Source organism: Anas platyrhynchos, chromosome 2 (genome assembly GCF_047663525.1).
Source record: "Anas platyrhynchos isolate ZD024472 breed Pekin duck chromosome 2, IASCAAS_PekinDuck_T2T, whole genome shotgun sequence".
Lineage (NCBI taxonomy): Eukaryota > Metazoa > Chordata > Aves > Anseriformes > Anatidae > Anas > Anas platyrhynchos.
In genome coordinates, this window is record NC_092588.1 from 87249451 (window position 1) to 87393629 (window position 144179).

The window sequence follows — 144179 nt, forward strand, 5'->3', positions numbered from 1 at the left end:
ACGAGAATAATAGCTCTGATTTATTTCAAGGGTTTTGAAGGAGTAACTGTTGTCAGGAATGTGTGCTGCTTAGATATTTTGGTACCATAAAAGAACCTAAGTCAACTGGGTATGTAGCAAAAGTTGTCTTGAGTCTTATTTTTGTAGGAAATTAATGTTTTAAGTACTCCAATCTAAAAAGATTATTTTCAATATACAAGGAAGAATGTTATAGTTCATGTGTGAGCTAACGTTACAGACAAACTGTCTCCTCAGTTTGTCTACATTTCCGAATTTCTGAGGAGTGTTGAACTGGTTCAATTTCACAACATTGTTTTTTTTTCTCATCCTGCCTGTATTTCCCCTGTATTTCCCTGAATTCCCATGTATTGTGAATAATGTCAAGCACACTGTACATACCATGTACTTTAATACATTTTAGAGGCGGGTCACACCTTTTTATGGAGGCTTGAGCTAGGAATGATGCAGAACCTTAGAATCTGGAGCCCCAGTATGCAACCCACCACATGCCATATAATTCTGAGTATTCCCCACTACTACTCTGCTTTGAAAGCTGGCTTGGCAGGGAATGGGGGGAATTTGCAATAGATGCTAGAATAATTTATCCTATACTCCCCATTGCTACCAAAACCAAACCAAACCAAAAGAAAACAAAACAATCAAAAAAAAAAATAGGCAGGCAGGCAGGAAGAAATGCAGGAAGAGAGAGAGAAAAAGAGAAAGAGAGAAGGAGAGAAAAGAAAGAGAGAAAGAAAGAGAGAAAGGGAAAAAGAGAGAAACAGAGAAAGAGAAACAGAGAAAGAATCTAAGAAAGAATCTATCCTATGATCATAAAGTAGCTCAGTCTGGAAGGATCCTATGGAGGTTTATAGTCCAACTTCGTGATCAATTAGGGTTAATCATGAATTCAGAACAATTTGCCCTGGACACTCACATTTTGCAAACCTCCAAGGTTGGAGATTGCACCTCTCTGCACAACCTGTCCTGATTGCACTCTACTTGCAATTTTTTTTCCTCTTACATTCAATTATGTTCAGTTTGAACCTACTTCATTCAAATGATTTCATTCAAATGATTACTTTTTTGTTTTTGTTTTTGTTTTTGTTTTTTTCCTGCTGTAGAGAGCTTGGACCTGTTTTTTCAATAACTTCCTTTGAAGCCATTTCTTCCTCAGGCAGAACAAACCCTGGTCCTTCAGCCTCTCCAAGAGTTTGCAAGTCCCTCACTGAACTTATTTCATTTTATTAACATTTTTCTTCATCTGAACTTGAAACTGGACATAGTATTCCAGAACTGGTACTGACAAGTGCCAAAAAAGTCCAATAAAAAATCCCACAATCTACTATCTATGCTTCTGTTAATACAGCCCAGACGTTAAGGTATTTGTGTGTGTGTGTGTTTATTTTATTGTAAAGTGAATTATTTTATCACATAGTATCAGTGAAATAATGCATTCAATCATTCAGTGTTTATTATGATTGCAACAAACAGCAGCTCCAGAGAACTGCAACTCCATCAAAGGACTATTAGAATTCGTAATGACCTGAAACTGAAAATAAAGTATGCAAAAGTAAATAGAACTGTTGTATTGTTTTTGTTGTTGTAGTTTGTTTTTAAGATGAAAATGAGATTTTTGTCACATGCTAAAAGTATTATCAATGACAGGGACAAACACTATAGATCTTTCAAGGAAGATCAGACCTGTGGATCAGCAAGGTATGCTGTCTCCTAATTATAATTCACTTGTGTTTTATGTCATAAACAGGAGGCAGTTACACCCTCCTGAATGAAACTTACAAAAAGCATTGAGTAAACAACATGAGGATAACAAGGTCATAAGTGGAGATATTGCAAATGGAACTGAGGGGTGAGGTATTACATTTCAACTGAAACAGTCAATTTTGCAAATACAGAATGGGAAAAATAAAAGGAATGCACACATTTCAGGGGGTCACCAATTAAACATTAGCTAAAGTTAAAAATAAAAACAGTAAATATCATATGGGTTATATAAAGAGTATGGATATCAGATGTTGCAAATTACTTTTCCCAGCACTGCTCAGACTCCATCTGAAATACAGTCTCCAGGTTAGAGCAACATAGAATCATAGAATACTTGAAGAAGAGCCAATTATATATCAAAAATCAATAATGAAAGTAATAATAAAATGTAATTTTTCACTAGATGTTAGGAAAAAAATAGATAATTGTGAGATCAGAAAACTATGGAGTAAATTGGCTGGACATGTTCTGGAATCTCTGCCATTGGTGAGATGGCCTAGAAAGTATCTGTTAGAAACAATGAGTGATGAAGTGGAAGAACAAACAGATGACTTTTTGAACACACAAGCCTTCTTGTAGACATACTGTTGGGAGAATAAAAGACATAGAAAAAAAAAGACATCATTGGTTTCTTGAACAGGAGAATTAATTCAATGTACTGGAGTCTTTTTCATCCTTACAACCGTAATTTTATGTCTAAACTGTGCAGGAAATGTGCTCCTACTGGAACACAGTGTGATATCTTGTGTATTCTGATTTCCTTCGGTAAACAGGAGAAAACTGGAGGGAAGAACAGATTTGGAGGTGATGGCACGTGCCCAGATCTTCTCATGGAAGCAGCAGCAAGAAAAGACACTATGCACACTCAGGTCTTGAAATTCTGCTGTGTCCGTCCCATGTTTTAGCGTACTTACTACCTTCATGAATCCGAGACTGTGAATATAATTTTAGCTGTATAAATGACTGTTTTCCTATCCCCACTATCCATACTCCCTCCTCCTGTGTTTTTAGGCTTCTCTCCTGCATTTGATCATTTTGACTACTTGCAGGAAGATGCTTCCATTCATTCTACACCTAACAACATGGATAGCTAATTAAAATTCAGAAAGTAACATTTTAGGACCTTTCTGCAAAGTGGAAGTCTTCTGTTTGGATAGCCTGGACAAAATATCAGCTGTATTCTTAAGAAACAAAATAATAATAATCAAAAAAAAGAAATAAAAAGGTACACGATGCTTAGGATAGTTTATCTGATCACAGAGACATATAAGAATTCCTTTATGTGTAGTTGGAGAGGAAAAAAATATATATATATATTTTTAGAAGTCTATCCTATCCCCCTTCTGACAATTCACTAGCTAGTCTGACTACAAAAGTATTTTGTATTTTATCCTATTTTCATATGGGCATAATGTTAAACTTTAATAGTTTCACAAAGGAATGTTTGAAGTGACATGAAAGTGCAAGTCTTTCATTGATACAGTGTAATTGTGTCTATTCCTCACCACAGAAAACTCCTTACCTTCCTAAGACCAACATTTCAAAGACTAATCTCCACTGTCCTACACACTCCCTAGCAGTGATGGATTTACAAGTGTGTGTCCAATGGTTGTCATGTTCATGTACTCATGCTGATGACAGTTATCTTACCTAATTGTTATTTTCCTCTTGTCATTTTTCCTCATTGTGAAAAATAATTATTAGAAAACTCCAGATGCAGTTTCACAGTTACTTCCATCCATTGATCAGCACAGGTGTGACTGTGAAATCTACACACAGCTTTATACAGAAGAAAAGTTATACCTACAGAGTCTCTTTAGAAACTACAAAATAAAGTTTTTTTCATGTTCAGGTGTTCAAATAATGAGTTTGAATGTTGTTGTGCAAAGAACATGAAAATAAAATAACTTTGACATGATAGAACTATCACAGAAAGCCTCATTTACTATATTTGTATGCAAAATAAGAACTTAAGTGCGAGTCTGACCTCATTATTACAGGCACTATCTTCTCTAATTTTTTAGGATATTCTGTAGCCTGATCTAAGCTTCTTAAGCCTTTTCTATATTCAAGTGTTGCCCACTGCTGAATTTATATCCACAGAAAGCTGAAAATGAAAGATAAAGGCAGGCTAGGGGAAGATTTTTTACAGAAAAGTATATGCTGACAAAAGTGTATAAGCAAGTTGTAGCACTGCAACGCTATCAATACCACAAGAAAAAATATTTTTTGTCATAGCTAAGCATAAAAATAATGTGAAACTACAAAGGAGCAAAATGGTGTGGTAGAGCTGCAGAAAAAAAAATAAATAAAAAAAGGAAAAAAAAAGAAGAAGGTGGCATAAAAATGTGTGCAAGTACTAAAATTTGCAATATAAAGCTAAGGATGTAGAATAGGCAGGAGATATGTCCCATTAAAACAAAATAACCCTGCAAAAGAAGTAAAAATGATGCCTGACATTAGATGAGAAAAGACAAGGAAAAAACACTCACCTTGAGCTTCCCTCAGTAATGAGCTCTTGAGCCTGACCATTTCAACCTCCAGAACCAAATACCGATAAAAAGCAATGTTTACTTGCAAAACGCACTTGCCTATACACTCTTATTTTACAGTCCGTACTTATTCATCCTACAAAAACAATGATCCATTCAGACATCCAGATCCAGAGAAAAAATGGCCTGCAATCTACTTGAAATTAATATCATCTAGTTGTTACAGTAATATCACAGGTACGCGTTATCAAATTGCTTTATGCTTGCATGCAATGTTTCTCTACTTTTTCCAAACAAAATTCATCTTTAGTTGACATGCTATCTAACCTCTTTTTTACAGTCATGCAAACCTTAACCACAATAGTAAATATCAAAAACATAATTTTATGGAAACATGCAAGTATTTTCAGCAAATTTGATGTCATATTGCAACTGGAAAATTTAACAGAATTTTATATAATTATCAGCAGTTGGGTCTGAGACTATGAATCACGAGGAAAGAGTGGAATAACAAAAAGTAAAAACTGTTCTTCAAAATCAAATATCAATATCAAAACAAAAAATTTAATTTGCAAATGTAAGTCAACTGCAAGAGACAAAAAGAGAAGATGCAAAGCAAACTGAGGACAAGTGAAGTTTACTGATGCTTTTCAGCCCCATGAGTAAAACAAGTTAATGCTAAATGTTATAAGAGTGGACCCAATTCTTTCACAGATTCCAATGTAAGAATATTTGGACCTGCTTGCACTTTTGGACATCTCTTCAAAATATAAAGGAATTGCAGGATATGAGTGACTTCAAGGTTCTCTTTAATCTGAATTGGACTCAAAGGCCCACATCCAGTGAGCAGAAGCACTGTGCAGATGAACTTGTTCTTGGAGAAGTCTTAAAACTACCTATTACACTTAAATAACACCATTCAGAAGCCTGGCAACTGTTTTTATGTGAGTGTGACCCAGATTCACAGTGAGGTAATAGAAAGTGCATTCCCTCCCTCCTAGGATTTAACAGGCTGCATTCAAGATAAATTCACTGATAAGAGTGATCTGTTTGAGAAAACTTGGCCTACTTCAGAGCTCTTTGGGAAAAAAAAAATAAAAAAAATGGAAGAAGCTTCAGAAGCAGCATTCACTGGGACAGCGATGAAGCTGAGGCTGCTGGGCTTGGCATCTAGCTGTGGATGCATTACCACCAGGTCTGCACCCTATCTTGTACTTCTCTTATCCAAACCCACAACCTGTTGATTTGACCTTCTGGTTTGACCTTGGCCCTACCTCATCACTATGGACTTGCTGAGTGCTTGCTTGGCTCTTGAGTGACCCCAGTTACCATCACTGGACCTGACAGTGGCCCAGACCTTGATCCTGAATCCCTGCTGCTGCTGCCTGCTTTGCTTTGACTTGTGGATCTAGGTCACCTTCCTTTGCAGAGCAGCCTGCCTTCATTGTTCCTCAAAATCAGACTTCTCATGCATACTAAAGGAACATTTATATATATATATACACATACACATATACATATATATTAAGTTAGATCCTCTATGCTTAATAAAAATATGGATAACGAATATAAAACCATACACATTTCAGCTGAAAAGATACCCAGTCCCAGTCAAGGCAAGTCTTTGATATTTTAACAAAACCTGAAGTTTTTGCTGGCCTCTGCCAAACTATTTGTCTAAATTTAGTCTATTTGGACTGGAACTTTATCCAAACCAGGAATCATAGCTAAATTTAACTATAAAGTTATTGGATTTACTCACACAGAAAGTTAGGAGAAGGTGAAATGATTAGCTCACTCACTATTGCTCCCAAGGACCTGCTGTGCAGTCTTTCACTATGCACAGACCACATCTACCTGATACTTACAAAATCATGCTTCCCAGCACAGTGTTCACAAACTAGTGATTTTCCCTGACCAAGAAGTAGTGCAATTTGCATGTGTCAATCTGGCTCCAATGCTTCCTGTAATTATGCTCACTCATTTCAAGCTAGATCACTTATCTCTACATTATACCACAGCTTGACTTGCAAATATGTCCATAGTGGGTTCAGTTGTCTACAGATTGTTAGTACACATTTTGTGACAGTCAGAAATATTTGGCTAAGAGTACACAGGCAACTGGTGCTTGTTAGTTAGAACACAGTTATTTACACAATTGATGTATGGCATGGAGTCTACCTTGACTTCTAACTGTAGACAAGCTCTTAGTAAGAATAACAGCTTGGGGGTTATTAGAATAACAGTCCTTGGGGGTTATTCTGGTTATTGTCTATAGCTACATCCTGCTGATTTAGTTGCATACAGTTTTGTTAGCCTCTGAATAAAAATGAATTTACTCCAATTTATCCTTTCCATCCCATGGGCTGTTATTGACCCAAGTCTTTGGGGACAAATCCTTAGACTTTATTTATATATCTAATTGTCAAAAGGGACAACATTACTGTATACCTCATTAAAAACGTATATTTGAGAACACAAGTTATATTCTATGGCACCATACTTAATAAAATAGTCATTAAAATTAATAAAAAATATATTTTAATAATTCATAATGTACTTTCTTTGCCTCATTTATATGTGATTATGTTTGTGCTACTCACATAGTTCTGAAAATTAGATATTTACTTGGGCTCATTAGCAAAGATCAAACAGTAGGAGAGTTTTACTGAACTGACAGTAATTTATTAAAACAAAACAAAACATTACAGAATGTGATGAAGAACAATCTACAGGAGAAAACAGCATTTTAATTCATCTTTTAGGGAATCACCATATAATAGCTTATTACATATTGATAGAAATAGTAGAAGAATGAAATGTCATCATAGAATTATATATATTTACGTAACCATGGTAGCAATTTAATTTCTGGTGAAAGCATCGATTATTACATTGGGTTGTGAAAAAAAAAAAAAAAAAAAAAAAGTTTATTGGTTCTCATTGGCTCTCAGACATTAAGAATAAATGAAAAATTTGTCTCGCATATGTAAACTCTTTCATCTGTATCAACGTTAGAGCTATTTGACCAAGCAAAGTTTTAACTAAATTAGTTAATAAATTACCATACTTTTAAAAATGTGTTAAAAAAGATTATTTGCACCTGTAACAGTTCCAGTCAAAAGACACAAAAAGATATCTTCTCTTGTCAAATATTGTGCCTTAACAAACTATACAAAAAGTTCCCAGAATTAAAATAGTGTTTATTACATTAAGGCATGAGGTTCCTTAGCCATAAGTTATTGAAATCAATATTATTCTCAAATTGATGAGAAGGAGTTACCCTCCTTGTAAAAGTAAGGAATTATCATCCTGTAGCTACAGAAGTTCAAACTCAATGAAAATACCAGCATCATTTTCATCTCTATATCAATAAATCTAGGAATATTTTTTTTCCAGCTAATCTAATAGACTAATTCTGAACTATTTTCTTTCTGTAAAACGAACAGCTAACATTATTTTAAAAGTTCTTCATTTGCTACCGTATTTCTAATCCTTTGAGCCTAGGTACCAGTACTTTATTTTCTGCTGAGAATATAATTTTAATTTAATAACAGTTCTCCATAAAACTTTCTGAGGATAGACTTTCATATTTGTTAATTCTTTATGTGTCCACTATAAAACATTTTTGTTAGATAGTAGGTATGGAAGCTAGTTATTTTTTCATTTCACATTCTTTTTAATGTGCTTTTTTCCTAATCTATGCCATCACTCAGCCATTCTATAGCCTGACTTTACTTCCTTACTGTGTCTTTAGTCCAAAACTGACTTAAATTTTAACAGAAAATAAGACTATAGGACCAAGGACCAACCTAGAAGGATTGAAGAAAATAAACTGCACAGTTGCTAGACACCCAAAAACCTGGGGTCCTGAGTATAACATAGAGTGTGTTTACCCTGTTACTCTGAAATCGTGTCATCTTATTCTCTTCTCTTAAAACAGAAATTTTGACTGGAGTTTTAAAATAACAATAATTCTGATGTAGCATATCATTACATTGTGGTTAACCCCAAATATAGTATAATTCAATAAAATCCCCAAATATTGCTTAATTGTGAAAACTTTGACTATCTCAGGTGAGAGGCACAACTGGAATTGGACTGTCTCAGATAGGCGATCTCTGTCCTTTCACTTATGAAGAAAGGGATCTCAGGAGAGAGCTGTTCTGAGTAAGACCGAACTCAGAGTAATAGCTCATTATTTCTGGGGTAGAATAATTCATAGAAATTTAACAGTAGTTAGCATGACATCCCACACTGAATATCTGAACTCTCATTAACAGAGCAGAAACATTAACAGAGCAATGTAACATTACTATAGTTATAGTACATCATTCTAGATGTGCATGCATCATGATAGTAAGACTTAAAGATTATTAAATTGTTCTAAATAATGACTTTTATTTAAAAACTGATTTCCTTCCATTGGTCCAAAGTTTTGCAGTGCTTAAAATGTTCAGTTCCTATGTCTGCTGCAGTAAATATATAAACATTTATATATAAACATATATATAGACATATATAAAGCACTCTAGAAGGCAGGAGTCCCCCTCTCTCTAAGTGAATATATTAATCTTGAGAGATTTTCATATTTAGTTAACCTTGGATTATTTTCTTCACAGTTTAGTTAGAATGATGTAGAGAGCCCATACATTTACCTACTCCAGATCCTGGTAACTACTGTGTTTAATTAAAAAGTGAGCATGTGGATTTGAATTTCCTTAGGTTAGGGTGGGATTCTGAAGTCACATTTCTTGCTGTAGTATGTTTAGGATATAAAAATATTTAATATAAATTAATATTAATTAATTAATATAAAAAATGTTTAGGATATAAAAAGGTTTAAGAACAGGTCACTCAAAGTCTTGCTATTCCCACAGTTTTTAAAGGGGAAGAAAAGGGCAGTCTTCAGAAAATAAACATGATATCTAGCTCTAGGAGGAAGCAATGAGGCAAAGACACCTACAACAATGAACAGGTGTTATTTCTCTGTCATTGACTAGGTCCTTCTTTTGTTCAGCATTTCTTATTCAATTTATCCACCCCTCAGTGTCTTAGCTGTGTGTTTCTTTCTTAGATACTTAACACTTGTCCCATACTTATGGAGAGTTTTATGCCAAACTCTTGACTTCAAGGTCCGGTCTGGAATTGGGATCCAGAGACAATAAAATTGAATACTATATGAATCTAATCTATTTGGCTATGTCTATATTGCTAAATTAAACAGTGCCAGGAAATTTTTCTGGACATTTAGACAAACATTTTTTCCCTCTTTTGTGTGTATGTGTGTGTTTGCATATGTCTGCTCAATATATTATAACAGTCCCTGTCATGATTTTGGCCTGGATAAGCTAGTCTTCTTTCAAAACATTTCTGATTGTGCCCCAAGAGTTCTCATAGGCCAATGACCATTCCTAACAGATATTTTAAAGGTTGAGAGAGCTTGGTAGGATGGGTGCTGGTTATTCCATGCCAGCTGGTGCCAGCACTGGAGAGCAATTCTGGCCACAGTCAATTTAGCATCCACACAGACGTGAAGGTATTGACCTGAGCCACAGCAGTTTATACCGTTCAACGCAATGGATGAATGGGATATGAGAAAAAAGAGGTGGGGAATGGCTAAAATTTAAATACTGCAGCTGTTGTGAATGAAACTGGACCTAGATGTGATTGCCTTATGTGAAAGGAATCAAGAATGTTTCCATAGTGGGTCTCTTTTTCTTTCAACGACAACAACAACAAAAGAGAGGTTCCTCTAGAGCACACAGATGTTGTCACCATTTTTTCTTGTACTCTAGCTGTATGAATCATTCTGTTAATAAACAGCAGATGTCCAATGTTGAAGTAAATGTTCTAGATCTAGATAAAACAAGCACCAACACAGCCAACATTGACAGAGTGTGAAAGTCATCTGAACTTTGTGAAAGCAGACCAGAAGAACAATACAACAATGAAAATAACAACAAAATAAGTAATTTTCTAATACCTCAGTAAGCACCTTAAAACTCACAAGTAGTTTAAAGACCTTTGCTATACAGATATTTTCATCAAGTCTAACAATAATTAATACGATTTTCATAGGAAAAAAAAAAGTGAACCGTTGACATGTTTTTATGTATTTTAATGTTAATGAAGATAGTTATGGCTGTACTTTCACATTCACAATTTTAAGTGTCCTACCTGAATATTTCTTCAACTTAAATTAGTAATAGATAGTTTGTAATAAATGAAATGTAGAATGTTCACTTAAATTCTAAAGCATGGCAGATCGCAGCAGTGTCTGTTTTAATAAGAATGTATTATAGATGAATTTCAACTTTAATTCTAATCATACTGTTTCAGTTATTGCAGCATTATTATGCAAAGTCCTTTCAGATGATATTTCCCTTACTTAAACTTAGTCAAAAAAGATTTGAAAGTACAATCAAAATCAGCGTAACTGTTTCTGAGAATTTGGGGTGCATGGGGAAAGAAAAAAAAAAAAGATTTTTTTCTAAAAACAATTTTTGATCAATGTTTTTAAATATTCTATCAAATTGTTACAAAACACAATAACATCTTTATTTACTCATAAGCCTAATGAGCAACAGTTAGATACATGGATATGTTTCTAACCCCAGACCTTCCTAGGGGAACATACGGTCAAGCTAGCTTCTTACAGATGAATAACTATGTAGTGCATGTATGTGCCCTTTGCCATCTTGCTTTACCATCCAACTCCAAGTTTTACTTTATTAATAGGTAACTCCTGGACTACTTGACCATTATACAGGAGTGCATTATGCAGGAGTAACTGTGGAAAGACATAACTAAGAAATAGAATCATAGAATATCCTGAGTTGGAAGGGACCCTTAAGGATCATCAAGTCCAACTCTTGACACCGCACAGGTCTACCCAAAAGTTCAGACCATGTGACTAAGTGCACAGTCCAATCTCTTCTTAAATTCAGACAGGCTCGGTGCAGTGACCACTTCCCTGGGGAGCCTGTTCCAGTGTGCAACCACCCTCTCTGTGAAGAACCCCCTCCTGATGTCAAGCCTAAATTTCCCCTGCCTCAGCTTAACCCCGTTCCCGCGGGTCCTGTCACTGGTAAATATTAGGCATCAAACATTTTTTATATAGGAAAGCAGCATGAAGTCAACAATCTTTGTTTCAATAGGTTTTACATAACCTACTCTAACAAAAAGCAATACAATCTATTTTGTATATAATGATGAACCCTGAAAGGGAGTAATATTTTTCCTATAAAATATATTTTCTTTTTGTAACATTTTATATTTGTTTTGTAATGCATTTTGAGAAAGTAGGTAAATTTTTTAATCTAAATATCCCAGTATTTGCAATCCAAACTAAAAATATTCAGCAATGATTTCATTTTTATACACATTATTATAATACTTATGTTACAGTATCAGAAAACTAGGAAATTCGGAGCAAAGAATCTAGAAAATTAATCTGAAAATAAAGAGAAATTGCATTTTAGAAGTAAATTCAGTTATGCAAAACTTTTTATGACCTCATAGCCATGGCTATGATGTGTCATGCTTTTGGCTGGGATAGAGTTAATTTCCTTCATAGAAGCTTGTATGATGCTGTGGCTTGGATTTTTGATGAAGATAGTTGTGATAAGACAATGACGTTTTAGTTGCTTCAGAGCAGTGCTTAGAGCCAACTTTTCTGCTCCTCATGCTGCCCTGCTAGCAAGGGGTCTGGGGGTGCACAAGTAGCTGAGAGGGGACAAAGCCAAGACATTTGGTGTCATGCTCAGCAATAAAGGCTGGGGTAGAGAAGGAGAAGATATGTTTTGAGTGATTATGTTTGTCTTTCCAAGAAACCAAGGGCATGATGAGTCCTGCTTTCCTGGAAGTGGATGAACACCTGCCTGCCAATAGGAGGTAGCAAATGAATTCCCTCTTTTCTTTGCTTGCATGCACATTTTTTTGATTTACCTAGTGTTTTACCTAGTGTTTTATCTCAACCCACAAGTTCTCAAACTTTCACCTTCCTGTTTTTTCTCTGACATCCCATCTGGGGAGAGTGAGCATGTAGTTGTGTGGTACTTAGCTGCCTGTCAGTGTTAAACTAAAACAGTCTGCAAAGCATTTATAGACTTCGGGAAATAATTTTATAAGAAGATACCAGACCTTCACATTTATTTGCAATGTAGCCACAGATTTCTACAGGGGAAGATGTGGGTTTAGCATAGCTTGGGAGACTTCATAACTGATAGTTATAATGTGTTTGGATTTGAAACTACTGTTAATGTCCATCTGTTTTTGAAGCAAATATTTGTATATATTTCCAGCAAATTTGCCTTTCCCTGTCTCCTTTTTGGCAAGTTGTATTAAAAGCTTTGTAAAAATGCGTGGAAAACATGCTTTCATACATTTACATTTACCTTTGCCTTTAAAATGGTACAAACTATTTTATTGCAAGACTCAATAAATAATTAATGTGATAAACAGTAGAACCATGATAAATGACATACATTTTATCCTTCTGACTTGACAAAAACCTCTAGTTATCTCTATAGGACATTGGCATATTTCACAAGAAAAAAAAAATCATAAAAGCTGCAAGTGCCCATAAGAATACTTCTACCTATGAAAGCTTTCTCTCACTATTAACCATGAAACTTTTTGTCTTCAAGAAAAAAAGAGATCTTGCCTCTTGAATAGGTAAAGGATTGTCTAACAGAGCCATATGATCACACTGAATTCTATCCAAAAAATGGTTACAAACATCATCCTATATTTCCTCTATATCACATGCATTTTAAAATAAATACCCTCTATAGGAAGTCCTTTTCCAGTGCAACTATGCAAAAATTCCATTCATTAAAATATCCAGCCACTTTAATTTTCAAATATAACTACTGTACACACTAATTTCTGCTTTGCTACTTTTTCTCATATATAATGTATTAAACTGTCTCTCACTGAGAGAATGTTCTTTTACATGTGGAGCAGAACTGGAGAGAGGCAGAATCCCATCTCATCTCATAGACTGCTTGAATTTTAAGTACCTTTGAAGCAACTACAAGTACCAAATGCTTTAGAAAGCAAAGAAACATTTTATAGTAAAACCATATCTGCTGAAGCATTTTCTGAATAACCATAACTGTACTTAGAAAGGTCAGCCTTTCTGGAAATTGAGTTTTCATCATAGTCTCTCATTTAAAATCTCAGCTTTTGGACTTATTCAGGACTGGTGGATGGTGAAATTGGAAAGCTAGTGAGAAACGGGAAGAAACTAAGCATTACAGAGAATAGAAATAGGAAGTTAGGAGAAAAAAAGTAAAATGAGGAGAAAGAGCAACAGGAATAATGAACAATGAAAACAACCTAGCTGTGATTTAGCCACAGGTTAGTGTCACAGCTGTTAATTTTCATGGCATCCACTATGGTAGTCTACAAAGAGAATGTCAGAATCATTCCTGATGACTTTCCACTAATGGTGTTATAAAGTTAACCAAGAAAGTTACTGCATTTGTTTTTTTATTAACACAATACAAAAGTTTGATTAACACAATACTAACTTCTGAAATATTCTGTGAGAAAAGTCTTTGGAGAGTGGACTGTACTGAATAAAATTAAATTTATACTCGTACAGAAAATTACTCAGAATAATGCATTGTGCATAAGCTGTAAAAACTGAAATGCACTACATGCAAGCATTTTCAATTCCACTCCAGATTTCACGATAGTTTTCATGTTGTGAGGCATTATATTTTCCTTGAAAACAATGGATTCAAAGTAGATTGCCCATGATAGAATGTGCACATTACATGATATTACCATTTGATAACAGAAAAATAGAACTTCTCATTTAATTTCTTCTGTTTTTTGGTTTTTTTTTTTGTTGTTGTTGTTTTTTTTTGTCTTATTTATGATTATCTACCAAATTACAAAACTGAAAAGATAGCCAATATTAAATCACCTGACATCATTTTGATACCTGAGTTCTATAAAAAAAGTATGAATGATAAGACACAGATTGGGTGAGAGTATATAAAGTGAATTATCTTCAAATTTTGCCTCAGTTAAAAAACTTCGTGGAAATTCCATTTTCCAGTGCCTCTATTTTTAAAGTTACAGTGCATATCAGAATTCATCCCTGTCTTCAGTCTTTTAGGTCAGTGTTTTGCATAATGTCCCTCACAATGGCAATCATGTGACATGACTTTTCGATACAAAGGAAAAAAACTTAAAAATCTAACTTTAACAGTTCAGAAACTTTCATAAGGGATAGAAATAACCAAAATAAAGGAGGAAAATGATGCTAAATGGAGCTTTACCTTTTCCATTCTTTTCTTTTTCACAAAAATTATGAAGCAACTGTGATAAAACCTGCATGAAAACAATGTACTTTATGCCTCATTCTCTTTATATGTATTACTTTCTATATGTATTCTCTTTATATGTATTACATTCTGTATGTAGTACCTTCTATATTACTTTCTGATTGGCTGACTTTGATTGGCTGCCAGATGCCCAGCCATCTACTCTCTCAGTTTCCCTTGAGGGAAAGGGGAAAAATGAGATGGAAAAGGTTATGGGGTTGAGACAGAGAAAGGGATACCACTTAGCAATCACTATCACAGACAAAACAGACTTGACACCCTTTCAGGGAAAAAGCTATGGATTTGATGTTTACTACTGATTTAGTTTTCACCTCAGAATCAGTGAAGAAGTAGGGACCAAAGCTGTTCTTGCTTAACGATGCAACTAGGGTAGCACAGAAGTGCTGAGAACAGACAGTCTCTTGTAACTGAGAAGAAGCTAGCTGAGAAGCAACCAAAGAAGAATGAGCATGGCTGAAATCATTGCAGACAATCACAAATACAGTCAGATTGAAGCATTACAGGAAGTACCATCCAGATGTACTTTCTGCAGCAACAAACACCTTACCTAAATATGTATATATATATATATATATATATATATATATATATATATATCTCAAGTGAATTCCTGTTATACTCTAGTGGTTGCAATACATATAAAGAGAATGGAAATCCAGCAACAGGGTTTGTGGGAGAAAATAATATCACCTCACAGTCATAAAGTCACTTCATACTATTCCTGTGTGGATCTTCGATTTATCTTATCTTCGATCTATATTAGAGATCAATAGCAGCCTGGCCTTTTCCCCAAGCAGAGCTCTATTCTAATTCTGTGACTTTCCCAAGCTTCTTACTCAGTGACTATTTTTAACTGAATTCAATCCTGATAAGAGTAAGACTTTCAAATCCACCTCTGATTTTCCTCTTCAGTCTACAAAGTATATATATATGTGTGTGTGTGTACGTATAACATATATATATGTTTTATGTATATATATGTATAACACATATATATGTATGTACATGTGTATATATATCCTTTACACATGTATATATATATATGCGCACATATATATACTTTATGTATATATATATAATTCTAATATCTAAATATAGATGGAAAATATTAGTTTCATTTTGATGACCCATCTGATTGTTTTGTTTCAGTCACCATATTATTTAAACTTACCAGATTTTGCTTTTTTTTTTTTTCTTTTCTTACTGTGACTATAGATCTTACATCATATTAGTCAAGCCTGACTTATTCTTCATAGTCCTTTGGTAGAGAAAATTATTTCAAACATGACTTAAAAATCTCCTTTAACCATACACACATCAGTGAACTCTACAATCCAATGTCTGATACCCAGCTAATCAAGATTAATGCATTCATTTACCAGACAGTTACAATGTTATTAAAATGCAAATGGTTGGTTTCTGTTAATTGTTTTATATCACATACAATTAAGTATTCTTGGGACTTATACACTTTCTAGCAGTTTTGGTGCCATTCTACTGAAAATCATGGGGAAAAGAAGTGAAATCTATTTTATTTTTACCTATATTGTTACATGAATAGAAGCATTATAAAAAGCAGCAATTTTGAGATGGAAGTGAATTAGAAGACTTTAAAACCCATCAGATGCAGGAAGTTAGAAGAGATGCAAAGAAAGTGGTTAGACAGATTTTCTAATATAAGAATACTTTTAGAAATTGAAAAACAAAAACAAGAAACAAGGAAGAAAAAAAAAAAAAACCAACAACAAACACAACAAAGAAACAAACAAAACCCACAAACCAAACCTGACCAGAAACTTCTGTTTAATACTGACTAGGTGTTAAAATTTTGATTTTGAATTTGCAAAATAAATTTTATCATGTTAACCTTTTATCTGAACATTTTGAAGAGTTGGACAAAGACTTGGGAGGACTACATCTCAGGTAAGTCTGTTAAATTGCTGCAGCTTAACAGAATAACTAATGGTATTCATTCAAAAAGACAGAAAGTTGTGCTTCAGAGAGCATACTTGGTTGCTGTAATTCCTGCCCTCCATTGGTTGCTGCATTGCTACAGTTTGCACAGCCCAAGCAGTTGTGCTCTGCTAGCAGTTTGGGTATTGCTAACCCAAACAGTACAATTTTGTTTAGTATTCTGGACTATAAAACCATGATGGAAGGAGGTGAGAGTCACTGAAGGTAGAACGAGGCAATCAGGAGACGCTATTACTATCCTAAGACAAGCTTTTTCTCTTCTAAATCACATAGCAGGCAGCTATGCCACAGTTTGTTCCTAAAATTTAAGAAAGGTTCTAGAAAATGTATTTGCTCCTTTCAAATATGAAGACAGCCAAGGTATTTTTGCTATCTTTGAGTATTTAGGGATTATTGTAGAACAGTTACGTGATTTAAGACATGGCATTTAAACCTGGGATCTGTATCTGGTTCCTAAAGCTACCTTATCCTAACTGCTGAAAACAGCAGATACCCAGAATAAGAAGGGGTTCAGAAGAAGGTTCCCAGAAGTACAGGTTAAGGTGTCCAGGATTACTAGGGAAAATCAAGCACCTACAAAGAGTTGTCATAATGGCCAACACACTTAGTACACTTCTGCAGTTAGCTGAAAGTGATACACCCAGTGGGAAGCCAGCTGGAGCTTGTTAATAGGGAATACAGGAAGGGCATTGACATTGAGCCTTCTCTTCTTTTTTGACCATCAAGCATAATGACCTAAATTCCAGTCCCTGTTCAAAGATGTTTATGCACATTGCAAAATGTGTAAGCGATGCTCAGTGTGGATTTAAATCTAGGATTAAATGATAAGCTACACTGTTGTGCTTTTCCTCGTAGTTCTTTTCCTGCCTTCAGTTCTTTTTGGTGTGATGAAAAAACTTTCACTGAAAGGGCGATGTGTCCTGTAAATAAAGAGCCAACAGATTTCTGGATAGGGTACACCTGAATACTGTGGACCCAAATTCCTTCCTAGTAAGGAAAAAGAAGAGGTACCTTCTCACACTCCCCTGAAAGAAAGCAGAAACCAATACTTTCAGACTGTTTATTGGACTGTTCTCATCTATCTACAGGGAATCAGGAAGAATTCCTAGCTCTCAGACCTTGTCAAGATAGAAACATTCACTTTGCTTAAAGCTTACAGAATTCTCTTTTTAGCCTGTCTCTTAATTTTTCCATGATGCTATTCTGAGAACATAAAAGCAAAACATCTGTGCTATGTCAGATCAGAATTCCATCATTGTCAGAGTAGAGAAACAGCATGTGCAAGAAGAGTACTTTATTTTTTTGTACCTGTTCTTCTGCTCTACCGAATTCAGCTTCCAACAATCAAAAATTTATGAACTCCTGAGCTAAAGGCAACAGTGAGGCTATTGTATCTGAGATGTTGAGCAAGCTGTTTTATCTGATGGTGTCTAATTCCCTTGCTTCCCTTTCTCCCCTCTTAATTTTTGACCTGAAGTACCTTAGGCAATGAAGCTACTTCATTGTTTGTTGTTGTTGTTGTTGTTGTTGTTGTTGTTTTGTTTTGTTTTGTTTTGTTTTTAATGACCCTCAGTGGTATTGTCTAGTTATAGTGTTGTGGGGAATTAAGAATGATCATTCCTTGTTCACCTAAAATTGCATCTGCCAAGTAGAAGTAGTAATTTATCTGTCACTTAAAAGACACTTACACCAAATATTTAATATGAAATGGCCATAAGAACAGAGGCTTTTGTTTGAAAATATAATATTAATTAGGTGTTTGCATATGAACATTCCAGTTTACAACCTTTCTAGAATGCATTTATATTTATAAAAGTGTCTTAGAAGATGGGAGAGAAAAAAAACAGTCATACAATAATTTACTTTGGAAGACACCTCTGTAGATCAGCTAATCTTCTTACTGAAAACAGGACCAAATAGATGAGATTGCTTGAGTTTTTGTCCAGTCAAATTCTGATAATTTAAGAAAGACAAAGAGGAGGAGGTTAGCATCTTGAAATTTAATTATACTCAACTTGTGGACTATAACAAATTAATAAATTATTGTGTCTACGTATCTTTAAATTTGATGTATGGCATTTATGCAATTAGCAATACTATCCTACTAGGCAGCAAAATTATTCAGAAGGCACAAGTAGAGCTCTTTCACTAAAATTGTAAGGGTAGGATAGGTAAAAGTTTGCAAAGGTACAGAATACAATGTATAATACTACAATTGTAAGTACCCTTGGTAATGTAAGAAGGCAAGAGTATTTGCCCTGTTCTATGAATTCATACCCACTCTATATAAAAAAGATATACACTGCACAAGCATTATTTCCAACAAGATTTAATCTAATGTGGTGTTACAGTACAAGTTTCAACTTGTTTATTTGAATCAAATTTCAAATCTGCAGATTGTAGTTTACCTACAGGCAACAAAGTTTCAAACTTCATCATTTCCACAGAAGAAATTGTCTGTGTAGTCCTTCTCACCTTTAAAATCTACATTTAACATTAACTTGAATTACTGATTCTTTCATACAGTTACATTTGTATTTAGTATAATATTCTACTTACAGTGATGTAAATTCATAAGCTATGCACAGTCTTAAAAGGATAGCCAGATATTTTACTGGAAATCATACTTTATTTTTTCATGTATTTTATACAGATAAGTAGTTCCTCTATCTTGGCTTTCAGTGCGTTTCTTTTTTTTATTTATTTTTCTTTATTTCTGAAAGGAGGGTTGTTTTTCTCCTTTGTGTGCATTTCACTTCTTGAAAATCCAGACAGCTGAATAAAGCAGCATCACTCACCTACTTAATTACCCATGTCTTACTTTTTGCTGCAAAGCAGTCTTATCAACAAAAGCCAATTATGAATCCCAAGTTTGACTGTCAGGAGAATATTAAGAATTATGAAACAGTGCTGCAGAATAACTGTATTTTGTGACTTCCTAATATTCTTTCTATGGTTGAAGTACCTCTCTTCCCCTTCAAATTGTGATATTTGTAAAAGTAAAATTTCTATGTGAATGAGTGCAGTGTAAAAGAAATACTAAAATGATCTTATGGTTCCAACTACAGTGATCAATATTAAAATGATTTAGAAATTTACAAGGCAAATGTATTTAGTATCATCTGTGGATTAATTTAAAATCAAAGTAGCAGTTTTACTATATCCTTCCGTAACAATTTCTGTTTGAAATCTTATTGAAAGAAAGCTTTCAAAGTCCAGATTTAAGATACCTTTATCACCAAATATGATAGTAGTAAAGAGTACATCTATAATACATTTCTATGTTACTGCTGTTAAAGTAATAGTGTCACATGGAAACACATCAACACAATACACTAGCTCTGTTAAATTATTCCTAAATGATGACTAAACCCATACACACCTACACACTTGAATATATCCTATCTACTAATTTGTGTAGTTTTAATGTTGAATGTTTTTGTACTTCTTCCCACAAAATTTACTTAAACCACTTACAATAGAGTTAAAAATTAACCTTAAACTTTGTTCCATGCACTGCACAAGGCAGGTATGTGAAGTGACTGATACCTCCAGTAAGTCTTTGTGGGTGTTATACAGAGCAGTGACTAACAACTAGATCACTCTTTACAGCCACGAACCCAGTTCTTTACATCTTCTTCATTTAAATCATTCTATCTGTAGCAGAAAGAGTCTGGTATGTCTTACTAATTGATTAAAGCTTGTATTATTTTCTTGTCACAGCTATTCTACTGCTTTGTCAATTTTCCAATTCTTTTGTTTTGACATTTCTTTGATCTTCCTCCTTCATGTGATACGAAAAAAGAAAGAAACGAAGTGTCTCAAAGATCAAAGGAATAGGTGAACACAGAAAACTGGGAGGGGCGAAGAATGTTTTCTTTCAAGGCCTCACTAGCAAGTTTCATAAACTGAATAATGTGATACAGCAAGTTAAATGTGAGAAATCAGAAGATTGCTTTAGAAATAAAAGCTAAGGAGTTTCTGTAATAAGGCTCATATCTTATGCACTGAGCTGAGCTTCTGAAAGAAATAGCCAAACATGTAATGTGCTTCCAAAGTAATTCACTTTAGATGTCATATTTCCAAACTTTCCAACTGTTACCCCCCTTCCCCCCCTCCAGGAACACAGATAAATGATTCAGAAACAAGGACCTGTATATAAATTCCATCTAAAAATAATAATACTATTAAAAAAAAATAATAGTAGTAATAATATATTTTTGATTGACAGAAAATCAGTTCATGATGGCTTATGTTAGCCTCCTTCCTGCTTATACTCCAGAAACTTAGAAATACAAAATCCTAATATATATATATCTATAGATATATACATAGATATATAGATATATACATGTTAGTTTTAATTGTTCGTTTGCTTTTAAGAAGCAGGGAAAAAATAAATTGACACTGGTTATTTCTTCCATTAATTCTGTTACTTTTTCTATATTCTGAGAAATTTCAGAGTGGTTACTGACACAAGAATACTCTACCTAAGTGCACAAGTTTCTCCCTTGAAAAAAAAACAACTGTAATTGTCACCGTTCATTTACGAGACCTAGGAGATCCCTCCTCTGGTGAGGTAATTGTAGCTTCCTTGACCTATCTATATACCCTGACATATGATAATAAGCTCCTCGTTAGTGTGGGAGAAAGATGGGTAATCTCTACTCTCAGTTAGAATACTAAATAATCGATCTCCTGGAATCAGAAAACCTGGATTCATTTATTTTTTAAGTGTTATTAAAGGAAGAGAACTGAGAACAAATACTGAATTGTGAAAAACAAAACCAAACTATATTTATATCATTTAAATTACATATTACCAAACACTGAAAGAAAAAATTATAAACATAAATCTCACCCTGAGTTCACAATTCTGGATGAAGGGGTCATTTTGCATATCAATAAAATGAATATCATAAATTTGCATATAATTCAAAATGAAACTCACCAAAGTCTTAAAGTGATATGAAACAAAAATTAAAATGAAAAGTGTAATGATAATAAATTAATCTGCACTAATCAGACTAGTGACGTAGTGACAGCCATAGATATTTTACTCCAATCCCGTCTGCTTGCTTGAACTATGTTCAGAAAAGTTTGATTCTCAGATTTACCCAGAGCTGCACTCTTAAATTTGTGGAAAATATTGGGATGGTGCCATTCCCTAGACGATCTCCAACATGGAGTCCTTCCCATGGGATACCATCCTTCCCTACATGGTCCAACATGGGCTTCCCACAAACTGAAGACTGCTTCAAGAACTGCTCTAATATGGGTCTGTATCATGGGGTCCCTCTAAGAGCAAACTGATACAACAGGGGTTCCCCACTGGGTGGCAGCTCCCCCCAGACCGCCTGCTCCTGCGTGGGCTCCTCTCAACGGGCGTCAGCTCCAGCCCGGGGCCTGCTCCTGCAGGGGCTCTCCATGGGCCGCAGCCTCCTCCTCCAGGCCACATCCACTTGCTCCACCGGGGGCTCCTCCATGGGCTGCAGTGTGGAGATCTGCTCCGCTATGGGACCCATGGGCTGCAGGGGGACAGCCAGCTCCACCAGGGGCCTCCCCACAGGCCACAGGGCAACTGCTGCTGCATGCCTGGAGCACCTCCAGCCCTCCTTCTGTGCTTACCTTGGGGTCTGCAGAGATGGATCTCTCTCATTTCTCACTCCTCTCTTCCAGCTGTGCAGTGTTCATTGTTGAAGTGGTTGTTGTTGTTTTCCTTTCTTAAATTTGCTCTTCCAGAGATGCAACCAACATCCCTTAGTTTTGGCTAGCAGTGGGACGCTTTTGGAGCTGGCTGAAACTGGCTTTTTGCTAATACAGGTCAGCTTCTCGACTTCACAGAGGCCACCCCTGTTATTAATATAAGAAGAACAGAACGTTAATTCTTTTCTGTTTACATGTTGCAAAGACAATTTTCCCACTAAAGAGGTATCTGGTCTTATCTTTAATATACACTACCATTTTGTTGTTGTTGTTTTTATTTTTTAGATAAAATATTCATTTATTGTCTTCCGTTCCTTAAATAACTTTGATTCTTACCCAGAAGGGTATTTTGTATGTACTATTAATTCTGAAATGTATTTCTTCAAAAGATTATACAGTCAGGTATGTCATAATATAGCTTTATGCCAATCTTTGACTCCTGACATTTTCATATTTTTCCAACTTTCCTTCTTTGGAATGACGTTATAGTTTGAAATACAGAGATCTCTTTTCCTATAACACAGTACTCACGTGACATATTCATTTTTATTAGCTCCAGTAGAACAAAACGTGCAACAGTTTTCACATAAATAGTTCACAGAATCAGAGAATCACAGAATTTCTAGGTTGGAAGAGACCTCAAGGTCATCGAGTCCAACCTCTGACCTAACACTAACAGTTCCCACTAAACCATATCCCTAAGCTCTACATCTAAATGTCTTTTAAAGACTTCCAGGGATCAAGATACGTGTTCTCCATCTGAATTTTTCCCTGAGCTCATCACAGTTTGTCAGCTAATGAAATGCTTACAAAATCACAATCAGGAAGCTGTACATGCCTATTAGATTTCATATTTTGAAATGGAAAATGTACGGTTTATTTCAACAACATACTGAACTAAAATTCCATTTTTCTTTTTAATTTTTTTTGTTTGTTTGTGTGTGTGTATGCAACAGTATGGATGCCTTTATTTATGATACCTTCTAGAGTATTTTTTTTAAGTTATTTTAATCTTAAATACACACATTAAAATGACATAAAGTTTTGATTTGGATCAAAAGAGAGTAGATGCTGGAGGAGCTCTCTTCTTGTTTCCCCCAACAAAAGTGTGTTCTCTAATTTAAACTTTGGATTTGGAAAGAACTTTGTGCCCTCGCGAGACTTCAAGTAGTTCAGCCTTAAAAAATTCAAACGGTTCAGACTCCCTGCGAGAAGACAAGTCCACATGAGACTTTTCCATTCTTCTGATCCTAGAATAAATTTCCTGGAGCAAGAAGTAGCAATGCTACTCATGTGATTAGTGTTTCTTTGGGCTCTTGAGCCTTTATATCAGGACAATAACAACACCTTGAAAGGCAAAAAAAAAAAAAAAAAAAGAAAAGAAAAAGCTTCAACATTGTATTTTCTTAGAAGTGTGTATTCATTGAAGAAACATTGAGGTTTAACATGAATTACAGGACAGTTCTCTGTAAGTATGTTAACATGCACACTACTCTTTATAAAAGTATCTGTAATATTGCACCAAACAGATGTTTTTGCTGCTCAGGGAGAGGAGGTGGAGGGGTCAGGGATAGAGACGTCAGCTTAGGCCTGGGAAGATGGAGGGGAGGAAAGATCTTGTTTAATATTTGTCTTTTTGTTCCCACTACCTGAAAAAATATTTATTTTAACTGGCTATAAACTATTTTTTCCCCAAGTATAGTCTCTTTAATCTGTGATGGTAACTGTTAAGCAATCTCTCTGTCTTTATCTCACCCCACGAGATACGTTCTTGTTTTTCCTGTTTTCTCTCCTTGTCCTGCCGAGGGTAGGTGACTCCCCAAATTTGGAAGTTTAACTGTTGGCCAAGGTTAATCCAACACACCTTCTTCTACTGAACTAGCTCTATTTGCTTTCTGTTAGCATGGTTTTGCAGTGAAGTTCCTATTAGTAATATCTTTCACTGCAATGCTGAAGTTTGTGCAATGTGGGCCGTGGTGAGAACACGAAGGAAAACAACAGTTTTCATACAAAAGGGTAAAGAACTGCGGCACACAACAAATGATTCAGAGTATTCAGTTCAACTGGTCAGGTACCTTGTTACCACAACTTCCACCAATTACCAGAAGTAGTACAGGAGCAAAGTACATGAAGAAATAATCTGCGTAAGTATCCACTTTAGTGGATTCTCTATTAATCTTCTCTCAAAGTATGCCTGTTGTAACTCAAAAAAAGGGCAGAACTGAAGAGCTAATTTCACAATGTTGAAGAATAAATACATAAAATATAGACCAAGCAATATAAATAAAACCTAAATAAATCAACAATGGGCAGGAGCATTCAGCTGGCATGCATAATTTTCTTTTACTTGGAAATCATCTTAAAAAAAAAATCATGGAGAAAAGAGTGGGATTAAAATGCTTAGGAAGAAAATACTGACCTTTGACTATTATTCTAGCCTTGTGTAGGAAAAAAAGAAAAAAAAAAGAAAGAGAGAGAGAGAACACTTGCTAATAATACTTGTATGTTCTTGTATGTTTCAAGCAACAGAAATAAACATTAAGAATTTGAGCTGAGAGGTAATGGACTGTCATTGCTTGGATTGACACAGATATATTTAAATTAAAAAAAAAAAAAAGCTAATTGGACAAGTTCTGTCACAGGAAAATGTCAACTGCAGGAGAAAGACTCAGATTTTCTGGAAACTAAATATAATGGCACAACTCCTACAAATTAATTCTCATTATTTCTTTGTAATCATGTTTTCTTTTTTCTTTTTTCTTTTTTTTTTTTTTTTCATGATACACAGACGGGTAGAAACAGAAACCTCATTTTATTATAAGAGGTTGTCGTGGTTTAACCCGGCCGGCAGCTAAACACCACGCAGCCGTTCGCTCACCCTCCCCCTCCCTCTCTGGGACGGGGGAGAGAACTGGAAAGTGAAGCCCATGAGTTGAGATAAAGACAATTTAATAAGACAGGAAAATAATAATAACAACAATAATAAAATAATAATAATAATACAATGGTGATAATAGTACTACTACTAATAATATGTACAAACAAGTGATGCACAATGCAATTGCTCACCACCCGCTGACCGATGCCCAGCCTAACCCCGAGCAGTCCGGCCCCCTCCCCCTGGCTAGTCACCCCTATATATTGTTTAGCATGATGTCAGATGGTATGGAATACCCCTTTGGCTAGTTTGGGTCACTTGTCCTGGGTCTGTCCCCTCCCAGCTCTTACTGCATCCCCAGCCTGCCTGTTGGCAGGACAGAGCAAAAGGCTGAGATGTCCTTGGCTTGGTATAAGTACTGCTCTGCAACAATTAAAACATCGGGGTGTTATCAGCACTCTTCTCATCCTAAGCCAAAACACAGCATTCCACCAGCTACTAGGAAGAAAATTAATTCTGCTCTAACTGAAACCAGGACAGAGGTTTTATAATCCATTAAAAGTTAATTTTTAAATTGCTCCATAATATCATTCAGTGATAATTAAGAAAGAAAGAAACCTCATAAAAGAGCAGTGGACTATGTGGTGGCTTAACACCGATAGGTAGCTCAGCTCCAGAACAACCACTCTCTCACTTTCACTCCTCAAAACTACAGAGGGAGAAAATATGAAAAAAGGCTCATAGGCTGCGATAAGGAAAGGGAGATCACTCAACAGGTACTGGCACAGTTAAAACAGACTAAGAATAAGCAAGATTAATGGAAGTTATTGGCCACTACTTGAGCAGTGAAGAATTAAAAGCAAACTAAAAACACCTTCCCACCTTCCATCCCCTTCTACTTCCAGCACAGGGAAAGGAGGAATGGGGGTAGTGGTCAGTCCATAACACTTCATCTCTGCTGCTCCTTTTTCCTCACTCTCTTTCCCCTGCTCCAGCATGGAGTCCCTCCCATGGGATACCATCCTTCCCTACATGGTCCAACATGGGCTTCCCACAAACTGAAAACTGCTTCAAGAACTGCTCTAATATGGGTCTGTATCATGGGGTCCCTCTAAGAGCAAACTGATACAACAGGGGTTCCCCACTGGGTGGCAGCTCCCCCCAGACCGCCTGCTCCTGCGTGGGCTCCTCTCAACGGGCGTCAGCTCCAGCCCGGGGCCTGCTCCTGCAGGGGCTCTCCATGGGCCGCAGCCTCCTCCTCCAGGCCACATCCACTTGCTCCACCGGGGGCTCCTCCATGGGCTGCAGTGTGGAGATCTGCTCCGCTATGGGACCCATGGGCTGCAGGGGGACAGCCAGCTCCACCAGGGGCCTCCCCACAGGCCACAGGGCAACTGCTGCTGCATGCCTGGAGCACCTCCAGCCCTCCTTCTGTGCTTACCTTGGGGTCTGCAGAGATGGATCTCTCTCATTTCTCACTCCTCTCTTCCAGCTGTGCAGTGTTCATTGTTGAAGTGGTTGTTGTTGTTTTCCTTTCTTAAATTTGCTCTTCCAGAGATGCAACCAACATCCCTTAGTTTTGGCTAGCAGTGGGACGCTTTTGGAGCTGGCTGAAACTGGCTTTTTGCTAATACAGGTCAGCTTCTCGACTTCACAGAGGCTACCACTTCAGCTCCCTTCCTACCCAAACCTAACGACATAGGCCCAATACAGACTGCCAGGCTTGAAATATGTGTCTTTTTGCTTAAGGACTTACTTTAGGATTGCTCACAATGCTCTGTGAATCTTTTGGGGTGGTCTTTGTTGTCACTGTCATCTATGTATACACTTACACAAATATGTATATATACATACACACTTGTGTATATACGTATTTTAGATGGCCAAAAGTCTTTTCCTTTTCAAATTAATTATTCTCCAGAAAATGTTTACACTGACTGTCTCTATCTTTATTTCCAGTTTTCTACTTAGGCTGTCTTATTGTTCATGCCATATACCTACAAGATGACATTTGGGTGATGTAATTAAGGAAGCCAGCCTAAACCTTGTGTTTGCATTTTATTTATTTATTTTTTTTAATTTTCCTTTTTCTTTTTAACAGGTTGTTCTGGGGAGAAATATGAAAAATAAAACCCATAGAAAAACTATTTTTATAAAAAGTTATACTTCAGACAACATTTATTTTCTGGTTCACTTAAAATTATGATGAACAACTACCTACATAAAATGAAAAATGAGGGTCATATAGAGGATCATATAGAATTTACTAGTTTTTTGGATCATATAGCTTTCTTTTTACCTTGTGATTAGGTAATAATTATCTGGTAAAAGTGCAAGTTGATTTGTACAGTGAAGTATAAATTCTCCATTACGAACTTTGATTTCACAAATATTGAGAGCACTTGAGTTTAAAATTGCAACAGTTCACAGCTTATTCTCTATAATGCAAACAAAAAGACATTTGAATCCATGTGAATAGTCTATGAAACCGCTAAGGGAATAGTTCTTGTGCAGTCACTGCTGTTCAAATATATGGATACATGTCAGAAGAAATGAAAGATGACATGATGACATTTGATTAATGAAGGGCAAGGGCAAGACCTTGAACTACAAAGTTTTTTGGATCAAGGGCAGGACTGAGGACAGAGGAATATGACGTCTGATTAGGAAATATATATACATATATATATATATATATATATATATATATATATATATATATATCGCTCCAAAGAGTTGCACTATTATCTACAAAACATTGACAAACCATCGGTTAAGATCACAGAACTATCTTAGTGTTTGATGGGGAAAGATATAAGTAAATAAAGAATAGCAGCCAGAAGCAATTATGTAAAAGTCTGAACAGTATTCCCAAAAAAAGAAAGACATGTATATTTTGCTGTTCAGTTCCATTATTTGTGTTCATTTCAAATCTATACCCTTTCCAATACAAACAGAAATTCATTTTTTTTCAAACAACATTCCCTTGTAATACTTGTGGCAAGTAAGAAAAATGGTACAAAAACTAGCAAATTAAGCAGGTCTTTAGGAACAATGTAAATGTTATTAATTTACTTCCAGTCATAGGAGTTCTCCTGATTCACTACATGACTCTGGTCTATTTGTAGAGAATAAAATATATGTTTCTACTTTTAATCTAGAAAGCTTGTTTATATACAAAAAGATTTTGCAAACTCATGAAAGACAAACGCTTATTATAAGTACAGTCTTTGTTTATAAGTACAGAGTAGGTGATTACACAGCCCTGCTGAGGTGAACTGGTATGGCCATTGTATTCCTCTTACAGGATCAAAAGGAAGACGGTCCTTGGTCAGTAATATCTGGAACATTTATGCACATATTCACTTTCCTATTGCACCGTGGATGCATCCCTACTTAATTCATGATGAACTATGTAAAGTACTTATTGACCACTGCAGGGAAGGAATTGAACAGAGAAGGTATATTTACCTAGAGCATTAACATTTTCTTTATCTGCATATTTTGTTATGTTTATGATTTATTAAAGAGAAGAAACAATAAACTCTTGAAAGAATCAACTGAAGGAATACAATTGCAAAGAATGAGGAGAAAGATGGTATGACAAAATGACATTTCAGGAAAAGCTGCCAGGCTACACACTTTAGTTTGATGTCAGGGATTTCTTTTATAAACTGGAATGTTCCACTGGAAACCAAGGAAGGGAAAGACCAGGATTGTTAAGTAACAAATAATACAATGCATTCCTGAAAATGTAAATGTGATCATGACCCTGAAGTATATCAGAAGTTTAAAGACATATACGGTATTATTAATGTGAAAATATGAGGAATTTCTTCGAACCTAAACTGAACTCTGAGCACAATTTTGGTAATCCAAGCTTAGGAAGAGGAATTTAAACAAGACCTGAGGATTAGTCAACAGCCAGCAGCATGATTATGAGAATAGAGGCTTCAGTTCATGGATGGAAATAAGAAAATTTCATATTATTCATCCTAGCAAAATAAAACTAAGAGAGAATACTCCTCTGCCTAGACACAGCAGAAGGTAGCTACGGGAAAAAAAAAAAAATATATATATATATATATTGAAAAGCAAGAACAATATTAGTATGAGAAAGAATGGATGAAGTTCAAGGAAGGTTTCAAAGCAACAATGTTTTGGAGCAGTCTGTCAGTATGAGTAATGGAGGCAAAAGAGCTGTTTGGTTCTAATAGAGAACAATGATTAGATTATTAAATTTCTAGGTTTATTAAGAGATTTATAGCATATGGTTATCTGCAATATTAAAGGACAGATCCCTGTGATCCAATTGTAGGTTCACATGTTTCCAGGAGAGACTCCTGCCATATTAAGTGATGATACTTCACGATGACACAAATAGAGCAGACCTCTGCAAACATTACAGCAAAAGAATAACCTCTTAAACTAGCCCACCCACCACCCAAATAATGCTGATTTCAAAGGGAAGGCCTGAATGTTATCAAAACCAATGCAATACTAATAACCAGAAACAAAGATAATCCATGAAATTCTCATGTGATCCTTCTTGTAAGAAAGGCTCTGGGTCAGTTACTTCACTTTTCAATAAAAGGTTTAAAGAATTAATTAGGAAATGGAGTATTCTCATAACTACCTCAGAGGATACATATTAGTACTGAATTATTTGATTGGTAGCTTCAGACTTGTTCAGTTTATAAAGTTATTAGGCAAGTATAAGTGATACATCAATGAATTACCTCCTCATCTTTGATTACTATCTTTGGGTTTCCAGTCAAGCAGCAAACTCAAGTCAAGTATAAATATCTGGTGAATTTGCATCCAAATTCCAATTAAAGATAATGTGCTATTTTAAGTGATCATTTAGACAAATAAATGCTGAATAAGGTTATTATTTTGCAGCAGAAATAACAGGTCTCAGTGACTGAAAACTAGAAGTGAGGCTCTGTGTGATAATCTGTAGCATGATGAGCTTACTGGGATTTGAAATGCCATGGAATGCTGTTTGTTATAAAGAAATATTGTTATTTCAACAATGAATAGGCAACATCCAATGGAAAAATATCAAAAGATCCATCAATGATATCATTAAAGAAAAGCTCACCTTACCAGCATTTGCAAATTCACACCTTTTTTGGCACTTCTCAAGAGCACTTGCCAAGTTACAGGTTTGAACTCCTCCATCACAGCAAAGAACAGCTAACTGTAGCAATTTAGTCACCAACCATATTCACATTCTGTTTTGTACCAGTAAGATCTTGCCCTCCAGGCTTCCATGGCAGAAGTTGACTAAAATATTTTTATATAAGCATGTCTAGAGAGATAGGTACAGAGAGATTACAGCATGTTCCAGTTGACGTGCCTCACATGAGCTTCCTGCTGTTCCAGTCAGCTTGTGGCTACATTTGGAGCATAGTCTCTTAAGACAGCATATCTGTTTGGTTACAGCCTGACATGAATGAAAACCTGTGGCCCCTAAAACAAAGTGATTTAAATATCCAGTCTGCTCAGCAAGTAAGCAGAATGGACTTAGTCACACAGTACCCACTTCATCTCAGATAACCTTGCTTAAAGATGTACATTAATAATAATAATAATAATAATAATAATAATAATAATAATATAAAAATTGTTGTTCTTTTACCTGGAAATACTTAATACTTCTAGGACTTCCTAAATGCAGTAGTCCAGTAAGAACAAGGCTGCCACAGCTCCCTGTTTCCAGGACCCAATGGGCGTGCACATACAGACACACACATCATTTACACACATACAGAACGCAATACAAACAGGGAACACAGCATTCACACAACCACAAACAGCACAAGTGACTTCATCCTGTTCTTTTCCTGTGCTGATAAAGATGAAATCCTACTAGTAGAAAATATGCATGTACATACTAAATGGATCCTTCCAGTAGCTGTTGTATCCAGCAACTGGTCCCTGGATCCCGTGATCTCTGGGTGCTGGTGGGTATGCCATCTCCTGAGCCTGCAACCCCAGTCCAGCTGCTGGTACTCAGACCTCTTGGCACACGCAGAAGCACATGCAGTATGGATCCTTCCGGTAACTCACCTTCTATGCAAGGCCTATCCAGTTTCTGGCACCTGCATCCCCTGGTATCCTAGCCTGCTGCAGACTTGCAGATGAGTCTAGTCTAGATCCATGACCTTAGCACTACTAAACAGTAGTGGCAGTCCTTCCAGAAGCTGCCTCAGGTTCCCTGGTCTCCCCAGTAGCCATCCTGCAAAGTCTTGTTTCTCCAGTATTTAGATTTATAACCTTTCCATTAGTTGTCTACTAAGCCTCTTATCTTATTCACCTTATAAGTGCAGCTTAATGTTGGCTACTGATCACACACTGACACACAAACAGACATACACACACAATGTATATGTCAGCATTTCCAATTGCTGTCACAACAAGTTCATTGGCCCCTATGATACATGATCCTATTCCAGATGTTGGCACAAAGACCTCCACACATACACATACATGCAGATAAGAAAGTCCCCTCACTAAGGAAAACAGAAATTATATTTAATAAGAAGACAGGACAGACTGTACTGATCATATTACAGAATCACAGAGTTTCTAGGTTGGAAGAGACCTCAAGATCATCGAGTCCAACCTCTGACCTAACACTAACAGTCCTCCACTAAGCCATATCCCTAAACTCTACATCTAAACATCTTTTAAAGACCTCCAGGGATGGTGACTCCACCACTTCCCTGGGCAGCCTGTTCCAGTGTCTAACAACCCTTTCAGTAAAGAAGTTCTTCCTAAGATCCAACCTAAAAATCCCCTGGCGCAACTTAAGCCCATTCCCCCTCATCCTGTCACCAGGCACGTGGGAGAATAGACCAACCCCCACCTCTCTACAGCCTCCTTTAAGGTACTTGTAGAGAGCAACAAGGTCACCCCGAGCCTCCTCTTCTCCAGGCTGAACAAGCCCAGCTCCCTCAGCCGCTCCTCGTGAGTTTCTCCTTTGACACTGATGATTTTCTGAGCTGCTCATTAAACTGATTGTCCTAAGAAACATCTTTTCCCAGTTGTCAGGATAATCAGAATTCACATAAAATAAGTATCTTTAACTCTGAGAAAGGTATTGTTCCACGTCTTCCTCCTTTGGTGGATTTATTAAGAGATATTAGTCACTAAAGGACATTGATATTTTTCTGCTTCTGTAGATCCACAGATGCTATGAGCACTCAATATTTCTGCTGTGGCAGGAGCAGTACTGTACTTACAAAGTGCTGATGTGGTCACATTCTGCATGATAGCAATTATCATGAACCTCACAAAGCTCTCTGTAGAGCACAATCTAAGACTGTTTTATTTCAACATATTTTCAGGGATATGAATCATGATTTCTACACTATATTATTGTAAAAAGAGCAAGAAAAAGGATTATTAGATTTTATCTATAATCTTGTTTGAACAAGCCTTTCAAATTAAATTCTTCACTGAATATCATTCAGATCTCTTTTGTATCCTTGTGATACTTTGTGAGATTTAAATTAAATAAGAAAAGTGTATGCATTTTAGTTATAGAATAGTTGAGGTAGATGGGACCTCTGGAGGTCATTTAGTCCAACTCTCACCTGTTCAAGCAGCGTCACCTAGAGCAGGTTGCCCAGGACCATGTCCAGATGGCTTTTGAATTTCTCCAAGGAAGCAGACTCCACAAACTCTCTGAGCAACCTATGCCAGTGCTCAATCACCTGCACAGTAAACAATTGTTTCCTGATGTTCAGGGGGAAACTGTCTTTCAGTTTGTGCCCATTGCTTCTTGTCCTATCAGTGGGCATTACTGAAAAGAGCCTGGCTCTGTCATCTCTGCACCCTCCCTCCAGGGATTTATACACATTGATGAGATCCTCACTGAGTCTTCTCTTGTCTGGGCTAAACAGTCCCAGCACTCTCAGCCTTCAGTCCTTTAATCATCTTAGTGGCCCCTCTAGTATGTCAGTGTCTCACTCTGCTGTACTGGGAAGCCCAGAACAGGACACAGTACTCAAAGTGTGGTCTCAGCAGAGTTGATTAGAAGGAATGGATCTCTTTCCTTCACTTGCTGGCAAAATTCCACCTAATGCAGCTGAGAATACCATTAGCCTTCTTTGCATTAAAGGAACATTGATGATTTATGTTCAATTTGGTGTCCACCAGGACTTTCTTTACACAGTTGTTTTGCAGCTGGGTAGCACTCACCATGTACTGGTGCCTGGGGTTGTTCTTCCTCAGTTGCAGGACTTTGTACTTCTTGTTTAGCTTCATGAAGTTTCTGTCAGCCCATTTCTCCAGCCTCTCCAGGTTCCTTTGAATTGTGTCATGATCTTCTGGTGTATCAGCCACTCCTCACATTATTCTGTCATCAACAAACTTTCTGAGGGCACAATCTGTCCCATAATCAAGATCATTATTGCGGGTGTTGAACAGGAATGCACTATGTATATATTAGTTATACTAGTTATTGAGCTCCAAGTAGACTTCATGCCACCAGTCTCTAAGACTGGTTATTCAGACAGTTTTCAATCCACCTCTGTCTTCTTATCCAGCCTATACTTATCAGCTTCTCTATAAGAATCTAAATAGACATTGTTTAAAAGCCTTTCTGAATTCAAGGTAGACAATATCCTCTACTCTCCCCTCATTTACCAAGGCAGTCATTCCATCACAGAAATTGTGCAAACATGATTTTTCCTTGGTAATCCATGCTGACTATTCCTGATGACATTCTTGTCCTTCATGTGCCTAGAAAGGATTCCCAGGATTAGCTGCTCCATCACCTCCTCAGTGATCAATCTATTAGATTTATTTACATAATACATTTAAATTATTCTATAAGTACACATTGTTAATATAGATACATATTGGTTTTATTAAAAATTCTGCTATATTTATTTAAATATGACTATCATACAATGGATATTTTCTGCATAAATATAATGCTGTGATTCTGGCCTGGAGTCTGCTCTCCACAGGCAGAACCTTCATCCAGGCCACCTCCACCTGGTCCACTGGGGGCTCCTCCACAGGCTGCAGCATGGAGATCTTCTCTGCCATGGGACCCATGGGCTGCAAGGGGACAGCCTGCTCCACCAGGGGCCTCTCCACAGGCCACAAGGGAACTTCCGCTCTGGCGCCAGGAGTACCTCCTCCCCCTCCTTTTTTACTGACCTTGGTGTCTGTAGGATTGCTTCTCTCACTCCTCTCTCCCAGCTGCTGTTGTGCAGCATTGTTTACAGTTTCTTAAATCTGCTGTCACAAAGGTGCAACCAACATCTATCATTGGCTCAGCTTTGGCCAGTGGCAGGTTCCTTATCCTTTTTGTAGCCAGCAGGAACTGGCTCTTATCTAACATGGAGCAACTTCTGGACTCTTCTCAAAGGGGTCACCTCTGCAGCTCCCTGTTACCAAAACCTCACTACATAAACCCAATGCAACATTATATATGTATATGCATTATATATAATACGTATTTTTGTGTGCAGTCACCTAACTCCATCACTCCCATTAAGTTTTCTTTATATACTACTGATGAATAAAACTTTGCAGCAACATCTATGGTACAAAGTAGAAAAATAAGTGGTAACCTAACAGATTTTGCTAAAATAGAATATATGTCAAAGTGAAGGTGAGCACAAGTCAAATCCTTCTTAACTCTCCTCTCAGAGAGGAGTGTTTAAAAACATATGAAATTGCAGAGAGCTGTCTGACAGTATTCATTATCTACATCTCTAAAGTGCCAGACAGAAACAGCATACAGGAAGCTCTCCACTGTCCATCCAGTCCCTAAGACACTGTATGTGGCATCCACAGTATCCTTTGCTGGCAATTTGAATTAATCATGTGTGCTGCCTCCTCACAAATTTTTTACACCTCTGTAGCAGCCAGTGTCAAAAACAGCACCGTAAAATGTGCCTTGGCCTGAACATTACTATGGCAAGGACAGAGGGGAAAGCTGCAGGCTGCATGAATTTTTCAGCACCTCCTAAACAGTTAAATGCATGCTATTATATCAGTTCATGCATAGGTCATACTTGTGTGTCCCTGAATTGTCACCAAGGGCACTGCTGCAAACAATATCATGACAAGTAGATAATTTGACTGTGAACCTTGTCTATTGACCCATTCTAACAGCAGAGCACAGGTAGTTCTTGATTCTGCCCTTGGCCTAGACCTCTGGAAGCAGTGATTTAGAAGAATCAGATTTAAGAACCATAGTTTATTGGATAAAAATAATCTCAGATTTACTTTTTTAATGTTATCTTTACAGTTTAGCTCTTAGAAATGGAGTGAAAGCCTGAGCTAATTTCAGTTGGGGTCAAGTCCTTAAGGCCAGAAAATAGTTAATATAAATAAATAAATACATACATATTTATAAAAATAATTCTAGATTATAAAGTTTCTTTTCAACTAAGCTCTGGTCAGGAGAGATGAGAAAGATAAGTAACAACTGCATGGTATTAATGTATTATCTCTCAGGATACACCAGTAATTGGTTACAAAATTAATTGAAGGAAATGTAATTCACTTATCCCTCAAGATAATAAAAGGAAGTCAGTATACCTTTAAGGCGCTTTAAAATAAGTTTTCCTAAACTGAATTTGGGCCTATATATAAGGAAATGTCTTCATAGAAACCTCAAAAAAAAAAAAAAAAAAAAAAAAGTGTGCTAAATAAGAATGAAGTTGTCCTCAGAAGAGCTACAGCTGCTCTGCTCAAAAGTTTCTGGCTGCAATACAGTAAAGCTCTTGCCTCCATGGCAGGGAGAAATCACATTTCAAATACATGAATGCAAAGAAATGCTCAGATGCAATGTTTACATGCATAATTCTCACCATGTCTAAGACCAAGCATAAACTCTTAAAAGCATGTCCGTGTAGACATGAAAAATATTTTTTTCTAAAATTCACCTCCTATTTAAAATTTTACAATTTTTATTTGAGCTCAGTGAAGTATACTGTATATATAGTAGGCTGTTCATCTAGCCTAGTCATAGCTTTATTGCATTATTCAAACTTTTGAATCTCTGAGCTGCATGATAATGTGTCTAGAAATTGGCACATAAAGAAGAAAATAACTAAGTATCAAGATATCTTTGGGTGCTTTAGAAGTAGACCAGCTGTCACAGTCCTGTTCTACCTGTCAGTCCATACTTGCTTTATATACAGAGTGGAGGTTGTATGCAGATAGACATGAGAAAAATTTTATATTCAATAAGTATCTCTATCTCCCTTCCAGAGATCTGCAGCTCATGAAGATGGCAATGATCTGATCTTTTGTCATACTTTACATGAAGCATTTCCTGTTCTGACCTTCGAGCTTAGCAACAGCTTCTCAAAAGCATTTATAAAGTTACTACAGTGCCCTTCTTCAAGATGCTCATTAAAGATCTCTTTTACCATGAAGCATACAAAAACATTTAACTGCAGTTAGATTGACAAAATAATATAATCTCTTCCTATCATGCAGACTGATATTGTCTCTTTAGACTCATCTATCAATGTGTATTCAGGGTCTGTCCATTTTCTCTCCCATTAAAAAATAAGACCCTTAAAGCAGGGATTTTCCAATCCACAGGAATAAAGCCTGATCAATAGCTTTCAGTGGCCACCTGCCAGTGGGTCTCTAGTTACACTGTTCAGGGATAACACAGTAGGGAAAAATAACACAAAGGAAGCCCATCATGATGTAATAATCAATAATTTGATAGCTCAGTGACTGTGGCTTATTAAAACCTGCATTAAAACTTCCTAGTACATTGCTGGCAGTCTGAAATGGTCTGAATATTTAATCATATCTGACTGGATTTGAAGTTCTACTGAATTACTCGAAAGCCCACAGTAAGCCAATATGGTTAAAAAAAAAAGTTACGGTATATTCTCTTTGTGAAAGTCTCCTGACATTTTATTTTTCTAATCAGAGTCTGAAATAGTGTCTTAATTCATAAACGCAAAGCAAGAGAGAAATTCTGAAATAAAATAATCAATATAATTCTCATTTTTTTACATGTCTCTAGCATTTTGTGAGAGAAAAACATAAACATGATATATAATGTACTATTTGCAACCAAAGGGTTTTTAAAGAATTCCCAAATTTCAGAATTAAACCATTCAAAATACAAGCTTTCATGTAACTTCATGCCAGTGACTCTTATGAATAGTCATTTTTAGAAAATTCATTCAACTATTATTTTCTTGCAAGTAGTGGCAATTAAAAAAAAAAAAAAGTTTCCCATTCAGCTAATGAGATTTTATTTAGCTTTGAAATAATTATAAGGCAATATAGGATGACCTAATATTTTATTTTACTTCATATTTCATTTAATATTCATCCTCACCTCCACCCCTGGAAAGGTGATGGAAACACTCATCCTGGAGGTCATCTCCAAGAACATGGAGAAGAAGAAGGTGATCGGGAGTAGTCAGTGGGAAATCATGTTTGATCAACCTGACAGCCTTCTGAGATGGAATGACTAGCTGGGTGGATGACGGGAGAGCAATGGACACTGTCTAGTTTGACTTCAGCAAGGCTTTCGACACTGTTTTCCATCGCATCCTCAGAGACAAGCTCAAAAAGTGTGGGAAAGGTCAGAAAGCTCAGAAAGGATGGGTGAGTGGACAGTGAAATGGATTGAGAACTGGCTGGATGGCAGAGCTCAGAATGTTGTGAACAGTGGTGCTAAGTCTAGTTGGAGGCCTGTAGCTAGAGGTGTTCCTCAGGGGTCTGTACTGGGTCCAGTCCTGTTCAGTCTATTCATCAGTGACCTGAATAATAGAATAGAGTGCACCCTCAGCAAGTCTGTGGATGACACAAAACTGGAGGAGTGACTGATACACCAGAGGGCTGTACTGCCATTCAGAGGCACTTGGACAGGCTGGAGCATTGGACAATGAGGAACCCAAGGAAATTCAGCAAAGAAAAACACAGAGTCTTGCACATAGGGTGGAATAACCCTATGCACCAGTTCAGGTTGAGGCTGACCTGCTGGAAAGCAGTTCTGCAGAGAAGGACGTGGGGGTCCTGGTGGACAGCAGGTTAACCATGAGCCAGCATTGTGCCCTTGTGGCCAAGAAGGCCAATGGTATCCTCAGTTGCATTAAGAAGTGTTTCCAGCAGGTCAAGGGAGGTGATCCTGCCCCCCTGCTCAGCCCTGGTGAGGTTCAGCTGGAGTATTGTGTCCAGTTCTGGGCTCCCCAGTACAAAAGAGACATGGAGATCCTGGAAAGAGGCCAGCAGAGGGCTACAAAGATGATTAGGGGCTGGAACATCTCTCAAAAAAGGAAAGACTGAGAGAGCTGGGCATGTTTAGCTTGGAGAAGAAAAGACTGAGAGGGAGATCTTATCAATGTATACAAATATCTGAAGGGAGGGTGTCAATAGGATGGGGACGGACTCTTTTCAGTGGTGCCCAGTGACAAGACAAAAGGCAACAGGCACAAACTGAAACACAGGAAGTTCTGGCTGAATATGAAGAAACGTTTCTTTACTGTGGGGGTGACAGAGCACTGGGACAGGCTGCCCTCAGAGGTTATGGAGTCTCCTTCTCTGGAGATATTCAGAACCCACCTGGATGTAATCTTGTGTAACAGGTTTACAGGTGACCCTGCTTGGGCAAGGGGGGGTGGACTAGATGATCTCTAAAGGTCTCTTCCAATCTCAGCCTTTCTGTGACTCTATGACTCTGTGATATTACAGTACATATTAAATACATTAGATTTGTTTCACAATTGCAGGAAACAATAGGTACATAGTTTCTTAACACTATTAGTAACTGGTTTATTTACATATGTGTATCTAATCACCGTGAACATTTGGACATCATTACTCTCCCACTGATTCCTTTGGGCTGTATGTCATAATAGTTGTTATTAATCAGTGTACAATCAGATTGCATATGAATTGTTTGCTTCTGATAAACTCTGATTGTGCACTGTTATCCATTGTTCAATGAAGCATGTCAGGTAAAAAAAATAATAAATAAATAAATAAATAAAAATTCCTGAGACAAATCAGTCAATTCCCAGCTCCATGAACCTTGTGGTGACCCTCAGTCCATTAATTCCAATATCTTTGGCATAATTATTTAAAAAGCTGGCAGAAGGGAAGAGTCAGTAGAAAAAAACACCACACAGAAAGTCATGAAGCATGAGCTTGTCTCTGATATTTTGTTTAAATCTGACAAGTCACTTCATTTCTTTATCATTTTCTTTCTAATCTAGTGTGGAATCAAGGCATTTTTCATCTGTATCTGCAGTAGCAATCAAGACGTTTTAGTTGGGTCTGAAAAAAACTATGTGTTGCATTTATCTTTTCAGTCTGCGTTTGGATAGTGCCTATTACAATGGATTCTAGAGACTGATTGTTCTTACAAAAACAATTGTAATAGAAAAAATGATAACTTTATTCTGCTACTTGTTTTCAAATTTACCAGAAATCCTTTAAACTGATGTAGCAACTGGGGAGATAAAACTTTGTTTTTTATAGATGAGGACTTGGCACTTGTGTGGTTTTGTACTGCACCTTGATACGACAGGAGAATCTGGTATTTTTGCTGTTTTAATGGCTCAGCTTCCTTTTAAGTAACTGGTAAGGGCAGTTTTAACTTCAAGGAATAGTTTGGACAGACTTCTTGTTCTTTGATTCATAACAGAACAATTAGGCCCACCCCACCTTACTGCCTGTCAGTCCTTTCAGAACTCCCTGCAGATGAACATGCAGATTTGATGTTCTCTAGACAGAGATCTAATGGAACAAGGACACAATCATTTAAGCTCAATAGGAACAACTGTTTGCTGTATCATCAAGCCAAACAGGTGTTTACATAATCAGGCAGTTTACACTGTTTGATTCTAGAGCAAGCAGAATCAACTGATTTTTTCCTAAAAACTTTGGAAAAAAATGGGCAGTGCAGTCATCTGCAGCACCCAAAAGTCCCTGGGTAAGTCACTGATAACAAAACAGGTCTGGGTGGTTAAATGAAAAAAGAGATTTGCAATCTGTCTGGTAGTCAGCTTTCATTGTCTAATTTCTCCTTTTCTCACTAGATATGCTGCATTTCTCCTTTCAGGAGATCAATGCAAACTCACACAGATCATTAGCACAGATGAAAAATAGTTTGCCAAGTAATGAAATACCTCCAGTGATATAACAATGGCCTATCTGTGCATGCTGAGCCTGAAAATATACAGGCAAGACAGAAGTGTTGAAGGAAAATGATTCAGCCAGTGATGCTCTCTACTTGTAGAAAGTTGTCAGCTTGATCCATATAGCACAGCTGAGTTCTGAGAGTAAGCATCATGTAAGAAAGGTAATCCTTCATTTAACAGTTGAAAGAATCACAGAGGAAAATTTTTCAATGGATCCATCCCTGGCAGTTAATAATTTGCTTGCTGTACTTGCCTGCCACAAAGGTTTTAAGTCAACTCTGCAGCTCTTAAAGGGCATATTAAATGAACAAGTCCAGACAACCATGTATCAGCAGAGCCAATATCACAGTGTAGAATGAGTAGTTGTCAGCCTGGCATTGGGCTCAGTTTGTTAAGTTACTCAACTTGTGAATATCTTTCCAAGTTGGGATATGTTTGGAGGAGATATATAATAGTCCACACTAACTTATGTGAGCAAATCTCAAACTACTGGGAAGCATGGTAGCAATACAATATGCTTAAAAACTTCTACAGAAAACAGGACTCTTCAATTCTCTTGGATCATAAGGTAAGTTGATGAAAGTGAAAAGGTTAATTTTTTTTTTTCAAGAAAATTAATTTATTTTGAGTTGTTTTATAGAAATATTCTACCTTGATTGAAAGGGAGATTGTTTTGCAACTTGTTGTACACTGTCTCAGATAGCAGGGGATATTGCTTATACTCTTTATTATGTGTAAAAGAGACTTTGCTAATATCTGAGGCACATTTCAAATGCGAAATGCTTTTTCACATTTGACTTCATATATGACCAAAGAAGGCACATAATTTCATCTATAAATACAGAGATAAATGTGACAGCAAAGCTATTAATAACCTACAAGGAGCACAAAATTATTTTAATTGTAAGACAAATTCTTCATGAAAAGATTGCACTGGGAAGCTAGAAAGACATCAGCTCTGCAAATATAATCAGCCAGAATCTGCTTTATAGTAAATCGTTAGCAGTAAAATAGGAAATGGGAGGAATGGAACAGTGTTTTAAGCATGCAGTCTAGGTAAATATCTTTGTTTTAGCATGGGCTTACTAACATCTCCCTCATAGTTTGCTCTTCATATGTATCCCCAGGTACTGTTTCCATATTTCACTGGTCTGTACAAGGTGCCATTCACACTTGCTCTTTACATTCCTTACAACTAAAATAGGGTACACTGGGTTCTAGACCTTGTCTAAATGGGTTGCATAAGTTGTCTCAAAAAGTAATGGAGAAAGATGGGGTCTGTCAGGACACAAGTTTTCCTTTCCAAATACAGAAAGGAAAAGGGCAGCCTTCTCCCAGGAGATTCAGCTTTTAGTGTTAGTAAGTCTCAGAAGACAAAGGCATACAGAAATTAGATGTAGAAAACTAGCTCCACATCCACTGTGGGCTCCCTTGTGCTGCTGCTATCAGTACTATGACCAATGTATAATACTATAGGAGGACTATTGCAGAACCAACCTTGTGAGAATCCAGACCTAGTACTATTGGTTTACTGCTTCTGGCATCCCTGATTTCACAATTTCTTCTTTTCTTCACTGTAAATAATCACAGAAAGAAAATAAACAAACAAGCAGTAAAAATAGCAAACAAGTAATGGCCATGCCAGGAATTCAGATGTTTTTCTTTCTGCTTTTTTTCCCTGGGGTTAGAAGGGCTCACCACAGTCATAAAGGAATGCTGGAGTTCAGCATTAAGATAAAATTCTAAGGGATTTCACTAGCAATTCCTTCTTTTGAGAATTTTCTCTTTTAACATATATTGTTCTCTTTTCAATCCATGCAATCATATTTGCAGTTCTTGTCCTATTACTCACTATTATTTTTAAATTTATCTTTTAAAACGTAGCAATAAATTGTATGTTTTACTCAGGCCTCCATAGAGTCATTCTTTGTTTTATAAACACCTGTTCATCTTAAAGAAAAGTGTCAAGTTAGTTTTGTCATGATTCATAACACTACTTTATTTTATTCCACTTCTGATATCCATTTCTGTGAAGTGTTAATTTCATGCTAGAGCCAAACACGCATGTTTTTATCTTTATTCTGTCTTGCTTCTTCCCATATTCTCATTTTATTTCTGTGATATGTTTTCACTGATTTTTCTAGATCTAATCCCTTACCCTCTGCTATTTATTGTTTTTTTTTTAAGGGGAAAAAAATCTCTATGATGATTAGTCTTTTTCTTTCCTCATATGATTCTAGTTAATGGTAACCTCACTTCCTCACTTTCCTGTGGTGATCTATGTTAGTATGACCTTAAAGAACTGTATGATGCCACTATACAAATAGAACCATCTATTCTCAAAGTAAATTTGCTCAAAACAGACTCCATGACAGATAATTTTATTTGTATTACATCTGTTTAGCCAATGCAAGGTTATCCCATCATGTTAATCTTTCTCTTTTCATTCTCTTTGGGCCATCAATACATAGCAATATGTTTGTTTTGGTCACAGTTCTTATTTTATTTCTTGTTGTTGTTTGTTTGTTTTTATTAAATTATTCTATTTTAAAATATCTGCATTGTATTTCTCATTCTGTATTACTCCAGGCTCTGTTTTTTGTGTTGTCTAGGATTAGCATACACTTCATTAGAATAAAAATATTTTAGTTATTTTACCACTGCATGAATAAAGTTCATTTCATTAATAACATTTCCTTTTTTTTTTTTTTTTCTGTCATTTCTTTTAACCTTGGTTACTTCTTTACTTACAATCATAACTTCAATTATCCGATTTTTTTTTTTTTTCTGGTGCATTTAAACTGTATTGAGATTATAAATTTATTTTATGATATTATTTCAACGTTCTTATCTTTTTTTTTTTTTTCCTACATAATGTTTTAACCTAGGACACATTAAACAAAATTCTTTATAATGTCTTTTAAAATAAGTTAAATATGCATTTCCTGGGGTTTACAAATGTACTGTAATCTACTGTGAGTGGTGTCTATCTAAAAATTATTATTGCCTCTATTTCTTATTGTCTTAGTTTCTTAAGCTTCATGGAATCTTCCTTTTTTTTTGTTGTTGTTGTTGTTGTTTTGTTTGTTTGTTTGTTTGTTTTTAAGTACAGAATGATGAAATAATTCAGATTTGGGAAATGAAACAAATACTGAAGCTCTGATAGGAACAATATATTGAATTTATCATTGAAATGACAGCAAGAGCTATGATGTTTTTAATTATTTATATATTCTTAATCAGCCTGGCTGGCTGTTTCTTCATGAGAAAAATGTATCGCAGTATACATTTGTATTGCAGTATACATTTGTGGTACAAAAATGTACCACAGAATAAAATCTGATAGAGGTTCCAGAGAGCTATTTCCATTTAGTAATTAACAGTAAATAATCTGGCAATAATTGTTGAAGCTCAGTTATATGTTTTTGCTAATTAAAGATTAAGAAGAATGACATACAAGAAAAAGTGACGTTTCTTAACAGGAAAACAGTAATAGTTTGGCTATTAAAAAAAAAAAAAAAAAAAAGTGTTTTGTGGTTTTTAATCTATTTACCCAACAAATTAGGGTCTGCATCATGATTCTAATTCCAATTAAAGTTGGATTTTACAAATTCTTGGTGACATAATTCTTAAACTTTGTGAGCCATTCTTACTAGCAAATAAATTAGGTCATGTTTACAGACCTTTTCAATAACAGCCATGGCCTTTCAGCAACAATAAATTGGAAAAGGTAAACACTATTCATTTTTCTACCTTAATACTGATGGTCCTATAAAAATTTTGGAACTTTTACTTTGACAAACATGAGCTATAGGAATGTATAAGACATTTGTAAAATGCCATGAAGTTGATCAGAGTGATGAAGCACCTCTCCTATGAAGACAGGCTGAGAGAGCTGGGAATGTTCAGCCTACAGAAGAGAAGGCTCCGGAGTGACCTCACTACAGCCTTTCAGTACTTACAGGGGACTTATAAAAAAAAAAATGAGAAGAACTCCACTCAATCAGATAATTGCAGGACAAGAAGGAATGGTTTTAAACTAAAAGAGGGGAGATTTAGATTAGGAGGAAATTCTTCACTCAGAGGGTGAAGAAGGCATTAGAACTGGTTGCCCAGAGAGGTTGTGGATGCCCCATCCCTGGAGATGTTCAAGACCAGGTTAGATGAGGCCCAGAGCAACCTGATTTAGTGGGTGGCATCCCACTACATCATCCCTATGGCAGCGGGGGTTGGAACTAGATGATCTTTGAGGTCCCTCCCAACCTGAGCTATTCTGATATTCTATGATAACATCTTGTTTTGTAGATAAGTAACAGGAAGAATTCCAATTTTAAAGCTCCTTACTGAAAAAAAAAAAAAAAAAAAAAAAAAAAAAAAAAGACTGGTAGCCAAAAAGAAGCTGCCTAATTCACTTTCTGAGGATCTAAGTTGTTTGGCTGACAATTTTGAAAATGTCAACATTTATCTGAATACATAAATGTAGATCTAAATATCTAATATTTAGGCACTCAGTTTTGGAGGACAGATCTGAAATGGAAGAGTGCTTGAACTTTTACTCAAATGCAATGAATATTAGACTGGGCAATGTATTATGACTTTTACTGTCTATATTACAGCCTAATAGTGAATAATCATTTTACCCTTGGAAGAGGGGAACAAGACACTCCAAGAGTGTCTTTAAGCTGTTTGATGTGCACAAGGATGTAATGTTGTCACCAGTTAAATAGTGTGAATGGGTCCACATTGTCCCCTTTTTTCTGGACTTTGGGGAACAAAGCCTGAAATCAGAGTGACAGAGTGACAGAACTGAATCTCAGTAGAAGAATCAAATCTTTTTTTTTTTTTTTTTTCTTTTTTCTAGCATTTATTTTAATCTGACTTTTTTTTTTTTTTTAACTTGCTTCTGTCATGGTTCCGCTCGAGTGGGCAGCTGAGCTCCACCACAGCTGCTCTCTCACTCCCCCTCCTCAAAGAGGAACGGGAAGAAAATATGATGAAAAGGGCTCAAAGGTTGAGATAAGGACAAGAAGATCACGCAGTAATTATTGTAATGGGCAAAACAGACTCAGCATAGGGAGATAGTAAGATTTATTGCTTATTACTAACAAGCTAGAGAAGTGAGAAACAAAGGAAAGAAACCAAAAGCACCTTCCCCCCCATCCACCCTCTCCCACCTCCTCCCCCCAGAGCGGTGCAGGGGAACGGGGGAATGGGGGTTATGGTCAGTCTACAGCGCTTCTTCTCTGCTGCTCCTTCTCGGTCACTCTCGTCCCCTGTGCTGTGGGGTCCCACCCACGGGATACAGTCCTTGATGAACTGATCCGGTGTGGGCTTCCCACAGGCAGCAGCTCTTCCAGAACTGCTCCAGATATGGGTCCATACCACGGGGTCCATCCCTCAGGAGAAAACTGCTCCAACCTGGGTCCCCCACGGGCAGCAGCTCCTGCCAGGTCACCTGCTCCTGTGTGGTCTCCTCTCCATGGGCTACAGGTCCGGCCCAGAATCTGCTCCGGCAGGGGTCTTCCACAGGCGGCAGCCTCCGTTGGTGCAGGGCCACCTGCTCCACCGTGGTCTCCTCCACAGGCTGCAGCATGGAACCCTGCTCCACTGTGGTACTCCATGGGCTGCAGGGGGACATCCTGCTTCACCATGGTCCTCAGCACAGGCCACAGGGGACTTCTGCTCCAGCACCTGGAGCACCTCTCCCCCTCCTTCTTCACTGACCTTGGTGCCTGCAAGGCTGTTCCTCATTCCTCTCACTCTCCCAGCTGCTGAGTGGCGCAGCGTTTTTTCCCTGTCTTAAATATGCTCTCACAGAAGCGCAAAACAACATCGCTTTTTGGCTCAGCTCTGGAAAACAATGGGGCCCTTCCCAAACGGCAGCTTCTAGAACCTTCTCACAGAAACCACCCCTATGGCTCCCTGCTACCAAAACCTTGCCACGTAAACCTACTCCAGCTTCACATACAGTTTTTCCTACTCTGAAAGCAGTTTTCCTCTCACAACAGCATATGTGGTGCTGGCTTCTTTTGACAGCTGTTTCCCTAATAGCATCTATGCAATCTGCTCACTGTTTATCCTAGAGCCAGCAGTCTTTAATCTAAACAGAAACTGGAGCATGGGAAGAACAAGAAGTAAGCATCCAGAAAATTAGGAAGAGGCTGTCCAAGTCCAGACTCAGAGCCATAAGCATCTATGGAAACCTTTACATATGGATTCCTAGGTTTACAATCAGCTTCTTTACAGTTTGTGTCTGTAGAGCACTACAAGAACAGCTCTTCATGTGATGCTGTGTGAGCAACTGGAAATTGCCCAGAAACCTAATAGAAGTGGATGAGGTCTGGAATCAACCCTATTGACACATACAACCCCACAGCAGCCTTGAGGTGGTGGGGGGAGTGGGGGGGAGGGGAGATAAGTAATCAGATCTAGTACAGTTTGTAACCAAACTATGTTTGTGGCAGGAACCAAAGCTTCCAGGCTCAAATGGCTCCTGGGAAGAACCTGGGTACAAAGTACTATGGTTTGGATTGTTAGTGAGTCGTGGTTTAACCCGGCCGGCAGCTAAACACCACGCAGCCGTTCGCTCACCCTCCCCCCTCCCTCTCTGGGACGGGGGAGAGAAATGGAGAGTGAAGCCCGTGAGTTGAGATAAAGACAGTTTAATAAGACAGGAAAATAATAATAACAAAAATAATAATAACAATAATAATAATAATGATACAATGGTGATAATACGAAAGTAATAGTATGTACAAACAAGTGATGCACAATGCAATTGCTCACCACTCGCTGACCGATGCCCAGCCTAACCCCGAGCAGTCCGGCCCCCTCCCCACGGCTAGCCACCCCTATATATTGTTTAGCATGACGTCAGATGGTATGGAATACCCCTTTGGCTAGTTTGGGTCACCTGTCCTGGGTCTGTCCCCTCCCAGCTCTTACTGCACCCCCAGCCTGCCCGTTGGCAGGACAGAGCAAAAGGCTGAGATGTCCTTGGCTTAGTATAAGCACTGCTCTGCAACAATTAAAGCATCGGGGTGTTATCAGCACTCTTCTCATCCTAAGCCAAAACACAGCATTCCACCAGCTACTAGGAAGAAAATTAATTCTGTGCTAACTGAAACCAGGACATGGTGAAAAACAGAAAATGAGAGAAAATCAATGTAACAGGATAGATGTACTCTAAGGGGTACTCAGCATCTTCATGTGTGTACAAGTCTAACTGTAAAAAGAAAAATCAGGGTATGGGGAGATCGAAATGGAGCTGTTCTGGTTATTGATCCTTAATGATCTATCTCTAGAAATCATGTGTTAGGTGCTAAAATCCTATGGAAAAACAAACAAACAAAAAAATGAATTTAAAGCAGACTTCATAGCCATTGTTCTCGGTATTTGAACGAAGTTCATGAAGTTCTTTGTATTCACAGTATATATTCAAACTTGCCATTGCTTCCATTAATTGCTGGAAGACAAGATAGACATGCAAAAGGTCATACTTTAACACAATGTTATTTAATTTTAGTCAGTTAAAGTATTGATCACATTAAGGCCAAATAACTTAGATAACCATTCCATATCCAGGTCCACAGGTGTTCTACTTTCTTTTAGTTCGTGTTTTACAAAAGAAAATGTTTTCATTCCTTATCATAGTCAGAATCCTAATATTTCTGTCATGAAGTTATCTTTTCTTTTTTATGTATACTAATTATGTAAATATGATGTAATCCCAAGTATAACTGTAAATTAAATAATTGCTTCAGTGGTGATTGATGCAATAGAGGCACTGAAGCAAAGATCTTCAAATTACAAATCAAACTATTATTTATCTTTGAAGTGTCTTTAGAAACCTTATTTGTTTATGGAAATTGGTAAATATATATATATATTTGCAAGCAGCAGAACAAGACATGGAACAATGTGAGAGTAATGCAAGAAAATAGAGTAACAAAACTGTTTCTTTTAGTATCAGGCTTAAACTTCAAGGTTCTGCTGCAACCAAACTACCATGCTCTAGTGACATGTAACTGCTATTTAATAACTGGCAATGTGTCCAAATGTTTATATTTAATTTTGCCTGGTTATGAATGATATTTGGGAGCTAAATTATTTCAAAACCTAATATGCAGTCTTTAGACTGGTTAGAGATAAATTGAGTGATGTCTTGTATTTTTAAATTCTAATTGCAAGGTGGGACTGTTAAAAGAGAAGTCCTCAGAACTAGTTTTGATACATAATCATGCTTATAGCTAGAATTTTGATATCTTTCATTTGATTCTCACATTTTATTTCATAGTCTGATGCTGGTTTATTAAATATTCCTCAATATGTATCATAGACCTCAGAAAGGAAATCAAGTTATAAACAGACATAAAATAAATAAATAAATAAAATAAAAGTACATTTTGACTGAGGTAGATGGATTATTTCTAGAAACTAAATTATTTTCATTTTGTAGCTCAAACTGCATGATTTCTCTGGCTTTTGCATCATGTAAGCAACCTTTCTCCTTGTAGCATTTATTTATTTTTTTGATACAGTCAAAAGGAAAATAGTATGTTCAATTCTACTTTTTGTCAATAAGCAGCAGTATTAGTTTTTAATGGTGTATAGTGGAATAGTTCACAAAGTGTAAGTCCCGTACGTACAAAAGAACAGATTTTTCATTTTAGTTCTTTTTTTTTTTTCCACAGCACATTCTTCTACAATTGTCATTTGTGTTTCATCACCTTCCTTTTTTTCTTTTTTTTCTTTTTTTTTTTTTTTTTTCCATAAATTGTTTCCTTTTGTCAGTTTTTCATGGTACTTTTGCTTCCAGTTTCTGTCATGCTCTGTGCCTTTGTAAATTCCTATAGAACCTTCTTTTGCTGTGGCATTATTCAGCTTGATATAAAAGCATGATCCGGTGCTCCCAGTCCTTCAAATCTTGTAGAAAATCTTTTTCATATAACCTTTTTTTTTTTTTTTTTTTTTTTTTTCCCACAGCTTGGCACTATCCTGTGATCCTGTTTCTGTGTGTGACTCCTCCTTAAGCACAAGAGCGCCAGCATGAACCAAATTTGTTATCCAGCACTGTATGACAAGTAGTTCTACATTTGCCTTCTCATATCATTTTAAGATAGAATTCACGTGTCACATATTGCTTTTTTAGATATGTTCTCATTTTTATCACTGTCCTAACTATTCTCCAATCAGAGACTGATAACTTGAGGGAACGGTTCAGCAATTTGACTGGGGTTTAGTTGATGAATTGTTCACAGATGAGCAGTGTTTCCTCAGAGCCAGTTCTGATGTTCTTTGACATTTGTCATTGCGGACTGAGCAGAGATTATTGTCCTTCCTGAAATGCATCTAATATGCATCTGTTTCATCATGTCACACTCTACTCTCATAAATAGCCAGGATTTTGAATTCACTAGGATCTGCTTCTCTTGTGATCTGAGAGGACTTTGTTCAAAATGTCCGTTTAGAATCATTTACTGTTCATAAGAAGATTCACAGATTAACCTTAATTTACAGATTCCTAACCTTGCATTACTTTGAAGGAAAAGAAGTCATAATAAATCACATATAAATGACAATGCCAGTTACGTAAAACTTTGAAAATGAAGAAAGTAGCTGATCATATTTTTATTATCCTGGTTAACAAATATAAATTCAATTTAACTGTTATATACACAAAGGCAAAGCCAAAAGAAGTAAGATGTAAACATATTTACATTAAAAGACATTTGGACACTTTAATATCAGAAATAATGCATACATAATGTCTTTCACCACACATCTTTAATTGCAATAAATAATTAACAATAACTTCTCCCTTTTTCATGAATTGTGCATTGAAAATGGCATATTCCCCCAGTTACACTTATTCCTGAAAAATATATATCTTTTTTTTTTCAGAAAAAAAAAAATCAAATATTAGCATATTGTACAATTCTTTGATGTTAAAACAGTTTGCTTATTTGTTTGTTTCATTGTCAGAAGGGTAAATGTAATTCTCTGAATAAATTTTTGTTTGAGACTGTTCATGGAAAACGTATTAACATTTTTTATTATTATTCTTCAGGAATTCTGTTTCATGCCTGCTAATCTAAGTGAGTCATTGTAAGTGAAGCTTAGTTATGTATATAAGTGGAAAAAAACAAAATAGGTTCGTAATTGTAATTTCACCGATTTAGAGGTTTCATATAAATTATTTATGTCAGAATTTTCTCATGAAATAATAGCTCAATCTTATGCCCCACTGATATTTATTGCAGAAAACAAAAATGATCCTTGTGGGTCCCTTTCAACTCTATGATTCTGTGATTCTTTGCATTTGTCAGATTCATATTATTATAACAAAATAATTTTCTAATTCAGCCAGCTTCTATGATCTACGGTCTGAAAATCAAGATCTTTCTGTCTTTCTTTTTTCCCAGGAATAGCTTTTAACAATCATGTCAAAACTCTACATATTGTCAGTATTTTCAGTATTTCCTGTAAATTCTTTACTAAAAATTGAGATTTAGCCATCTTTTATTTCTCCAGTATATGATTATAAATATTTATCTCATCATACTTAATAGCTCAAACTGAACTTTTAGATTAGGAACATTTAAAATCACATTCATCAAGTAACTACTAAACAGTTTAATATAGGAATCTCATCTGTTTTGCAAGCTCCATGATCCTTTGATCAAGGATTATAATTAAATATATATATATTTCAAATTACAATTCAGAAGAAATATTACAGGCAGAAGAAGCACAAAAGACCATTTTTTCTTCCAAGATGACCTTTTTTAAAACCTGTTGGCAGTCCAAACTGTACACAGTGTATTCAGTAATGTGAATTAAACAGTTTGAAAACAGACAAACCCAAAATTAGTTATGTTCTTATCCTGAAATCACAGGCTCTATGCTGTCAGTTATGATCAATTATGACAAATGTCATGTACAGATAGAGTAAGTCAGAGATTTGTAATACTCTGATAGTCATTTGTCTTCTAATTCCTGTCACCAAATTTTAACAAGATAGTTATGCTTTTATCCACTCTTTCCTCAAAACTGAAGAATATATTTAGGAAGAAGAAATTGTGGTCAAGTCTTCATTCCCTTCCAGAAATCACAAGGCTATCACAATATTACAGTAACACATATTACAGAATTTCCCCAGTAAGAGATTGTTGGTTTGGTGACATGAAGCAGAAATCACCGAAAGGAACCACGACAGCAAGATGATGATCGTTTTTCAAGCTTATTTGTATTAAACATCAATGATGTCCTCTCAAAGTGGGTTCAAATAAAGCTATAAACCCTCCCAACATTAATTATTCATGCCAAACTGTCGCACTATTCTGTCCATGTGAGCACTATTCTCTCCATTAGAAGACAGAGAGATAAAAAGGAAAGTATAGACTAGAAACTATGAAAATGGTATTTGCTTTGGTATTGTAGGAGCACAGATCACTTTATTTTACAGGAATAAAATGACTAGAAATAATACATATAAATAAGATTCTTCTTTATACACTGGTGACTGCATAAGTAGCTGTAGGGTGTAGGAGCTGCAATTCCTAGAATAGATACTACATATTGTAGTGAAGTTCCAATTGATTAGTGGACTTCAAATGTAGGGGATGCAGCCACCTGGGATGCAGCTAAAAGGAGATAATTGATGGTTTAGGTTACATCTTTTACATGTCACTGCACTATGTTTGGGTTCTTGCTATGTGCATTATGGGCATATGGGCTAGCCCAATTTAAGTTATACCATAAAACTATGCTTAACTTACTTCAGTCAACTGTGAGAATACACAATGGATTTCAAACTACTGATTCTAGAAATAGGACTAGACAAAACCTGAGACCAAGATATAACAAATAGTCCATTCCACCAATAGCAGTTATGTATGAGGAGCTATCTCTGGTTATTAATTCTTTGTAGGAGTTTGCTGTGGTCTTCTGGATGACAGTTCTCTGGATATGACTTTGGAAAATAAGACAGCTCTTCTTGTTACACACAGTACATTACCTCAAGAAAAATAGGCTGATTGATATAGCCTGAGATTTTTTCAGTGTTTAATTTCTTTTATCATATCAGCAACACAGAAAAGAGAAGGATTTAATTGGGGTGCAAAGGACAGGACATGCTTTGTTTTATTTTACCATAGAGATGGTAGGCACTCAAGAAATTCAGGAAATTTTCTCATCTAATGTTTGTCCTGCAACACTACTTTATAAATTATGTACAAAAATATTTCCATCACTGTTCATTAAATATAAAGTTTAGTGCGCTAAATGATGTGTTTATTAATGCAACCAGTAAGAGAGATGGGATGTAGAATGCGGCTGAGATGGTTTTCCTGGGGAAAGCTTATATTTTTATGATTTCTTGAGAACCTCAGTTTTCAGCATTAATATTTTATCAGTGATAGAAAGATTTCTGGTCTCATTATAATTTTCAAATTTGCTGTGATATGCAAACCTGACATCTCAGAGTTTTGGGCTAACTGACCTAAGCAATAGCTGTGTAATATCTAAAACTGAGCTGAAAGAGCTAGGATTCTCTATTCCAGTATTAGATTTGCCATGGATCCAGTTACTGATGTCAGACTGTGTAATCACTGTACTTATGTTTTCTCATCTTTAAGCTATGAACAATAATCCTCTCAATTCCCCTTCTCATTCCTCCTCATTTTTCAAAAATATTTGTGAAGTCTGATAAAGGACATCATTTAACTTGTTTGAAGGACATTTGAGTTTATACACAAATTGAGATCCAGGAAAACTAAAAACTCCAAACCAGATGATATGAGTGAAGCCCTGTAGTCCTTCTTATCCATGCAAAATGTTTATTAAATAATTGGATTACATTAGATACGATGCAGTTCAGTGGTGAAAGACCACTGATTCCTCATAACTGTCAAGTGTGATTACAGATTTTTCATGTGTTGACAATACACCAAGTCCTTGGAAACTTGCAGTCATTCTTACTAATTATAGTTTGAATTCAACCATAAAAATCTAAGTTGTATAATAAAAATATGTGTAATAACAAAGATACTTAACAGGAGTTTATAGCATAAGCCATAATTAGGAAACACAAAGACACCCGCCAGTGAGAAACTATTAGTTATTTCATCACAGAAGGTAAGTAGCTGAGTAGCAAATTTCAGGACATTAAACTGATGTGATAAGAGAGTTTATTTGAAAGAGAACCTGAAATGTAAGAAAGTGTAGGAATAAAGTAATCAGGTTTTGTAGCAGAATATAATTAAATATGGATGCCACTAAAATGTCAGCAGTCAATGATAGCAGCCTAAATAGAAGTGGTTGGAAAAGAAAGAACCGCTGATAACAAAACATGCTGATAATACACAGATTATTCACAACAGTCTAAATTAAAGGACTGTGAAGAGGAAAAGGATTGGTGCTCCCAGCCTTCTCTCTCTGGTGCCAAGGTGTGGAGACACTCATGAACAAGTTGACCTAAGTGTTAGGTCACAAAGAGGAAGGGAGACACCCAATTGTGCCATAATGACCACATGGACACCAGGGTTCTTTTAGGATCAGTAACTGATGTTTCTTTATTGGTGACATAACTTCATCTCTCTTACTGAGGGCCTAACTTCATCTTCCATATTGAGGACATAACTTCATGCTTCCTGTTGCATCTCCATCTGAGATGCATCTCCCACTGAGCCAAGGTGCTGGGTTGCCAGGATGCAGTGACAACTTCATGGAACCAGGAAACATAACAGTACAGGGAGTTCTGTCCATGAAACCAAGCAGCATCAAGTCCTGTGTGGGACTTGGACTAGACCTGCTGCTACTGGACATCAAAACCCATGTTGCCTGATGGCCAGGGATGCCTACATAATCATCAGTCTCCTCCAAAGGCTGAGTGATTCAAGATCTTTTACATAAAATCTGAGTCTGTGTTATGACTGTAAAGTGAAAAGACTTTGATCCAATCTGCAGAGATATTATAGATAATAAGTTACACCAATTGCAATAATAAATCTTTAATTACAACCACAACATTGTTGCCAGTCCTCATTCAGCCAAAGAAGCCTAGGGCAACCTGCATGTCCTCCATAGAAACATTCAAAAATACTATATTAAAGATAGCAATAATCTTTCCAAATAAATGCCATGATCCTTATCTTAGAAAGCCTTTTTGCTCCTTCCAGCATTTTGGTGGTAACAGAGATGTTTGTGGATTAGTCTTAATTGGGACAGGTAGGAAGTGAGATGGTCTGCTGAGATGCTGAAAGTGAGCACAGCACCACAAAGGATACAATAGAAGTCACTTGGCAATAAAACTGGTGATGAAATTTATTGCAGAGTAACACAGTCATTTAGCTAACTACAGATGGTTATACAGCAAAAGGTGAAAGCTCTGAGAAATACCTCAGGTCTTATCAGCTATAAATTTTGTGATTTGAGCTTCTGCCCTTATCCTCAATTCATGGCTCTTTCCTTTTTACTTGATAGATAGAATGACATATCAGACATCCTGGCACCCTTCAGATCAATTTCTGTTCCTCTACTGATCAGGATAATTTATCCATGTCATACTTCAAATAATTCAATCTAAGTGACACAGCTTGGTTTTAATATTTGATTTGCTCTACAGAAATTATTTTTGTTTTAAAATTATATCCAAGATTTCCATGTTAATAGAATTTACACTAGCATTCAAACAACTAAAAGAATGATGTGACTCACTATCAATAAAATAGTAATTCCCCCATATTCACTCTACTTTTTGTCATGGCATTACTTGCTTTGCATGAATGGTTTCTATCATAGTGACTCAATTTATGTCAATCTGCATTTTTACACATCCTTGAACAGCTTGCATATTTTTTTCTGAACACTATAAGTGCTGTCAGCCTCATTTACTTTCCACTGAAAGCACCATCTCTCTGCAATGAAAATCAGAAACAATAGAACAGAATCTTATTTAAATGTTCCTGTGGACATAACATAATAGCACATATTTGAAGCTATTCAATTATCAGTCATTTGCAATATAAGAGAAATCTTTTCCCAGACAACAGAAGCAGAGAGTTTACTTCTGAGTATGTACACATCCTGCTGAAAGCAATGTTGACCTGCTAACTAGTATTTTGTATCATAATGTGATATATGGAGTAATAATTCCTGTCAAGAAGATGGTTGGTGTTAATAAAGAAGGGGGAGATGTGGGAGTGTGGCCATTGGGGTCAACAAGCCCCATGGCTGGTGATAACATCAGATTCTTAAGAATGAGGCCATCTTGAATGTAAAAGAGTTTAGAGGGAACAAAGGGTGATTCAGGAGACACCATGCCATTTCGGGTCACTTGTTCTTCAGCTGTTAAGGCATGGAAGTTGCTGGGTGTTTCCTGGTTGCCGGGCAAAGTTGTATGACCAATGAAAAGTTATTTGAAAAGGACTGCTGTGGGGCGAAGGGTATGAGGGGTGCCTGTCCTCAAGAAAAAAAAAAAAAAAAAAAAAAAAAAAAAAAAAAAAAAAGCAACATGATATAATAATGTTATACCATCAATAAAGTAGGAAAAAAAAAAAAAAAAAGAATGAATAGGGACAGGCTAGCAGAACAGAGACCAAGAAGACAGGAACAGGGACATTGATAGCCTCATGAAGATAGGTTCGGCCAAACTCAGCAAAATGCTCAAAGAAGCTCGTACAGAAAGTCCCTGGAAATAGGCACACTGGAGCTGGAGAGAAGCTCAAACTGAGAGAAGCGGACCCGTGCACACAACTGCCCCTCGCTAGTAAGCAGTTGCACATCATGGGGAATCATATGTCCTTAGGAACAAAGATTGTCCTGGTAATCTTACAGCTTATTCTCCTTATTAACAATCAGACAGTTTATGATCCTGAAATATGAGTCCAAATTGAGGTCAAGGTGTGGGACTCTGCTACTAAAAATGACAAGGTGGCAGTGGGATTGCTCGGCACCTGGTGAGCAGTCTCTGAGGCCTTAAAGAGCCCTGTGGGATCACAGTCAGAAACATGTGGTTTGCCAGACAGTGAGGGAGCTGTGGGCTCGTCCACACTCGTCCACTTCTGCTACACCATCAGCCACCCCGCCGCTACTGCCATCGCAGGCCTTTGCTGTTACGCCCCCTGGTGACCTAGACGTGCCTTTCAACCCAGGCCCTACTGGCCTTGAAAAGGAGACGGATATGTTTCCCTTCGATCCGGGAGGAATAGGATACATAGGGCCTGAAGGCCGAGTTGCTTAACAACTTAAAGCGAGACATATTGTTCCCACGACTAGCCCTGGAATTCTCCAGTGTTTATAGCAAGAAAAGGAATGGAAAATGGAGATGTTATATAATCTGAGAAAAATTAATGAAGTCATAGAAGATACTGGAGCACTTCATCAAGGATTACCACCTCCAACTATGCTCCCCCAGTCATGGACATTAATAGTAATAGACTTAAAGGATTGTTTATTAAACACTTGCCAGAATTCAGAACTTTGCCATGTTTATGTTTCAATCGATAACTTTTCTGATTGTACATATGTATAGGCGTATTCGGGTTTGTTATGAATATATAAAAACAATGTTCTATATATTTTGAAAGTTCGACGGTTGTACATGCGTGTTGGTAGTGTGTAGGCTCCCTGCGCACCCAGCACTGTTTACTTGCCTTTTATAAATATCACTAAATTCAGATTGAGTTGTACCCTGCCTCAAAAAAGCTTTGTCTGGCTCTTCTGTCTAAGCCTCCACTGCTTCCCTTGTCTCAGCACTAGAAATTGTACAGGTTGTTTATATGGCTAATAACTGCAAAAGACCCAGTAGAAAACACTAAGCATATAAAAGGGGAAAATAAACCTTTCATTAGCATTGGACGATCCCTTTGAATATAATGATGCCAGTTAAAAGGCATTTAGATGTAGAGCTTAGTGATATGGTTTAGTGGAGGACTTGTTAGTATTAGGTCAGAGGTTCGACTCGGTGATGTTGGAGGTCTCTTCCAACCTAGACAATTCTGTGATTCTGTGATTCACTTATAACAATAAGAAAAAACAAAGGCCAATGGCAGGCTTAGTCTTTCCATTTCAAAATCCCATTTTCCTTGGCTTAACGTGTTAAGGGGATGTGGACCAGAACAACACAGACCTCTCCAGTTCTCTCTCAAAAGAATCTGACAGCAAAGAATGATAGTAGATCTGGAGACTGGTGACAAATTTACCTCAGTGAGAAATCAAGGAGCATCTGTGATCCTTTCCCCAAGGCAGCATTACTTTCAGTGTCTTGGCACATGCCAGAAAAATAGTCTCTTCAGTATGGAAACTCCAGATGCTTCCTGTAGTAGAAAATTCAAAACAGGAGAAGTACTGAAAACACAAACATAGTCTTACCTACAGGCAGTTCAATGTACCTGTTGTTTCATTTAACAGAATTACAGTATGGCTAAAGTTGGAAAGGACCTCTGGAGGTCATATAGTGCAACCCCCAAATAGACTATTTCATCTATTAAAACTTACACTCTGAGATGTACAGTAGGAGAATGAATATTTACCTAACAAATTTACAATTAAAAGCTATATAATCGTTCAGTGTAGCTAGTTTTGTATGGAAAACAGAAATACATGATCTTAAATTAGTCTATGAAGATGTTCAAAGGTAATGAAGAGCTAAAACTAATTTCTATGTCATTATGACAGAAGCACTGTGTGCTGGAAAAAACACTTATATCTCATACACCATAGTAAAGAGGAAGCAACAGATACAAAGTTACCATGACTATTTTTACTGATTCAAAATGCCTTTCTTTTCTGTTCCAGCTACATCCCACAGATTATTCCTTAATGTTTGTAAAATATGAAGGTGAATATATTTTAAGTATATTTATTGCAGAATACTTTATCCTGCCCTGTGTACTAATAAGTCACTTTTATTAACTGCAAACTGAAAGTAAGAGATGCGTTTCTAAATGACTCTGCACATTGATGTGTTCTTGCATATATTGATAATGAACATCAAGCACATCTTTAAGAGTAAAATCATAAAATCAATTGTTACTGCTTTATAGATTTTTTTCCTCTAGGGGAGGAAGGAAAAAAAAAACAAAAACAAAAACAAAAACAAAAGCTAGGCAGATAGTAATACTAATTTTTATTTATTCCTTTTTTTTTTTTTTTTTAAGGTAAACCTATATTTCATGTTTCTTAGATTGCACTAGTCAACTTCCTCAGGGTCCTTTGTAGCAGGAGAGCTGCAAGAGGCATGCCAAGCATGAAGACAACAAGCCAAGCCCAAGGCAACTTCTTCTCTATACTATTTTTTCAAGCTACAAATATTCCTCCAAAATACTGTTGTGCTATGGCTGAAGAAGACGCAGCAGGAAACTTCACTTTTTTCCCCCCCCCCCTTTTTTTTTTTAATAAATGCATAAAACACTGCCAACTAAAATGGAACCAACAGTTATTAAATAACTGAGAGCATGTCCAATAATTAAAACCAAGCTATATTTCTGTAATACTAATTTTAAAACAATAAATAGGTCTTACTTTACATTTTACATTGTTAATATTTCTTTATTTTGTTATATTCTGCAGTCTTTCTTAGAATAAGGTTTGACTTGAGGTATAACTTTTGTTAGAGAAAAATAGGAGGGTATGAACTACATTTTCAGGTAAGAAGAAACCGTCTTTCCTCCATCTGTTCACTCAATAAGTACAGGGTAGGATATATAGCCAAGATATTAGTCTTCTACTGAATGACCTCCTCTGACAGAATTTGAAGCCACAGTACTGATGCCCAGAGAACTGCATTAACTGCCAGGCTGTCATTAAACTTTCCTGCTGACATCTTCAATTGGGAAAAATTTACTGGGACAAGATCTGGAACCTGGGCATTTCATATCTCCAGTGAGAATGTGAACTATCAAGAAAACAACATTTTAATAAGATGTATCATCAACCTAAGCATACTTGTTTCCAGACAAAGGTTTGGCAGCACATACTCATTCAGTCTGACTTCACTCACACATGGTTCTGACAAGGTAATGTAAAGAACTGAGTATTGGGATAGGCAAAACTACAAACAATTTCAGCCTGAAGTCAGCAAAAAATGTGAACTTCTGGAAAGAATCAAAGTGTTTTATTTATTTTCACATTTTTAAAGAAAAACAGGTATGAGTTTTTGAAAAGACAATGTTTGGGCTCTTTAAAATACCTTTTCTAAAATTGATCATTTAAGATTATTTTAAAATTTATTTAAAATTTGTAAGACTGCTTTTACTGAGTAGTTTTCCTTTGTACTAATGATCTGTGTCATGTAAGGCTTTACATATTTCTGAGACTAGGAAATAGTTCAAGTAATGTCATGTTCACCTAATGAAGATCATTTTAGCAAATGACAAAATGTACATGGCAATACAACACAATACAGTTCTGAAGGTGTTTTGTTATGTTTTGTTTTGGTTTTTTGTGGCAAATGTAATTTTTCCTACAATACAGTCAAATTGTTTTTCCTCAGCAGTTTTGTATCAAGTACAGCAAGCCATTTAGGGAAGCCAATGACAGAATTATTCTTCATATCCATTCTATCTTTTCCTAACCTTTCTTGATCATCACCTCACAGACTCATCTGATATGCAGTACTGTTCCACCACCATTTTATCTGCTTATCTGCTGATTGCTTTTCTGACACTTTGCCCTCTAGTAATACTTGCTCTGATTGTTATCCAGTCTCTTGCTGAAATAAAACAAGAGTTTTCATTTTTGTCTCTCAGATGTGTATATTGAATGCCTACTGTACACCAGCTCTTGAAGTATCTACCCACTAGCAGTTTCAAGCATTGGCTTGAACCTTGAAACAGAGGCATAAGTTTAAAAAGGAAAATAGACAAAGATGATTATTTGAGTGCAGTCTGTTTCTCAGTCATGTGAAAGTGTGGACCAAAGTAAGAACTACATAGTTTAGGTAGAGTTCTGTTCATCTGGATCCTCAACTGAGGGTTTTTACAGCCAAGCCACAAATAAATAAATAAACTGGAAAGCTGCATGTGTAAAATAATACAAATGCTTGGTATTAGGAGAATACCACAAACAAATTCTGGTGGATATTCACTTAAATTTGCAATTAATTGATTTTGAAGTGTTTGCAGCATTTTTGTTTTTCTGAAAGTATTAGTGTTAAATAAAGTTAATTTCAGAGTAGTATCATAATAATAAGAAGAACTGCAAGTTTTCAAACTGCAGTATTTATGTTTTATGTACTTGAATACTCATGCAAATAGGGAATAAAAACTTTTTGAATGACTATTCTGTCCAGCTTAAGCTAACAAATTTCTGAAAAATCATCAAATTTCACCTGTTTAAGTCTTAGGCCTTACTATTGGACATTAATATATCTCATTATAGTAAATAAAATATTTAAAAATTGTACAGCAAATATTTTTGAAACCACTTTAAAAACCCTTATGTGAGACTGGGTCAAATTTATAACCCATACAAACAAACAGACAGTCTCTGAGCATAGAGGAAGCTGAGATGAACCTTATGTCTTCCAAATGTTGAATAAATGTGCTTGGAGATGTTTTGAAAAGCTGATAAGGAAATTAAGAGCAATGAGTAAATTTGTGTTGTAGAGTACTTATTACCTCTAGTAATGAGGCTGCTCCCCTTATTTTTTTGTTTCATCTGTAGTAACAAGAAAACCCTTTATTCACATCTAAAGCATTGCTCTAAGTATATTGAATATATTTATTGAATATTGAATATTGAATATATTGAATAGTTGTTGTAAATCAATATACTAAAACAATTCAAAATGTATACAGTAATAGAACTAATGTTCTATTCTGCTTCCACTAAGTGAGAAAAAAAATATTAAATAAAATCTTTTAATTATAATAGCATCCTAGTGGCAATTTATAACAGTTATGCCATCTAACCTAATGACCAAGCTACAGAATGAAAACACTTGGAAGCACACGGAGATGGAGGATGTTCCAATGTGAACAAAACCTGAGCTACATCAAATAATGGTTCCTCACTTTGTAGAACTAATATGACCCATTGTTGTGGCAGGGCATTGGGCAGGCATCTGGGACTAGTTTTTGGCACTCTCTTTAACACACAGGAACATACTGGTCTGCTGAGGTCACTGTCAAAATGTGCAGCTGAGTGATTTTCCCCTTTTTATTGTCACATGTGGAGCTATATGTTGGGCTGGATTTCTCATTGCAATGATCAATAAGCACTTGAAAGAAAAGATCCATCCCACCTCTCTGGCTGTTCAACCAAACTTTGAAGCAAGATTGAACAGAATAGTGGTCCCGTTGATTTTAATTTCCATGAGAAAACATGAATTGCTTGTCTCCATCTTAAACATGAAATGGTGACATTACCAGTTCTTACAAGATGCCCATAGGTTTACTTTTCTTTACAGTGTCAAATGGAAATTAAGCATCTTTCTGAAGTGATAAGACCAAGACCAGCAAATGGAGCTTAACAACACATCACAGTTTCAAGAAAATGGCCCCCTCTTGCCTCATCCTTGCCCACTCTTCCCCCATGGAGAAAAAGAAAGAATGATGGGAGAAAACATTGTGAATTGAGATTCAATTAGAAATATTTTAATGAAATTAATTCTGTGAACAATTTATTTTCACAGAAGAAAAAATACTGAAAAAAGGCAGTGCTTATCTACATCCAGTTCTACTTCTTCATGAAAATGAAATTCTACAAACAGAAATAGAAAGAACTTTTATAAATGAAAGTAGACTATAAAGTTCGTGTTCCACTCAAAGGAAGAATTAGAGTATAAAAGTTTCCTTCAAGGAGTAGTGAGTGATTAATATTATTTCAGATAAAAAATCTAACCTGTTTCCTTAAAACCAAAAAAATGCCTTTATATTCTGTATTAAATTAATTTTACTTAACTCATGAAAAGATGAATAAAAGTGATTAGATAATAATGTTTGTCCTGCAAAGCTTTAATCTGTATTTTGGAGCTTTACTTCTTTACTACCGAGAAAAAAAAAAAAATCTCCATAATTTATACTCCCAGTTTCTCAAACATATTCTCATTGAGCTTAGAGTCTGTACCTGTTCATTCTCTGAACATCTACAGAGACGGATAACAAAAGAAAGCGGCCTCTGATTTTCCCCGTGCTTTCACGGAACACCATCATGCTGAGAGTATGACTGTCTGCTCTAGGAAGTTACATGTCTAACAAACAGCAAGAAAACATCAGGTACCTGTCCCACCAACAGACACATAAAGTGTAAAACTTAATGAGGCATTATAAAGACAAATGGTATAACTAAATTGTTCGTGTTCATTTCCCGTAAAGATTCCTGTAGATTTCCATAGAGACAAAAGGAAAAACTGGTGTTAATACAATGGCTAGGGAAATCCTGCCTGTGCTGAAACAGTCTGGAGTAGTATAATATAAACCAAATCCTCACAGTGGACAAATGCATGTTTTATCGTAAATAAGAAATTATGAGTCACTCCGCAAACGATGTTACATGCCACCTATAAAATGGGAAAACCTTCTTAGGAGGTAAGAAACAGAGACTCTCTATAGAGTGAGAAATTAGCAAAATAAACAAGGAAGACATTCCAGGCAGATCTCATCTCTTTGATTCTTTTTTATTTATTTATTTATTTATTTTTGTGACATATATTTCAAGTAATTAAACAAACAAACATTATGTATAAACAATTAAGCAATTCAATTAACCAATATAATTAGGCATATGAGATATAGATTATAAAACTAAAAGATGAAAGATAAAAGCATCTGAAAAGATGCTTTTCTAGGGGTCTAGTATTTAGAAAGTAAAGTTCAGCAGATCTTGACTAGCTACTGTATTTTTCATTGTTAAAATATAAATAACATACTATATAACCATTAGCTAGCAATGTACACTCATATGTGTATTCAAATACACAAAAGAACAAGAAAAGACTTCCATAATGCTCTTCAAAAATAAGATATTTGACTTCAAAACAATAAATTCTAATCATTTATATTTTCCACCACAAGGACACTACCCTAACAAAAATGGATTAATCCACTAATCTTGCACTTTCCACCCCCCAAAAAAATCATATTAAAATTAGTCAGATGTCTTTTCCTTAATGAAAAAAAAATTGTGGAAAAACAGAGAAAGTAGAATCCTGCTATTGCTAACAACAGAAGAAAAAATGCATGAAATGTATTTATTTTAACATGATTCTTCAACATGTGCATATTTAAGTTAGGCAACTATATTAAAGCCGATGCCTTACTTTGATCTTAGAGTCAAAATATTAGTTAGGAGTATTTTTTATGATTTACAGTTGTGAACTTCTTAGACTCAATGAAATATCTAATAGTACTTTTCCCACCTATTCACTAACTTAGCAAAGATGACTGTATATATGCACGATAAGAAAAGGAAGAGAGGAAAATTAATTGCATTATTACATTTTTTTACATATATTTTGGACTTCTTTATTTATTTAAACTATTTATTTATTTTTAAGAAAATTACACAATGTGAAAACTTTAATTTGAGACCTAAACCAAAATATTGAATAATTGTCTCCCCATACCCTGATTTATTTCTGAAGTGGTCTACAACCAGACTACATATTATTGCTATTGTCTTGTAGTTGTCACTAACATTATCACTACTTTCAATTGAAATCATCTTAAGAGCATAAACTTCACAGAATTGTAAATATATGATAGTAATCAATTTGGTTTATTATTTAATACATATTTCTGCCTGTGGCAGAACTCTTTTATTTTGTACTCACAGTGATATCAGCTGTTTCAAACTAAATTCCTTTCCAAAAACTACAGCTGTCAGTAGGTATTTAGAAATTCAAATACGATGACCTTACATACAAGCATTGCTTCCAAACTCCTTGATTCAAATACAGAGATATATTAAATTAAAAGAAATCTCACTCTCACGGAAAAAAAAAAAAAAAAAAAAAAAAAAAGTACGGGATCCTAAAAGTAGCCTAGCAGTTTTTCTTCCTTAGTTAAAATGTTCTCATTTCTTGCTTACCATAATGAGCATGGTAATTTATCTATCTATCTATTTATTTATTTATTTATTTTGCCATATTGTATTCTTTAAGAACATAATGCTGATGTATTTTTTCTCCAAATAGGTACATGCTGGATAGAGAATGGTAATAATGTACCTCTACAAAGTATTTTTTATTATGTGTGGGGAAAAAAAGACGAAGTATGACAAGTATGAACATTGTCCTTGAATAATTCTTCCTGTGAAATTAGAGGAAACTTTAACAAATCTATTACTTTGTGCAACAGTATGTTTTCTGATACTCCTCTCATGCAGGGAACATGTCCCCACCATGTTACCAGGGAAGAGACCCAGTTCTCCAGGATCTTGCACTATTTCCTACTCTCACTACAGCCCTAGAAGTAGGTTCATATGCAATGGCAAAGCTGTGACTTCAGTCACAAATACCTCTGAAGGGCATTAAAGTAAGTGGTGGGAAAACATCTCCAGGAAGGGATTAGAGGGATGAGTTTACACTTAAAATATGTGACCTGAGAGGCTTGGCCCTGTGGTGGTATGATATTTGGCTCCATGGACAATGGTATCCTTTGCAGGAGTACAAGTGACATACTTAGAGACATTTTAACTGCAAAGGCCACAGACTATTCTTTTAGAACATTATTTTTTTCCTTGAGGTATATTTTTGACCTTTCTTGCTCACTTTTCTTTGTAAATTTTTAATTGAAAGATTGTTCTAACTTGTATTCAAAATATATACTGGTATATTCCTCTCATTTTGCACTTCAGACATCTAATTAAAGACATGCTCACTGAAGTAGAAAACATCTTATAAACTATACTGTTCTACTTATTACAGTGTTAAGTAGACAGAAATAATGATAGATACAAAAATAACAGAAAGAGGAAATACTATTAAAATATATTTTGTTTATATTGTAAGAATTATTTATAGGTATTTTTATAACTAAATGAGGCACTTGCCACATTAAAATACCATTTTGTAAGTTCAGAATATATCTATGAAATTTATATGTTGTATAAAGTCATCCTTTAAATTATACTTGTCAACTAACGTGCAACAAATTATATAATAATTCTTAATTATATAGTTACTATATTTATAATAAATACACATTAGCCTGTTTCAACAAAATATTTTCTTTGATGCAGTCTCAATTAACATTTGCTTAAAGGTTAAAGCAGCATCAGCATTACAAGGAAAGTTATATACAGATAAAGGCAAGAATACCATCATTATCATTTGCCTTCTTCCTACACTGTCTCTTCCTACTTGCTCCCACCTAACACTGAAACGTATGTTTTATAATGAGATGTGCCTGTAGAAGGAAAAACAATTGTACAAAAGGATTATATGCTGTATAGGGGAAAACGAATACACTCTTTTTGGTTAGGATCAGAAGGCTGGGGCCCAAAGGAACAAGTACAAATATTCACACTGCAATCCTTCACACTACCAGCCGCATGTTTCAAGCAGGGATACCTTCCTGAACACTTCTGCGGCAGGGTTAGAGCATATATCACAGTTTTTGATAATTCATGCTAACCTTTTACATTATGAATGTTTGTATCATCTTCCCAATCTGAACATTACAACTTTGCCTACAGAAGTTACAATATATGTTTTTTAAGGTATCCTTCTGGACATCGAATATAAACTCTTATGCTTGATACAGTTTCAAAATTTATTATATGGTAATATATTGAGAACAGTACTAAAACTAGGGACATCAGTAGAAAGTGATTCCTTTTTGAATGTATAGAGAATCTAGAATCATGAACAGGAATTTTCATAGTACTGCTTAATATACTATAGATATTTAATAACTTTCAACTCCCTGTAAAGAAATGATTCCTTCATCCTTCCTTTGTCATATTCTGTCACTTCAATTGTTTGACTTGGAAGTTTTTGACTCTTATTTTCACAAATTTATTACAGTGAGACTTGTAAAAGTCTTGGTTAAACTGAGATACAGATGGAAGAAAGCAAGCAATACCAGTGTCAATACATCCACAAATTATAGGTTCTCTCAAAATAATCCCACTGGGCTGAAATTCATTAGCCATACTCATAGTGAATAATTACACAGATTTAATTTCACAAGAAGCTACATACAATGTAGGGTATTAAATGCCACTAATGAATGTAGAATCAGGCCCATTGACGGAAACAGGAATGCAATCACTGCTGAGTATAAGACTTGCTGAAACAAACCCTATACCAGTATCCAAGGCATGCAATCTCAGTTCATACACTTTATCTTTACTTGTAGCCATTTGCTAAATCTTACTTGCATACCAACTACTCATCTCATTTACTTTGTGAATTATGTATGCTGCTTAAATCCACTTAAAACTGAAATCATCATGAGATGATGAAGTGAAGGAAACACATATGAGCATAATATTTACAGTAGATTTTCCACATCTGCCTGTTATTAACAAAGCATATCTATCATTTTACATTTTATCATTTTATCATTCTATCATTTTACATTAAAAGTCTCTGAGTGTTAGAAGAGTGGAAAAATAAATTTATTAAAACCAGTTAAACTAGACAGTAGAGTTTTGCTCTGAAGCTTTCTAAAGCCCGTAATGCCCCAACCCTCAGCCCCCAACATAAAAAGAAGTAATCAAGGTCCCAAATTTGAGAACCCTCTCTATCACCACCCCCACCCAGACTGTTTTTTCTCCTGGTATAAGTACTGTATTCTCTTTATTTTATTGTCATCATCATTACCATTGTTATCATTATTAAAGTGCTAAAGCTACAAGCTGGTCTTGCTATGTCTGAAGCCCACAGTTATTGGACGTGCTCCAGTTTACACCAATGTTACTAAAGCAATTTGTTTTTTTTATGGTGATAGATTTTTGTTTACAGTTCAAGAGGGAAAATATCACTTGATTTGCAGGGTGTGAGAAAATGATTTATGTAGCATTTTCTGACTACTGCAATCAAAATTGAAAAACTTATATTACACTGTGCACAGTGATCTAAGATCTCATTTATAAACCTAATATAACATATAATAGAATACTGGACAATCAATCAAGAAATTGAGACACTGATGACTAAATTATACAAAATGTGAAAGATTCATGACTGAACTGCTGAGGTTGGATTTCTTGGGTACTGTAAATATCAGAGAATTCAACCTACTTTACTGCAAGTTCATAAATTCAGTTTACAAACACGGAGTAAAACAGAAAAGAGAAATAAAAACACCATGAGTTAAACATTTCTCTCCTAAGAAACATGATTTTCCAATTTCATATTTTATCCAAGAATTCACTTCAATACATAAAGAAATAGAGTTCATAACGAAACTAACTATATGTTAATAGAAGTCATTTTCCATTTGCATCAGGAAATTAAAAATTATTTGTCTCAAAGTTACAAACTCTGAGCTTCAGTATTGCCTTCTGGTACAACAAATTATACCTGATTCTCACTTCTTATAACAACTAGTGATTCCAAGTAATTCCAGCTAGAAGATCTCACAAACCTCAAATTAATTTATAGATGTTGTTAATAGCTATTGTTTTCCATCACATAAAACATTAAATATATATATTTATATATATAGTGGAAAAATCAGGAATACTGCACTGTTTCAGTATGTAATAATGTGGCTTCTGGGTTAAGGCAAAGGCACCGAATATGAGGGATTCAAAAGCTCTGTTTCCCAAAATTGAACAGTGATGCCTGAGCACCATAGCCACTAGGACACTGATTCTTCATTTTCTTCCTCTGGAATTTCACTCTGTGGGGCAAATGCTATTGCTTTCTATGTGCTGGCACAGGGAGGCTCAGCATTCAAGCACAGCATCTACGTACAATTAAGGGTTTTTGACAGTTTCAAGTACAGCTGAACTATGGAAAATTTGTACTAAATCTTTGCTGGAAGTTCTGTCATGTCTAAGAGGGCTTTACGGGCTGTCACTGAGATTCAGCAGATCATCCCATTGACCCGTCTACAAATATAGTTTGACGACTGTCTTGCAGAAAACTGTGGGAATGGATCTTCCTCTTCTCCCACTCATCAGCTCAGGGGGAATCACTATAAAATAGAAATATGTGAGTTGCCTCAGTCTCTGACACTTCTGGCTAATTCCTTTTCTTACTGTACTAACCACAAATTCTGAAGTTTCAGAATGTATTGTAATAATACATTCTTCTACTTTCTCAGCATAACTCTTACTCACGGATAGTTAACCATTGCAGTTGTATTTCTCACTAATAAATACAGTAAAACAATCAGCTCATCAGGTACCATATGCAATAGGTCATTTTCCTCTGTACAGACTGATAGAAGCAACATTATAATCAGCTACATAAACATATACATATAATAAACATAATCAGCAACATATACATACAAAATGAAAAACATATCTAACCACATGTTAAATCCAAGGATGCTAGGAGAATATAAGGGCCTCTCACTGACTAGATGTCAAAGATAATGATGGTATCTCTAAGATATAAAACAAATCCTACAAGACATCAGAAAAAGAAGGAAAAAACAAACAAACGACAAAAAAAAAAAAAAAAAAAAAAAAAAGGTTTCACAAATTCTATATCCTAGAAAACATGTCTCTCTATTTTTAAGTCATCTCAAATATTTTACTCTGACAGGAAAAGAACATTAGAGACTTTTATATGAAGTATATTTGAATATATGTGGAAGCGAAAAGGCAACAGCAACACATTTGAAAATAAAATTACATACTGCAGGTTTAGTAATCCGACTGTTAAAAACACTAGACAATCATTGACTGTGAAATTTATACTTTTCAAATTATCAACCATTTAAATCTAAATGCTGATATTTCTTTTTTTATATATAGAATCTGTAAGAATAATGACTGATATAAAAATCATTGTACAAAAATTCCTTGACACTTCTTTTAAAAAATGAAAGCATTTAAACCATTTTCTTCCTAAATTAGCTAACGCCTGTATTTCTTAAGGTATGTACTGTGAAATTAACTTTGTTACTAGCATCTTATTTATATTCACTATTTTTTTTATATTATTTATATTTATATTCACTATTTTTTTTATATTATTTATATTCACTATAAATAATGGTAAATAAATTAATGGTTTTTGAGGGAGAAGGCAGAGTGATCCAGGAGGATACAGGGGTGGTGAAGGAGAAAGGGAGAGTAAGCAAGTAAGAAAAAATATTCTCCCCTTTCCCCTCCACAGATTGACTCCCTAATGGAAAAAAACAATAGGTATAATTGCTAATAGTTTCCAAGATACAGTTTCCAAAGTACAGAGTCGACGATGTTACTGAATACAAATAACAAGTTAGAGTCATGACCAGATATTTCATCGTCTCATAAGCCATTGCTACAACACACAGTACCATAATGATCTGAAACCAGGGCCCGGAGAGGATAAACAACACGACAGAGAGCAAATACGGAAAATAACATACTATAATACTCAATTTGGAAAACAGGCGCAGCAGAGTTGAGATTAAAGCAATCAGCATTATGACAAGTGACTATTAAGCAGGTCTAATCCTTACACCAATTTTAGTTTAACACACTCTGGTCAGATCTGCCGTTATCTCAACCTTTCGGGCCCCACGTTGGGCGCCAAAAAGACTGTCGTGGTTTAACCCGGCCGGCAGCTAAACACCACGCAGCCGTTCGCTCACCCTCCCCCCTCCCTCCCTGGGACGGGGGAGAGAAATGGAAAGTGAAGCCCGTGAGTTGAGATAAAGACAGTTTAATAAGACAGGAAAATAATAATAACAAAATAATAATAACAATAATAACAATAATAATACAATGGTGATAATAGGGAAATAATAATAATATGTACAAACAAGTGATGCACAATGCAATTGCTCACCACTCGCTGACCGATGCCCAGCCTAACCCCGAGCAGTCCGGCTCTCTCCCCCCGGCTAGCCACCCCTATATATTGTTTAGCATGACGTCAGATGGTATGGAATACCCCTTTGGCTAGTTTGGGTCACCTGTCCTGGGTCTGTCCCCTCCCAGCTCTTACTGCACCCCCAGCCTGCCCGTTGGCAGGACAGAGCAAAAGGCTGAGATGTCCTTGGCTTAGTATAAGCACTGCTCTGCAACAATTAAAGCATCGGGGTGTTATCAGCACTCTTCTCATCCTAAGCCAAAACACAGCATTCCACCAGCTACTAGGAAGAAAATTAATTCTGTTCTAACTGAAACCAGGACATTTATTTAAACTGTGGAAGAAAATTCTACTGCAAAAAATATACTATTACAGCAAAAATTTGCCAGGGAACCAAAGAAAGACCTTTTCAATTTTATCCAAGTTTTCTGTCTGTAAAACAGGAGTACTTTTCTAATTATAGAATCTTCCCTACTGACAGCTCTCATCTTATGCAGGTCTGCCAAAGGTGCAACCATCAAAGCATGTGGTAGAAAAGATTCACATAAATCTTGTACAAGGAATAGTAGTAAGTAATGAAAAGTGCTCTAGCAGTGTATGTTTGAAAATTAGCCAGAAAATCTCTTCTGGATTATAAACATCCCTATTTTCCTATTTCTCAAAGAGGCAGTCTTCTGTAATGTAACAATTCTCAAATGAGAGTCACATTCTGTCCTTTGGACATATGAATTCTGTTTTATTTAGCTCGATTCGAAAAAAATTTTGAGCTACCACAAATGGTTTCTAATAAATATCTATGTAATCAATGGTTAGGGCTCTGAAAATAGCAAAGCTTCAGACTAAACTTTCTGAAGTTTAAGAATCCTGAAGTTTAGGAATCCTTTTGAAACTAGCTGTCTAGAAACCCTTTAGGGCAAAGACAAGTGTTTCTCCAGGTCAGTTTGACCTATCCCTCCTTTGATACCCAGATAAATTTATATATATATATGTATATATGTATATATATATATATATATATATATATATATGATGTTGCCATACCTACTTCATTAAATGAGGCCTTAGGCACTTGAATAAATAATGTCTAAATATTTGGATAATAGCCAACATTTTAGTTGGCTAAATAAAGTGAGAATAATCATAGGATTATTTTACACCATAGGTGGTGTAAAAGAGTTGAGGCCTTTATAATAAATTCAAAGAAAAAAATTTACTCTTGACTTCATACTGTCTCTGTTTCACAAGACAGTGTGACTGTGGAATACTCATACTCTACCTAGGTTTCTTCCCTTCCCCTTCCCCTTCCCCTTCCCCTTCCCCTTCCCCTTCCCCTTCCCCTTCCCCTTCCCCTTCCCCTTCCCCTTCCCCTTCCCCTTCCCCTTCCCCTTCCCCTTCCCCTTCCCCTTCCCCTTCCCCTTCCCCTTCCCCTTCCCCCTACCCTTCCCCTTACCCATCCCTTACCCTTCCCTTACCCTTCCCTTCCCCACCCTTCCCTTCATAGATATATATGTGGTATACATGTATATGTTTCTATACAAAGTTTTTAGACAAGGTATACAAGATTCTATGTTTGACCACAAAACTAACTGAAGAAACTCATCTCCAGTTCCTTGCATTGAATTAAATAGGCTTTGCGAAGGTATTAATAAACTTTAAAAGAGTTAGACATATATGTTTTTGTGACCTTAAAAATAGAAAATTACATAACATAGTATATCCCTTTTAAAAAATAAATATTAAAAGACTTCAATTATTTGGGAACCACAATAAAGTGAACAATGAAGTGCAACACTTCACTGTGGTGCTATGGCATATGACAGTGGCTGGCAGTGGCATGGCTCTACATTGTTTTACAAATAATTTTATCCTATTGATTTATTTTATGGAGAACAGAAGGCACAGACTAACCAGCTTGAACTAATTTCAGATTCTTACAGGTCCATAGTAAACTTTAATATGTGTCAGAACATCACAACATTAAATGGCACCAACATTGTGATATACTTTCAAAACTGAATGTTCATGTTTCTGTTGCCTTTCACTTCTTGAACTAGAGAACATTTTAGGTAATGTAACAGATATTGTTCTGGAATATGCACTATGTTCAACTTGATATTTTAACATAAACAAAAATGATGCAAAAAGACATGGTATAGTTATTTATGTCTTCATTTGTAGTGACATACTTTTTTTTTCTCATCAAACATTCTTCATAAAACATATATTTTTGGATCAAAGGGCTGACATCTATCCTTACTTTTTCTCCTGCGAAACACATATTTGCATGGTAAATAATTATTTTCATTCACTAAACATGCATGGCAATCTATTTACAAAAGACTGAGCACTGGAACACCTTGCCTAAAGAGGTTGTGGAGTCCCCTGCCCTGGTGATATTCAAAAGCTGTCTGTACACGGTCCTGGATAATATAGTCTAGGGAGCCCTGCATGAGCAGGAGGTTGGACTAGATGATCTACAGAGGTCCCTTCCAACCTCAATCATTCTGTGATTCTGTGATTACATACCATTAAGAGAGCATGTTATCTTCTTCCTTTTGTAGTTTTGTTTTAACTTCACTGTTATGCTACTAATCATAGAGTCATGGTGCATAACACATGAATTCTAGAAACACCTTTATTTTAAGACACCTCGTTTTCTAGGAACATCCAGACCACTAATCTAAATCCTAAATTAATTCAAATATGTTAATCCTGTCTGCTTTGCAGAAAAAAAAATAAAAAAAAAATAAAAAAAAAAAAAAAAAGGATTAATAGACTCTTACTTTTAGCGGCACAAAAAATACTTTCCTACACAGAGCAGTACAACTAGTTAATAGATCATGGTCAGTGCATCAGCCAAATAGTCTGTGTATAGTCAAAAGAAGGTTTTTGTACTATAAACCAGAAACTATTCTCTGTGCTCTGTTAGATACCTGAGGAAACATCTTAGCTCGTCTGGGCCAAGAGTAGTAACATGACTTACTCCATTCCACAGACTGTGGAAATTGCCTTGCTCTTAGTACTTTTCTTGAAGACCTCTCCAGACAGTGTCATGGTACATTAATTATTTAGTGTATAAATAATTAATCAAAAGATTGGTAAGACATGACAGGAGAAAATGATTTATTTTCTCAAGGTAGGGAGGTTACCAGTAGCATCCTGCAGAGATCTCTAAGGGAACCTGTGTGATTCAATATATTCTCAAAAGGGGTGAATAATGTGACAAGATTTGTTATTGATACTAGGCTTCCTAAAGCTAGATGGGGACTCGAGGAAGAACTACAGAAACACTTTTCAATACTGCAGATGAAAATCAGTGTAGATAAATGTAAAATGGTTTATGTTGGATAGGGGAAATCAAACCTAATGTAACTGACAAAACAATGGACTCTCAACTAACCTAGCTCATACAAAAAAAATGGAACTATAGCAGATAGATTAAAAAAAAATGTTGGTTTACTGTTCAGAAGCTGTTAAAATAATCAATTTGAAGCTAGAAACTATCAAGAGGGAAATAAATATATAAATAAACAGGAAACAATGGGATTTATGCCACACTATGATTACATGTTTCAGTACCATCCTGAATACAGTATCCATTTCTGGGTACTCATACCCTCCATCTAAAAAAAAGATTCAAAGGAATCTCAGAGGAGGTACAGAATAACAATGACAAGAGTGACTTGTAACAGCTTCTGTGCAGTAAACAGTGGAAATGCAGGAACAGGTGATTGAGAGAGATACAAAAGAGGCCAACATGGCCACAAGGGATAGTGTGGGAAAAAAAAAAAAAAGAAAAAAAAAAAAAGTTGACCTTACTTTCAAAACAAGAATTAAGTAAAGCCAGATGAAAATAGATGATGGCAGTTAAAAAAAAATAATTTATTTTTTTTTCTTTTGCATGATGGATAGATGAACTAGAATAAAAGACACAGGAGACAGAAGACAATAATAGTTTGTAAATGTTGCAAAACTAATTTGATTTTTCCTCCAAGGATACATACTCTGGTATGTATCAAATGTACTTACTTTGTTTCATTCCTATATTCTTGCCTAGATTTGGCACACTTGGAGAGGCTACAAGGCTAGATAGATCGTTGATATCTCACAGCACAATCATTATGTTCTTATGTCAGTTCTGATCTGCTCTTGGCAGCACTGTACATGAATTTGTGCCAGGAATTAAATGTTTGCCTCATTGGAAATGTTGTCCAAATGAACCTCTATTTCCTTCTCATCTGTAAAGGAGGAATATTGACTTCTTTCACATAATTCAGTATTAGAACTCACACATTGGTGTCAGACTATTTCTCCTGGGGCTTGAAATGTAGCAGGGAGAGAGGCAGCTCAAGGAATCTGAAAATCTGAAACCCTGTCCTGGATAAATGCTCTGACTAAAAGGATAATTAAAGAGAAAACAAACAAAAATCTAAACAAACAAACAAACAAAACATAACTGTGTATTAAAAGATTATTTCTTCATGTTTTGCTAGTAGTGTATAACTTAAATCAATTCTTGCTGAACTGCAATATCAGATGGGGATAAAATGCATCAGAATATTTCAATGTTGTGCTAATTTTCAGGAAAGGCAAGAAAGAAGACCCCGATTACTACAAGTCTGTCAGTCTCACATCGGTGCCTGGTAAAATTATGGAGAAGATTATCCTGAGAGTTACTGAAATGCATCTGGGGGACAATGCATCCTACTTGGGTTTGTTCAGCCTGGAAAAGAGGATGCTGGGGGGAGACTTCATGGTAGTTTACAGCTTCCTCATGGGGCAGAGAGGACATGTGCTAATCTCTTTATAAGGGGTAGGTTCTGTTTAACAAATTTAATTTCCTTTTATGATGAGATAACCCATCTTGTTGATCAAGAGAAGCCAGTTGAAGTAATCTTTTTGGATTTTAGTAAAGCTTTCAATATGGTTTCTCATAGGATCCTAGAGGACAAAACGTCCAGCATACTGCTAAACAAAAACATAATACAATGGCTGAACAATTGGCTGATGGGTAGGGCTCAAAGGGTTATGGTAAATGTGGCTACATCAGGCTGATGGCCAGTCACCAGTGGGGTCTCCCAGGACTCCATTTTAGGGCCAGTTCTTTTCAATGTTTTCATAAATTATTCGGATGTAGGAGTTGAAGGTGTTTTGAGTAAGTTTGTGGATGATACTAAACTGGGAGGAGCTATTGTCTCTGTCAAGGGTGGAAAGGCCTTGCAGAGAGATCTGGACAAATTGGAGAGCTGAGCAATCATCAACCGTATGAAGTTTAAAAAGAGCATGTGCTGGGTCCTGCACCTGGGAAAGGGCAACCCTGGCTATACATACAGACTGGGGGAAAGCAGCCTCCCAGAGAAGGATCTGGGGGTTTTGGTTGATAGCAAGCGGAATATGAGCCAGCAGCGTGCCCTGGCAGCCAGGAGAGCCAACTGTATCCTGGGGTACATCAAGCACAGCATCGCTAGCTGGTTGAGCGAAGTGATTATCCTGCGCTGGTGCGGCCTCACCTCGAGTACTGTGTGCAGTTTTGGGCACCACAGTACAAAAAGGATGTGAAACTATTGGAGAGTGTCCAGAGAAGGGCTACAAAGACGGTGAAGGGCCTAGAAGACATATGGGGAGTGGCTGAGGTCACTTGGTTTGTTCAGCCTGGAAAAGAGGATACTGAGGGGAGACTTCATGGTAGTTTACAGCTTCCTCATGGGGCAGAGGGACATGTGCTAATCTCTTCTCTCTGGTGACCAGTGACAGGACCTGAGGGAATGGAGTCAAGCTGTAACAGGGGAGGTTCAGGCTGAATATCAGGAAAAGGTTCTTCACCAAGAGGGTGGTCACGAACAGGAACAGGCTCCCCAGGGACGTTGTCATTCCACCAAGCCTGTCAGAGTTTAAGAAGCACTTTGACTATGCTCTCAGTCATATGGTCTAAATTCTGATTTTTGGGTAGAACTGTGTGGAGCCACGAGTTGGACTCGACGATCCTCGTGGGTCCCTTCCAACCAAGGTATTCTATGATTCTATGAATCAGTAGAGTAACAGATAGAACTGCCATTAAGACTAAAGAAGATGTATTTTTTTCGTTGTTCTTCAAAGTAAGATCATACTTTAGATTATTTGCAAAGAGTAAGCAGAAAATCAACTTAAAAATCACTCAAGTATATTATGATGCAGCCTTTTTTACAAGGTAATTTAAGTATTAGGAGCACTCCTCTTACAGTTTCTCTGCATTTAGACTAGCTTTTCTAGTTCCTTACTTACCGATATATGTATTTTATATATATGTAGAAATCGATAGTAATTTGCTTAATTCTAAAAATTGAGTAACTTGTGTCCGGGGCATTCTTTCTGAAGGTCACTTTCTAAGGAAATCATATGTCTGTAATGAAGATTTTGAAAATTATTGAATAGCACTGAAGTTGAAGAAACTTATACAAAACATCTTTTAATTATTTATTTTTCATGTATTAGAAACAATGTAAGAACATTAGTAATTAGCTTCGCTTGATGTGTTGAAGAAAACATTTCTACTCAAAGAATTAAACGTTATCCCTGAAACAGACCACAGTTAGTTCTCTGAAAAGCATGACTTTTGGAAAAAAAAAAATAAATGAAAGCCTTGCAGTAACTATTTAACTACATCAAGAATAGAGATGAAAATTTGGTACTTTAGGTAAACCCCTATCAAATAGATGCTGAAATATCCATTGTATTCTGATTGACTTTTTAAAATCCCATTAACTGAAATTACTAACATCTTCATGACTATTTTTGGTCCCTGTAAAATTCAAGATCATGACTGTAAACTGTATATTTCAAATATTAAACATTCATAAACTGTCTGAGAGTATGCTTTCTTCGTAAACAGGTAATGATATAAATTACAAAACTGAGTCCATGAGAAGAGAATATACTTGTCCTTCCCATGGTCTCCTTTCTGTGAAGAACATTTCATGGACAGAGAGAGGATGATGAATATCATCTACCTGGGCTTGAGCAAAGCCTTTGATATGGTCCCTCACCACATTCTTCTCTCTAAATTGGAGAGGTATAGATTTGAAGGATGGACTGTTAGGTGGGTAAAGAATTGGTTGGCTGGTCACAGATAAAGGGTTGGGGTCAACTGTTCTGTGTCTGGGTGGAGGCTGGTCACAAGTAGTGTCCCTCAGGGTTTGGTCTTGGGACTGGTGCTCTTCAACACCTTTATCAATGACATAGACAACAGAATCAAGTGCACCTTCAGCAAGTTTGCAGATGACACCAAGTTGAGTGGTGCAGTGGTTACAACGGTTGCTCTTGTGAGACTCCACCTGGAATATTGCATGCAGGCCTGGGGCCCCCAGCACAAGAAGGATTCCTCTTGGAACAGGTCCAGAGGAGTGCCACTAAGATGATCAGAGGGCTGGAGCATCTCTCCTATGAAGAAAGGTTGAGGAAACTAGTCTTGTTTAGCTTGGAGAAAAGAAGGCTCCAGGGACCTCATTGCAGCCTTCCAGTACTTGAAGGGAGCGTATAAACAGGAGGGGGAACGCCTGTTTACATGTGTTGATAGTGATAGGACAAGGGGGAATGGTTTTAAACTAAGACAGCGGAGATTTAGGTTAGATATTAGGAGGAAGTTTTTCACTCAGAGGGTGGTGAGGCACTGGAACAGGTTGCCCAGAGAGGTTGTGGATGCCCCATCCCTGAAGGCATTCAAGGCCAGGCTGAATGTGGCTCTGGGCAGCCTGCTCTAGTGGTTGGCAACCCTGCCCAGAGCAGGGGGATTGAAACTGGATGATCTTTAAGATCCTTTTCAACGCAGGCCATTCTATGAAGTACAAGTCAGCCAACCTAGCCGGTAAGGCTATCCTAGCATATTCAGAAAGTACTCCAAACAGACATAAGTCAGAAAAAAAAATCTGAAAGCTTTTCTTTCATAAATGAAAACCATGAGATTAGGAGATTATTTCTTTTCTCCGTTATGGGTTTTGAGTGTGTTATAGCTTTCCTTTTCTTTTCATGTTACAGAAAATTTGTCTAGAAATGGTTAGAAATTGAAAGACTGTAAATGCTATAAGACCTAATTATTATATAGAAACAGCATTACTATAAATATTGCCAATTTCAGAACGGAGGGCCTAAAAACTTATTTTGTTGTGGATTTCCTAGAGCAATAAGGATTCCCAGTGATCTTTATGACTGTGCAATTACATGAACTAGCAATGCCCTGTGCCTCCATCTTACCTTCCAAATATACACCATGTATGAAATGTGCGGAGAAGATGAAAGTGAGAAATAGAGCTGACACAAGCAGTATAATGTTTCTCACTTGTAACCAGACAGAAGTTTCCACAGCCATGGACTTTAACCATGCTGTGCACAAGGTCCATACTTAATCGTTCACTTTCAGCAAAACTGGGTTAGACACAAGTTGCATGCTACCATGCTGAAGAACTCCCTACCTGATACACATGGAGTAATCAGATCATTTACTCAAGCAGAATTTCACACCCACATAATTTTCCATCAGCTGGATGAGGAATCCTTTGACTAGGTTCTGACCTGAAATCTGAGGCAAATCTGTTTGTTCATTTATCTGAAGCTGAATAATTTAATTATTGATCACTTCAGCTTTTTTACCATGGCTACAATGTCACAGTTTAATTCTACTTGCTGTGGTCTTGACACCATATCTACTAAATTATTGACTTTTGTGCACGCTACTCTTTCATTTTGTTTATTCGCAGTAATAAATCAACTTTGTTTTCAACTAAACGGCACAGCACTGCTTAAGTGACTTAAATGTCCCTCCAAGGAAAAAGGCCTGCAACTGCTTACCCCCAAAGCAATGTTGCTTTCCTGTATCCTTAGTATCCTATTTACTTCAAGAGTTATAGCCTGTTCTATGAACAACCATTCTCACAGCAAAGAAGTCTCACAGAAAGCATATAGCGTTATCATTTAAAGGTGAAGTAAGATTTATTTGAGCCAGATACCTGCTGCTTCTTTTTATCAGATAGATATGAAGCTGTTAAAGCTGGTCCAGAGGAAAGTCATGAAAATGATCAGAGGACTAGAACCTCTCTGCTGAAGAAAGGCTGAGAGAGCTGGAGTTGTTTAGCCTGTAGTTGAGAAAGCTCCAGGGATCTCTCTCATTGCAGTCTTTCAATAAATTAGGTGATATTATAAGAAAGATGCAGAGGACTTTTTACCAGGTCCTGTAATATCAAGACAAAGTATAATGATTTTAAATAAAAAGAGGGTAGATTTAGATTGGACACTAGGAAGAAATCCTTTATTCAGAGGGTGGTGAAGCACTGGAACAGGTTGCCCCATCCCTGGAAGTGTTCAAGGCCAGGTTGGATGGGGCTTTGAGCAACCTGATCTAGTCGAAGGTATCCCTACTCGCTGCAGGGGGGGGTTGCACTAGATGATTGTTAAAGGTCCCTTCCAACATAAACCATTCTGTGATCTCTGATTCTTACAGGTCTTCTTGTAGCAGCCAGACCCAAGGGAACACAGCTGGGCTGGATCACAGCAGGCCTGGAAAATGGGTAGCTAAAGCACTGCCCTTGAGAGCTTCCTTGGTAGCAAGTCCATATGTCTTGGATTAAGAATTTTTATTCATAGAATCATAGTGGGGAAAGTGAAACTCGAGGGCAGCCTTGGCTGCAGTGATCATGAAATGGTGCAGTTTTACACAGAAAGCTTGCTACCTGGACTTTGGAAGGGTATCCCCTTCATACTGAGAATCTTCATACCCTCTTCATGTTGATAATAACATTTTTCTCTTTTGCAAAGCTTCTCCCCAGCTTTCCTACTGGAAAATCGTAACAGGAAAGCAATCACTTCCAGAATGCATAGAAATATTGAAGATGAGTGGGAAATAATTCAGCATATGGTGCTATAGAAACAGTTTTTTTTAAGGATTTGTATGACTGTTTAAAGGTCTGATTATACTTATAAAATGGACTAAGAAAGAAGTTGATGGTGGCTCAATAGAGAATGACCAGCTGGGGAGGAATAAAAGAAAACCTATACTACTGTGCAAGTTGTAAAGAGGTAAATAACTAAAAGGAAGACACTGATTTTGTTTGAGAAGAATTCTTACAGAAATTAAATTGTAACTTTCAACATGCTATCAGATCTTTTAGTGTAGACGTAAAACAGAAAGCTGCTTTTATATGACATTTCAACAAACACTATTCAGAACATTTGGCAGACCAGAAAAAGTAAGCTGATACTTCTCTGTCAAACTGCCTTTTTACCTGCCTGATTATAAATCCTTTTTTCCAAAACACAAAGTTAAGAGAGATTCATGTAAGCTCCTTGCAACAGCTCTTATTTGCTTTAGTTTAAGGAGAGGATTTAGATTCTGATTTCCCTTTTTTAGAACTCAAAACTTGATCTAAAATCTTATCTTCTTAAATCTCTTGATATTCACTTAACAGTGCACCTGAAACACTCGGCAGATTTCAGAAAGCAATTTAGCTATTTGAATGAGAAAGTTAATATTGTGGTGGGGTAGGGAACATTGTACCCATAAAAATATGAAACTTCTGCAGGGATATCAACAGATATATATTGTTCTTCCCTAGACAAAACTTTACAGGATCAGAACAAAAACAAATACAACCTAAACCTTATTGATGAAGATCTTAATAATTTAAGACAGAGCAGGGTAACATCTGGAGGAAGTAAGGTTAGTATTCACCTCACCTATCTTCCAGCACTTCTTTTTAGCAGCTGGAGTTCACAGCTTTGTTTTGTCAAGCTCCTGGGGACACCACCAGCCCTTCCTGGCTCTGCCCATCATCCCATGTGCCCTCCCCCAGACCCTGCCCATCCCAGGACCCCATTACAGTTCAGCCCTGGGTATACAGCCCCTTCCTGAACTATCTGCTGAGTCACTGCAAGGGCCAGCAGCTGCCTGAGGCTGAGTATGAGGTGTCTTCATCTGGGCCAGGCAGAGCCTGGACCCATCCTGAGGCCCCACTAGGAGAAGGATACCAGGGGCCAAGGGCAGCCCCAGCTCTGGATGCCAGGCACCTCCATGGTAATGGGTGTAGGCCAAGGCTGGTCTGGGATGTGAGCTTTCCAAATTATGGTGCTGTTAGGTAGTGAACATAAAACCCATCATTGATTCCATGGATGATTTCCTGTATGTTTGAGCTATATATAGTTCAACAAATCCAAATTTGCTATTATTAGTAAAAAACCCAAGGCACTGTATTGGCCTGACGTCACAGGGATCAGGACTTTCCTGTAATGCTTAGGTGTGTGTTAGTATTATTGTAAGATACCAATCTGGCTTTCAGAGGGTTCCCAAACACAATAAAATTAATGTTTATTGGAACTGTATTTTCTGAACAGCAGTTAAATTGTTCATTCAGCTAACATATTGAAAACCTGATGTCTTTTCCAAGATCTGTAATTTCTAATTCAGTGCAAGAGTTTTAGTGTAATTATTCTATGTTCAGGATAAGGTATAACAACGTATTTCAGGAGTAAAATAAAAAATTCAGGAGTAAAATAAAAATAAAATATTTCAGGAGTAAACAATTAAAATCTTGATCATCTTCCGCCCACCCCAACCCCACCCCCCAATAATTTATTTTGATAAGAAAGAAGGACACAATATTGGACAGCCCTAGAGTGACATCTACAGTTCAGAAAAGAGGGCAAAAAGGAAGCAAAAGCTACATCCACTCACCCTCCTTTAAATATGAAAGAAGAGTGTACTAATGATGAAATTATGCATTAAGTGAAGATACATTTTGCAAGAAAGCATTTTACCATGAAGCACACTGGCCAGGTAGCACCAGAAACAATTCAGCCCACCTGCCAATCCAGCTCTTCTCACAGTAGTTTCCCACCTCTACCTTTTCCTAAGAGTTTTAGAAAAGCTTACCTCTGCTCTAGGAAAGGAACATCAATTAAGTGTAGCTGAGAAATAAGCAGATCTGGGAAAAAAAAGAAAAAAAAGAAAAGAAAAAAAGTCATCTGATGAATCAATTACTTTGGATGTTGGAATACAGAAAACACAGAAACTAATAGGAAGTACATCTTGAGTAAATTTAAAAAAAAAAAAAAAAAAGTTTATTGTGAGAAAACAAAGCTGTACTTCATCAAAGCTGTATTCCATCATTTTTTTGCAGTCTGCAGTGCAGTCTGCAATACTTGTTTCCATGATAACATGCACATTCATGATAACATGCAGAATCATGAATTGCAATCCAGATAACAAAGTTCTATTTTTGCTGTAAATGTATTATAACACTGTATCCTATGTTAAGGGATAGCTATATTTTCAATATGCATAAAACATGTTATTCAAAAATTAGTAAATATTTTTGAAAGACTGAAGCACTTTATACTGGTTTTAATGTGCAGATGAAGAAAAAAAATCCACTCTGTTGATAAGAACAATGGTACCATGCAAATACAGATCAGTTTATTTGATCAGATGGTATTTCTAGGACTAAACACATGATATTTTAACACTGAAGAGTTCATTATTATAGTAGTTAATATATTAATTAATATAGGAATTTAGTCATGTGCAATGGATTCATATGTTGAAAGAAAAGCTGGAAATGTCATTAGAACTTTCATTATAGGATAAGAGGAAGTGCTGGTTGCAAAATGATTCATGATCCCTTTAGACACAATAGGCAATGATAGCTAATATGAAACTTGTGAGTTTATTATAGATCAGCTAACTTTGAAATACAAATCTGAAATGATGTGATGAAATTATCAGGTTGTGACAGTCAATGCAATACTTTATGAGGATTGATAATCTCTTTGTATGTGATTAGAATTACTGTAGGAAAAATGATCAGTACCTATCAAAAGACTCCTGTAAGAAAAACAATCAGAACTATAGTTTTCCTTTTAGGAGTTCCGTTAGCTTGCTTTAAGTGCTTTTAATTCTATTTGTCTTGCAACATCAGGAACACAATTCTGATTTTTATGTGCCAGAAATACTGCCTGTGCACAGATATTTGTAATAGGAGACGGGAAGGAAGAACTATTGAAAAAAAAAAAAAAAGGCACCAGAAAAGACAGAAAAGATAGGAGAATGAACAGGGGAAGAAGCACAATAAATTACCCATTTTCAATAGACTTACTGTCCTTGTCAGAAAAGAACAGATGGTTTAAAAAGATTTCAAACTTCTTGGACATGACAGGTTCATTTTTACTGAACAAAAGCCAAAGATAAAGCCAGAGTGAAGGTGAAACGAAAAACTAATGCATGATACCTACTTTGTGTCACAAGAACAACTTGGTCAATGAATCCATGTGTGTTCACAGAATCACAGAATCACAGAATCACAGAATTTCTAGGTTGGAAGAGTCCTCAAGATCATCGAGTCCAACCTCTGACCTAACACTAACAGTCCTCCACTAAACTATATCACTAAGCTCTACATCTAAACATCTTTTAAAGACCTCCAGGGATGGTGACTCCACCACCTCCCTGGGCAGCCCGTTCCAATGCCTCATAACCCTTTCGGTAAAGAAGTTCTTCCTAAAATCGAACCTAAAACTCTCCTGGCACAACTTAAGCCCATTCCCCCTCGTCCTGTCACCAGGCACATGGGACAACAGACCAACCCCCACCTCTCTACAGCCTCCTTTAAGGTACCTGTAGAGAGCAATAGGGTCGCCCCTGAGCAATCAGATCCTCCTGCAGAGCCTTCTTACCCTCGAGCAGGTCGACACAAGCACCTAACTTGGTGTCATCTGCGAACTTACTGAGGGTGCACTCAATGCCCTCATCCAGATCATCGATGAAGATATTAAAGAGGACTGGCCCCAGCACCGAGCCCTGGGGAACACCACTAGTGACCGGCCTCCAACTGGATTTGACTCCATTCACCACGACCCTTTGGGCCCGGCTATCCAGCCCATTTCTAACCCAACGAAGCGTACACCAGTCCAAACTGAGAGCAGCCAGTTTCTTGAGGAGAATGCTGTGGGAAACGGTGTCAAACGCCTATTCTATCACTCGGAGTAAATATGAAGCTTACTCATTAATATGTTCTAGCACAACTTCTGTAGGCCACAACAATTATCTTCTTTGAAACCAACCAATGTCATTGTCCCCCCCAAAACAAACAAACAAACTAACAAACAACAACAACAAAACTGTATGATCTGTATGGAAGGTAATATCTCTACTCTTTGTAATGATGATGGGGCACGTCAATGTGTTAAGTAGCCTCACCATGAACAGAATACTATGGAAAACTTCAGTATAATTCCTCTTCTCCACTCTGCTATATACATACTCAGAGCTCAGTAGCTATTGACCCACCACTGTCCAGAACCAAGCCAGTGAGTGACACTGGTTGGGCCTCTGGAAGAGCAGATTTAAGAAAGAGGAAAAACTGCTGCATAACTGCAACTGGGAGAAAGAAGTGAGAGATAGGAGAGAAACAGCCCTGCAGGCACCAAGGTCAGTGCAGAAGAAGGGGGAGGATGTGCTCCAGTTGCCAGAGCTGAAGTTCCCCTGTGGCCTATGGAGAGGCCTCTGGTAGAGAAGGCTGTCCCCCTGCAGCTCATGGTGTACCACAGTAGAGAAGATCCACTGTGGCCTGTGGAGGAAGCACCTGTTCCCTGTAGCACCTGCAGTTCTTTCCAGAACAGGTGGATATGATCTGAAGGAGGCTGCAGCCCATGGAGATCCCCATACAGGAGCCAATTCCAGGTTAGAACTGTAGCCCATGGAGGTGAGCCCATGGTGGAACAAGAGATCTGGCAAGAGCTGTACTCTACAGGGGACCCATATTGGAGCTGTTCTTGAGGAACTACAGCCTGTGGGAAGCCCATGATCAATTTGTGAAGGACTGAATCCTGTGGGAGGGACTCTACATTGGAATAGGGGAAGAAAGTGACCATGCAGGAGCAGTAGAGACAAAGTGTTGTGGACTGACATCACCTATTCTCCATCCCCATGTGCTGCTTGAGGGGAAGAAGTGGTAGAGTGTGGAAGAGAAGGGGAAGGTGTTTTCAGTTTCCTTTTAGCTCTTACTGTTCTAGTCTGTTATCAACAGGCAATAAATTACATTATTCTCCCTTGTACTGAGTCTGTTTTATTATTTTATTACTTTATTTATTTATTTATTATTAGTGAGCAATCTCCCCACCTTTATCTCAACCCATGAGCATTTTTTATTATTTTTTTTTTTCTTCATTGTATTTTATCCCCCTGCCAAGCTGAGAAAGGGGAGTGTGACATGGTTGTTCTTAACTACCCATCATCATTAAACCACCTCAGCAGTCCTGGAACAAAGACAGTTCCAGAAGAGATGAATTATTTGCAAAGATCAACTATTTCAAGCTCAAGAACAGTCCAACCCAATGACCACAAAATCAAAGATGTCAGGAGATCTGAGAAAAGTCAAAAATAAAAAGGAAGTGTACAAGACATGGAAGAAGGGTCCTGTAATCTAGGAGAAATATAAAGACAGTGAAAGTATTCCATGTTAGGAAAGCCAAGGCCCACCTAGAGTACAGTCTGGTCAGGGATGTGAAGGGCAACAAGAAGGGTCTCTACAGGTACGTAACAGAATTTCCCATGTTGGAAGAGACCCACAAGGATCATTGAGTCCAAATCATGGCCCTGCACAAGACCACCCAAAAATCAAACCATGTGTCTAAGAGTGTTGTCCAAATGCTTCCTGAGTTCTGACAGGTTTGGTGTCTTGACCACTTCTCTGGGAAGCCTGCTCCAGTGCCTCTCATTGAAGAACCTTTTCCTAATATCCAACCTGAACCTCCCATGATGCAAATGCATGTGTATCTTCCAACAATTGTTTAGATGTTCTTCTGGATACTTAGAGGAATTAAATGAGTTTTCAAACTATTTTGATTTTAATCCAGTTGGGGTTTGTGCTCCCTGAAGAGTGATGAACACATGTAACATTTATTTTATTAGGATCTGTTTGTCACAGATCTAAGAAGATATTTTTTAATGTATTGCTCAATACTATTCCTTCAAGACACAAAGTCCCTGGAGTAAATGAAATGTACTTCAGAGGAGCTGGAAACCACTTTACATAGCTAAATGCTTTAAAATGGCATCTCACTATGAAAAGCCCACAGACCCATGCATTTCTGATAACCCAAGAGATTTCTTATGTCTTTGTAGAGGAAATTGAGTTAAATAGGTACTACTGAATTTGACATGAAATCATATGGGACTGGAGCAGTTTGATATTTCAGTGGAGAAAAATAGCTATTTTTCAAAAGGTACAGAAAAAAAAAAACATAGGAAAACATGCAATGGAAGGTGTATAGAGAAAACTGGTGTTTGCTTTTCTTTGGATTATTTTAAGTTTTTTTGTTTTTGTTGTTTGTTTTTTTTTTTTCCTTTGTTGTAGCTTAGTTTATTTAAAAAAAAAAATAAAGACATCTTACAAACTATCAAAAATACATCCCTAAATCAAACAAGAATATTTTTCAGATAAATAAAATTGTAAAAATCCATTAATACCCTACAGAATCACTTAGTCAATGGAAAGCTGCTCACTAACCATATTTCACCTAGGGAAACTTTTGGTTTTTATTATTTTTTCCCTAAATAGAGTTTTCCATGTGTAACTGTATTGTGAAAATATTCAGTTAAATTTGTAGTAATTATAACTATTCTGCTCTGCTAATTTTTGATATGACAACACATTCTCTCAAATAATGATTTGCCTTGGAGAATTAATGATCATTAGCACTGTAATTACATATTTCATTAACATAGATATTCCAGTAACACTGATAAACATACATTGCCTGCCCTTGTGTTGTTTATGAAGTATTTTTCATGCCTCAACAAAAAAAAAAAAGAAAAAAAAAAAAGGAGGGGGAAGAGGTTGTTTTTTGCTGGTAAGATGCAGTAAGATGTTACTTTTTAAAAGTCATAAGAGAGACTTTGAAATATGTAGCAGGCTATCCATAGATGTATTTTGAATGAGTCATATCAAGCACCAAGCAGCAAGAAAATCTTAGGTCAAAGAAGATATACAGTCATGCTAAAGATTACAATCATATTCCTAAATAAGACATGATAAAATAAAATTCCACAGCAACTTAGTGATCAGTATTTTTCAGTAAATTATCCTTCATTTCTTTGGCTCAGTATAAGGAGGACTAGAAGAAAAGCATACACACCAGACAAATAGTGAATACGACATGTTCCTACAAGAATGCAGACTAAGTATAATAAATTTACAGTAACTCTGGTTGTCTATTGCACTGTGAATTACATGTTCAACAATTGTGAATAGATATCTTGCCCGACCAGCTTGATATCTTTCTGCAATAAAATAAAATATTCAAAGTAGTGGATGTTCATTGTCTAGATTTGAGCAAGACATTTGAAATACATTCTCAAATTGCTGTTGGAAGGTCCTTACAGCCTAAGCCCAAATTTTTTGAGCTTCTTTGTGCTCATGACGGTGTCTGACACACTGGTTACATCTCTTCACTTCCCACCCTCCAAACTGTTAATTGTGTTCATGCCAGCAGGGTGGGAGAAGTAATTCTTAGCCCTGTTCAGCAGTTGCTTGATCACAGCAGGAGGACCAGGTCCATTTTAGGACTCACCACATCATGGATCATTAACAAGCTACAGCAAATGCACAAGAGGCCCAGGTAAGCATGAGGACGAAGCACAGGACATATGAAGTAACGCTGATACAGCTGGCTTGAGTCACTCTGGAGAGGAAAAGCCAAGGTGGCACATTCTGCTCTCTTCAGGATCCTCTACAGCCAGGCTCTTCTCATAGCTCCACATTGAAATCACAATAGGAAAGCAAACCAAGCTTCACTAAAAACAGTTCTCAGTTGAGAAGGGAAAACAATATCTGACTGTCAAGCTGGCTCATAAATAGACATGGGGATCCTGAGGAAGCTCTGCAGTCCCTCTACTTGGATCCTATGTGGCTATCTACGACCCTTTACAGCCTTAGCAGCCAACTGCCTCTTCAGCCCTTCTTGGATTACAGGCTTGAACCACAGAATCACAGAATCATCTAGGTTGGAAGAGACCTCCAAGATCACCTAGTCCAACCTCTGACCTAACACTAACAAGTCCTCCACTAAACCATATCACTAAGCTCTACATCTAAACATCTTTTAAAGACCTCCAGGGATGGTGATTCAACCGGGCAGCCCATTTCAATGCCTAACAACCCTTTTGGTAAGGAAGTTTTTCCTAATATCCAGCCTAAGCCTCCCCTGGCACAACTTAAGCCCATTCCCTCTCGTCCTATCACCAGGCACGGTAGAAAATAGACCAATACCCACCTCGCTACAGTTTCACTTAAGGTATCTACAGAGTGCGATAAGGTCACCCCTGAGCCTCCTCTTCTCCAGTCTGAACAAGCCCAGCTCCCTCAGCTGCGCCTTGTAATACTTGTTCTTCAGACACCTCACCAGCTTCGTTGCCCTTCTCTGGACTTGCTCGAGCACCTCGATGTCCTTCTTGTAGTGAGGGGCCCAAAGCTGAAGACAGTACTCGAGATGTGGCCTCACCAGAGCCGAGTACAGGGGGACAATCACCTCCCTAGCCCTGCTGGCCACACTGTTTCTGATACAAGCCAGGATGCTGTTGGCCTTCTTGGCCACCTGAGCACACTGCTGGCTCATATTCAGCCGACTTTCAACCAACACTCTCAGGTCCTTCTCTGCCAGCCAGCTTTCTAACCGCTCATCTCCCAGCCTGTAGCTCTGCCTGGGGTTATTGCACCCCAGGTGCAGGACCCGGCACTTGGCCTTGCTGAATTTCATGCAGTTGACCTCAGCCCATCGGTCCAGCCTGTCCAGATCCTCCTGCAGAGCCTTCCTACCCTCGAGCAGATTGACACATGCACCTAACTTCATGTTGTCTGCAAACTTACTGAGGGTGCACTCAATGCCCTCATCCAGATCATCAACAAAGATATATATTGAAGAGAATTGGCCCTAGTACTGAGCACTGGGGGACTCCACTAGTGAGTGGCCACCAACCAGATTTAACTCCATTAACTATGACTCTTTGGGCCTGGCTGTCCAGCCAGGTTTTAACCCAATGAAGCATACTCCTGTCCAAGCCAGGAGCAGCCAGTTTATTCAGGAGAATGCTGTTGGAAATGGTGTCAAAAGCCATACTGAAGTCAAGGTAGACCACATCCACAGCCTTTCCCACCATCCACAGCCTTTTCTCACCTCTCATCCACCAAGCGTGTCACTTTTTCATAGAAGGAGATCAGGTTCGTCAAGCAGGACCTGCCTTTCATAAACCCATGCTGACTGGGCCTGATCGCCTGCTTGCCCTGCAAGTGCCACATGATGACACTCAAGATAATCTTTTTTGTGAGCTTCCCTGGCACTGAGGTCAAACTAACAGGCCTATAGTTTCCCAGGTCTACCATCCGGCCCTTCTTGTAGATGGGTGTCACATTTGCTAGCCACCAGTTGACTGGGACCTCCCCTGATAGCTAGGACTGCTAATAAATGATGGAAAGTGGCATGGCCAGCTCTTCTGCTAATTCTCTCAGTACCCTCAGGTGGATCCTATCTGGACCCATCAACTTGCATACATCCAAGTGCTGTGGCAGGTCACCAACCATTTCCTCGTGGATTATGAGGGCCACATTTTGCTCCTCATCCCCTTCCACCAGCTTAGGGTACTGGGTATCCAGAGAAAACTGGTCTTGCTACTAAAGGCTGAAACAAAGAAGGCATTAAGGACCTCAGCCTTTTCCTCATCTCTCGTCACTAAGTTTTCCCCCTCATCCAGTAAAGGATGAAGATTCTCCTTAGTTTCCCTTTTCATGTTAATGTATTTATAAAAACATTTTCTGTTATCTTTAACAGCAGTAGCCAGATTGAGCTCCAGGCCTTGATTGAGCTTTGGCCTTAATAATTTTGTCCCGGCACATCCTTATAACATCCTTATAATCCTTCTGAGTGGCCTGCCCTCTTTTCCAAAGATCATAAACCCTCTTTTTTTTCCTAAGCTCTAGCCACAAGTCTCTGTTCAGCCAGGCCGGTCTTCTTCCATGCCAGCTCGTCTTCGGGCACGTGGGGACAGATCACTCCTGAGCCATTAAAATTTCCTTCTTGAAGAGTGCCCAGCCTTTCTGGACTCCTCTGCCCTTCAGGACTGCCTCCCAATGGACTCTGCCAACCAATGTCCTGAACAGCTCAAAGTCTGCCCTCCAGAAGTCCAAGACAGCAGTTTTACTGGTCCCTCTCCTGACTTCACCAAGAATAGAGACCTCTACCATTTTGTGGTCATTCTGCCCAAGACAGCTCCTGACCATTGCATCTCCCACCAGTCCTTCTCTGTTTGTGAACAGGTCAAGCCTTCTTGTTTCTGGCAATGCCCCTGACCTAGGCCCCAGGGAGGCAGCAGACTTCCCTACAGGTAGGATTAGGCTGACATATAGGGCCCTCTGTTCCCCTCAGAAGGGAGTCACCTACAATGATTACCCTTTTTTTTTTTTTCTTAGTGGAAGCAGTCTTGAGGCATGGAATTGACTTCCTCACCCTAGGCAACCTCTTGGGTAGACTTTCAACCTCATTCTCAAACTCCAAGACCTCAAACCTGTTGTGTAAGACCACCTGAGAAGGCAAGGCTGGTAGGGAGGGGGGTTGCCTGCAATGGCGAGCAGGGACCTGTTTCCATTCCTCCCCACCTTCTAGGTCCCCTCCTTCTGCCCAACAGAGACACCCCTGTTTGGGGTGTCTCCTCCCAGTACCTCTCCTTCAGGCCTGGCAGGGAGTTGCTCCACCAGTCTATCTCCTGCTCACGCTCCCTGATGGCCCTTAATCTCTCCACCTCCTCCTTGGGCGCTGCCACCAGGCTGAGCAGGTCATCCACCTGCTCACACCTCACACACATGATGTCTCTGCCACCCTCAGATGTCAGCAACAGGCTCAGGCACTCCCTGCATCCAGAGACCTGAACTGCCACATGTTTGACCTTAAAGACCATTTATCCACACCTACCACTAGACCAGGTAGCTCAAAGCCCCATCCAACCTAGCCTTAAACACTTCCAGGGATGGGAAGTGCCTATGAGTTCTCTGGGCAACCAGAGAATACAGTCCAGAGATCAGGAATGACTCCTCCTGCAAGCCTTCCCCAGACACAGAAAGGTCAAGACAGATACTGAGAAAAGTCTTCAGGGTTCAGTTTCCAAAGGACCAATCCTGCCTGGACAACTGGATTTCCTTTAAGGAGGAGGTTATTGCTTCAGGGAAAACAGAGAAAGTAAGCCATCTATTAGCCTTTACTTTTACTTAGGCTTTTGAGACAGTCTCTCAGAGTATCCTTAGAACCAAATGCATGAAATATACACAGGAGTCAGACTTTAAAAGGTAGTAGAAAATTGGCTGAACCTCTACAGAGAAAAGGGACTCCATCCCAGTGGGCTGGATCCATTTTTGGACTCCCTGCACTAACAATTTAATTACCAAGACACAGCAAATGTCCATCTGGGACCCCACATTTCTTAAGGTGGACAAAGCACAGGGACTGCGAGGAGGGGATGACACAGCTTTTCATGCCTGTATAATGATATGATGAAAGGCAAGAGACATAAGCTGAAATGACATAAGCAGCCTAAAATTATCTGCAAGATGTCATTTTTGGAAAGAGAGATTATGACTTACACCTACTGGTGGCTATACATTTAGTACATGTGAAAATGACAAAACAAAGTTAATTACAATATTTGCACTGGCAAATATGCAATAATTTAAAAGTAAAGATTGGTACTTTACATCAAAAAAAAAATAGAGTCTGTATATTTTCCTTGAGTCTTTCAATCATTTTATGTGACACACAACACAATGGACTCGAGGACCCTTTTGGGTTCCTTCCCAACTTGAAATATCCTATGACAACTAAATTCATATTCTTGGTCAAGGAGAAAATATAAAACAGTTCCCTGATACAGATATGCCTGGCACATAAAAGTCAGAAGTCAGAAGTCTGCTCAATTAAGGAACTTGAATTTCTTGGGGGACTGTTACCACATCTAAAGCAGAAGTCATATTCTCTTCACGTTCCAGTGTTTCAGCTGCTTGTGAAAGTGAATCTTTTCCATTTTACTTCAAAACATAATGTATGAATAGGTATAAATTGTACTCAAACATTTCCTACAGTGAAGAGCTCATTTCTTAACACTTCTTTGGTGTTTTAGTATTTTGCTTCTATTTGGAGAAATACATGCTGACACCATCAAATTTTAATAAAGCCTTTTAGAAAGTATGCATTTCTTTTTCCTGAAGTCCTCTTTTTCAAATGATTTTGTGTATTCACTCAGCTCATTAGCTATTCTTATTATATGTCTTATCTGAAAATGATAAACATCAGGAAGACTTGTTACAGTTTCCCGTCTTTGCAACAGAACTCAGAAATTCTTTGAGATGTCACACTGAACTCACATTCTTTGAATAGATAAGATCTTTCTGAAAGAAATTCCCCCAGTCAGGAGATCTGGTCTCAAACATACACCAAGATATTAACAATTTTACTTGCATGTATTTTCCCTTTTGTGTTTTATCAAAATTGTACATTAGTATCCTCATCCCAGTTTTCGTCATCTGTATGAGAAAAAAATAGAGACAGTAAAGCGTGATGTTATGGCTTTATTCCTTTCCACCTCTCCTGCTCTCCATTACCCATTTATATAAGGAAGGCTTATGTCATGGTAAAGCTGGAAGAGGATTCTCTGCTCCTAATAATATTAATATCCACTGGGGAAAGTAAAGCTCCAAATTTCCTTCAAAAAGGAGTGACTCACTCTCTATTACTACCTTTCTGGATGTCTTTTTACCTCTCCTAAGTTTTCAGACTGATGGAAGATAAACAAAGTAAATTGAAAGTTTAGTAAGTAAATTCAAAGTAAATGTAACTGGCTTGGCCCTGGTTTAATAGATCTCCATCTTACCCCACTGGTTTAATACAAGCCTTGAGGAAAGCAAAGAGAAATCAGATGCAAGAGTGCTTTTGTTGATGTACTGAGAGAGTACTGCATTCTTTCTTGTGACAGACCTCATGTGGGCTCCCTGACCTCTACAAATGGTCCATAAGTCCAACGTAAGTAGAAGAAGCAATGTTGGTAGTGCTTCTAATGCAGGAAATAGCTCTGGTATCTCTACCAGACAGACTCTCCAATATCTCCAATGGACATTGCTGAAAAATCACTGAGGCCTTTGATATCAGAGCAACACCTGTGCTATTGTGTAATGGTAAACAATGTAGCAAAACAGTATTTTCCTTTTCTACTCTGTAAAACATAAATCTTTTTTATTATTATTATTTTATTTTTTTATATATATATGATTAGGGCAGCTATCCCCCAGCTTTCATAAATTTTGACCTCATTTGTGCTAAGATGGCTGTTTTCCCAAGCATAATATAGATGAAATACCAAAGGCAGACATTCAACTTTAAATCACAGTTTTATCCTGATACCACATTAAGTGCACTTTAACACAGTAAAGCCAAGTTGTAAACAATTTTAATCAGCTATATTACTCACAGAAGTCTATATAGAACAAACTTTAGCATCAGCGAAGACAATCAACTCTTTGCCCTGCTTCTTATTTGTGTCAGAGTATTGCTGCCAGAAAACAGCAGTAACCTTATTGTTCTGGTTTCAGTTAGGACAGAGTTAATTTTCTTCCTAGTAGCTGGTAGTATGCTATGTTTTGGCTTAGGATAAGAAGAGTGCTGATAACACCCCGATGTTTTAATTGTTGCAGAGCAGTGCTTACACCAAGCCAAGGATGTCTCAGCTTCTTGCTCTGTCCTGCCAATGGGCAGGCTGGGGGTGCAGCAAGAGCTGGGAGGGAACAGACCCAGGACAGGTGACCCAAACTATCCAAAGGGGTATTCCATACCATCATATCTGACATCATGCTGAACAATATATAGGGGTGACTAGCCGGGGCAGGGGGGCCAGGCTGCTCGGGGTTAGGCTGGGTCAGCAGGTGGTTAGCAATTGCATTGTGCATCCCTTGTTTTGTACACATTATTATTAGTAGTACTATTATGATCATTATTTTTATTATTATTATTGTTATTATTATTTTCTTGTCTTAATAAACTGTCTTTATCTCAACTCACGGGCTTCACTTTCCCATTTCTCTCCCCCACCCCAGAGAGGGAGAGGGGAGGGTGAGCGAACGGCTGTGTGGTGTTTAGCTGCCGGCCAGGTTAAACCACAACACTCATGCATGTTAAACAGAGGGACTGTAACTCAGAATCCTGTGTTTGTGATTCTCTATTAACAGGACACATTTCCAGAAGTTGGCATCTCCACAGTTTGGCTTCAACAAACCAACTGTATTGTAATTTTGTATACTATTCAGCAGCTGTTATGCCAGCTATACATAAAGTCAAATAAATCTTTGTTTTATTTCTTTCTAAATTTCTTCTTTTGAAATGTATATGAGTTTTACCTGTTCAAAGACTGATACTATTAACAATAAGCAGAAGCAGAAGCGAGTGTTGTTTTTCCTCATGTGGGTATCTTTGCAAAATCTATAGCTGCAGTCAGTCGTTATAAATGAAGACCACTAGGTGGTAGCCTTGCTTTAAAAGTAATATGCTGACTCGGTTTTTCCAAAGAAGAGGAATGGCTTCCTCCTTTGTGACATTGGGGTTTTCAGCTCCTATCCTATTTATTTGAGATAGCATCTCATGTACAAGTAAAATCAGAGCACAGGAGGTTTAAATCTTAGTCCTTTGTTCATCATGAGAACATGATATATTCCTAGGGAGATGAAAAAAAACACAATAATTAGCAGTAATTTTAATAACTCAAAAAAACTAGTAGAGCTTACAGATAACACTTGTATCTTAAGGAGTAAAGCTCTCTACTTACAGGAAAATAATTCTTGTGATAAAGGCCCAAGTCTGATTGTTTCTTGTGATAACAATAACTTATTATCCATATCCAGATTATCCATAAAAATCAACTAGTTACGCTTTCATAGTTCTAAAAATATACTAAGCATCAGCAGTTTTAAGAATCCAGGAAATGTTTAGGAAGGCTTGATTCAATCAAGTGCCTATTTACAGGAATCTGCTGTGAGTTTTCCAGTTCCACAACTTACTCTAGCCATTGCTAGTTCAAACAAGATTGAGTAGCTAATTTCTTTCTTACATACTTTGACCACTAGATGACTCAGTTTCATATATGGAAAGGTGGATTTTAAAATACATTTAATTACTTTGAATTAAATATTTGCAGTCACTCTCTAGCTCCAGCCACTTACATCTGTGTCCTAAGCTAGGCAGCTAACAGTAGATGTGCAGCCCAAGGTGTTTTGAGGGGTAAAGATTGGGATTTATGTTCTGGGTCCTAATTTCTCAAAACTGAGTCCTGGTCATTGATGGGCTTGTTCAAAAACAAGCATTTTTGAATTTCTGTACCTGTAAGACAAAGTCTTACAAAGTTTGCTGTGTATTTTTATGTATTGCCAGACTTTTGTCCTTTTTGGGAGGAAGGGTAGATGATATTCTAGAACAGTGTCCAAATTTGAAAGTGGTCAGGAAAAAATATGGCAACTGTGAGCATCAGGCTACAAACCGTTCAAAGGAAATGGTGATATTTGGACTGTTCCTTGTATAGTCCCTTGAAAAATTTAACAAAGATTCCCAGTCTGAATCAGTCTTGAGTATGACCAATGGGAACCAAAACACTGAGACAAACCTGGCCTAATGAAGAATGCTATTTGTTACAAAACCTCTAGACATAATGACAAAATAATTTCAGTATTTCAGAAATAACAGTAGAGTTGCTTTGTGGTATGAACTAATCAAATCCTAGTTTTGATTGATTTATGAACTTTGAACACTAAGTGATATTGGTATATTATATTTGGGAGGAAATTAAAAACTCTGGGATTAAAGTGAGCATCATTTCTGAAGGAATTCCTTTCAACAATGGTATAACCCAGGAATCAAAACAGAATGGGACACGTTACCCTTCCCGTTATGACTGATGACTACTTTTTTCATGTTGTTGATACACGATTTTTAGGCCAAATAAAGAGACAAGGGTCACTAAGTTGTGTCCTTGACTGACCCTATTCAGCTGTACATAAACCATAAATGTACAGGGTGGATTTAGATTGCTTTCTCCTGAGGCCAACGTAGTAGGCATTTCAGAGAAATTTAACCTTCAGCTGTAATGAAATCTGTGTGCTGAGGGCCAGAGTTATCACAGAATCATAGAATAGCTTGGTTTGGAAGGGGCCTTAAAGATCATCTAACTCCTCCCTCCCCCCCGCCCCCCCCCCGCTGTAGGCAGGGATGCCACCCACTAGATCAGGTTGTCCAAGGCCCCATCCAGCCTGGCCTTAAACACCTCCAGGGATGGGGCATCCACAACTTCTCTTGGCAACTGGTTCCAGTGCCTCACTACCCTTACAGTGAAGAATTTCTTCCTAATGTCTAGAGGAAGGGTTCTCTTTAGAATAAAGAGTAGATCCAAAAGGACTGCACTTCTTCAGTACTTAACATAAATTAGGAAAAGTATCTAGTCGGCTGTGGTTTTGAAAACATTATTATTAAAAACAAAACAAAACAAAAATCAGGGTTGGTGGTTCTGTAACAGACATAAAACTGTGGACACTTTGCCGTATAAAGCTAAGATTTTGAAGCATATGTTCTAGACAGAACTAATAGAATTGACATTGCATTATGCTATTTTTGAGTGTGCTAGAATAGAAAATTTCTAAAACAGTATAAAACACGTTGACAATTGGTTATAGTAATTGGGTAGCTAGCACAATGCCCCATTAGAAAGAATACACCAAAAATGGCCTGAACTTTTGTTGTTGATTCATGTGATGTTAAGATGCACTTTCTGCTCTTTGCCTAAAATTACAGATGAGTCTCTCGTTTGAATAATTTTGCAAAAGAAGTGAGAAACAGAAAAATCAGTAATACAGAAGCTCAAAATGAGGATACAAATTCAATTAATGTTATCAGTGCCTCAAATAGCTCTCTCTGCAAATGCAGATAATCAGTTGAGACAGGCAAGACATACAGATTCTACAGCTGAAAAACAAGATAGGAAGACAGGCACAAAAGACAGCTGCAGCTGATGAATAGCCAAAAGCTATACCATCTCAGAACAGAATTTCTGTGGCTTGAGTCAGTTACAGTGTCAGTTCATCTGTGCTGTATGAACAGCTTAAAACAGCTTTAACTTTTTAAAGGAAATTCCCACTGATTCAATCCAATGTGAAGTCCTGGGGAGGGAAGAAATGGTCCTAAATTACATGCAAGGATTTTTGAAGAAAGTGTTTAGGCACTTAAGAATGTCCCAAAAAATGCTAGGGAAGGTGTGCTGGGCTGTTGGGAGAGGTGCATAGATAAAGGTCAGGTGCTTCCTGAAGATAATTAATTTTGGTAATCTTAACACAAATGCTTAGTTTTTGTTTGTTTGTTTTTTCCTAATGAAAATCTGTTTTCACCAACTAAGATATTCCATAAACATATTACCAGGAATTCACTAACCACCTCTCTGGAGGTATGCTACCATCAACAGTAGTTGATGGAGGTATGCTACTATCAACAGTTTTTTTTTTCCTATGAAAAGGATATCAAATATAACAAATAACAAAAAGGAGTGTGATTTAGCAGAATTCCTACCATCATTTTATCCAGAAAAACAAATGAGATTATTTTTGTGTTCTACAGATGTCTACAGCAGCAAATAATTTGGGAAAACAGTAGCTAATTACTAAATCAAAGCATTTGGTGCTAAGGTTTCAACATGATAACTACATGAAGTATGAAGGTTTTCACTTTCACTTTCAGACAGTCTAAGGTTGCAACATAAGCAAAATTGTTCAAAGCTGCTTTTACCTTGCACACTTATGTGTGCCCACTACAATCTGAAGTGCATTTGGTTCCCACCCTGAGCTTGTAGTTTAGTTTCCTTAGAAAGGAATGTGATTTGTACACACCAAAGCTTCATGCATTCATATGCATTTCCACTAAGAAAATAATTTTTTTAAAAATCTAGACAAAGCTTAATTTTAATCTGTGCTTTCATGTGACCTTAAACTTAAGGTGGAAAAAGCAATCTGAATATAATTAATAGCTTTTAAAATTTAATCTAGTTATGAAGTGGTTTGGTATATTAAACTTTTTCATCAGGGGTCTGGTGTTCCAAACCAGATCATCAATATCATCTGGTACAGATAACATACCAATTCTTTTTTCTTCCTTATTTGAACCCCCTCCTCATCCTTATACACACTTCACTTATGCAGTCTAGAAATCTTAGGCCATTAGCTTCATTAAGAAAAACTAATTTTAAAAGTATAGGTGCATTACACCATTTACGTTACAGATTGTCATAAACCTAATTATCATTCTAGTTGAATTATTATTATTATTATTTTTACCCATTGTTTTCTTGGTAGATTTGTCAGGTTACCTATAACTGACTAAAGAATAATTTTGAGAAGAAAGAAATTCAATCATATGCTTCCTCAGTCAGTTCACTATTTACTCTTCAAAACAAGTAGGAAACTATTGATTATTACTTATTAATTTAAAAAGTAAACCCCATTGTGCAATCCTATTTCCTGAAGAAGCCATATTCTTGTAATTAACTAGTCCATCCTTCCCTATTCTGCAGCTACATCGTTTCTCTTACATATTAAATGGTTCCTGCCTAATTGGACTACAGCCCAGTGTTGTCTTAATGTATCTGATGGACAGATGGACAGAGAAGTGGACCTAGTTTTTCTCCAGAAGCTATAAAATATTATAGCTATAAAAATATTAAAAAGCAGAAAAAACAGTTGTGGGTTTTTTTTGTTGTTTTGTTTTTCTTATGTAATTGATACATTACAAAAGAGCTGCTTTTGTCTCTTTCATAACTTTGTTAGAAGACAGCTAAACTAGCTTATGAGAGTAAGGATACATTCCACTTTATGACCACAGCTATATTGGTAGACTAAAGCTATTCATGATTAATGAAAGCAAAATTCAGCAACATATTATACTTAATAGCCTGTTTTCTGATATCTTTAATTAGAACAGATTGACCACCTAATCTGCATCTCAGAGAGCCAAGTCTTATCTGAGACTCCCACTGTATAAGTATACAGGGACAGTTTATAATATACTCTTCAGGTGTGCAGTGCAGACTTTTCAGAAATTGCTTGTGAGCAGTACTGCAGAAGCAAGCAGAGCATTTAAACACTTTTAAACATATGTAACACTTGTAAAGTGTTACATAATATAAATAAACTATGTTTTATATATATATATATATATATATATATATATATTTAAAAATAAGATAATGTCCTCATGTCCTCTATGGCTCTTTAGGGAGACTTAGTACAGTACTCAAAAGAAAATGAACTAGGGAAAAAAGTGTGTTATTTATTTCCAGGTTCATTTGTCATACTTTGTTCCTCAAAGTCCCTGCAAGATCACGTTAATGATAGATGCCACATTCTGATTTTTTCCTTATTTAATCATCTAAATATTTGCACAGAGCTTCTATACAGTTCAATTAAACAGAGAAACCTAAGAACAATAAGGATATTTTCCTCAAGGGTTGTTAATGAATGTAGCCAGTATTATGCATCAGAATGAAATTGCATGCATGATTCACTTTTCACAACACAGGTCACTTTTCACATAAATTGCTTAGCTTGACTGTGGTCCAAACAGCAGTAGCTAAAGCATTTGCTCTCTGGAATGTGATTTACTTTTCAAAGTAAACCTGTTATCTTTGACTATCGATGTTATGATTATGTCATTTATTTTTATTTTGCTTCATTAGTTCAACTAATAGCAGCAATAACTGCTGTTAAATTTTGATATTCAGCATGTGTGGGGTGCAACACTTGCACTTAAAACACCTACAAACAACCTTTGCAAGCAAACTGTTCAAATCAGAGAAAGAAGAAAACTTTGAATCTCTGATAGTTTGTCATATATTATATAGGTATTTCATTAATAAAAGCAGTTCAAATTAAATATGCATCAGGAAAAAAAAAAAAAAAAAAAAAAAAACAACTTTAACAGACATAATTTTTAAGTAAATTTAACATGTTCTACTGTCAGATTGCAATATATCAAACACTAAACAGAATTTAGCCAGTACCTGAGCTTGAAAACAATAAGCTGCATCAGAAGCAAGACTCTAGTTTCTCTCTTCTTTTTTTTTCTCTTATTTCACTGAACTATTTATTTACTTATACAACTTATACTTATGTAGCTCTATGATTAACACTAATTAACACATTCTTATGGATTTGATGTCTGCCTGAAATTAGTGGCTGTATTTCATCAGATTCCAGAGCTAAGTATTATGATCATCATTGACAAAAAGTATTCTTATTTAACGTTTCAGGTCCAATCTAGACTGCTGTAGATCCACATGTGAATGGAAAAGCATTGCGCATTTGAACATCTTCCATACCTGTTAGTTTTATTTTCTTTCTCTGTCAGTTAGAGAATCATAACATTTTGGCAGGATGTATAAACTCCCTCCTAATAAAATGGTTGAGAGTCCATCTATATGAATAGGTTATGAAGAAGTAAAAGAGCTTTTAAGAGCAGCTCTGAAGCCATCATTAAATAATGTATGACTTACTTTACATCAGAGATGGTGGCCACACAGTTATTGTAAAGAGTTGCTATTCATGTTTAATAGCTCCCCACTTCTATCACAATTATTGTATCTTATATTATTTTTGAGAATTCTTTGTGTGTGCAAAGCACTTTATAAAACAAGCCATATTTTGCAAATGATAATAGTGTCTCTGCAGCTAACGTTTATAGTTTTGTTATAACAGTAGTCACTTCACAGATGTCACCAATCCATCTCATTGGTAAGAAAAAGATTTATTTCTCAAAATGGAAAATCATGTAATGGAGAAGAAGCACAATTTGAAGCTCTCTACAATTAAATTTTGCATGAACTTCTTCGCACAGCCATATTCAACGTCTCTGACCCATGGGAAACAAAACTAAATGAATACCATGCTGAAGGCAGTGCAACAACTTGTTCTCCATCTTAAGCTTCCCCACAACTGTGTTGGTCTTTCTAAGTGCTCAATCAGTGAAGTATCTCATTAGCAACTTGTTGTATGGAACTCATACTCCTCTCACCACCACTTTAGGGTAAAGGTAATTCAGACTCTAAAGTCATCAGAAGAAAAGCTTTGTTTTCACATCTGTGAAAAGTAGACAGTATATGGTCGGTACCAATAGCAATCGAGTAATATTGTGGAGCTTGGTTTCAAATTCTTTTCATTTCAATTTTTTTCTTTGATTTGCTTTGACATCTTTATCCCTTTAGTTTAATTTTCTTTGAATATCTCACTCACTGCAGACAATACTTGCCTTGGAATTCATTGCTGTGCACCCAAATGGAGCTGAGCTTAGAAGGAAATCACACAGTTCTGTCCTCATTCCTCTGGGCATTGATTCTCTCATCTGCTCCCCCTCCCCTGAAATAAATAGATAAATAGCAAAGTTTTAATAAGTTTCAGCCAACATTTAATACTTTTGGAGTTTGCCATTAGAATACGCTCAGCAAACACATGCAACCAGCTGTCTGTCAATTTGAGGTCAAAGGTCAATTAAGCAGAAGTTATGCTCTGGTTTCTGTCACTATCTTCTGTCTTAGAGAAGCACTGATATTATAAATGCTTTGTAAACGTAGTAGCCAAACTAAAAATATTTCAAAGCCTGAAGCTTTCCTATACTAACATATGTTACAGCAAAGCGAGTTAATTTTTCTACTTGTAATGTTGCAAACTCAAAAACTCGAAGTAGTTGTTCTGAAGCTAATGGAGTTACTTGGTGTTCGACATCAAAACTAATCATAAATATTTCACATACTCTTTCTAAAAGCAAAAATCAACATCGCAACAAATTTGAAAAAAAAAAAAAAAAGTAATCATCAATTAAGCTCTTCAACACAGAATATGCCAAGTCATATTTGTATTCTGCCCAGGTCAACCTGACTTAATTAGTGAGCCTCTATTTGTGCTTGGTCCTCTGCACTCTTTTCATATTTACAATCAAAGAGTAAAAATGCAATAGATTAAAAAATATTCCACATTTTAGAAGAAATTAAGAAAGAAATTATAGTATTTTTGACTCTCCATTTTTTGCCAAAGTATAAAGAAAACTGAATATATGGATTTTACACCACAGTAGTTATTATACTCATTTTTATAGTGATAAATTTGAGAAATATTAAGAATCACTGAAAAATAAGTCCAGTCTGTAGTATGTCACAGATAGTATGTCACAGATAGTAGCAATTCCACAATTAAGATTGTTTCTTGACTTCTTTAAAAATGGAAAGTCAGTGCAAAAACCTCACTTTCTGCAATTTACGACCATATTTTTTTTTCCTCCCATACTGCACCTTTGAGAATACTGTCCACCTTCTCTATAATCTTCTTGAGGTATTTGGAGAGAGCAAACAGAAATCTCCTTAGCATTCTCTTCTCCAGGATAAATAAAACAGTTCTTTCAGACACTAAACAAAAATAAAAAATAATCCTTTGAGGTGCTACAGTATACAATACCTGGCTCTAGACTAACCTGGCTGAATGCCATTTAAGGTTTGCACACAGGTCCTGCTTTTTATCTGTCTACAGGTGGCTAATCCAGGGTGAGTGGACCTTCCCTGAGCTTCAAGTAAAAATTTCACCCTGGAGTTCATAGTTTTTCTGTTAAAACTGCCAAGCAGTTAGAAAAGTCCAGAGATTTGTTGTTGTTGTTGTTGCTGGTGGTTGGTTGGTTGTTTACAAGTTGATGCTGTTTTCTTAATATAGGGAAATATCCATTCTGATCAGCGTTCTTACTAACACAGTCTTAAAGCATCTGAGAATTAAAATGACTGCCAAGACACTATCCAAGGAGAGAACCTAATGCTTTTAAAAATACCATTTCAGAGGTGGTGCTTCATATTGTTCAAGCAGCTGACCTTGAAGGGAAAGTGCATCAGAAATTTCACGAGGAAGACTGAAAAAAAATATATATATATATAATCTGAGAAATATTAGGTTAGGTTATTCAGTGTATCTCAGCTTGGATGAAGTGATTCTAACCTTAGTCACAAACTCTGTCCCTGGTCCCAGTGTGGCAAGCCAAAAAATAAGCATATGTATAGGTTGGAATTGCAGGGACAAAATCCATGAAAGAGGTCACTAGTGTAGCCCAAGAGGTGTCTAAGAGATCTATGGGGTACACAGCAGCTTTGAAGATGGAAGGAATTAAAGCTTTTGCCATAAAGGTGCTAATTGAGTTCTTTTTTTTTCTTTTTTTCTTTTTTTCTTTTTTTTCCTTTTTCTTTATTTAGATACCTATTAATGAACATCAATGAATTTCTGTAGTACCATACTCATACTCTACCTATTATTTTCCCATTTTTTAAATAATTTAGTGGAAGTTTTTATATCAGGTAACATGTCCTTACAATGATGGTGCATATGTGCTCACATAGATCAGATTCTTTAACTTGTCAAGGTTTGTACAATGATAAGCAAAAACAAACACAACAACAAAAATACACCACCAAAAAAAAAAAAAAAAAAGAAATACTAAGTTTTTGTGTAATTGCACTTGTCAGCAATCACTTTTTAGTAGTAGTAACTTAACAGTAAATGCAGGCATTGAAGACCTACCTTTCACTTAGATTTTGGGGGGCAGGGGAAGGGGTTGGACAACAGACCAGCTCAATTTGAACTAGATGGGGAAAAAAAAAAAAAATCATAGCCACAACTTGGACACTAAACTAGCCATAGCTTAATCAGCAGTGCCAAGACTCTGAGAACAATAGAAATTGTGTCTGTGTCATCTGTGGGAACAGAAGTGGAAAGAAAATGAAAGTAGTCAAGCCATCTTCAAAGACAGAATTATTGTTAACTAAAAAGATGAGAGAACTTTAATTGCTGAGAGCTGCAAATTGAAACCTTTTAGGGAAAATATGTAAAAAACTTATGTAAAGAAATACAGCCCACAGGCTCAACTGTACATTAAACAGGCATTAAAAAGACCTGTCTCCTCTCCTCACTGTTGTTCAAAGCAGCATTTGAAGAATATTGTTTACCTAAAGCCACTAAATGTATGTCTTTGCAACAATTGTTCTTAATCGAAAAATATTGGAAAAAAGACTTCTTTTATCACAAACATTGTCATCTAGTATATGAATTTAGTTCTTTAACCTGTTCCTCTTTACACCATGTATTTAGGTAGAGATTGATGCAGAAAGTGGTTTTGCATACATCATCACTGAAGTACAGAACTCTTAGACAAGCAGCTGCTTCAAAGAGAACATTTTTATTTATTTATTTATTCTTGGATAGCTCTTCCATTATTGTTACACTTCAAATGAATCTCTGCCTTTTTTTTTTTTTTTTTTTTTTTTTCAGCAGTAATATGACATAGGGACAGAGAAACCTTTCCTACCAGAGCAAGTTTCTGAGTACATCATGGCCCATGCAGTGTACTCACGCAGCCACTGGATGCCACTACAAGCAACAAATTATTATTGATAATAAATAAATAAACAAATAAACATTCGAATGTTTTCTATTTGCTGACTAGCTTTTGGCTTATTGTCTACCATCTCTTCCAAACTCAGTGCTGTTGCTACATTTATTTTCTTTGTCTTCTGTACTCCTCATCGTGCACTTAATTTCATTTAATAAACCAGTGCTTGTCACACACCCATTTTCTCTCAATTCCAGTCTGCAAAATGTTATGCTCGGGGACCAGAGCCCACACATGAAGAAATTATCCAAAGTCTTTGCTAGGATATGCATATGGTTGCACTCTTTAAACTATTAAAACTTCATGTGGTGAGATATTGATTCTGCTGTGCCAAACCTTCAAGTTCTCTGAAAACTTCATTTAAGAAACAAACTTCTTAATTGATATTTCTGTAAACTGGAGGATAAACATATCAGAGCTTTGATTCACTTTCACATAGCTCTAGAACAGCTTATAAAACACTTGTTAATAGTAATAAGTAATGTAGTTAACCTACAAATAAATTAATATGGATAAGTTTGCACACAGCTTCCCATGTTTTTACACTTAGATGAAGTATGATATCTGAAGACTTTACAGTCTTAAAGTGTTGGTTGTGCTGTACTACACCTGTACATACAAATCTGTCTTAGAACTATATTAACTATAAATTAATCCAGACCCTTTCATAACAATTATATTCAGTACCGCTACTTAAAATTTCAGAAAATAATACTTGTTACTGTGCTACAGTCTTACTGTTTTATATATTTGACATCACTCAGAAAGTTTAGTACAATATACAAAGGAAATAGCTTTTCTTGACAGCATGAAAACTGGTGATAAAAAGGTTAACAGAAATATTTGCTCAGTTTTAGAGAGATACAAGCAATGAACCTAATTAAGTGAGGTAAAACCATGCAATGATGAGTCTTTTCAAAAACATGTGATAAGTGAATTAGGTCCTATGTTCATTTGAAACTTTAACTTACTGATTTTATAGAATGCTTACCTATTGAAGGTGTTTTGTTGTTGGTGGTGGGGTTGGTGTTGTCTTGTGTTTGTTTGTTTGTTTTTCCCTCACATTGTAGAACAGTTAATTGGCACATTTAGCTGTGTTTAGCTCTCAAAAACCCAGGCATGCCCAACTGAGAACATAAATGAGAACACATAACATGTTTAGGAGAAGTCAAACACGTTTGAGAAATCAAAACAGAGGCCTATAGCAGCAGCAAACCTGATTTTTACTTAGAATTTAGCTGGGTTTCAGTCTGTGTGTTCCACAGATGTTTTAGTGACAGTGTCTCTTTGTTCAAATATCTGTAATTTGTCCATTTTCTAACTACAACTAAGTCATAGATAGTATAGCTCTGCTATTCTCAGTAACTTTAATTTCTTTACAGAACATTGTCATTTAATTTTATTCATTCTTCTTTTCACTAATTTAAACCTTTTTCTCTTCTTCTGCTTTTTATCTTGATGATGGACTTTGATGACGGATTTTGCCTAATTTCTGTAAATGGAGAAGTATATGCTTGGAAAGGGCTTTTGTAATAATTTACATCATTATTTTTCATCAGTCTTTAGTTCTACTTTCCTCAGAAGATTGCTGTTAGGGCCTCAAAAGAGCAGGACTCATTATAAGAGAAAAGAAAATGAACAGAGATGTGACAAGGAATTATTTCTTTTGGACTTCATAAGTTCTTTCCTCACAGCATTTCCTGATTTTCTTATGGTTGAGTCTCTCACATTTTAAAATAAGTGGTTCTAATCTCATAGAATCTCATAGATTCTTCTGGTGAAGAATGCCAAACCCAAGCTATCAATTCCAAAGAAGATTATACAGTCTCAATACATCTATCTATCTATCTATCTATCTATCTATCTATCAGGGAGTTTGTCTTGACTCTATTTTCTAGATAGGGGTTGATTAATTTATTGTTAGAATCTGGACTGGCATATCTTCAGAAACTGGAAGATAGCTCAGCTTACTGCCAAATCTTCAGGTCTTATTTGGAGAGAGAACTTTCGGTGTCCATCAAACTGGTTTTCAATAAATCGGGGACCCCCGACATATATATTTCAATAGGAGATTTTCACACAGTCAATTCCTCAGCATTTTAGGCTAGAATCAATACCAAACATACCACTTTAGTTGTCAAAATCAATAATAATTTAAGCATTAACACATAAATGTCTCCCTTGCCTAAGATACTGGATATTTTCCAGGTATTCTGAGATCTATTTTAAACATTGACAAATTGTGTTTCTCAGCTCCTTAAGTTCATGAGTTTAACGTCTCTTGTCATAGTTGGAACATTTTAAAGCTTATCTTCTCTCTAGCTGGGATAAATAATAAGCAATTATGATAACTGTAAATATTATATATGTTCTTATAAATAAGCAGTAATAGTATTAAAAGTTTCAATTGTTAAGCCACCTGTAGAGGTATCTTGTCTTTTCTTATTACTAAAAATATCACTGCTATAATTTCATTTGTCCCAGTGTTTTCATTCTCCATTTTTAAACATTTCTCTATTTTATGTATTTAAGTATAATCAGGCATGTTTCAGTGAATATTTAGTTTAGTTCAGTGATCAAATCACTTTTGTACTTAGATTGAAACCTAATACAAAGATTATCTTGAGCAGGATATGATTGTGTTAGAAAAAAAGAATTTCTGTTTAGAACCTCCAGAACAGTTGTCTATGACCAGCAGCATATGCCCATTCTTGACAGAAATCCATAGCAACATTTTTTCTCCTGTTTTTGAAAGTCTGTTATCTCCTTAGCTAATTAAATGTCCTAGGGAAAAATAAATAAATAAATAAATAATCCCACTCTATTTTACTTTATTATTATTATTATTATTATTATTATTATTATTATTATTTATTTGTGATAAATGTTTCAGAGTACATTTTTTCTTAAGCACTATTCATCCTAAAGAATTTAATACTTCCTAGGCAGAATAATTGTTTTTTTCTTCTCTTCCACTTTTTGAGTATTTGTAAACATTTTAGAATTTCCTTCACACACACACTAGTATGGTATTTAGTATAAATTTAGTATGGTATTTAGTATGTGTGTGTGTGTGATTATGATTATGAGGCTACAGAGGATATATCCCGAGATAAACAGGAAGGTAGAAATGATGGCTTGATGACTTAGCCAAACTAAGTTAAATTTTGCCATCTGAAAAGTTATGATCAGTGCATGGAGAAATATATATTGCATATAATTACTTAGTCCAAAAGGACAGTAAGTATTTTCAAAAGTTTATTCAGATGAATCTGGACTGACCAGGACTGAATGAAGGTCTGGAAATTTGTGACCTTGCCAGATGATACAGAAATACATCTAAATACATCTGTATTGGTGCTAAGTAGGAAAGCTAAAGAGACAACTGAACTCATACTGATGGTAACTGGAGCTGAGCTCTCTAGTGTAGAGTACTACATTAAACTAACAAACAAAAAACAAACAACAACAACAGAAGTTAGAATTGTCTTGTTAGATGAGGCAAAATAACTCAGCAATATGGCTAAGCTGCATCAAAGGCAGATCTTGCTCTCATGCAGTCAGTTCCAAAGTTAGGCAGAGATCTTCAGGTCACCCTCATGCACCCATGCAGATACACCATGAACAATTTCATTAAATAATGCAAGCTTTTCTGCAGAAATGCTTTGATCATCTTTAGAGTCACTGCTTCTTAGTACGTATTTCCTGTGTGCTAATGACCAAAAAAGGATTTTCCACACACTTTGCTTTAAACACTGTTAGAATGGTTATAAGACATACGTCTGTGTGAACCAGAGAATCCACTGTGCTTTAAACAAAGGGAAGGTTTTCATATCAATGACACATGACATAGGGTATAACCTTACCTTCTGCCTGTAGTTATACCATCATTTTTTAAAGAGGTATCTGTGTCTATTCAATCTGGCTGACCTCTCTTGCTGTCTCCATCCCTAAATGCAACGCCAGACGCTGTCCAGCTCCCGCCATCTGCCGCTAAACTTCTATCTGCCTCATAAGGACTTTGTGCCCTGGCCTCTGCACTCAAACAGAAGGCTAGTGTACTCTTCATGGCTTTGCACTGGTGCCTGGTGCCTTTTCAGCCAGTAGTCCCTCTCAGCTGGTTGGTTTCCCACAGTGACTTTGACTTGCTCTTTAAGCCCTGAGGAGTCTCCTCAGCTGCTGCACTGTTCTACCCCTCCATACAATTTCTAGTGATAAGTCTAAAAGTACAATGTCTTGTCAATCTTTGTGCCATAAGGTTTGAAACTAATTTGAAGTGGCTTCTTAAAGCTTACCTGGGACTCCAGTTTAAATTAGGAAATGTAGTTTGCCAAGCTGTGACTATTTTCAGTAAAACTGAATCAGGGCTTTTTCTTCTTTGATGTTTTTATTCATTCATTCATTTATTTATATTTATTTAAGTAGGAAAAATGACTTGTTTCATCTTTTCAGAAGTTTAATATGCTCTAAAGTGTAGTATAGAACTAGGTAAATCTGAAAAAAATTGGAAGTTGTAGCTCCAAAGGACACAGTATGGAGTGTCTGGTAAATTATAACCATTACACTATCAAAAAAAAAAAAAAAAGATAGGCTTGGACACCTTACAAGTAATAGAGAGTAATGCACAAATAATCAGAAACAATATGTCTGAAAAGAATAACTCCAAAAAACTATTTTTCAGGCTCATCATCATCACACCTAGACTCAAATCTATGTTAACTTTGTCATCTCAGTCAATTTCAGGTCCTGCCCATTTCATACTTTATTGAATTTAATAGTGGTAATTTTTTTATTTTTTTATTTTTTTTCCAAATATGGTTCTTGAACTGTTTTTTAAAGGAGATCCCAATGCAGCATAGCTCAGCAGGCAGCTGGAATCTTGCCTGTGAGTTATGAAATGTGGAATCAATTAGCTTTCAACTTATGGATACTTATTTGTGGGTGTCTTTAATGTAACAAAAAACAGGCGTAACTCCAGACTTTATTACCTCATTCAGATTATTTTTTCCTTCATTTAATAGAAAGAGAAAAAATGCTCTTGGGATTGAATAATTTTGCTTGTTTTTCAGGCTATGAACCAAGAGTTGTTGTTTTACCTTCCTGATAATGAAGAGAAGAACAGTAAAACAGAGCCATTCATTGTATTTTCAGATGCTAGCGATGACCAGTGAATACACCACAGGAGCCTGGATAATACATAGCACATATCTTGAACTATCCCATTTTCATAAATCAAGAATAAAACTAGAAAGAATCATTTTAAGAATATTTCCAGTATAGCCGGACTACACAAATTCATTTCTGAATGTACTTCAGCACCTAGTGGAAAAAAATACTAAAACTGAACAAGAAGTTTTTATGGATAGAGAATTCTAACTCCTGCTTATCTTTCAATATCCCTTATTGCTGAAAGTTTTTGCATTTTTCATTATGTTTTGAATTTGTCCAGTTTCAGCACCCATCCACTGGATCTTATTTTTATCTCTCTGATTAGTTCAAGGGATGTTATCAAAACTTTAAACTTGAGATAGTTGACAGTTATACCTAAACTGGCTCTAAAAAATGGATTAGGTTCCTGAAGTTTATAATGTTTTCTAGTTCTCTGATCATTTTCATGACTCTGTTTCAGTTTAAGAGATTCTTTTTTTGCAATTCTTGTTGAAGATGGGCCAAGTAATTCAGAACTGAAGAGATGTAATAAACCTTGCACTGTGGATTTTGCTCCCAATATTTTTCTGGATAGATAACCTCCCATCTTCAGAAGCTGAGAGTCAATCTTTTCTATTCCTTTTTCAAACAGAGAAAATAGTATCAGCCAAGCAACACGTTATATTAGCAAAGTACATATTTTTAAGGTTAACTTGCCATAAACCCTTGTAGCATTTTTTTTTTCCCCCTCAGGAGTTATTGGTGGTAACACTGATGCTTAGTTTGGGGATGAACCCATTCTTTAGCTTTAAACAACTTTGCATGGGTTGTTATAGACCACCCAGGGTTTCAGTCTTATATCTGAAATTTCTTAGTGATATTCAGAAACAATCATTCCCTATCACAAAATGCCTTCTTTGACAAGTACCTAGAAAAAGCATTTATTAAAAAGCAGTCATTGGATTGCAATCTGGTTTATAATAGCAGGTTCTCTTGAATGTAGGCTGCAGCTTACAAGATCCACCATACGCATTTCTACAAGTGTTTTTAATTTTTAACAGTTTGTCTTTCATTGTTTTTAAAATAATGGTGTGAAATCCTTCAGAAAATACATAGAGAACATCAACCAATAACGTTATAAATAAGAAGGAAAGATAATTATAAAATGTAACTTGAAGTCTTGAAGTAATATACCTTTTCTCATAGAAGTTTAACTTCTAAATACTAGAATTAATAAGGACTTATCCTATGAAAATAAGTACTAATTGGCTCTTAAATTTAGTTGCAAAAAAATGTCATCTAAAGAATTACTGTGATAAGTTCTGCTCTACTGAAAAGCAATGTCATAGTTCCCAAATAATATTATGCCTGCCTGTACACTTCCTTTTGAAAACCCTAGGTATGAATAAGTCTAAATTCTTTTTAAAATTTGTTTTATCTTCTCTCCAACTTCTTGTTTAGAATTCTTTACTACTTTTTTTCTCAGCCTGCATTGACTTAAAACAAATAAAGAATGTAATTTCCTCTGGAGGGGAACAAATAGTACTTTGAATGACTTCTATGGCACTTTCTAACATGTGAAGTCTGGGTGTACTATACTCAGGTAATACAGAAGTGTCACAAGACTAGTCTTATTTGAATACTTTTCCCTCTTGCTCAAAACATGTAAAAGAATATGAGAGACTCTGATTGGTAGTATTAAAACAAAAATGGATTTGCTGAACATTTACTATACAAGGCACAATTTCCATACATGATTTCCATTTAAATAATGAAGTGGTTTTTTGTTTGTTTGGTTGGTTTTGTGTGTGTTGGGGGGGGGGGGGGGGAGGGGGGGGGATAATTGTTTTTAAGAAATAAGTTTAATTGCTTACTTCTCTGATGTGGCTCGTATGCACCAGATCAAAGAAAGGTGCAAGAAGAGTTCACTAACTTTGGTAATTTGATAGCAGCTGGCTTCCCTAGAGATTGGTAAGGAGTCTTGCCACCTGAGCTGTCAGTACCTTGACTACTTCTTCATTCTAACCTTCCATTTTACTATTTCCCACTACAATCCCACTGTACTTTGAATATTCATTCTTTTTCTTTCTCCAGTTTACCACCCCATTGTCTTCCCCCTTTTCATCTTGTATAACTGGAAAACTGAGAGCTGAAACCCCTCAGATCAATACAATATATTGCAAAACATACATGTATCTTCTCTCTTGGAAATTATTATTTTAAGGTTGCTTAATGATATCTTCCGTATAATTACATTAGAATGTTACTCAGTTTAAAAAGTAGGTGTGATCATAGTACATTGTCCACGTAACATCTTTTGGAGTAAACGCATTTCTTCTGACATTTGTAAGAAATCCAAAGATATATTATACCCTTGAGATACTGTGTCTAAGATCTGGCTATGAATCATCCACTTCCACAAAGGTGAATGACCTGTTAAGACTGATTGGTGATTCACAAGTCCTAAATGCAATACATCATTAAAAAAGAGAGATCCACACTTAACTGATAGTATGCTTGCTAGAATCAAACAAAATCCACAAACGCTCATTTTAGATAGCCCACTAGAACACCTGTAAGTCAAAAAATTTATCTCAGAGGTGTAATGAATAATATTTACTGATAAGTTGGTCTAAAAATAAAAGACTAACTTTTGCACTGAAAGCAATTACATACAAATACAGATGAGGTATATTGCAAACATTAGTAGAAATTGTTAAATTAGGAATATGACTGCATAAAGCCTATGCAATATATGCCTCTTCCCCTATCATGCAATCAATAAATAAATAAATAAATAAATATTGTTTTCAAACAAGGATTTTTTTGCAATTTTTTTTTTCATGGTGTTAGCATTTTGATTTCTTCCACCTGTTGCCTTTAGGTAGTATGTAGGGGAGTTTTAATGTCATAACATGTCAAAATTGACCATAAATAATAGTCAAAAATGACCATAAAATGCTGGTAGAAAGTCTATATATCTGGCTTACACCCAACGAGAAATCAAGCTTGTTTCAGAAAATAATTCTGGTCAGAGGTCTCTAGTCAACATCTGTTTATTAGATGGGCATGCCTTATGTCTCATTAACTTCATCACAGAATCACAGAATAATTTAGGATGAAAGGCACCTATGGATGTCACCTAGTCCAGTTTCATGATCAAATCAGAGTCAAACTTGAAGTGAAATCCAGTTTCAAAGTAGGTTGATCAGGGCCATATCCAGGTGAGATCCAAGGGCAGAGATCCCATATCCAAAGGCAGAGATCTCTCAGCCTATTCCAGCCACCTGTTCCAGCATTCAATCACTCATAATTTTTTTTTTTCCTGATACCTATTAGGATTTTTTCTAGTTGCATCTCATGTTTATTGTCCCTCATCCTTTCATTGTGCCACTCCACGAAGAATAATGATATTTTTCTTTCCACAAACACAAGAATAATTTTGCTTTGGTAGTATTAATTTGATTTTTGCTGTTTGTTCAATGTGCTCATGTGCACTGAAATTAAAATATTAACATATACTGCACAAGCCACAGACACTTCAAAGTTATTTCAGAAATAATTTACAAAGTACTGAAGTAGTTTACAAAATGTAAATAGCAATTAATGAGCTAAATGCTTTTTCTATTGTATTGCTTTCCATGCATGCTACATCAAAACTATGTCAAATCAAAAGAGAATAAAGGAGAAACATTTTGAAAACACAGACACCAGAAAAATCATATGAAGAGAATAGTTGCCTGTGCTAGGAAACAGAAGAGATGTACACACAATAACTAGCATTTCCGCGTTAAGATCTTGACCAGAATAAACATGTTCAAACCTCTCACCCACAGTAATCTATGTTCCATATACTATTGCTTAGACTTGTTGAAAAATGTGAAACTAGATTACCGAAATCAGTATTTGCAAAAATAAGACTAATGGTTCCCACAGATACTATCAGAAATGACCTGAGTTTAGCTGAGCTTGCCCATGCCTTGAGGATAAGTTAGATAAGTTTTCAGTATCCCCTCCAGGCAGAGGCTCTTATATCCATTAAAAGAGCTCAATTAATCACTTAATTTACATTGTTTGTTTCCCTAAGTGACTTAGGGTACTGATAATAGGCATTGCTTATGGTATTACTTTCTTTTGACACTGCATAACAGCATCTACAGGCTTACAGCCAGGCTTTGAAGCAACAACCACAATTTATCTTGCAAAAGCTATATCAGATAAGTTAACATTCTAGAGCTATGCATACTATGATTAACAATAAATTCAGAAAAATCAAGTCTAATTTTTAGATCTTTATAAGAGAATCTTGAAAGTAATAAAAGTTCGTAACAATTGAGTCTATACATGTTATAAATGCTGACAAAACCAATGGACCACTAATGCAAAATGATTTGACTTGTATATGGTATTAACATAGGGTAAAGGTGAAATTACTGAAACTTCTGTTGAAACAACTATCTGAATTGCTTAGTAGAACAAGTTGATGGCCCATATCATTAAATAAACAGAAGAAATTTTAAGAAGCAGGCTGAACATAAAATATTAATTTAGAATTAAACAGCTCATCAGTTTTTGTGAAACTGGAAAAATACTTTCCAGAACTTTCTGCACAAAATTGCAAAAAACAAAATAAGCAGCCTAATAGCCATCATATCTATTGTTGGAAAATCAATTAATTAATATTTTTATACGACCAAGTGGAATTTTAAGTCTGTTTGCCCCACTCATCCATTTGGGTTTTAAAACTACATATTTGCATTTATCTATTTGTTTCCATTTGTTCAGGGGAGACATTTTGTGTGCCAATGACAACAGTGCTTTTCTCAGTACCTTTCTCTGTTTCACTGTGTGCTGACACCTCATATTCTCAATCTGTAAGGCTCTTGTGAGCCCCTGCAAGACAACTGTGTAAGTATACAAATTACACTGAGTTCTGTGCCTTTATCAGGTATTCATTGTGACAGTTTAGATGATGAAGTCCCAAACAGGAAAACAGCCTGCAATGCTCTGCAATACATTAAAATGACAGAAGCAATATAATTAGGTTAAAAAAAAGTTGCCCGTTTCCATTGTGTGGAAAAATTCTCAAGCCTTAGTTGTAGAACATTTGAAAATAGTTCTGTATAGATGAGTTATAACAGATAAACCTTCATATTCGAGAGGAAAGAAAAAAAAAAGAATTAAAGATGAAATATAATTTTTATAAACTTGATAGAAAGAATAACTGGAGATATAATTTCCCATATAAGGAATTCTAGATCTCCATCTAGTGTTTTTTTTTTGTTTGTTTTGTTTTGTTTTTTTCTCATCTGGATAACAAACTAGAATTTCTGTTACTTATGCCTAATTTAAGGAAGAAAACATAGTGCTCTGATTAACATAGCACCAGAATTAATAGTTCAAAATAAAGTTTTGTTTTGTTTTGTTTTGTTTTTTCCTTGAACAGTTTAAGAGTATTGTAGCTACTGAGTATTCACAATATTTTTTTCACACTCACCCTAATTTCCAGAATTAGAACTAATGTTAGCCTGCAAAATATTTTAATCACAGTGTCATGGTAATAATAATAATTAATAATATTTTAATTAATAATATTAATAAAGTGTGTACACTCATGTCTTGGTACTCCAAGAGAATGGTGAATAAATATTATACCACTTATAGCCTCCTTACAGCTCAAATTAGGAGTGGATCAAAATATTTCTGTGAAATAAAGCTTAGCTACTGAAAAAAAAAAGATCCTGATATCAAGGAGAATAAAGTGTAAAATAATCTTTTAATTTTAAGAGGAAATTTTATGGGTACCTGCCTAGCTTCACCAGAAAGAGCTGTTTTGTGTTTTTTTTTTATTCCATATCAATCATGCTCTACCATTGTTTAATTGAAAATAAACCTGAGGAATTTGATGTCATTTTTGAAGGAAAACAATTCCAAGCAAGTTTTCCCAGGAGCTCTGCCACTTCCTACTCAGTCTCACAAAATTTCTGAGGACTCCTCGACATTTGAAGAAAGCTGTGGCTTTTTACCTCAAAGGAAGAAAACCCTGAATCTTCCTGACAGTGTAATAAAATCAGATCTCAGGATTATTAATCTGTGCAACATGAGTGGGAACGCTCAAGCTGGAAGAATGATCATTAAAGTGTGATAGCATTGTTCCATCCAGGGCTGCATCTCAGGTAACAGTAGCCAATGTGAAACTGCTGTGACATACAAGCCAAATGCTATGACAAACAAGCAAACAAAACACTTGTGGAAAATATGTTCAGCATTTAGTGTGTATGACTGTTAAGACTACACATAAGCAAAAGCATTTATATACCATTGCTCAAACTGCATGTGTTCACGGGATCATAAACTTTAATTAGCTTAGACTTTGGTTTCAACAATTTTTCATCAGTGTTAACTGATGAAAGTTAAAGTATGATACCACTGATGAAGTATTATGCTAAGAATGAGATTTTTTTTTTCTTGCTACAAAGGAGTTTCAGTGGAATAAACAAGAAAACATTGAACACATCATATGTAAATTGATCTTTTGCACTTTGTCCATCTAAATAGGAAATGAGAAGTGGCTAGGATCACTCACTTTTCTGCATCACAGGAAATGGATAGTTTTAGACACTGTACAGCTCCAGTGGTAGTGTATGGCCCAAGTAGAAATATGCAAGAAGAGTCTGATGAATGTTGACTTAAATAATAATAATAATAATAATAATAATAATAATAATAATAATAATAATGACCCAGCCTTGGCTTTTGGAGAAATTTTGAACACATATAGACTCAAGACTTCAGAACAATAATATTTTTAAAAAATAAAAAAATAAGAAAAGATACTCCTTACAAAATTTCATAGGAAATTATGTATCAAATGGTAAGTTAATTTTATCAAGGTCAGTTACACTGTGACTGCATTTAGGTTAGTAAAATACTTATGCCTGAAACAATTGTCCAATGCTGAGGCCAGCCATCACTAAATAGACAGCACTCATAATGTTAAAATCTCTTATCCTTCAGAACAGGGCCACTCACAAACTGCCAGTTGGGACTGATTCCTGGAAATGATCATTCTAATTCACAGACTGTGAACTCAAATAGCCTGAGGGAGTGCCACTTGGCACAGGCCAAAAACAATACTAGGTATTGTTCTAGCTGGCTGGCAGTACAGATGGTCGAATGCCAGTGCACAGAGACATTCCTGGGCACTATTTAATTTACCAGCATAGATACAGCATACAAACAGTCTATCTGCAGTCTCTGAAGTATAGATAATGCAACCAGTTACAATAACAAGAGACTGAAACAAATGAAAATTTTGGAAATTGGATCATCTACTTTTGATCATTTTGCATAAGAACGTTCCAAAGCTTGTTATAATTCTTAAGGTGTATACGAGAGTATCGTCAGCTTGACAGTGAAACTTATCATACTGGATTTTAGGAGTGCTATTTCAAAGAAAGCTGAAAGAGTTTGGAGTCAAGTTTCCACTGGAAATTTTAAAATTTCCAGTAACGTTATCTTAAGGAAATTCAACACATTTCAAACATACTTGTCTATTAATGTTATATTAGCTGGATTGTCTGAATATGAACACTTGTTTGTGTTATCAGGCCCCCAGATAATTAAACCATATTTGACAGAATATCAAGACCCAAATCCTATCTTTAATTAGAGACCATTCTCAAAATTTCACAAACTTTAGAATGACAAAACAGAAAACCATCATAGTAGGCAGATATAGATAACCTTCTAAGAAGGTTATCCTTCTTAGGTGACCTATGATTAACATATGGTCAGTCTTCCAGGATGCAATTGTGCAAATAACTGTTTTGTCACAATTAGGTAACAACTAATTTTAAAATAGTTAAAAAAAAAAATAACTTCTATGGAGGAATGAATTATAAAATTTATAACGTATTCTGATTAATTTTATCATGAACATTTAATATTTTTGGTTTTTATATATATATATTTATTTATATAAAGTGCCTATCACGGTATTGATAAACACTCTTTGGAACCACTCTGATGGCAGGGGTAAGAACTGGATAATAATGTAATATTTATTAATATTAATAATTATTAATGTAATAGTGAAATAATATGTGTGGGCTGGAATACATAGCCAGAAAGATAGAGGGGAGAGAGACGGAAAACAAAACCGAATGGGAAAACAGAGTAGCCTTCTCATGGCAATAACTTACTCAGGTGCTTCATAGCACTTTCCTTAGATTAGCTAAATTTCAGGACAGTATCAACTTTGTCCTGAAATAACAATAATACTTTGGGGATAATTTCAAGAGGAGGCACTGTTCTGGAAGAAAAATAGAAATGGAAATTTGCTAAATGTGTCAGGGGATCCAAATCTACATTTGTAGAAAAAAAGTGCTTTGGCCAATATGTCTTGATCAGCACTTAATTTGCTAACATTATTTAGCCCTGCTACTCTTTTAAGGTATTAAATTGTTTTAATTTTCCTAAACCTACTGTTCCACAGTAGTTCAAACCAATCTAAGATAGAGATGCTGCTAGACCCCTGTCTCCTTTACATGAGTACTTGAGTCTATGCAGCCAGATGGTTCAAAATCAGTAAATTTGTCTAAATTTTCATCTGTGTTTCCTCATCAACTTTGTCCTTATCCAACTTTGTCACCATGATTTCAGTGCTACTACAACCTTCTTAAAACGCAGTTATTCATCTTCGTATCAATACTTTGCTCACCAAGACACAGCAACTATAAAGTCATAATACCAACAGTTGTTTTACATTTAGAATGTTTATGAATAATGTATTTTAGATTTAATCAATAAAATTAATTATTCATAAAACAAAAATATTTATTTGACTAGATTCAATAGCAAATATTTATAATCAAAATGATATTTTTCATTATGCCCAGCTCTTAAATCAATAGCTGTTACAGTCTTAGAGGTCATTCCTCTGAACTGACAATGTCCTGAAAAGAAGCTATACAGTTTCAGTTGGGCATGACTGCAATTCTGCAAAGATTTTTTCTTAGCAAGAGTACTTACTCTCCCCAGCTGGATTCTGTTGAAAATTATATTTACAACAACAGCACTGAAGAGTTTGAAAGGCAAGGACAAAAACATCATTCTAAAAAGGAAAAGACAAATTTTCACATTATAGCGGAGTGGGAGTGAGGGGAGGGGAGGGGAGGGATTCACTTGGAAGGGACCTTCAAAGATCATCTAGTCCAACAGCCTGAAAACTTTGGGGCTGACCAAAAGTTAAACCATGTTATTGAGGACATTATCCAAATGCCTCTTGAATGTTGACAGGCACAGGGCATCAACCACCTCACCAGGAAGCCTGTTCTGCTGTTTGACCACCCTCACAGTAAAGAAATTTTTCCTGATATCTAGTCTGAACCTCCCCAGCACAGCTTTGTGCTATTCCCATGCATTCTGTCATTGGTTATCAGGGAGTAGAGACTGTCACGTCCCTCTCTGCTTCCCCTCCTCAGGAAGTTGCAAAGTGCCATGAGGCCTCCTCTCAGCCTCATTTTCTCCAGACATGACAACCCAAGTGTCCTCAGCTTCTCCTCACAGGACATGCCTTCCAGCCCTTTAAAGAGCTGTGTTGACCTCCTCTGGACACTTTCAAGGACCTTAATGTCCTTTCTATGTTGTGGAGACCAGCACTATACACAGTATTCAAGGTGAGGCTGCACCAACACTAAATACAGCAGGAGAATCACTTCTTTTGACTGGCTGTCTATGCTGTGTTTAATGCACCCCGAAATGTGTTTTGCCCTCCTGGCTGCCAGGGCACTGTACGTGCTGTCGACCAGCAGCCCCAGGTCCCTTTCTGCTGAGCTACTCCCCAGCCACTTGTCTCCCTGTCTGACAATAGTTCATTTGCTCTCCACAAAACTACCTGACCTTTTTATGTTTTATGCTCTTCCACCTGAACTTCGATTGCTAGTAATATTTACAGAACCATGAAATAGCTGAGGTTGGAGAGGACATCTGGGGTCCATCTGGTCCAACCCCCCTGCTCAAGCAGGGAGGGACACCTACAGCCATGGACCATGCCCAGATGGCTTTTGAAGATCTCCAAGGAGGGAGATTCAACACTCTCTTTGGGCAGCCAGTGCTCTGTCACCTGCATAGTAAAGAAGTGCCTTCTGATGTTCACGGAGACCCTCCTGTATTCCAGGTTGTGCCCATTGCCTCCTGTCCTGTCACTTGCCACCACTGAAGAGTCTGTCTCCAAACTCTCTGCAACTTCCCCTTAGGTATTTGTATACATGGATAGGAACCCCCTTGAGCCTCCTCTTCTCCAGGCTGAACCATCCCAACTCTCTCAGTCTCTCCTCACATAAGAGGGACTCCAGTCCCTCAATCATCTTGGTAGCCCTCCATTGGTGGAATTACAGCAGTGCTGAGCAGAGGGGAAAGATCACCTTCCTTGACATGCTGGCAACATTTTGCCTAATACAGCCAAGATACCATTAGCCTTCTTCATAGCAAGGGCCCATTGCTATGGGTTCATGTTGGCATTGAACCAGGACCACCAGGTTCTTTGCCAAACTACTTTCCAGCTAGGCAGCACCCAGCATATACTGGTACATGATGTTGTTCTTCCCCTCGTCCACAACTTTGCACTTTTCCTTATTGTACTGGGTCTGGCTGGAATGTTAACTTTCCCGGCAGCAGCCCATACAGTGCCGTACTCTGTGCTTGTAGCTGGAACAGCAGTGTTATCACACCAGTGTTGTGTCTACTGCTGAGCAGCAGTGGCACAGCATTGGGCCTTTCTCTAACCCTTCTAGGGGGTGGGCAAACAGTGAGAAGAGAAACATCAGTAGGGCAGCTGACCTAAACCAATCAAAGGGATATTCCATACCATGTGATGTCACACTCAGCAAGAAAAGGTGGAAACAGGAAGAAGAGGGGAGGGGTGGGCTCTCGTTGAGAAAACGTCGGTCCTACTCTCGAACACCGGCTGCATGCGTTGAGGCCTTGCTTCAAGGATGTGGTCAATCATCGCTCATTTGTGGGAAGTAGAGAGTAATTTCTTTCCTCTGCACTTCCATATAGCCTTCATTTATTTTGTTTGTTTGTTTTCCTCCCTTCTTTTTATTTTTCCTTTTCCCCTCCCTTTTCCCCTTTCCCTTTTTATTTCCCCTTAGTTAAATTGTTTAGTTTATGGTAGTCTTTATTTAATTATTATAATTATTTCCCTTTAATTAAATTATCCTTATCTCAACCCATGAGTTGTTCTTTGCTTTACTTCTCCCCCTCCTCATCTAAAGGAGGGGGAGTGAGAGAGCGGTTGTGGGGTTTAGCTGCCCAGCACGGTAAAACCACCACACTTATGAACCTCCTTCAAGAGGTTCATTTAATTCTCCAACCTCTCCAGGTCATTCTGAATGGCAGCATAATCCCCTGATGAATCAGCCACCCCTCCCAATATTGTGCTGTCAGCATGTGTACCACCATCCAGATCATTACTGAAGTTGTTAAACAGGACTCAGCATTGACCTCTGGGATACACTGCTAGTTACTAGCCTCTAGTTAGACTTTGTACCACTGATCACCACCCTCTGGGCCTTACTGTTCAGCCAGTTTTCAATTTACCTCATTGTCTGCACATTCAGCCCATACTTATCAGCTTCCCTATGGGAATCTGAATGGAGACAGTGTTGAAAGCCTTACTGAAGTCAAGGTACACTACAGTATTGAAGTCAAGCAATTTTCACTACTCTTGCCTTGTCTACCAAGCCAATCATTTCATAACAGAGGATGATCACATGATTCAACATTACAGTGCAACTAGAACTTTAGACAGACGCGTTAGGGTGCCCACAGGAAACACACATATATAAATATATATATATAATATATTCAGTGCTCCCCAGCCTAATGAGCAATATAGAAGTACTTTAAAAGCATATTAATATTCTCCTTTTTCAGCACCACCTTAGTTTACTGGAATGTCACCTGTTATTTTCTACTATACTTTCAAATTTGCAAGTTTATTTTTGACAAAATTAAATGTTTATTCTCTGTCACACTCCAAATTTCTCTTTTTAATACAGTCAAGTCAGACTTTTCAGACCCGTGGGAAGGTCTGAAAGTGAGAATGCCATTTCTCCCTGAAGGGAGAATGCCTTTTTTTTCTGCTGCCTCTCAACCACATTAAAACATTAGTGACTCATTGGAAACTTCATTGAAAACCCACACTTTTCCACAGGGATTGAAGGGTGAAACTGAAAGACAGGTGTGTACGTAATGTGTGGAGTTTTGTACTGAATGAAAAACTGATGAAACTTAATCAAATATAATCAAACACTCTTCTGAAAAATAATTTATTGCATGAAACTTTTATAAGATTTATAATTGTTGTTATTCAGCAGTATCTAAGGGACTATGCTTACTGTACAATTTTCAGACTTGTGCTGGGAGAAGTTTTTCCAGAGATTGTGGACCCTCAAATGGCCTGAATCTGGGAGCAGAAGAGATAGTCTTGTGGACAGAGAAAAAAAGAGATTGCCCAAGACAACAGCTATTGGACCATGGGATGGTGATGTCTGTGAAGGAAACAGATCTGTGCAGGACAATAGGGAAAATAAGGGAAGTATGTTTGCTGGAAAAGAAATAGGCTATTGAACAATACTGGGAAGTAAACAGTTTTGTGTGATTTATGAGAATGAAAAAGTAGAGGAAACAAGTTGGAGGGGGAAGACCTCAGCTACTGATAAGGGAAATTTGGTCTAGGAGCACACAACAGAAACAGGTAAGTATAAAAGAGTTGGGGTAGGAGACAGATGAATTCTTGGGTAAAGACTGTCAAAAAGGCATCATTAAGTGGGAACAGGATTTTCTGCATTCAGGGACAGCAAAGATAATCCTAAGGGGAAAACGGTCTTTGGCAGATGATGACAAGGGAATGGTGGTGAAGAAACACACATGGAGAGGAGACATTAAGGCAGAAAGCTTTAGGTCTATCAAAAAATAATAGTTCAGCTTGTAGTGAACGCTATCTGCAGGTATTTCACACCCTCTAGGCAAAGCTGGTATCATCTCTTCATAGAAACCATCCTTTTCCATACAGGGTGCTGTAGACTAGAGCTGACAGTTTCTCTGTGGACTGTACTGCTTGCTTCAAAGAGCCTTGTCTGTCATATACAATATTATATTCAATAAAATAAAATGCTTATTTCATTTTGTGTGTCCAATCCAGTCTGATTACATGTTTGCAGACATCTTCCAGTAGACTGCAACCTTTTTTTTTGTTTCCAAAAGAGATGCTGCTCATTAAATAAGCAGCTGTTAAAATAGTTTCTTCTCTTATTCAATATCATTCCAAACTCTTATTTACTACACTATTTGACTCCATTTTAAAGGAAGACTAACTACATTGTTAAATTCCCTGAGGCTCTTCAATGCCACACATCATTGTAGACTTTAAAGACTTTGATCGTTAATATTTGCTTACTATATGTTTTAATCAAGGGAGCACTCTAATCTCATTTTGAAGATGGAATTCAAAGGCTTAATATTTTTATGGCCTAATAATTTTGAGTGCCCACTTTGAGCAAATGAGCGGTCTACAGAACACACATTCCAAGCACAGTTGGAATAGATTTTTATCTTGCAACTTTAAGTATTCAACATTCTATAATTAAGCCTTTAGAATCTCAAATTTGTCAATTCAGAATGAATGGATGGCCTCCAAAATGTGTACTCAGGTTTCCTTGTATTGCAATTAAGGAAGTGATCCAATGGCTAGTAGGAGTCCTCTGTAGTTAGAATTCTGTAGACAGAATTCTGTTCACAAATCTATTCAGTGTATAATTTCTAAGTTTTGAAGACAATGGAGTTGGATTTCTACAAAACCTTTACATCACTGAAGAACAAGTTCATCCTCCACTTTAACGAGGTACATTCTTGACACAGAAAGTGTCATGGAATTGAACCCTATTGTACTATACTACATTCACTAGTGATGTTAATTATGCTGTCCCTTAACCAAAGTGCTTATTTTTATTGCAACACTCAAACACATATTGCTTAGTTGCAGTAGCTTTCAACTGTGTCCTTATCAGATGTTTTTTCACCTTGCTGACCTCATTTACAAGATTAGTATTTCTTACTTTTACAGAAAGCCAATTACAGTAGTCGTTTTACTGAGAAGCGAAATGTCTTCATGGTTCTAAAAGGGCTGCAAATTTAGGACAGCATGGTTTTGACATATATTTTTTTGTCCAAGGCTAAAGAATTCATAACCTCACTTTGGAAGTTTTTTGATGTAGTTACATTATGCTATATTTGTGAGCAAAATTTATTTTCAAAATAAAGAGCACTGTAGGCCTCTGCCCAGATCTGATTTGGGAAAAATAGCCATATTTCATTAACCTCATTAGGGTTGGATAGGATGCTATGGGGGAGGGGAGGGGGGGGGGAAGGAGGAGGACACAGTTATCTTCCAGCTTCAGTTAAAAATGTTTGTCTTGTAAACTTTCATTTCTAGCCTTACTATCACTTTGCTAGATATTTATAGGTTTTGAATTGTATAATTTGTACACAGAGCAAAGTATTCATGAAGTTAAAGACCTGTAAATCTTCTTGCTTGATTTGTCAACTCAGTCTTTCAATCCTGCATAATGCCAGCTTTAGCAATTATTATTTCCTGTCCTACTCCTCTTCCCCTCACTCCTGCCTTATTTGACAGTTTCATTTATTTTAAAAACAGACAAATATATATATATCTTAATCACTAATGTCATCTTTAATGACTGTAATATTTATATGTTAAAGGCAAAGTTAAATTATTAATGGTTAGTTCAGGAGTTTTAAATGGGTGATGAAATTATGATTCCCCCATATACAGGCTATTTCTTAAATATGAAATCAAATTCTCAGCAAATGTATAGGAATTTTGTGAAGATATATACACATGTATACACATGTCTTCAGATATATGATATATGTGTATATGTATATATATTTTCAAAGCTCAAATACTTAGTTTTATCTATACCATTGTTTGCCTTTTGGAGTCAGAATTACTACATAGTAGTAGTAGTCTACACAGAGCAGAAAATCCATAATGTACACAATGCTACCAGATGTGGTCTTGTCAGCTTTAAGAGTGAATGTAAGCTTAATATTTTAACCAAAATCTGCAGGCTTATTTAGTAATCACTCAAGCATAAAAGTGAAGACTATCACAGGGAGAAGAGACAAAGTCCATCTTTGTGTCGTGGTGACGCTCAAGTGGGCAGCTGAGCTCCACCACAGATGCTCTCTCACTCCCCCTCCTCAAAAAGGAACAGGGAGAAAATACGATGAAAAGGGCTCAAAGGTTGAGATAAGGACAAGGAGATCACACAGTAATTATTGTAACGGGCAAAATAGACTTGGCATAGGTAGATAGTAAGATTTATTGCTTATTACTAACAAGCTAGAGAAGTGAGAAACAAAGGAGAGAAACCAAAAGCACCTTCCCCCCATCCACCTTCTTCCACCTCCTCCCCCCGAGCGGCGCAGGGGAACGGGGGAATGGGGGTTATGGTCAGTCTACAGTGCTTCTCTGCCACTCCTTCTCGGTCACTCTCGTCCATTGTGCTGTGGGGTCCCACCCACGGGATACAGTCCTTGATGTACTGATCCGGCGTGGGCTTCCCACAGGCAGCAGCTCTTCCAGAACTGCTCCAGATATGGGTCCGTACCATGGGGTCCATCCCTCAGGAGAAAACTGCTCCAACCTGTCTCACCCACGGACAGCAGCTCCTGCCAGGTCACCTGCTCCTGCGTGGGCTCCTCTCCATGGGCTACAGGTCCGGCCCGGAATCTGCTCGGGCAGGGGTCTTCTACAGGCGGCAGCCTCCATCGGTGCAGGTCCACCTGCTCCACCGTGGTACTCCATGGGCTGCAGGGGGACATCCTGCTTCACCATGATCCTCACCACAGGCTGCAGGGGACTTCTGCTCCGGCACCTGGAGCACCTCTCCCCCTCCTTCTTCACTGACCTTGGTGCCTACAAGGCTATTCCTCACTCCTCTCACCCTCCCAGCTGCTGTGTGGTGCAGCGTTTTTTTCCCTGTCTTAAATATGCTCTCACAGAGGCGCAAAACAACATCACTTATTGGCTCGGCTCTGGTCAGCAGTGGGGCCCTTCCCAAACATGGGGCAGCTTCTAGATCCTTCTCACAGAAACCACCCCTATGGCCCCCTGCTACCAAAACCTTGCCACATAAACCCACTACACTTTGTAAAACTAGGTCCTAAAATTGCAGCAATCATAACAAGTTTGCAAACTGTATTTCTCAAGGTATGTAAATTGGCAGGTGTATGACATCACCTACAGTGTCACTTATGCAAACAAAAATGAGATTCAGTATTGGGGTCCAACATCACACTAGATCTGACTGATACTATTATGAAAACTTTTAGAAGAAAGCTAGCACTGATAGATTCACCTTCTGCGAAATCCAATAAAGAAAAAAAGTCGACACAGCAACCTGTGTAAACAAGCTTGTTTGGAACATCTCATTTGCTTTGCTAGGCCAACCTTGAAGCTGTAGCTTTAAGAAGAGTGCTTTTTCTGGATGGAAAGAGAAGATTGAATTGCTGGCCTATGTCTAAGGTGAGAAACGCAGGAAATACACACCAAGCCTGAGCTACCCACATAAAACAGTTTAATATCAAATGCATTCAAAACTTCTCAAGTTGTAGACTGCTGAAAGTAATTTAAGTAATATCCTCCTTCTTACCACTTGTGTAAAATAAGTGGTTTGACCAGGTTTTTTTTTTGCTGTTAAAAGTTGCACCCCAAAATAATTATGCAACAGATGGAGCTACATTTGTTTTCAAGTGCTTTCTGTAACAGGAAAAGATACTTAGTTCAGCATGAGAAGAAGTGTTAGGGGACATCAAGTATTGAAAATGAAGTATTTATTGAAAAGAACTGCAACTGCTCATGAATATTTTATTAAAGTATTGTAAATATGAGCTCTAAGTCCCTTTAAAAATAAATACTTGGAATCAATTAAACAAATATGGTTTATATAATGAACAACAGAACAAGTTCTATGAGAAATTCTCATGCATTTTTTAAAACAGAATAAACAGTACTGCAATAAGGAATTTTTGAAAAGTCCAATTTTTTCAAGGTTATTAAGTTTAAAAAAAAAATCCCCCCCCCAAAAAAAATACCAACAACAAACACCACTAAAGTTGTTGAAGGGGTTAATTACTTTTTGGTTTCCATCTGAAAAGATGGTTAAAAATATTTCATTGGCATTTGTCCATAGAAAAATAATCAAAAGATTTTATGGAATCAAAGTAGCATATAAATTTGACATTCAGATTTGCTTAACATTCCTGCATAAGCTTCCCTAAATTACTGGTCATATATTAATTTAGATAATCACAAATATCAGCTGATCCTGCATTCAGGCTGATACCTCCAGAAGTACTTCTCACATTATTTTCGGTAGTTTTATAACTTTTTTTGTGCTCCTCTACACAGAGTTTAGTAAAGGAATTTCGTTTTAAATGTGGACTTTAAAATACCACATTATTTGAATCACAGGGCTATAAAAGAAATAGCTACAGCATAGGCCAAAATGCCTGAAAAACACAGAATATAATGCACAACTATAAGTGAATAGCATTTCCTGACTTTAGCTTGTAGATGCAAAAGATAATCAATTTAAAAATGTACAAAAATAAGGGATTCTTTTTTTATATATATATAAAATAATGTTATATTAAAATTGCATTTTAATAAACTCTTGCATTTAAGTAATAATAAATAAATAATAAAAATAATCCCATTTAAATAAACCCTTGCATTTTATACAGATTATAAATAACCTTCTTTTACTTATAGATATTTACTATATGGGCTGCCTAAATATTCCTCTTCCACTAGTTATAGAAGATAACCGAAGATAACATTTTTGTCTTCACTACAAGAGCAATGGAGAGTATTAGGGTACATGCAGCTCCTTCCCCAAATAAACATTTTAATAACTTTTGCCCAGAGTCTATCAATCCATCAATTTGGATAGTCCATCAGACTTCTTAACAATGGATGATGTTTTGGTGATGTGAAAGTTCAGAGCTATTTTTTAACCAAAGTAGTGTCATTTCAGAAGATATCACAGTTTCATACAAGGCTGAGCATTTCAGCATTTCCCATCAGATATATAACCAGTAAAAAAGCCTAATAATAATGTAAGTAATTCAAAATACTTAAGTATTGGAAGTGTCAATTCTTTCAGGAATTCAGGTCTAGGTAATTCCATCTCCAAATACCTCATGTGAAAGGCTTTCAGAAGACATAGTTTGAAATGATAAAAGAAAAATTAAAGTGATGGAAGTATATTTGTTCTCATATCTGAGATTAAAGTTATTCTGATAAGGAAGTGGCATTTTCTTCTTTGTACATGACTTCTCCTCAAGGATATACCAAATTCATTATAATGATCTGCTATTCAACCTCATCCATCCTGACAAGTGAAGATAAAATAAAAGTTTTAAAATAAAGTATATTTATTTATTTATTTATTTATTTTTAATGTTAAATATATTTATGTTTCCTGTGGACATTTAAGCACACATTACATAATTAGCCATTACTAGAAAAGATTACACAAACCAACACATTTTCGTGAACAATCTTAGATTTATGAATTTGCATTGTCTTTAAATTTATATAGTCATCCTACAGTAACTGTATGTAAATTAAGACATATACAGAAAAGGAATTCAGATTGAATTCAAGTACCTCTAAGTAATATCTTTTTTTAGGCAAAGCCTACCCCCTACAGATAAATTGAACAAACCACACAGGTTTTCAAATCTGAAGCTACAAAAATATCTATTGTGAGGTGAGCACTAATACCTGCTTTATATGGGAGATGTCATTGCAGGAACACTTCTGAGACCCAAAAAGATATGAGACTCTGAGTGAGCTTATTGGTACCTGCACACGTATTTAAGAAGTTTGTGGTAAAAAGAAGTGCTTTAATATCACTGTAAACTTCTGTTTGGACAAAGATAAATTTAAACTAAATGTCAGAGAGAGATAATTAATTTCCTGAAGACAGGTATTTCTTCTGAATTTTTTTATGTATAGAAATATATAGAAATAGATTTTAATGTTACGTGAACAAATTAAAATAGTCTAAACTGAGTAAACAAACAAACACCTTAACAGACATTTCACTTTTTACCTTTCAACTACTTTTTATCTTTCAACCAACACATAATGTGTTTCATCATGAAATACACTCATTACTAAGAGCAGCAATGTCTTTGCTAGTCCCGGAAAATATGTACCCTTGAGCATATAGTTATTCCCCTTTCTTTGGTAAAGACAAAAATAAAAAGATAAAAAATAAAAAATCTAATTTTTCCAGAATGAACTTAATAATGATTTAATAATGTTAATTGACCTCTGGTGTTTTCTTTTCATGTGCCAGCTCTATACCTCATTTGACCTCAGGCTTGCAGATATTTTTTTTTAAAAAGAGAGCAGAGGCAACTTTAAAATTCAAAAGAGCCAAGACCGATAACAAAAGACTTTTTCCACTTTCTTTCCTACTTCATGAAGAAAAGAGTTCTATGTTCTTAGTAAAACCCACAGTCTGTCCTAGTTAATAAGATCATCTGGGATCAATTATTGCTAGACATAACAGTTTTTTTGCTTCAGATTTGAGAATGAGATAGTTGTACATCTCTGTAGACAAAGGATATTGACAGTGGCCTTAAAATGTCAGACTTTCATCAATTTCATACATACTTATTTGGAGAACCTTCTGTCTACTAAGTTTCTCCTGAAGGAGACTGTCATAGTTTTGACTGGGGTCAAGTTAATTTTCTTTGTAGAGGCTCACACAATGCTGTTTTTGATTTTTGATGAAAATAGTGGCGGTAACACATGGACGTTTTAGTTGTTGCAGAGCAGGGCTCACACAGAGCCAAGACCTTTTCAGCTCCTCGTGCTGCCCTGAGAGTGAGGAGGCTGGGGGTGCACCAGGAGCAGGGGCCAGAACAGCTGGCCCAGACTGGCCAAAAGTATATGATGTCATATGATGTCATGTTTGGTGTAAATGCTTGGTGTAAAGAAGGAGGAAAGGGAGATGTTCAGAGTGACGGTGTTTATCTTCCCAAGGAACTGTTATGTGCAATGAGCTCTACTTTCCCAGAAGTGGCTGAACACTTGCCTGCCAATAGGAAGCAGCAAGTGAATTCCTTGTTTTGCTTTGCTTGTTCATGCAGCTTTTGCTTTACCTAGTAAACTTAAGTGACGTAAGTGTCCTTATCTCATCCAATGTTTCTCACACTTTTACCTTTCTGATTCTCTTCCCCATTTCATCTGGGGAGAGCGGGCAAGTGGCTGTATGGCACTTAGCTGCTTGATGGGCTAAACCACAGCAGGAACAATTAGGAACAAAGCAACTTGTATAAAGAGTAGCACTCTATAAATTTTTTTTTACATGAACAGTAGACAACTGATTTCAAATAACTGTGCCTGCATTTGTATGTTCTCTATGAAACCCAAATTTCTACCAAAGAAGGATGCATTTTCAAAAGCCAGTCTAAACTTGAGCTACTTCTGTAGGTGGTGATTCCATATTCCTCCCTTCAATGTCTTCTACCCTCCTCCCTCTCTTCAGCTCATGCAGCTATACAATCAGCCAAATCAAAAGTCTGACACACTGGAAACAATTAAAAATAAAATAAAATAAAATAAAATAAAATAAAATAAAATAAAATAAAATAAAATAAAATAAAATAAAATAAAATAAAATAAAATAAAATAAACCCCAAACCAATCACTTTAGGCTAATGTATATGTACGATTGTAGCTGACACACAAGCATCAGTCCCAGAATATACAAAAAAGGTAACATTTTCAACAGCAGGAGTCTTTTACACTAGTTTAAGTCAAGCAAAAAATAAAGTACTAAGAGGAAAATGAGATGATTTTCATTACCTGTCCAGTGCAGGATTTACAAACAGTGTTATCCTATATAACATATTTGGCACTTGCCCAGGATAGTAGCACTTCATAGAAGTATTATTTTCACATGCTGCAAACAGGTGTTCAGCAGAAGGAGAGAAGTAACTACAAGGCCAATGCTTCGCAAAGCAAAATTTACACAGCTGCACCCACTTCTACAGGAAGTCTTATCAACTCTGGAGGTTTTACTTAGATTTTTCTATACATTATTATTCCTGGAACAAGTAATATCATCACAGGGCACCACATCATACAAGACTGGCTGGTAAAGGGTAAAGAATGAAGTGAGTGCATACCAACGACTCCAAATCCAAGAATATTTGTCTTTAGTATTATTGAACTGGAAAATGCAAAACAAACAAACCCAAACAAATATAAATAAGTAAAAACAAAAAAATCCAAGCCAGCACAGAGACACAGCAAGGCTGCATAATAGCCATACTCACTGCCTCATCTTCTGCTTACAGCTTGTAAGAATTACTACTGGAATAAATCTGTTGCCTACTGATGCAGACCTTGAAAATTTCATGACATACCTGAAAGTGTCATTTCTTATGATCCTACCTGTCAGTAGATATTACCCTACACACTACTAATATTTCTGCATTTTATATAACTGATTATTCATACAAGTATATATCTGAGCCATTGGAAAGTGCTAGAAATTGATCCTAAATAATTTCCTTGCAACAGAATTGCACAAACTGCCTTCACAATATTGTCTCACTTGTAATTGAGACACATGGAGAAATGTTATCTGTTGGAATACATCAAATCTAGTCTGAAGGAAAAATTAAAAACAGGTTACTCTGCTATGAAGCTACTCACTAAAAATGCAGCCTTTTTCAAGTATCAGCATAGTAATGTTAGTCCCAAACAGGTTTTTCTTACGCAAGAAATCCATTATGTAATACACATTGTCTAAATGTAGCTCTCTGCTTAGAAGAAGGCTGCAATGACTTCCTTAGAGCCAGCAGGTGGAGAAATGTTTCCATTAAAAAATAAATAAAAAAAAAAATCGCAAGTGAGAAAATACAAGTTCAGCAGCTATGGAGGGAAAGCAGCAGGGCTTGCCAAATCTATTCCTTCCTTAGAATCACAAAATCTATACCAGTCTTTTAGTTTCCTAGGTAACCTTGTGAGAGTGAGGCTACTTTTACAGACTGTAATGACTTTGTGAGAAACCAGTATATGTACATTATATGTACCAGTATTGTACAGTTTTCTTTTGCTTTGTTTTCCAAGAGAACATACATTGGCTTCCCCCACTTATTATAGTCAGCACATAGAATTTGATCACTTGTATTAAACATAGACATGAACACTGAAATGTAACAAATAGCAGTATCACACAGACATTGTCATGAACTTTACTTGGAAGCTTGTTGGAAGCTTGTTCAAATAACAGCCAGCAGCTAGAACCCCTCAAACTGACTAAACATGCTGAGATAGCCAGTGGAAATTCCCTTCTGACATTTTTTTATCTACTGTCATTCCAGAAAATAAATAAATAATCACATTTTGCTGAAAATGAATTACATTTAATATATATACAGGATTCAGATTCACATAAAGCAATACCAGTATCCAAAATTCATTTCCATCAAAAATGAAATTTCTTGTTCCCTATAATCACACTATCAGCTCAATTACCATTAGTACTGAGAGCATGGGGACAGAGTTTCTGAAAATTATCTGGACAGAGAGAGGCTATAAACCAAGGAAAAATCATATGTGAAGCAGGAATTTTTCCAGGTTTATCTGGAAACTATGATCTCAGACTTTAGTAGATAGATGATTAAAAGGCTTTTTTGAAGAGAAGACATATCTAAACCTTAAATTGCACTTATAACCTATTAAAATCCAGTCCAGATTATAGGTTGTAGGATATAAAGCATCACTTGCCAGGGATTATACATAAATGAGATGGAAGATGCATCAGCATGTAGTTGCATCTCTCTTCTTCCAGAAACCCAGCTATTTCAAACTAAAAAATTATACGTTTACAATCAAATATATATCTTCTTTAGTATCATGTGATCATCACTGACAAAATTCCAAAACTTAAACTTTCCAAGTCAATTATATGATTTAATTCAAATAACATAGTCAATGCTTGTAGAATTAATTAAAGCCACTCTCCTAAACTACTCTGCACTTATTATTGAACCAGTTCACATAATTAATAATCTGTAGTCAAGCTACAAGAAAGGAAAGCCCTCAGACACATCATCTGGAGTGATTATAAACTGTAAATAGTAGCAATCAACACAGACACATTATGAGGACATTTATGTTCTGGATCCAAATTTGGCCTCTTATGAAAATGTTCTGATGTTGGAGAATCCTTCAGTTTGTTTCAATTATCACTCTATACAAGTAAACATCTTGCAACTACCCAAAGGAAAAAGGTGTTAAAATATCAACACCGTCATTGGGCAACCTCACAACAGGACTTTGTGCTACATTTATTTGTAATTTTATATGCATTCAGTATCTATTCACTCTACGTTTTTGACAATCACAGAGCATGCATGCAATTGAAATGTAGGAATAAACTATCCATATCTTTCAGAGAATAAGACCTGTGTACAGCACTGTTCAAAACTGGAGGTGGCCAAAGTGGTCTGACAGTTTGACAAAGCTTGCAATTGCACTTTAGATCTCTAGATAACTAGGAGCATTAAGGCTCCCAGTGTTAACCATAATTACAATGTAAGCAGCCATCCTGCCAAATTTCTGTTTTTTCTATGCAACTCTGACCCACATGTGGAAAAAAAATGTAAACAGAAAAAATAATATTTCAGTATTAATATGCCTTAACTTTATCACAAAGGCAGGTATATGGTGAACCTTTTAATGAAAAAAATTAAATATTTTAGAGATATTTAGGGTGATAACGATCAAAAAATATTAAATGAACTTTTTAACCAAAGAACATATATATAATATATATATGTTTCAAAATTCCTTAGTGACAGGTACAGGTACCAATATGTAGCTATAGCTGGGTCACCTGCTGTGCAAACAGGCATTCAGTTGGAAATCTGCAGTAAAATTTAGGAAGAAGGATGATTTTGTGTGACTTGGTCTTTATGCACTGCCATATTTAACTGAATCCTTGAATTTGACTTCTCAGCAGTAAAAATTCTGAAGACAATTCCTACAAGACATGTAGTTTTGGTTAAGTGTTCAGACAGTTAAGAGATGTTGCGCAAATTGTGCCCAGTTATAGTATGTGTTTCAGCTATGAATTGCCTAAAATACCTAATTACCTATGAATAAACAAATATGAATTACCTAAAATACCTAAAAACCTATTCAGTGCAATCACTTTTCCACAAGTAACCAGATTTCTAGAGCACAAAACAACTTTTCACCTAGTGCTCCCTTTCAGCCTCACATAAACTAATTTCCAATCTCACATGATTTAAAAACAGAACTCTCATTAATATTTAGATATTTTTGTATTTTATTTGTGGGGAGTAAAAGTAACATACAGCCTTGCTCTACAAAGCTTCAGGTCAGGTAAGATTAAACAGATGTCAGACTGTCTTTGGCACCCTGTCTTCCATGTTTTTTCACCATTTTGTAGGTTTTCTGACATGCCTGTAGGGATTGAGGCCTTCAACCCTTTCACTGTACTCTGCAGCAGTATCTGCAGCAATAGTGCTGAATGAAGGCTGCATATGGTTCATCTGCAATGCCTGGATAACCTAGAGGAACAACAACTTCACAATTTGGAAGTCCAGCTGAAAATTTGAGTCATTTTTTATGGGCAGGTGCATAATAAGCATAATATTAGCCTGTGCCTTGCATAAACCTGCCAGACTAGCTGTAATCTAGAAGCCCAAACAAGCCTGGAGCTACACCTGAATTCACGTGTCCTGTCATAGCCATGGGCTATACATCTTGTCAGTCAAGTCTGCAGGTTTGCTCTTGTGTGACCCCATGTAGACATGCCTTAGAACGGTGAGTCAGAGGCTTTTATCACATAATTGAAAGCTTCTTTCTAGGTGAAATGTTCTCAGCCGTACAGAGGTTAAATTGGTTTAGATATATTAGATTTTTATTTTTTTCTAAATATAGAGAAAACAAACCTCAGCTGCTCTCTAGTTACCATAGCAACTGTAAGGTACTATGGCGCTGAGACCAAACATATGCATATAGCCTTTTCTACATAAAAAAATGATGTCTGAATCAAATTCACTTTATGCAAAGAACATTTTTTCACCTATTTTACCTGTTTTAAGGTGACTCTTTAATGGACATAGAAGAGAATAAATTTGGTAGGATGCTGTTGTTACAAAGGTGGTAAGAATAGATGAAGCATTTGGGGTTTTGTGAGCAATTTGTGCAACAGAAGCAAAACATGTAAGAGCTGAACTGTTGAGTTAGTAACTGGAAGGGAATAAATCATATATGGTCAAAAAAGTAAAAAAGGCATTTAGTCCTACATTAACAGACTAACACGACAATTAACAGTGCAGAGTTAAGAAGCATACTAAGTCATTCAAAACAACTACTTCTGTGATGCTGTTTCTCAGTTACTTTATTTTACAGACATACAGACAATTTTTTCCCCTCATTCATTTCACAGTAACATCTCACCTGAAACACAGTGATATTGTGGGAAAGAGAACCAGAACATGTTTAGTTTAAAAAAGAAGGAATCGCAAATTATGTTAAAGACAAATTAGAGAACCTATGATTAAGTCTATTTCTTGAAGTTCATACTGGCTCATGGTATGCAAAGTAGTCTAGTTTTAGTTTAGCTTTGCTGTTCTTGCTGTTAATAGTAAAATAATTGTGACCAAAAATATATATATATATAATAATAATAATAAAAGGTTATTTGAGCTACTTTTTTGTTTGTTTGTTTTCTCTCATAAACTTCTATTGTGATTAACCAGTTCTATCTCAAATCAGTATTTGTCAGCTCTGTATTGCAACAGTGCATCTTTATATATCATACATCAGTGATGTGTCATGATATTTGTCCTATTCTGGGCATCCACTTCAAAAGAACAGCTAATCACAAAATCTGCCACTAATTGACTGGGCATAGAGGCTCAGAAGTTTATTTCAATACCTTAAGTTTGTTACATTAATGAACATCACTAAGCTTGAACACACAGTGCATCTCCAGAAGACAGGTACCAAGTGCAACTCAAAATGACTTCTGAGAAGACTCATTCTCAGGTGTAAGGTTTCCCATACTAGCAGTAATAGCATTGATTGCTTCTAGCTCTGAGCTAGGCCCCATGCACAAGGATTTCTATTGCTCAGGAAATATGCACTGTCTACTTTGAAGTAGCTCCTGAGCTAATGGTTCACACATTTTAATTTGGGAACCACCTCCCAGAGGCTGTTAAATGCTTGCCATAGGATATATCAGCTTCTTGAGAAAGGTAAAGGCTCCCTTTGTCAGTATTTACTTAATGTGAATCAGCTCTTGAACTGAATTGAAACCTGTGTAGGCAGCATATATTAACTTGGGCTCTCAGCTATTCTAACGCATCTACATAACTAAGTAGTTTATACATGTAGTACAGTCAGAGTAAGCCCACATCTGCCTGCATCACAGACATACTGCAGACAAGAATAAGAGGAATCAGGAACATAATAGTCTTTATTAATTTGTTCTTTAACCTCTAATAATACTCGTATAAGTGTAGTTTTAGGATAAGCAAATCTGACATACACTTACAGAGAAAGTTTGTGTGTAAATCCACAGCAGTGCTTCACCACTGATCCCAATAAAAAGCCAATTCTGCATTATTCTTAAAATAAACTAGGTATTTTCTACTTTCATGAGTTATATACATATACATATATATATATGTATATATATATATTAACAGAAAAGTGGGCAGCTTCAAATATTTAAATGGAATAAAAATGCCTCTAATTTTTCCAGGTCCTAAATTTCTGAGGAACTGTAAAAGTACAACACTTGCCCTATACCATGAGATTCAGAGAGTTCCAGCTGGAATGATATTTACTGTTTGCCAGTAAACCTCAGGAAAGTCTCAACTAAAAATAAGATCTCAATGTCCAAGGATTGGTTCTTTTTATTCTTAAAGCATATATCAAAGACCAGAGCTAGTGCTGTGACTAAAGTCTCTCTTTGGTTGAAAACAAGTAGAAATTTGAAATCATATAGTCAAGAAAAAATTTAAATATCAAACTGAGCTCCACTAAAGCAGTACCTGTGTTAATAACATCATCATTTTACCTACTGTGCTAAAATGCTGTTCTTGATACACAGCAAGAAGCAAACAAATGGACTCAGTGCACAAAATCAGGAGGTGAAATTTGGAACAAGACAGGAACCCAGCACCACAATTTCAGGAACATTAGTAATCTAAAATTACCTCTGTCACAATTATTCACTTTTACTCTTCTTAGATTAGACAAAATTAATAAACCAAAAATGAATATTCACTTTAGTTTGAATTGTGTAGCTTAGAACTTTATCGCTTGATACAGAGGGGGGAAATGACAGGAAGAAAAAAGAAAAAGTAATGAACTTTACCTAACCTGCTCTAATTCTGTCATTTTTTTTTTTCAGAAATGTAAGGCTAAATAGTTTCCTTTCAGAGGTATCTGTGTTCATTGTCTTTTTTTTTTTTCCCTGTAATTCAACATGAAATTTAATCTTATGGATATATTTTTTTTTAATCTTTCTTATTTCATGTCTTTCAAAATAAGTGAGCTAAATTCAGCTATATAGAATCATAGAATATCCTGAGTTGGAAGGGACCCTTAAGGATCATCAAGTCCAACTCTTGACACCGCACAGGTCTACCCAAAAGTTCAGACCATGTGACTAAGTGCACAGTCCAATCTCTTCTTAAATTCAGACAGGCTCGGTGCAGTGACCACTTCCCTGGGGAGCCTGTTCCAGTATGCAACCACCATATATTGAATGACAGCTCTGAATTTAATTATGTTTAGATTTAGAACCATGGAAATGGTTAAAAAAAATAGTCTGTAGTGTATTCCAATTTTTCTCAAAGCAGAACAATTGATCCAGTACTGCTAACCAGAGCAACAACGCTCAGTTTTAGGATACCATCTTGAAAGAACACAACCACAAACAAAATACAAAGTAAAGTGCTGCAAAACTCTATATCTTCTAGGTAAATTAGTAGTAGCATAATAGTTGCATAATAGCTAAGAGCCTTTTTAAGAGACCTGATTTAAGAGACCTGGTAGCTCCAGCCTTGGGAAACTATTCAGAAGAACATTTCTGATAAGTGGCTGGACAATCAGGCTCTGATGCACCATGGGGCCTGCATTCAGAAAGCTGCTTTTAGGAGGTTGTAAGAAGCCAGGCTGCACATTAATTTCAAAATAAACTTCTTCAACAATTGCTGAAGATGGCCAGAGACTCCTTCTGGAGGCTTCTGGAGGAGGCTGCACAGTGTAACTACTCTTATGCTAAAAAATTTGTTGTATGGGAACTAAAGATGTGACCCGATGACCCCAGGAAAGGGTCTTTGAATGGGTGAGCAAAATTAATGTGCTTCTGCTTTTTGTCAGACTTGGATAAATTCAGTGTGTTAACTTGTGTGCTGAGCCTAGAAGAGCAAACTAACAAAACATATTTAACTAGGTTTTTAAATGTCCACCACGTGTCCCTTGAAAACAAAGTTAATATTGAGTGAGGTTCTAAAATGGAGATAATTTTTACACCAGGTGCTCTGCTTACACATCTTTTGCATTCTCAGGGCCAAATTCCCTGAGCTGTGGTGAACAAAAACCTGATACTAGTCTGTCTTCAGCACTCAAGGAACTTGAAGAGAGATTTAGTGGCATCATATATGGAGGAGAAACACTATCATCTGGGCTGTGGACTTCTTTAGCATAAAATAATGTGAGGGTTCTGCACACAAATCCATTGAAGAGTAACGTGCGTTTTTTATCTAATCTTCTAAAACTGTAGAAGAGTCACTGAAGTGTTCATGAAACACTGGAGTACATTGACTTTTTTTATCAGAAATAATACAGACAAGAAAATTTGCTCCTTCAGCTCAAGTGGACACTCCAAACTAAAATTGAATTTAGCAAGCAAGAATAAACAGTTTATACTTCTCAATGTGAATAAAATCCTCTGAAGTGAATAGGAGAAACATTACAAAATGTAAGGAAAAATTGCCATTCAAAGGGATTTTAGGAAGCTGTAGTATACAAATGGTCATAAAATACAAGATCTGACCTTCAAAGTCTGAAAAACTGCTTCATGATATATCCAAAATTCTACAACATCCTGATGAAATGTAGATTAAATTTCCAGGTTATAGTGACATAGTGATTTATTTTCATACTAACCTTCTTGATTCACTGTCTTCACTCATGGAAATTGTTTATTTCCTACAGAAATGTATTCATTTTCATCCCCAACATAGCAGATGTTACATTTAATCTTCTCCTCCAGAAACATCTGAAGGCTTTACCAGGTGCCTTTATGCACCTCTTCCCTAAACACTTAAGAGTGATTGCTTTAAAACCCCATTTCTACCAAGAAAATTCTACACCAATGAGTATTTATTTACATAGAATCCCCAACTCTGACACAGAGCCTCAGTTATGGCAAATGTGAAAAACTACATACTTAAACACAGGTATAGTGAGAATGTTTTTGAACTGTTCTCTAAAAGAGGGGGGAAAAAAATCAACCTTTTTATGAGCTGGTCTGTGGTTGAAGTGCAGTCTCAGTCTGCCAAATAACTGATTACATGTTCCTAGGAATGCACACCTGAGTTTGAGCATACGCAGATATCTTCCTCATTAATATTTTAGTTTGTTTAGATGAAACATGATCAATTAAGAAAATTATGTGCAGGTCACAGGAAAGCACATTAATCATTCACAAAGGATTGTGAGATCCTATGTTCATACCTCTGTTAGATACCTAAGAGTGTGTCTCCTACAGGGTGACATCTCACTGCACTTGGTGCTAGTTAGATCAAATATAAATTTCATTATGTTTCTAGGCTTCAACTTTTCGCTTGTGAAGGGAACCATGTTTTCTTCAGTTTTCTTTAGGATGGATGAGCTGAAGACCTGTTCCAAATAAACAGCAACTTCGTTGGTGTACATGTTGTAGACAAGTCTAGAGTACTTGAGACAGGATGGTTAATTCAGCTTACAAGAAAAAGAATAGTCCAAATGTTCTATTATAGATGTGTTGTTTTATCTTCAAAACGCTTAAACAAACCAAAATGTTTCCTAGAAAACTTTCCAAGGACTGGACAGCATGTGCCAAAACCTTCCTTTGTTGCAGCAGGGCCTCCCTAAAGAGTTTCAATCAGGAGAGTCTGGCATCTAATACAGCTACTGTAACAGACCCTAGATGCTAGGTAGAACAGCCCTTACTTAGCCTTGAAGGACATGTCCTGTAATGTAATCACATAAGGAGAAGAGGGAAGTGAGCACTCATCCAGACTGGAGATGGTGTCTAAGAAAATAAAATTTCTTAATTCATGTACATGTAAGGATAAAATACCTTTTTAATCTGCAATAGCTACAGTAAAGTCCATTTGACACAGACAAATGCAATGACTTTCAAACATGGAATTAACCCTTTGTCTTACAATGCATAAAGCTGCAAAGAACATATAATTTTGTGTCTGCATGAGTCTACCCTTGAGACCATTTCTTCTTCAAATATCCTCCCTGCCTATCCTCTTACTTTGAGTCCCAGCTGTAGATCATTAGTAGTTTCTGTTCACAGCCCTGGTTGGACTCAGATTCTCTTGTCTCAGTCTGTTTCTTTCTGTGTCCATTCTGACTGCAATGATTGGTGGTGAAGATGATTTACAGATGTGTCCTGTGGGCAGAAGACCCAACCACCATGTAGGTTCCTAGATCAGAATGATTTGAGAAAGCTGGACCTCGCCCAGACCTCAGTCTTGGAAGAAGGTAGTGTTCAGTGTGCTAACCTAACTTCAGTTTGAACAGCAATTTAAATACAGCCCAAATCTTAGTCTGCTTCAATCTACTGCCAAACTAATTATCAACATTGTAAAACTTAAGCTTGTAATATTTAACCTTAGGACTCACACAATAAATATTTCTTTTCAGAAATCATATTTTTGAAAATTAGATTTTTTGTTTGTTTCAGATTTATCTGCTCTAGTATGAGAAAGATCCTCTGCCATTTATGCTCATGTTCTCTGAACTGTAGTTGCCTTGACCTTTCAGCTCTATTGTTGCTTGACCTGAATCTTAGGTCCCCACAGAAAGCATATGAATGCCTGACTCGTAGAGAATGTGTCGCAAAGAGATTGGAACAAATACCTACATTATTGTATACACATGGTAGAAATCTAACTGAAGTTGGGACTTCTGTATAAACTGCTTTCAAAATCAGTTTGACTCCTGATTATTTTTCTTGCCCAGAACATGCAACATGGAAAAAAACAAAAAAGAAAGAAAGAAAGAAAAAAAAAAGCAGTCTACTGAGACCCACAACAAGAAGGAAACATAATTGACAGAAAATCAAACACCACTTAAAGCAAAAATGCAGCAGGCAGGAGTTCATACTAAGATAGCTTCTAGTGTACTCTTAAGGAAGAAAAAAAGAAAAAAGAAAAAAACATATTAGTGATTCTCTAGCGCTGCTGACCACAGCAATAAAGATGAGTTTGAAAGTAAAGATTATTTTCCTTACTGGATGAAAGTAAGATTTCTGGAAGGAGAAAAATAGAACCTAAGAATTTCTAAGTGGGATTACTCAGATGCAATTGCAATCTTGTTGCACCTGAAGATTATAAATAAACAAATAACTGAGAGGGGTAGATTTTATGTTTCACTGAAAAGGAAACTGGCACTGGTATGTAGTTTTAACACTGAGAGTTTGTGAGTTAAAGGCCTCACTGCCTATACAGGATACAATTGCCTTGTAGCAGAAAGAGGAACAGGTGGGGAAATGGCCAAGGTCAGGACCAAGAGCAGGCTTTCTGAAACAAAATGAAGATATTCTGGTTAAATGACAGGTAGAGTGCTGTATATATGTTTATAGCCTTGAACACAAAAACCTTTAAAGCAAACAAAAAAAAAGCCTTTTGACATTCCCAGAGGAGTCCTGGAAGATACAGAACGTAAGAAAAAGGCCAGCTTTCTGAAATAAAAAATGCCAACAATTCACATTCAGATAAAATGTTCAATCTGATCACAAGCCACTGTAAAGCTTCATGATAGAATATACTTAAGACTATTGCTGGATATTATTATGAGGATAACTGTTATAAAGCAAAGGTAAGGCTCTGCTTCACCTTCTCTCTCTCTCTCTCTCTCTCTCTCTCTCTCTCTCTCTCTCTCTGAAAGGCTTGTTACATTACAAAAGTATTACTTCAGACAAAGTAACAAACTTCCTCCATAGATGGATGGCACATAGCCTTGCTTCAGTCATGCAAGGGGCTGCATAAAGTTGCCAGTTCTAACTGGAGGGGGATTTTCTACCCTAGGCAATTCACTGGCTTCAAGATACCTCCAAGATACCTCACTTGCTCAGATACCTCCACAAAGCTGCAGAGCCCATCCCTTGGGCTTTGTCCTCAACTTTATTGCAGCACACAGCTACAAATACAGTGCGAATATGCAGCATCAACATTTAAGAACACATGGCCAAGTGTAGAGGGATGTTCTGTAAAAGCATGCCCACAATTCAGATGAGTGAAATATTTCCCCACTTAAAGTGCTTAGATTGAGAAAGAAAAATAAGCAAATGAACACACACACAATTATTGCATAGGTGAGCAGGTGGGAAAACAAAGACCACAATAGGTCTTTGCATGTATAGAAACATTTTGTTTTACACTTCTGTTGTATTTCACTTATGAAAGACAAACATTCCTTCATCACAGCTTGAACACTGGCTTCTTGTCTTTTTGTAATGTAATAAGACCAATTTTGTACACTAACCTGCCTTAGTCTACCAGTCTATCCTAAAAATTGGTTAAAAACTGTGAGAAATGTGTTAATGACAATGTGGCTGCTATCAGGGGGCTGCTTGCCCTTTAGAACAGTCCTCTGAACACTCTGTTCTGTAAATACACGTACTCAATTTTACAGAATCTAAAAAGCTTTATAACTGTTTAGTAGTGGACAATAGCTCTGCTACACAAGGTCTAGATGTGAAAAGACATACTTTTGCAGGAATGCTTCTTCCTTGAAGGGAGAGAATAAAAACTCTTCCTCAGATGTTAATCTTAAATTCTTAAAATGGAAGTTCCAGGAAAACAAAATACTATGCATTAAACATTCTTGCTTTCCTCTGCCTTTCCCCAAAATACCTACCCTAGAAAAACTCAGCAATTCAGAACTCTAATCCTCACCGGTAATAATATTAATTGAAATTTCCAGAACTCCAGAACTTTCACCCTGGAATGGAAACCAAGTAAAGTGTTCAAATAACATAAGGAATATTTTACATCACTAGTAGAAACAGAGTCCCTCAATCTTGCAAAACATCAAGCCCAGTTTCTAGATGAAACTCTAAATAATAACCCAAGTTCAAGCCAAACTGAACACCTTAACATTGAGATTAACATGACTGAAAGCATGACTTTCATGTTACAGAACCTTTTTTAATTCTTTCTTTATTCTTCTGCACATCTTTTGAAAACTAACTAAACATCCATGATATACAGAAATGAATGCATGTTCACCATCCTTATGAACTTTTACTAAATGTTCTTTAATGTGTTCTCTGACAATGTGTTGTTTGGCATTGTAGAAGGCCTGAAGTCTCCTTGTTACTTTGGCTTTCAGTACTTCTGCTTTCCAAGTGTCTGAGTCCTCATATGCACAGTTCCTTTACAGTTAAGAAAACAGCACAGCAGTACTCCTAAATACATTTCTTTTAAAACGTGTTGCTTAGAACACTATCTCTAAAAGGACTACATTTTATTACAGACTTTTGAAAAGTGATCCAGATTTGGATGTCTGCACCTCTAGTATACCTATGCTCTCTCTTACACGCTAGAGATGACTATTGCAAATAAGTTGCAGATCACACATACAGTAAAAAAAAAAAAAAAAAAAAAAAAAAAAAAAAGGCTATTGTTAAATATAGCCTTCTAGAGAACAACTGTTTCACATAAAGTAGATGTCTCAGCATCTATATTTAAGTTAGACAGATTAGCTGGTGAGCATTAAAGCAGCTACACAAATGGATTCGAGATCTCATC

At 36.5% G+C, this 144179-nt stretch overlaps 1 long non-coding RNA gene across 1 annotated transcript; it reads right to left on the reverse strand.

Moving 5' to 3' along the window:
- Positions 1-21479: 21479 nt before the first annotated feature.
- LOC119716169 (uncharacterized) lies at positions 21480-70317 on the reverse strand. The gene is made up of 3 exons (XR_011807248.1): positions 70257-70317; positions 57556-57669; positions 21480-22465 (listed from the first exon to the last, which is right to left on the reverse strand). It is a non-coding gene; the product is annotated as an uncharacterized lncRNA (long non-coding RNA).
- Positions 70318-144179: the final 73862 nt, after the last annotated feature.